Below are 121,896 nucleotides of genomic sequence, written 5' to 3' on the forward strand. Positions count from 1 at the left end.
TGCCCTTCCGTGTCTTGAATCCCTCAACCCTCGGCTGCTGCGCTTCCTTTCCGTCGGAGCCGAGATGGATGCTCATCCAGATCATCAGGAATTTTCCCGTTTCGAGGTCTGCTACCTTAATTGCACCTGCAAAGCCTTTCAACACGAATATATCACGTTACAGGTCCAGGCATTGGGGCCAATCTGCCTACTACAGGGACAAAGAGATAACTTTTAGAGAGACGTGAGAACACCTGCATTGAGTAGATAAGCATTTCAGTATCACCAAGTTCTTCACAGCATCAGGATCTGTAAGCTACCCAGAAATCAGTGGATTTTAACTTACCATCCTTGTATTTCCAATCTGCACTAATGAAAACCAGTTCATCCCCGTAGTGTGGTCAAGACATTTCATTATAAAGTCGCAGCATGGGTTCAGATGACTACAGACTGACCTCCCTATGGACAAGTTTTATTGGAAGTGAATATTTCCAATCTTAGCACTGTGCTAACTTTAATTAAATGCAGGTATAATGCTTCCACATTGTAGAAGATAGGGAAAGGGCACTTTGCTCAAGAAGGTTCTATGCATGCTCGGGGTCCCTGGCCAGCATGCGACCAGGATTTGAACCTTGGACTGATGGACACCAAAGCTCACACTTGTAACCATGAGACAAGGCATGGGCTGCCAACGAGGAGCAAGCAGTACAGTCACCCAGGTGCTACCAAGTGGCTGCGCATAAAGGTTCACTCTCTGTCTGGTGCTTCTATATGCTGAAGCCATCTGCCTAGGAAACTCTTCAGAGCAACCCCAAAGCTTTTACAGTGGAGATACAACACAGGTGGAGGAGGGGGTCGTCCTCCTCCATCATTTGTGGTTGCATCAACACCTCAAACTGCACAAGATCGTACAGCTGGCAAGTACAGAGATGGGAATCCAACCCAAGGAAGGGGTCTGGCTCTCTGGTCCCTGCTCCCTTACCTGGATGCAGGTGGCAGCAGGCAGTAGTGATGAAAGTTGATGCACTTGAGAGCTATTTGGAAAGAAACTCCTGGGCCTTATACTGATGAAGTGAGTGAGGCAGAGAAATGATTAGAGAGGAGATGGGGCTCAAGATGAGAATCTTGACTGTACTTTAACCCTACCAGAATACACAATTTCACTTAATTTTTTAATTTAGAAGATTAGTGGGGGAATTCCATTAGAATTTTTTTTAAAAGACCTGTTGGGAAATAGATAAGAGTGACATGACCTTCACTGAATTCTTATCAAAATAACAGTTCTTTAGGACCCAGCAAAGACTGCCCACTTAAAATACACTGGTGGGGAGTTTGAGGAACTCTCTCGAGGAGACACCTGGCAGGGAAGCAGGAGACCATCCCAAGGAGAATGGCTATGCAGAAGCAGCTGACCCCAAGCTTTCTGATGGCTGTTCCAGTGATTTAAACTGGATCTCAGGAAGCTACAATTTCAAAACAATTTAAAAATGAATATGACTCAAAGAGAAAAGTCACAGAAGCAGTATCTATGTCAGAATGTTAGTTATGTTTTTTAAAAAACTATCTAATTTCTATCCAGGAAAATGTCTGCTATTTCTATCCAGAACTAAATAATGGTTGGCAACTTGGATTTCAGCTGCAACCAGCATTTTATTGGGCTCGTTCGTTTACCACGTGCTCAGTTAGCAGAGCTACTAACTCACGTTCCACCAGAGGAACAGACCATGCGGCCTGTGGACACGCGGTTCTTGCTGAGAGCAGAGCGTTGTTCTGTGAGGGTGAGAGGAACCAAACCTCTCAGCAGGCCAGCAGCAGTGGGCAGAGGAGCTGGAGCCCAAGAAAAACCTGCCTTTCCTGTGGCTGTTTTTAACCTTTGCGTTCTCTTTGTGATATTTTTCTGCTCTGTTTCCAGTCTCTCATTTTACAAAGCAGAGTTTGTGAAAAAGGAAATAAACAGCTGACCCAAAGAAAACTTTCCACAGAACCGCAATTGCCAGTTACCCCACTGTGCTCTCTGGATGTTCTGATGTAGTATTGCCAATTATTTTAATGGACTTATGAGCGTTACACGTATTTACCCCACAAAGAAATAGAACATTCATCAGTTATGTGCCTGGACCCAAAACACTATTAATAACTGCAGCAATGATTATGAGTAAAAATCTCTCAACTCCAGATTTTAATTCACCCAGTTTACATTTCTCCTCACATTTTACATTTGCAGAAGGCGTGAGAATTAACAGAAATGGCAGAGAAGCCTCTCCTTTTAAGTTGTACCTCCAACTTTTCAGAACAGCACGTTGCCCGAATGTCATCACTGGACAAAAGGTCAGGAGAACCATTCCCAATTTCCTGGTCAGGAGCTTTTTTTTTTTTTTAATAGTGCATTCAGCCAGAGGTGAACAGGAAAGGAAAGGAATTTGTGGCACTCCTCAGATTTGAGCCCTGCCCTGACCTGAGGTGTGACAATGCTCCCAGGGGCTCGTTCTGAATCAGGCACTGGGCTAAGCTCAGGCTTCCACGATTACCGCCTTGAATCCTTCAGCAGCGCATCAGCCAGGCACCTCCTGGTTTACAGACGAGGAAGCTGAAGCTCAGAGACTCAAGACATGTTCCTCAGGTTATAGACCTAGTGAGTAGTTGAGCAGAGCTCTGACCCAAGATAGTTGTGGCGAGGATCACCCCTGAAGTTGATCAACATTTGAGGCTGAACCAAAAAGAAAACACAGGGTCCTAATGGCGTTAGAATTCCACAGTCGGAGTGCTGTAGCAGAGGTCAGAAAACTAAGGGCTCAGGATCACCGCCAAGCCCATTTGCTCATTTGTCATCCGTGGCTGCCTTCCTGATACAATGGACCAGGCCAGCCTAAAATGTTTACCCTCTTGCCCTTTACAAAAACTTTGCCAATCTCTAGTTTACATTCTCTGACCTGGGAGGTTTGACTCTGGTGCAGTCTTTCTGAGAGGAAGAGAAAGGGCTGTGTTTCCTACAGAGAGGTGAATGGTCTGGAATGCAGTTTCTCAATCTGTGGTCTACGGACCACAGTTCTCAGGTAGGAATCAGAGACTCTGAAATGGATGCAAAAAGGAAGATGCCTATTCTCTGTCCTTCCAGGTGCATGAAGATTGCGTGTTAATAATGTCCATTACATTATTATGGTATAGTTAACTACACACAAACCTACGTTTCCTGGCCGTTCCTAGACCTGACCGAGCTATGCAGTTAGCCCCAGGCTGGTGCTCAGAACAGCTTCTGACTGTAAGAACTGAAGAACATAGACCTTGAAGCTATGCTGATGAAAATCTCTTTTTACACTGGGCCTAGCAGGAGGAGAAAATGCGGAGTGAAAACCTGGCACAGCACAGCTGGCGTATCCTTTGGCTTTTACATCAGATTTGGGTTCCAATCCTGGCTGCCTCTCCTAGCAGCTAGGTCAGCTGGACAAATTCCTTACCCTCCCCCTGGGTCTCCGGTGAGACACAAATGCAAGGTTCCTGCCAAAAGAAGTACAAAGATGACCGTGCTGGGAGGGGTCAGCAACTGTCTCCTGAAAATACATGAGACAGTGATCTTCACGGTGAGCTGAAAAGGCTTGAACCTGACCAACATTTTCATTTTCTCTAAAGAAGAAGCCTGTCCTAAGATGTCCTGCAAGACTGCTCATTGTACTGTCTAGCAAAATGAGACCACGTACCTGGAGCAGCCTGCGCGAGGCTCTGTGTCCTAGGAACGGTCGATGGGTTTATAGTTTGGGACAGAGGAGAAAGCCGCAGCAGTGTCTCTGCCAACGACAGCATCTTCTCTAAAGTCCTACACTTTTTTCTGATTTTTTTCAAGCAGATCATGCACAGACTGGCAGCTAGTTCTTGACTATGTAACGGAATGAAATTACATGCATTTCAGCACGGCCGGCTCTTGGTTTTGGCCATTCTGGCTCCCTTGGGGTTTTCTCATCCTTCAATACTCAGCTCAGGCAGGCCTGCAAAGAACCATCTCTGAAGTTTTCGGCCACCCTTCCACCCTTATGCGGGACCCTGGGTTGATCTGTCCCACCCTCGCCACGTTATATTGCAGTGTATCCATGTGTTTGAACTCTGCCGTCTTCCAGCTCCCTTACACCAGGGACAATCTCTCGTGTATAGTGCTTAGTTTACAGCAACAATTTCAAATCTTTCTAGAATGTGCTCCACGTGCCAGACCCAGTCATCTTATGCATTTTTACCTATCAGTCTATCCTTATACCACATCAAGGAAGTAAACACTATCATTCTTCCAAACTTAGAAATTAACAATCAGAGGCACAGAGTGGTGAAATAACTGGCCCAAGAGCATACAGCTATTAAATGGTGGAACTTGGAGTGGAGGCCAGGACGTCTGTCACTGGCCCCACCCTCAGCCACCGAGCCCTCTACCGCCTTGCAGAGTCCCGGAAACGAGAGACTGAGCTGAACATTCCTCAGCACAGATGAAGACGGAACCATCAGGCCTCTTGAAGTCTCAGATTCTTGACAGTTTTCTCAGGATATAAAAAATGTAATAGGAAAAGTTTCTAAAAACTGTGACAGCTTTGCTGTGCACATTACACAAGATTCCCCTCCGGCCAGCAAGGGCCTCTCAGGGCCCAAGTCTAAGCACACATGGGGAATGGCTGTGTTTCAGCAACCAACTGCTTGCTCACTCCATGGCCCGTGTAAAAGGACGGAAGCTTCTAGATGCAAGGTCAATGAGCTTTTTGTGTGTTTTTTTAAATTGCTGGCATCAGCCATAGAGGGTTTGATGCCAAGTTGTTATCCTTGAAATAAACCACTGCTTGCCAAAACCCATCGCCAAGTGGCTTTGATTAAGCAGTAAACATCACCAGAAAACACAAACACTATTAGAATCTTCATCAGGCAACAGGTTTAGCAGAGGGCAGAACTGTCAAAGTTCCCCCCCAAAAAATGTAAGCCAGCAGAGACCAGGAGGAGTTCTGTTATGAGCTTCAATGCCCTTGACCTTGCCTGGACAGCAAAAGGAAGAGGTAAATGTGGTCTGTGAGAACTGGGTTCAACATGGAGGGGTGCGGCAAAGACTGAATCTAAAAGGGTAAGTTTGCTGGTCTGAGCGAAAAACAGTAACTCATTAAAAAAGAAAGAAAAGGCTTACACAAGAACACACCCCACTGCCCACTAAACTAGTGCTGACATAATAATAATAAACTAATAAGGCATGTGTGCCAAGCACATAATTTGTTTTCTGGGGACAAAGCTATATTGCCAACCAGTAAAATTAGATACATTATTTTAAGATGGCAGAAGAGTGCAGTGAACATTCGTCTTGTTCGTTTATTCATTTAATTTTGGGGGCCGGTAAGTACCTCTCATCTCACTAGTCCAGTTGCAGTGGCCCCTGCCCACCCACCCACCTCACCGGGGATGTCACAGGAGGCTTCTTTGGCCAGACCAGTCCCCTCATGCCCTGGTGACAAGGGCAGACAGGTGGCCCAAGCTCCAGCCCCACCAGAGGACCTTCTTTAGTGGGGAGGTAGAGAGCACGGTGGAAGCTGACCACTCACCCGTGCTGGTGCTCGAGGCACAGGTCCAGGTGTGTCTGCTAGTAAGCCAGGCCCTCCACACTTCAGGTCTATGAACTCTCCCACTCTCTCCTACAAATTCCCCTTTCCTCAAGGGACTTGCAACTATGTTTCCGCTATTTTCCCCCAAAGAATGACTGCCGTGGACCAGCTGATCAAAGAATTAAAGAAAAACCGTGTTGACAGAATGGGCCAATTTGCTAATACATGAGAGAGGGAGGTGGAAGAGGGTACGGTGGAGATCTCTGGGAGCCTGGGCAAATGGCGTTGGGACGTGAGGCATGACAGTGCCAGGAGACCCAGGTGAGACCACTGAGCTGAAAGCAGTGAGAGACGAAGCCCCAGGCATACAGCATGGTGAGTGGTGAGCCAGGTACGACTCCAAGTCAGTACTGTTACATCCAGAGACTTCTACCCCAGCAAAGCCTACCCGGAGATGAAGCCTTTCATTTCCTTCTTCAAAATTTACGTGCAAAATACAAGCCACTAAGATCAGAGACCTCAACATCCTAGAACATTCTAGAGAAACTGTACTGCATTTCTCTTGCTTCTGTGTAAGCACCTTTCCCATCTAGGCATGTCGGTTTCATTTTGTTTGTAGCTGATTTTACAGCCCAGCTCATCATTAAGAGAGTTCCCACCTGAATTCACAGCCCCCAAACCTCCCCAAGAGCCCTGGGTCATGAATACACTTCAGAACTAGTGCGTGGCAAGTTTTGTACAACGCAGTTTTAAAACTAAAGTTAGAACCCCAAATAAAACCGTACCTTCCACTCAAAGCATTACTTAGAAGAATTTTCTGGATTAACAAATACCACCAGACCCGTCTCACCTCACTTGTTTGGAAACCAATACACGTACAAAGAATAAACGGGAAAGGGTTTATTTCCGCCCGTTGAGCCATACCTGAACAGGGACTCCCTCGACAGCCAGATCTCGTTCTGCTTCACCGTCTTCCACGAGAAGAGCAGCAGCAGCAGCACAGTGGACACGATCAGTGCGGCGGCCCCACGGCGGTTCAGCCACGTGCACAACTTGCTCAGCCCATGCACAATGAGGATGCAGTAGCCCGTGCTGGGAAAGAGGACACAAGTGGCGGTGACTGGGGGGTACAACAGGGTCCCTCGAGCCACTTTATCTCCTGCATGCTCGCTCCACACAGGGGACACATGCCAGCCCGAGATGACATTCACCCGTCAGTTCCCTAAAGAGCTGCACTGGCAAGTCTGCAGGGCCGCTGGCACTCGAGGGACACAACCGGGCTCATCCTGTGAGCTCAGATTGCCATCTCAGCAGCTCGGGCACAACGGGACGTCCCCAGCAGCCCGCCAGCCCCCTTCTGCCTGTGTCCCCTCACGCGCTGGAGCCGGACGGCCCTGTTGGTGCCACGGACTCCAGAACGAGCTCTGTGGAGACGGTCCTGGCGCGATGCTGGTGAACCGGGCAGGGAGCTCTGCACCGGGGACAGGCTGTGGCACGGCCCCACCCCAGGCAAAGTCCACCCGCGGGCACACGACGGCCGCACTGCGCAGGTTCGTCAGGAACAAGCAACAGTCCTCTTGCTTGTCTGGCCAGTTTTCCCCACATACGAGGATTTCCAAATGTTCCCACGTGAAAGCCGGGCGTAGCAGGGCACCCTTCGTGAGTGGAAGGAACGCTGCCCTGCGCATCGTCTCCACGCCCACCCAGAGGGCTCCTGCCTGCCCACGCCTTGACTCACTGAGTTTGCGCCCATTTTCACAAGCACGTTGGGCAAAACCTGTTTCTTTCCACAGATCACAAATTATTACAGAGTATCCTAAGAATGACGCACACTTGGGGAAGGAAATCCAACATTACAGTCAGAAACTAAAGCCACTGGAAGCCAGAAGTGAACACAGCCCATTTACCTGTTCAGCGGTTTATTCATTCAGTACTTCTCTCCTGGCAATACGTTAGACACTAAAAACACAATTCTGAATCAGGTACGGGCCCTGCCCTCGAAGAATAATTCCAGTTCACCGAGAGAGGTGGGTTCTGTACGAGGAAAACAGCTCTCGTTCCACACCCCTTTGAAAAAGCATCTTTCTATTCTTTGCTCACGTCTGTCTATGCTTCGGTATCAAGGGTAGAAAAACAAGAAAAAGTATTGATGTTTCTGATCGAAAAGCCCTCACGTGGCGCCCTTGATTCCACGCATCACATCCCGGAAATCACCGTGCAGCTCCCACACGCCAGGGCTCACTGGCCAGAGGACGCTTTGCGCCGAGGAGGCCCTGGGCCCGCGTGGGTCTGAGTGGAGGAAGAACCTGGCGTGAGGTCACTGCCGCCCACACCCCAGGCGCAGGGGCGCGCACGGCGCAGACGCACCCTGGCCCACACCGCACAAGGGCCGGCGCTGACCGAGCAAGGCCAGGAGCCCAGAACCGTCTGCCGAGACCCCAGCGCACCCACGGGGTGCTGAGGCGGGGGCGCTAACTGAAGCTGGTGAAGAGGAGAGCAGGGAGAGAAGCCTGGGGACGGGGTGCCCCACGCACGTGCTGCCGCGCCCACTCCAGCACTCGTCCGCCGGGTCGCCCAGCGCCACCTGCCTTCTTCCCAGCTAAGTCTCAGCAGCCAGGTGACGTCTCCCTGAGGGAACCAGCTGCCATCTGGCAGAGCCACGGGAGAGAAAGCGTGGGAACCCCCAACTCCCAAGCAGGGGCCACAAAGCGGCAGAAGAATAACGAGAACAAAATTAGGAATAATGAGCTATTTCATGCTTTCATGCGTTTACTGAGTGCTTCCTACATGCCGGGTGCTGTGCTGAGCTCACCAGGCTGGATGGAGAGGTACGGGCCTGTGTGCAGTATCTGCAGTCTGGGGTAAGCACAGGACGTGCTATAAATATATTACATTTAATGACATAATCCTCAACTCATCTCATAAGCGAGGACACTGAGATTTAGGAATAAATGCCTACAGCCACAGCTGGTAGTGAGTCACATCGGGAGACCCACTGGCCTTGTGCTGTGCTATGACAAGGGCTCAATGTGCTTTTTCTGCCAAGGGCAGAGATTAGGTAGGTCAGGCTTGGCCTCAGTCACTACTTAACTCTGTCCTTGGAGCAGGAGCGCTGCCTTGGACTTGATGGAAACTGTGTTCCAACAGGATTTACCAAAACTGTTGTAGGCCAGATTTGGGCCAGGAGCCATAATTCATGATCTTTGCTATGGTTGAAATGAAGGAGAAGGGAAGCGGACTTGGCCCAGTGGTTAGGGCATCCGTCTACCACATGGGAGGTCCACGGTTCAAACCCCGGGCCTCCTTGACCCGTGTGGAGCTGGCTCATGTGCAGTGCTGATGCACTCAAGGGGTGCCGTGCCATGCAGGGGTGTCCCCCACATAGGGGAGCCCCACGCACAAGGAGTGCACCCCATAAGGAGAGCCGCCCAGCGTGAAAGAAAGTGCAGCCTGCCTAAGAACGGCACTGCCCACACAGAGAGCTGACACAACAAGATGATGCAACAAAAAGAAACACAGATTCCCGTTTGCTGACAACAACAGAAGTGGACAAAGAAGAACATGCAGCAAATAGACACAGAGAGCAGATAACGGGGGGGGGGGGGGGGGGAGGGCAGGTGGGAAGGGGAGAGAAATAAATAAAATAAATACATCTTTTAAAAAAATGAAGAATACAATTTCTTTCTGCTGAGCACAGGCTTCCACAGCAAATGGCAGAATTTATTTTCTAAAGTCCTTCGTTGACATACAGTTTAAAGAAATGTTCAGCCCTATAAACATATCTCTACTTGGGTTTGCAAATTTCTTGGAGTATTGCATTCTTAAAAGCCTGACACAAACATCACAGGACGAAGGCACTGCCCGTTAGAAGCTTTCTCGCTCCACATCTGCTTTAACGCAGCTCTCAGCCACGCAGGGCCAGGGGTATGCACTCTCCACCACAGGGGCCGGCGAGTCCTCACCCCAAAGGTGCAAATCAAGCAAATAGCAAACCACACGCTTTCTTGGCCTCCAGGGAGGTGACATCGGAGTCTGCTCTGGTTGTAATGAAAACTCGTGGCTGCAGGGTGAGAAAGGAACCAGAGCAAACCACTGACACCTGACAAAGTAAAAAATGCCACCCCGGATGCCAAAAGTCTAGGTGAGGTCAGTGCTGAGAGGCACCACGAAGGCACACGTGGGAGGCAGCACTGCTGACTGAGACACGGCCCGCACGTGCACACACAGGTGATGGCTCGGGGACACAGGTGATGGCACGTGCACACACAGGTGACGGCACATGCACACACAGGTGACGGCTTGTGCACACACATAGGTGACGGCACATGCACACACACAGATGAAGGCACGTGTATACACACAGGTGACGGCTCGTGCACACACAGGTGATGGCACATGCACACACAGGTGACGGCTTGTGCACACACACAGGTGATGGCACATGCATACACACAGATGAAGGCACGTGTATACACACAGGTGATGGCTTGTGCACACACAGGTGATGGCTCACGCACAGCCAGTGGCTCCAGCTGGGAACGCGGCTGAGGGACAAGCTGCGCTCATCTCTAACTTCCCTTTCACGCTGCACATCCAAAGGGAATTCTGCAGGAGATGCAAACCAACAGCGCCCGTCCTCTGAAGTCAGCATTAAAGACAAGCATTCAGCCTGTTGTTGGGGAACTTCGGGAGCTCTACGCTGACCTGCGGGCCCTGGGGTCGAGATGGCTGCGGGCAGAGGCTGCGCAGCTGGAGGGAGGTCGCGGGGCCCAGGACAGGCAGGAGGCCGAGCCTGCTTCTGCCCTGAAGCCCCAAAGCTGGAACACAACTCGCCCGACACCCTCGGCTGGACTACCTGTGGCGCCCCTGCTTTTACTCAGTGCTGCCCAATGGGGAACTGTTCCCTGGTTAATAAAGCTCCTCTTCCCCCTCGCAGCAGGTAATCACCGTGTAAATAATACGGATGCACCTCCGAGAACCGTGCCCGGATGCTTCGAAGAGACAAAAAAACACTTGCCATTTCCATTTCCATCAGCCTAAAAGACAGCCGCAGCCCACCTTGGCGCCAGCATTTTATGAGGGTTGCTGGGCCTTCACCTTTTGTTTAATTATTTGCAACAAAGTGAATCATTGTGTTCTTAGGAGAAGGGAAATTCTACCTTTTAACTGGTTAACAGGCTCACCCAGCCAGCCGTGTACCTATAAATAATCTCAACGATAAGACACAACCTTACCATTTTACCTCTTTCAAAACCCCAACCTTAGAGAAACTTACATCCTTACACCTTGAGAAATAACTTCCTTCAAAAATGAAGCTACTCACTTTGATCCCGGAACTTCTACTAAATTGTCAAGCAGGACGGCCCTAGGAGGTGAGCTTTCCACTGAGCAGTCTTCAGAGCAACAAATTAGGCAATGAGGAGCACTTACTACACTAAAAAAAGGGACATGTACCAGATAAAGGAGGTATAAAAGGGGGGAGGCAAGGTCAATTCCAAAGAAGTATACATCTTTCTTTCTTTCTAAAGAACATACTGTGGTAACATATATCCGTAACAAAAATACGGCAATTTTAATCCTTTCTAAATATACAATTCAGTGGCATTAATTGCATTTACAACGCTGTGCTATCGCTTTTCTTTTTAGTTTTGATTTATTTCTCTTCCCTCTCCCCGCCCCCCCCCCCCCCAGTTGTCTGCTCTCTCTGTCCATTCGCTGTGTGTTCTTCTGTGATCGCCTCTATCCTTACCAGCGGCACCAGGAACCTGGGTTTCTTTTTGTTGCGTCATCTTGTTGCGTCAGCTCTCCGTGTGTGCGGCGCCATTCTTGGGCAGGCTGCACTTTCTTTCATGCTGGGCGGCTCTCCTTACGGGGTGCACTCCTTGTGCGTGGGGCTCCTCTACGCATGGCACTCCCTGCACACATCAGCACTGCGCATGGGCCAGCTCCACACGGGTCAAGGAGGCCCCGGGTTTGAACTGAGGACCTCCCATGTGGTAGGCAGATGCCCTAACCACTGGGCCAAGTCCACTTCCCATATCACCACCTTTCATTACCAAAACTTTTTCATTATCCCAAAGAGAACCTCTCTACCCATTATGCAGTAACTCCCAACACCCTCGCCTCCTCTCCCCTCCCCCAAGATTAGGCCCCTGGGGACCTCTAAGCAACTTTCTGTCTTAATTGGCTTATCCTAGATATTTCATAAGAGTGGAATCATAGATTTGGCCTTTTGTAAGTCTGGCTTACTTTACACAGCATAAAGTTTTCATAAAGTTCAACCATGTTCTAACACAAATCAGAACTTAGTATTTTTTTATGTCTACTCATCTGTTAATGCGTCATTTCTACCTTTTGGTTATTGTGAATACTGATGCTCTGACTACCTGGTGTACAAGTACTGCAGTTCTGCTTTCCATCCCTTTGGTTATATTCCTAGGAGTGGAATGTTGGGTCATATGGTAATTCAATGTTTGACTTTTTTAAGGAGCCGCCAAACTACATCTTCTTGTGATTTGAAAATTGCCAAACACTACATGCTATAGATGCATTTCTTTAACTTATGGACTTGCAATTCCTGATTCTAAACTGTGCTATTACTGAATAGTTGATCAGCACTCAGTACATACTGTGCAAAGAATATATTTTTCACGTATAAAGAAAACCTTCCCCTAATTTCTTAATGTTTAAACTCAAGCTTTAAGCAGTTTTCTACACCAGTGTGTAGGAGAATATCACATTTTTTCTTGTCTAAACATACAGGCAATGTTTCCATTTACCTGTCAATCTCCAAGCTTCTATTTTGAATAGATCTTTCACCTTAAGACCTAAACTGCATGTTAACATGTTTTAATTTGGTTACACTTGGACAGAAACATATCCTTAATTAATTTCCTTTTGATCTGCCGAGTCCTCACCTGGCAAACCATCTGACAGCAAGATCTTAATCCACAGCAGGTGAGCACGGAAAGGCTGAACAGCCAGGCCTGGCACACTGAGCCAACGACAGGGGATGGATGCTCAGCTCAGATCTGCCATGGAAACTTCAGCTTCTGTGAGCCAAGACAGGTTAGAGAGCCCACATTCCCCATCTGGTTCTCTTTTATCTCAAATATTCCATGGGTGGAGGAATATTCTAGTGAAGGAAAGGTATTTAGAAGTAACGGTTTATTCATATTCCGAGAAAAGGGTCCCCGATAGCGCCCTTGTGCTCCCTAGCTCCTATCCCAGGGCCTGCGCTCTCGGGATAGGCTGAAAAACGGCTTTATATTTACCTCTCCGTGAAACTGTTCTCGTCTTCTGTTCTCTTCTCAGCATATCTATGGAACAGCTGGGAGAAAAAAATCCATTGCCTTTACCTTCTGAGGACCCATCTAATTCCCTCACGCTTCTTCTGAACTTTGTAGCTCACTTACCAGTGTGAAATTTATGAGATCTGTTGAGGGAAATTAGGGAGATCTCTGGAGTAGAAAAAGCTTCAGTCGTCATCGCCATCATGACACCTCCTCTTGTTGGAACTTGGAGAAATTATTTGTTCTCTTGATCTCGATTTCGTAAAAGCAAATACCAGTGGTGCTTCCCTGTATTGTTCTGCTATGTATGATACCTAAAGCACACTAAATAATACAGAACACTAGTATGGTGTACTAATATCACAGGCAGTTATATCCTGGTAAATAGAGTATAGAGCTGAGAATCTGCACAGCACATCTGTGTTCTGGGTAGAAACATGTCTCATACGAGGCTTCTGTGCATATGGTAACTCTCTAAGGTGCCATCAGGTGCGCTGGAGCCCAAGTGTCCTGCAGAACGTGTGTCTGCAAAGTTCACGAGAGAAGGGGAGTCACGGGGGAGCAGTCAGGAGGGCGGGGGTCCTCTCTGCCCTTGGGGGTCTGACGTTGCCCCTTCTTCTCCAGCACCTCCGGAGCAGCTGGGCCTGGACTGCTTCCGCGGGCCACACGGAGGTGGTGTCACTTCGGCGAGAAGGCTACTGCTTATCCGAGCCTGTCTGGAGTTCTGCCGAGGGCACTGGGCGCTGCCGGGTGCGCTGACCCCGCTCGGGCCTTGCTCAGGCCTCTGAACCCCCTGGGGCCCGGAAGACTCGGCGGCTCTTTGCCCCGCGTGCCCCCTGCCCACAGAGGCAGGGCGGGCTGGGTCCGCTAGGTCAAATCTTCTCCTGTCAGTGTCCCTCCTCCCTACCCCATCCTCAGAGAAAACTCTACTTACAAAACGTCCAGCAGGGAAGTCTCTGGACGCTTCCTCCACGGGTCTCATTGCTGACCCAGCGTGGACCTCCCCAGCCGCCCAAACGCGGACGACCGCGGGTCGGTGCCGCGAGGAAGACAGCCCTGCGGTTTAATGACGACGGCCGCGAAGAAGCGGGGGTGCGCCGGCGCCGCGGCGTCCTCCTCAAACACTCCGAGGCCCCCAGCCTCCCCCGCCCGAGTTACACCCTCGGACGGGCTCGGAGCAGTGGCCTGGCTGAGCACCTGCCGCACCTCGGCCCCAGGCCGCTCGCGGGAGCCCCGGCCGGGCAGTGTGGGCAGGATACCGTCCTCAGGGCGCAGGGAAGGAGCGGCCCCAGGCGGGCACGCGGCTCGCGCTGCCCTGGCACGTGGGGGGTGGAGAGGAAAGTGCGGCCCCCCTTCTCTTTAAGGAGGGACCAGGGCTCGAACCTGGGAGCTCGGACCCGGGAAGACGCTCAACCCCTGAGCTCCAGCCAAGTCACCTTTTTAAACGAAGGCTAGTTACTGAGATGGGCTTCAGTGCCCCAAGTTTGCCCAAAGCGGCAAACTCCAAACTGGTTCTGAGAGGCAGGCACTTGTTCTTGGTATTACTGATGCTTTCTACATATTCAGAACTTTCCTTTTTCTCCAGCTCTGCTTATTCTGGGGGGAAAGGAACAGGACACTATTTTGTCTGTGAGAGAAAATGAAATGGAGTCAGGAAAGGTCTGTTTAGGATTTGGCAGCAGGGGAAGAGCCAGGGCCGGGGAGGTCCTGTGGGAGGTTCGCAGACACAGGAACCCCTTCCTTTACATAAGTCACCCCACGACTGGCGAGGGCAGTACTGCAAGCTTCCGCGACGTGCGCCTCAGGAGAAATGCACCTTGAACCTCTTGTTTAAATTCCAGCCCTTTATTCCACCCCGTCCCCTCACAAATTACTCTCCTGTGTCTGGACCAGAAAACAGTTCACGGCGCTTGCAATTCTTTGCCCCCCAGAAGCCAGGATGCTAAATACGGGATGTGAAGCTCAGGATTCTTGGCACGATCAAGTCTTGATCACCAAATGGAGTTGAGGGGAAGGTACTTGACTGGAGTTAGAGCTTCTTCTTTCCTAATTGAGAAGAACATTAAAATTGCTCTTTCCGAGAGGATACGTATTTCAGCTTTCTCGCCACAAGCCGTGAGACCTTGGAAAGGTTGCTGGCCCTCTCAGAGCTCAGTCTCCTTTTGGTGAAACAGGATCCTGCTAACAGCCACCCCAGGGAGCTCACACTGACCAAGAGGCCAAACACTCAGAGTCTGCATGAGGTTATCACGTTCAACACTCACATCACCTCAGTGAGGTGGGTGCTGTTATTATCCACATCTTATACAGATGGAGAAACTGAGGCTTAGAGGCGCTACGGCCAGAATTGAACCCAGGCTCTGACCCGTGCACACCTTAAACCACCACAAACAGTGTGAATTAACCAGTATAATGAAATCATGTGCTTAGCCTAGTGTCTGACACACAATAAGGTTCAATAATGGTTTTGCTACAATTCATGTTAAAAGAGCGCTAGAGAAGATAATCCTGTTTTAAAGCTATCAGGACCTGCTGGGTATTCAGAGGGCAAGATGTCTTTTTTTTAGCCAGCAGTTAATAAACTCATTGAGGGGAAGCCCTGAGTATCTGGAACAGAGACCTGTGGCTCCTTTTGTCCTTCTCCAACGTGGGCACGTCCTTGCTATTGGCCAGGCTTCCTAAGACTTACCCTGACGCAATACGGCATCTGAGGGAGCAGCGCTGCAGCTCCGTCTCACCACGCGGCAGCTGCCGAGGGGTAACACGCATCTCAAATTCTGAGCAAATTAGGCAGTACCTGCCCTTAATCAAGTCGAAACCAAGTACTGCTTGCTCTCAGAAGCTCTTAGGGGCTTCGTTTGAGGAGAATAAAAGATTATAAAATTTGTTATATGGTTTTGTAAGGATTTCTGGCTTAATAGCATAAATAAAAATTAGTGGTTTCCTTTTTAGTATTTTAGTTTATAACACTGCCTTTTAGAAAAAGTTGACTCATGTCATTCATAAAATTAGGAATTTTATGATGTGTTTACTAAAATCCCTCTTTTTAAAATGAGAACACCTGGGCACGAAAAGGTTTCATGTCTTGCTCAAGGTCACACGACAGTAAGTGGCAGGTCCCAGCCTGGCTCCAGACCCGGTCATGTCCAGACATGAGAAAGTGTGACCTCGGAAAGACGACATTTGAACGTGACAAGACCAGGAAGAACCTGAGCACGGTGCAACTACTCAGAACTAAACAGCATTATGGAATCACACAGAGCTGAAGGCTCTCTATCATCCTTAATCCATTTTTTCTCAAGGGCAAATTTCCTTGAGATTGTTCTTCTCACTTTTGAATTAAGGAACGAAGAAAGAGGAAGAAAGAGAGAGGGAGGAAGGAGGAAGAGGGGGGAGGAGGAAAAAGGAGGGTCGCGGGCCTTGCCCCCCGGCACAGCTAACAACAGCGCCCTGACAGGTACTGCCGCCACCCCTGGCCCCGCGGCGCGCAGTCTGGGGAGTGGGGGGCACGGCTGGCGCCGACGCCCAGCTGCTCGCCCAGGACCCTCCCCCGGGGCCGCCTGCGGTGACCAGGGCAGGCCCCGCGGCTTGACCCCGTGCCCGTGGCCGTGGAGGCTGGTCGTGGCCACCTCGGCCCCACGGACGTGACCGCCACACGCCCACGGGACGTCCCGGAACGGTCAGGCTGGAGGGGCAGTCGCGCTGAGGGCCCGCGCGCGGCGTTACCTGGGCATGTAGAGGACCCTCTCGGCCACCACGAAGCCCACCCTGAAGAAGAGGTTGCTGGCCGGGACGAAGGCGACGGCCAGAGCAGCAGCCCGCCAGCACCTCCCTCTGCTCCAGCCTCTGAAACGCAGGAGCGGGCGTCAGTGTGGGCTCAGCCCGCGCACCCCCATCCCAGCTCTCCTGGAGGCCGCGTCGGGCCAGGCCTCCCCCCGCGCTGCCCCACAGCGCCCAGAAGAGAGACCACGCTCGCCCAAGCACCCACGTGGGCCCCTACGGCCGCAGGGCAGCCGGCGACCAGGACCCCGGCCCGGGCACAGCCCCCAGATGCGCTGCCCAGCGCCTGGCACAGGAGCGGAGCAGCGGGACCGTCCCCAGGGCGCAGGGAAGTCGAATTGCTGTCCCCGCCCCTGGGAGCGGGCAGGGAACTGCCCCCAGGGGAGGTGAGCCGAGCCCAAGGACACCGCGTGCCAGGGGCAGGTGCGCGCAGGCGGCGTCGACGGGGCTGGAGAGGCCCCTGGCCCCTTCAGGTGAAGCCAGCAAGCAGCCACCTGTGCCACGAGGTTCTGCAATAAAAAACATTAAATAATTCATTAAATTTGAGAAGCCACCCTTCTCTGATATGGGAGATGTTAACTTGTACATGTTTTTCTGTCATGGATAATGAGCAGAAAAAATTGTTTATTACTAATAATATGTTGTAATGGACACTGTAAAAATTAGTTTGTGTTTCCATGTTTGTATATGGCATAAATGCATTTGAAGAGGGGCCTATTTAAAACAATATACTGGATGGCATTTTTTTTCTGCTTAAAAAAAGTAACAACTAAATAACTTTCCATATTACAATTTCTAATGTTTGCTGTGAACATTCAAAATAGCCTATTACCAACTGCAAAAAATAGAAAAATTTCCAAAATATAAATCAGACTCCCTAATACAAGCTATAAATACTTTTAAGTATACAAGGTAAAAGATTTTAAACAGCTTGGAATATTTGTCCTCTGGATTTTATGAAGATGTTTTACTGGCAATAACAGAGCGTAATACAATTTCTGAGAGCACTTCCTTATGAACTGCTATTTGGACAGTTGTCCTTAAATAATTAATGGTTCTGTAAGTAATGATCTACTTTTTTTACCTAAAGGAACTATGTTTTTTAGATTAAGAAAAATAAAAAATAAAAAATAGCATACTAAAGCTTCAACTAAAATTGATGTGATTAAATGATATATTCCCATGGCTCACTAAAATTGAAAAGAACTGAAAAACGATCAAGTTCATTTTATGTAAAAGCTGCTACCTATCTTTATAATTCAGATTCTACTTTGAGCTTATAAGGTACCCTGCAGTTCAGCCACTAACAGACTTAAATAAATACATAAGTAACCCCCTTCATCAGGATTTTGTGGTGTCTAGGGTGAAATTTCTTGCTGAAACTGAAAATAAATCCCACAGTGAGGGTCGCGTGGCGATAATCGATTACTGAGTCGTGTTGACATCCCACTTAGAGGTGCACTTTTATTTTTTAAAGATAGTTTTGTACTTCTTTCGACTCTTCAAAAAGCCAAAATACTTTTCACGAATGTTCTCACACGTCTTCCCAAAGAGGTTCCCAAAGAGCGCGCCCCACGCCCCCCTCGACTTGAGACCCAGGGAGTGGGGTGAAGGCAGCCAGGCCTGGAGCGCCCCACGCCCCCCTCGACCTGAGACCCAGGGGAGTGGGGTGAAGGCAGCCAGGCCTGGAGTGCCTACACCCCCCTCGACCTGAGACCTGGGGGAGTGGGGTGAAGGCAGCCAGGCCTGGAGCGCCCCACGCCCCCTCTACCTGAGACCCGGGGGAGTGGGGTGAAGGCAGCCAGGACTGGAGCGCCTACGCCCCCCTCGACCTGAGACCTGGGGGAGTGGGGTGAAGGCAGCCAGGCCTGGAGCGCCCACGCCCCCTCTACCTGAGACCCGGGGGAGTGGGGTGAAGGCAGCCAGGACTGGAGCGCCTACGCCCCCCTCGACCTGAGACCCAGGGAGTGGGGTGAAGGCAGCCAGGCCTGGAGCGCCCCACGCCCCCCTCGACCTGAGACCCGGGGAGTGGGGTGAAGGCAGCCAGGCCTGGAGCGCCCCACGCCCCCCTCGACCTGAGACCCGGGGGAGTGGGGTGAAGGCAGCCAGGCCTGGAGCGCCCCACGCCCCCCTCGACCTGAGACCCGGAGAGTGGGGTGAAGGCAGCCAGGCCTGGAGCGCCCACACCCCCCTCGACCTGAGACCTGGGGGAGTGGGGTGAAGGCAGCCAGGCCTGGAGCGCCCCATGCCCCCCTCGACCTGAGACCCGGGGGAGTGGGGTGAAGGCAGCCAGGCCTGGAGCGCCCACGCCCCCCTCGACCTGAGACCCGGGGGAGTGGGGTGAAGGCAGCCAGGCCTGGAGCGCCCCACGCCCCCCTCGACCTGAAACCTGGGGGAGTGGGGTGAAGGCAGCCAGGCCTGGAGCGCCCACGCCCCCCTCGATCTGAGACCTGAGGGAGTGGGGTGAAGGCAGCCAGGCCTGGAGCGCCCCACGCCCCCTAGACCTGAGACCCGGGGGAGTGGGGTGAAGGCAGCCAGGCCTGGAGCGCCCACGCCCCCCTCGATCTGAGACCTGAGGGAGTGGGGTGAAGGCAGCCAGGCCTGGAGCGCCCCACGCCCCCTAGACCTGAGACCCGGGGGAGTGGGGTGAAGGCAGCCAGGCCTGGAGCGCCCCACGCCCCCCTCGACCTGAAACCTGGGGGAGTGGGGTGAAGGCAGCCAGGCCTGGAGCGCCCACGCCCCCCTCGATCTGAGACCTGAGGGAGTGGGGTGAAGGCAGCCAGGCCTGGAGCGCCCCACGCCCCCTAGACCTGAGACCCGGGGGAGTGGGGTGAAGGCAGCCAGGCCTGGAGCGCCCCACGCCCCCCTCGACCTGAGACCTGGGGGAGTGGGGTGAAGGCAGCCAGGCCTGGAGCGCCCCACGCCCCCCTAGACCTGAGACCTGGGGGAGTGGGGTGAAGGCAGCCAGGCCTGGAGCGCCCCACGCCCCCCTCGACCTGAGACCTGGGGGAGTGGGGTGAAGGCAGCCAGGCCTGGAGCGCCCCACGCCCCCCTAGACCTGAGACCTGGGGGAGTGGGGTGAAGGCAGCCAGGCCTGGAGCGCCCCACGCCCCCTAGACCTGAGACCCGGGGGAGTGGGGTGAAGGCAGCCAGGCCTGGAGCGCCCCACGCCCCCCTAGACCTGAGACCTGGGGGAGTGGGGTGAAGGCAGCCAGGCCTGGAGCGCCCCCACGCCCCCTAGACCTGAGACCCGGGGGAGTGGGGTGAAGGCAGCCAGGCCTGGAGCGCCCCACGCCCCCCTAGACCTGAGACCTGGGGGAGTGGGGTGAAGGCAGCCAGGCCTGGAGCGCCCCCACGCCCCCTAGACCTGAGACCCCGGGAGTGGGGTGAAGGCAGCCAGGCCTGGAGCGCCCCACGCCCCCCTAGACCTGAGACCTGGGGGAGTGGGGTGAAGGCAGCCAGGCCTGGAGCGCCCCCACGCCCCCTAGACCTGAGACCCGGGGGAGTGGGGTGAAGGCAGCCAGGCCTGGAGCGCCCCACGCCCCCCTAGACCTGAGACCTGGGGGAGTGGGGTGAAGGCAGCCAGGCCTGGAGCGCCCCACGCCCCCTAGACCTGAGACCCGGGGGAGTGGGGTGAAGGCAGCCAGGCCTGGAGCGCCCACGCCCCCCTAGACCTGAGACCCGGGGGAGTGGGGTGAAGGCAGCCAGGCCTGGAGCGCCCACGCCCCCCTAGACCTGAGACCCGGGGGAGTGGGGTGAAGGCAGCCAGGCCTGGAGCGCCCCACGCCCCCCTCGACCTGAGACCTGGGGGAGTGGGGTGAAGGCAGCCAGGCCTGGAGCGCCCCACACCCCCCTAGACCTGAGACCCGGGGGAGTGGGGTGAAGGCAGCCAGGCCTGGAGCGCCCCACGCCCCCCTCGACCTGAGACCTGGGGGAGTGGGGTGAAGGCAGCCAGGCCTGGAGCGCCCCACGCCCCCCTAGACCTGAGACCCGGGGGAGTGGGGTGAAGGCAGCCAGGCCTGGAGCGCCCCACGCCCCCCTCGACCTGAGACCCGGGGGAGTGGGGTGAAGGCAGCCAGGCCTGGAGCGCCCCACGCCCCCCTAGACCTGAGACCCGGGGGAGTGGGGTGAAGGCAGCCAGGCCTGGAGCGCCCCACGCCCCCTAGACCTGAGACCTGGGGGAGTGGGGTGAAGGCAGCCAGGCCTGGAGCGCCCCACGCCCCCCTAGACCTGAGACCCGGGGGAGTGGGGTGAAGGCAGCCAGGCCTGGAGCGCCCCCACGCCCCGCGCACCATTCAGCCGCCCTGGGTGGCGGGCGCCGGCCCCTGGCTCTGTCTCCATCCAGGCGCGGACCCCGTGCCCCTCCTCCCCCCCAAGCCCTGCGCTGCAGGACCCGCAGGGGGCGAGCAGCTGGGGAGCGCCACCTCAGCCCCCCAGGGACCACGTGCAGACCACAGCGCTCAGGCCTAGCGCTCCCCGGCCCCTCGCCGAGCTCGTCGGGTCCCGGCGCGGTCCTGCTCCTTCACGGGTGACTTGATGGCGCATTGTCCACCGCGCTCACGTGGTCCCCGCTGGACTGTGAGCTGCAGGGGGTGGGCAGCTCATCGTTGCGCCCACTGGTTAACAGTGCACACTTATCTCAGTGTTTGGTCCTCAGTGCCCGCTCAGAAATATTTGTTGAGCAAATCGATAACTGAATAAATGTGCCAGGCAAGAGGCAACGCCATGTGGGAGGGGTGGAGGGCTTCCGGGTGGTGGTGATGGTTTGAAAATGAATACCTGGTACAATGCGGGCAGCGCTGGGGGAGGAGTGGTCACGGCAGGTCACGCAGGCGAGGGCGGGCGGCAGGAACAGGGCGCGGACCTTGCTGCCCGCGTGGGCTGACCCTTACGGGCAGTGGGGAGCTACCCAAGGCCCCCGCGCGGAGACGGCCACGCCCCGGTTGGCGGCTGCGGCTCCGGAGCTCAGGTCCTGGCGCTGCCATCGGCGCCCCTTCCTGAGCTCGTGCGGGCTGGGGTCTGCAGACCCTCCCACGCAAAGGGGACGCGTGGCTGAAGCTGGGGGGGCAGGTGCGGGCGTGTGAGCCGGGGCCACGCCGCTGCCCGCCGGGCTGGGCTCAGGCCGCGGCCCCTTCATTTTCAAAACGCTCCTCAGACGGCTCCGGCTGGTGCCAGCCCGGGTTTCCTTCCCTCATCCTGAGTAAAGCAAAATTCACGCGTCATTCTTTCTCACCGCATTAAAGTGCTCCTCACACCCTTTCCCTCTGTCTCCACTTAGTGCAGAGAGAGGCAAAATACTCAAGGGCGTACTTCTTTAGCCTGCAAGTCGATCTGCCAAGCAGAAAGCTATGAAATTAGGAAAAATTATGTCACGGGCATGGCTGAATGTCCCCCATTGAGAAAGCCTGGGAGGGAACACAATTTTGTACCCCGTGACTCATGGAGGAGATAACACTGGCCAGTTAATTTATAGCCTTTTTCAGCCAAACAGACTCAGATGAAACTCATGCAAAATATGAGGGGAAAAGAGGGGGAAACTGTAGCATTTTCCAAAGTACACAGAGTCCATTCAATTCTGGGGAAAGAGGCCAGTGGAAACTTACTTCTTCCTCATTACACTAAGAGAAGAGGCATGAGATTTACAAGGGGCAGCAATGGATAGCAGGGGTTTGACTGTGCACCTTGAGACAAATTCCATTTTCTCTGCGTTCTAAGAGGACAATGAGTTGGTAAAAAGGAACCTGCCTTAGCTACAGGAATAACGACGTGAGAGGCGGCAGTGATGGGCACAGACCTGCCTCTCCCTTTCTGGCTTGGGGGCCACAGGAAGGCACAGCCCGGCCTTAGAGAGGCGCACATTGTCCCCCCGGCACCCGGCTGGGGTCTCTGAGGCGACCGTGGGAGCCCTGGGTCACTGGGCCCCGGCACCGAGGCCACACAGCTAGGCAAGTGGCCAGGGGAAGGGCAACAGCTTCTCCGGAGCCACGCGTGACCCGCGAGGAAATCGGCTCCAGAGCCCAGCTGCAGCGGGCAGCTTCCGGCTTACGTCCTGCCCTTCCAACCCCAAGTCCCCCTTCCAGGGGACGGTCCCCAGACGGGACGTGCGCCCCAACAGAGAGGCCCCGAGGCCTCACGACAGCGTCCACCGCAGCCTCGCCCCTCTCCAGGGAGGCAGCGAGCGGCCGCCTGACGGTGGCCACCACCCTCCACGACCACCAGCTCTTCCCTCCCCTCCGGGGGGGAGCGCGGCGCCCAGGGCTTGGCGTGTCGGAGCGCGGCAGGACTGCCCACTGCCTTCATCCCGAAGGACGGAGCTGCCCGCAGCCACCACCAGCCTTCGGGGAAGACTGACGGTGCAGCCCCCTGCAGCCCTGCACTCGGCCCCTGCCCAGCTGACGGCTGCACAGCTGCAGGCCTGCCTCTTAGAGCGCTTCCCGGGCTGCCTGCGGGCCTCCTGCCCCCGCCAGCCTAGGAGTCCTCTCCAGCAGACGCCTCTCACGAACTCAAGCCTGTTGTCCAGAACCCTGGCACACACACACCAGGTGCTCAGCGAACAGCAGGACTGATGACCAGCCCCAGGGCTGTGTGTCGAGCGGCTCCTCAAGTGCTTGGGGAACCGTGCTAGAAAATGCCCACTAGGGGATCCTTTACTTTTGGGAGTTCTCTGAAACACAGGATTTGCCACATCCGGTTGTGGTGAAAGGCCGGGGCCTGCGGTGGGTCTCAGAAGGGCCTGGCAGAGTTGACCAACATTATCAAGACACTACTAAAATTCATTATTTTTATTTTTTAATTGTTTTTGAAGATACGTAGGTCACAAAAATAATACATTGAAAAATATAAGAGACGGAGGACTTGGCCCAATGGATAGAGCGCCCACCTACCACATGGGAGGTCCGCGGTTCAAACCCCGGGCCTCCTTGACCCGTGTGGAGCTGGCCCATGCACAGTGCTGATGCGCGCAAGGAGTGCCATGCTACGCTGGGGTGTGCCCCATGTAGGGGAACCCCACGCGCAAGGAGTGCGTCCCATAAGGAGAGCTGCCCAGCACGAAAGAAGATGCAGCCTGCCCAGGAATGGCACTGCACACACAGAGAGCTGACACAACAAGATGATGCAGCAAAAAGAAACACAGATCCCCGTGCCACTGACAACAACAGAAGCGGGCAAAGAAGACACAGCAGATAGACACAGAGAATAGACAACGGGGATGGGGGGGGAAGGGGGAGAAATAAATAAATAAATCTTTAAAATACACATATATATAAATATAAATAAGAGGTTCCCATATACCACTCCCGCACACACACACTCCTCCCACATCTGTGGGAAGCTACCTCTGGCACTGGTATTGTATCAGCCATCTTGTTACGAATGCCATCTTAGGTACTAACCCAGTTAAGTTTCTATTTCTCCGTCCTCGCGCCACTCCCCCGGGCTCCGATTGGGCACTCCCTAAAGCGCGCGAAAGTCTTTCCGTGGACGTTGCCAAACAACCATCTGCGCACGTGCGTGGTGGGAAAGTCGGCAATCTAGTTACCCAATCATTTACCGACACATGCGCTAATGCCGGTACGTACCACTTCCTTCATTCCTGCCTATAAATACCCCTGATTGACCCTCAATAAAGGAGACTTGATCAGAATCCTGTCTTGTCTCCCTTCTTCGCATCTCTTGTCTCCCCCATTCTCACTCCCTTCTTCAGGTTCCAGTTCAGTTGACCCGCGGGTCGGGTCACACATCAGCAACCTCTTTCATTACTGTGGCACAGTGACTGCATTTGGTGAATACATTTTGGAGCTCTGCTGCACCACATGGATTATAGTTTACATTGTGGTTTACACTCTCCCCCAGTCCATTCAGTGGGTTATGGCAGGATATATAATGTCCAGCATCTGTCCCTGCAATATCATTTAGGACAACTCCAAGTCCCAAAAATGCCCCCACATCACACCCCTTCTTCCCTCTCCCTGCCCTCAGCAACTACTGTGGCCACTTTCTCCACGTCAATGATAAAATTTCTTCCATTACTCGTCACAATAGTTCTACAGTATAATATCAGTAAGTCCACTCTAGTCCATATTTTATTCCTCCATCCTGTGGACCCTGGGATGGTGATGTCCACTCCACCTCTGTATCGAGAGGGAGCTTAGATCCCACATGGCTGATGGACGTGATTCTCCTGCTTGCAGTTGTAGGCACTCTTGATCCCCTGGTGTGGTGGTTGACTGCGGTCACCCCTCGGGCTGAAGTGTGGTTTGCTGGCCTGGCGAGGGGAGCGGCCGCGGTAGGCCTAATTCCGCTGCCCCCATAATAGGGTGGTTGATCGGGCCCACCGCCACCCCTGAAGGAAGCTCGGCATGGGCGCAGAGTGCCCTCGGGTCTCCCCTTCTCGGCAGCCATGCTTCCGCGGCCGCCCCTCCTCCCGGATGGCGCCACCCAATGCCTTGTGGGGCGGCACCCTTCTTCTTCCTTCTCCCTGGGCAGGCGCAGGGCGGAAAATTCCAGTCTGCTCTTTTCCCCTCCCCCGACAGCAGCAACAGCCAGGCGTGGGCGGGAAACTCAAGTCTGCCCTCCACCCCAGCAACAGCAGCCACCAATCCCTAAACCCTGCCCCTTCCCCCAGCAAAGGCGACAGCCAATCCCTAACCACCACCCCTCCCCTGTCCAGTACCGCCCACTGACCTTTCGCCGGCAACCAATCAGAGCAGGGCGTGGCTTGGACCAATCAGCCTTCCCCAGCCCCTATAAAACTGTTGCCTCTCCCTCAATAAAGTGGACTTGCGTGTTTACCTTGTCTCCACGGTAGTTCTTCTGCCGTGCGCCCTCCAGTCCTGAGAGCCCCCGACAAGGGCCTGGCCTCCCTTGTCCCCAGTTCGTCGCCTGCTTCTCCGGGCGACCCCTTCGTCGCCGGCTTCGCCGGGCGACCCCGTCAGCCGAACCGCGCAACCCCTGTGAGACTGACCCCTCGTCTGCTGCCGGACCGACCCCTCGTCCCAAGCGGGACCGATCCCTCGCCCCAAGCGGGACTGACCCCTCGTCCAGAGCTGGACCGACCCCTCGTCCGCAGCCAGACCCCACCTCTACCGACCGAGCAAGCCGCCGCAGTTGACCATCCTCACCTCCCTGTTAGCTGACCTGGGTAAGTCCAATGAACCAGAGGGTAGATGTTGCAGCTCTGCTGAGGCTCAGGACCCAGCTGGCACATGGACAGTCCAGAGAGTCAAGCCTCCTGAGTGTACAGCAACCCCAGCCAGGATATACATGTGCTTCAGCGCTCCTCTTCCTCTTTGCTGCCACTCACTGCTACTTGGGCTTGCATGGCCATAGGACCTTGCTCAGGCACAGCAACACTTTCAAACACTTGATGATCATTATTATGGATGATGCCAAGTCACTCTCATCACCTGGAATCCGCTGTCCCTTCATCTGCATGCAGCCTCAGCTTCCCCAAAGCAGTTGTTGTGAATCTGAGGTGGGGCGGTGGGGTGGCTAGCAAGTCACCCTGTGGCTATGTGCTCCAAGCGAGAGCCGGGCGACAGGGTGAGTCAAACGTGTGCAAGTCGAAATACACCCTAACTTAATCTCTGCAACCACTTCTGTGGAGGGCTGCTTTCCCTGCTGTGAACGGCTCCTCATCTCACACGTCGAGGCCCTTCTCAAATAGCTGCAGCTACAAATCAGCAAAAGTGCCAGCGAGGCCTCCTGCCTCGGTTCCTCCTGCTGAACTCGGCGCCCTGGCACTTCTCACACTGCTTCTGCACTGGAAGAACTGGCTGCAGCGCCGCAACCCTGGCGCTGTCCGCAGAAACTGCACGAGGGAACCTGCGCCTGAGCGGACCACAGCATCGCCAGCTCGGCGTCCGCCAGCGCCCTTGTGCTGAGATGCCCCCAAGCCTGGTGACAGCACAGGCTGCCTCAGCCGGGTGGAGAGCCGCTCGTCCTCAACGCAACAACGCAGAGGCCACCAAGGCGGCTTCCGGGCCAGAGCCGGGAGTCCCTCGACCTCGGCTGATGGGGCGCTGGGGTGCCGTCGGCACCGGGGAGCGCCACCGGCCGCCCCTTCCTCAAGTCCCCTGGGTCAGCCTCTTGGCCGTGCCAGGCGCTGCCTGCCAGGACCCACGTGAGAACGCCGGGGACAGGAGGAGCCCAAAGCAGGCCGCCACGCGGGCCCCTGCGAGCTGGCGGCGCGGCCCCCATTTCCACATCCCTGGGATTCCGTCACGTCCCAGCCCTCGGGTGGCCACCTCTGCTGAGGCCACCGAGGCTCCAGAAAACGTGAAACTCGCACAGAAACAGCCAAGACAAACGTGGACTTGGGGGAGCCGTTTCCCTGGCAAGAGAGACCGAGATCCCAGGAGCCAGAGAGCGGAGCGAGTCGTGGGTTTCCACCGTGACCGTCAGAGGCCACGGGCCGCTCCTCACGACCAGGCCTGGCTCTGCGCTCCACAACGGCACGACGGCAGCCCGGGGACAAGGGCACGTGGGGCGCGCTCAGGCGCACACAGAAAAGGCAGGTTAGAAGGCGGGTCTCAGCCTCGGCCACAGCTGCCCCGTTTCTTGGCTATCATTCATCAGCCAGGACTTAGGCCCAAAGGCCACCATGTCACCTTGGGGAAGGCTTGGGGACAACCTTCCCGAGACAGGAGCACGGTGCACACCTCGAGGGCAGCCATGGAGGGCGCCACTTACGATGCTCCCCTGGATCAGAAACCCAGAGAAAACCAGCGGCGGCAGCTGAGGCGCAGGAGGGCGCAGCACTGTGACCCCCGCTTCCCCCAGCTCAGGGGCGACAGTGCTGCTCACTCCCTTGAGCTCCAGACGTTCTCCCCCAGAGGCCCTGCCAGTGCACTAACAGGACAGATGACTCTGCAGGATGTGAGCACGGCCAGAGCCTGTATCTCATTTCCATGAACACAGGAAATGCAAGAACCAAACTCAACTCCCAGGCTGTAGTGGAAACAAAAATTTAATAATAAAACCTTCACATCGAACATCTACTAAGGACAAAGGTAGATCTCGCCCCTCCCCTTCAGATAGAGAGTCTCTGTTGCTGTCGATTCTCAATTCAGTTCTCTGACAATCTCGCGCAGCTCCTCCCTCCCACTAGCCATGTGTCGAGGGGAGGGACAGGCCCAGGGGTGGGAGTGGAGCCTTGGGGGGGGGGCGCAGACTGGCTGCTGGGGAGGGAAGCGCCTGCCTGCCAGGCCCACGCTGGCTGGGGTCAGCAGAACGACTCGGCCAGGCGGACCTGGAAGGGAAGGGGGCCTGAGGCTGGGGGGCAGCTGGGCCAGTTACAGTTTCCCCTTCCGGAACCTGGGCCCCTTCTGCCGACTCCCGCGAAGGGCTGAGAGAGCCCTCTCCTTGCCCTCGGCGTCCAGGGACGTGCTCTTCCTCAGGAGAAGAAACCGATAAGCGCGCGAGGGCGCCATAGCGTAATACACGTTGGCGCCGTCCGGGATCTGCAGCGCTGGGGGCGGCAGAGGGGGGTCATCCGTGCTCCGGGGCACGCACGAACCCCACCCTCTGTGTCCCCACGAGAGCCGGCCGCACCCGGACACCCGACTTCCCCAGTCCAACTCCAGGACCACAGAGGAGCCGCCTGCGCGACACCCTGAGCACCAGGGAAGGCTCTGCAGAGGCACAGCTGGACGCGGGGACCCTTGTTCCAAAAGCGACTCTGCCTCCCACTGCTAGCCTCAGAGTGCAGCTGCCACGAGGTCACCTCGTCCCCCAGCACCCCTGCCACCTCCCTGCTGGGGATGGAGGCGCTGAAACTGGCCTTCTCCAGCCCAGCGCACGCCCCTGAGCCCAGCGCTCCTGGGACCAGCCTGCCGAGCCCGCCCAGGGCAGCTCCGCACCCAGCCTCCTGAGTGGGGCCTCGCACCTTTGGACCGGGGCCGTGCTGCCCCCCACCCCTGCGACCCCCCCTCCACTCGCCCCGACTCACTGCCATCTCCTGAGAGGATCTGCACCAGCTGGTAGTCCGCGGGCTGCTCTCCAGCCAGCTCGAGCTCTTCCAGGGCCTTGCGGGTCACGGCTGGAGCCCTGTCTTGGTCGGTCACCTGCGGTGGGTCAGCCACAGGCCTCAGGGCATGGGTCCTGGAGCCAGCACCCCACGGCGCAGCTGCCAGAGACCCCGAGGAGGCCCCTCTGCTCGGGGCTGGGTCTACAGGGGCCTCCCTGTCCTCTCTTGCTCCCCCGGGGACACTCCAGGCAGTGAGGGCTCTTTTCCAGTCCTTCCTCACCCCATCTCCTACAAGAACCTGCACCTCGGTCTTGAGGGTGTTTCCAAGGGAGGGTCCAAATCCCCTGCCCTGCAAGCTGAGCCCCGTCCTCTGGCTCCTCGGCCTGCACGACTCCTAGGGCCTCCCAGAGCCCTGGGACAAATGGTGGCCTTGCAGCAGAGGGTGGGGACTGTGGAGTGACCTCGGGGCCTCTCTCTGTCCCTCGTCCCTCCCCATCACAGGAGACGGCTCGCCCTCGGGGAGGGCCCCTGCCCTGCCCCTGCCCCTCCAGGAGGCCTCCACGTAGCACTGAACTCCCAGGCAGAACACACACGTCCAGGCCAAGCCCAGATGTCTGAGAGGAGGCTAGAAGACACCCTACGGCCCCGCAGGAGGCCCTGGGCTCCAGGAGGCAGCTGTGCTCAGCAAGGTCTAGACCGCAGCTGCCTTGAGCACGAGGGCCCGGGTACAGGCAGGGCTCAGGCCAAGGCTCACTCAGGGACAGCTTAGAACCAGCACGCCAGCTCCTGGCCACAGGAGAAGTGCAGCCAGTGTGGCTGTGCACCACCGCAGCTCTGCAGCCTCTGGGCCGTGGGGCAGGGGTGGCTCCATCTGCACATCCATCCAGGATCTGGGCCCTGCTCACGCCTTCACGACCACCGACCCGGGGCAGACCCCGTCCTCCCCTCTGGGTCACGACAGCAGCCCCTCGCCGGCCGGTGTCTCCACGCACCACCTCACCGTCCACTCTGAGGCCAAAGCTCTCCTGCTGTCCCTGCTCTGCTCTGACCCTTCAGAGGCTCCTTAGAAAGTCAAACTCCACCCAGCAGCTCCAGGGCCTAATGGGACCCGGCTCCCAACGCCTCTCTGACTGCAGCCCTTCCCCGGCCCCTGCTCCTTCAGCCCTGGCCTCCCGGCTGCTCCTCGGCCCACCAAGCACATGCCCCCGGGGCCTGCCTGTGTCCACCGTCCTGAGCCCTGACCGCCATCTCACATACACTCTTCCTTCCCCTGGACGTGGCCGTCTGTCCTTCCCCAGCCACAGGCAAGTCAGCTCCAGGGCGCCAGGCAGGGACCACGGCACCGCTCAGGTGCCTACTGCCTGAGCCACCGCAGCCAGGGGGTGGCTGCACGCCCAGCTCACCAGGATGCTCTGGACCTTGTGGCCGCTGTCCTCGGCCAGGGCGACACGAACAAAGCAGCGGTCGCCCACGTGCCGTTTGTAGCGCGGCCGTGAGTCACGGCGCTTTCGGCTGGTCCGGGTGGCCCTGGCGTGGATGGAGGAGGAAGAGGACGATCCTCCCGATGCTGACGTGACGCTGGAGCCAATCCGAGACGATGCGCAGGTGGACGGCCCCGGCTGTGGGGGACGGGAGGTCAGCAGAGGCCGGGAGCCTCGGGGCAGCCCGGGCTGCTCGAGAAGCTCCGGGAGGCTCTAGAAGGTCTGGACGAGGCAACGGGGCTCCACCCCTCGTGGACACGAGGAGGGCCCAGCAGGCACAGGAGGGGCGGTGGGAGGGCAAGGGCCCCAGGGAGCAGAGCTGGGCAGTCACCTTCGCTTCCTGACCGTCCTGGGTTTCCGGGACGTGGTCCAGGTAGATTCCCACCGCAGAGCCGGAGGAGCCAGCCACGGGCGTGTCAGCAGAATCCGCTGCATCCCCGCCGCTCAGGTCAGGGCCACCCTGGAGCTGGACGCTGGAGCGGGCGGTGCTGCTGCCGCTGGACTCAGCGTCGGGGCCCTGGCAGCTGGACGGAGGCTTGGCTTACCTCGGGGGCCTCCCCTGGCATGCCTGCCCACCTCTGCCCTGCTAAATCTGCAGACGCCTAAGTCCTAGGTCCATCAAGAGGAGCCAGTGGGCCCCGACTGCCTCCAGCTCCCGCAGCACCACCCCATTGCCCAGAGCAGGAAACGGGCCCAGGGAGGGGGTGACTCTCCCAGGCCCAGGGCTGGTCGGGACTGGAGCTGGGATCCCGGTGCTCAGTGGCAGGCAGGCCCCCCCAGCCCACGCTCAGCCTGGAGCTCCCCTGAGCCCCGGCCAGCCCACCCTCGCCTGCCCCACAAGGGGAACTCACTCTCCGCTCCAAGGCTCACTGCCTTCCGGGGGCTGTTGGGCCTGGAGGCTCTCACTGGCCGACTCAGGTGGCGGCTCCCACTCATGAGACAGGAGGAGGCTACAGGACAGGGGGCGGCCGTCAGGCTCCCAGGAGCCCCAGCTCGGGCTGCCTCCCGGGGTCCGCACAGCAGTTGGCGTCCGTGTGCCCCGGCCTCCTCGGACAGCAGGGCATAGGTGGGCCAGGAGCCACCAGGGCACTCCCATCCCACCGGGGCCTGATGTCCTCACCTGTCCTTCTGGCCGAGCTGCTCCACGGCCTCAAACCAGGCCCCGAAGCGCCCGTCGGGCACAAGGCAGTCGTAGCAGCAGCGCGCCTGCAGCCTCTGCAGCTCGGCCACCAGCTGGTATTCCTGGGGCCAGACGGAGGAGGAGGCACTGCTGAGGCCTGGGAGGGCTGGCCTGGTGGGCCGGGGCCCGGGGGCTGCTTTGGCCCCTGGGTTCCCCAGCCCTCCCCTGCCATCCGGGTTCTACCTGCCCTCAGGGCTGAGTTCACACAGCTCCTCCTCCAGGAAGATGACTTTCCACCAGGGCAACACCCACCCTCGCGTGGGATGAGGGGACGGGGCGGTGCTGTCTTCTCTCCTCCAGCTCCCCAGCAGTCTTCCAGGAAACTGCCTGCAGCCAGGGTACCCTGCCAGGAGGCTCTCTCCTGTCCAGCCCCCACACCCAGCTCCACCCCTGCACTGCTGGCCTCAGCTGCTCACCTTCCTCCTTTTTTCAAAATTCACCATGGTGCCCTGGAAGGCAGAGAGGTCACATCCGTCACAAGGGGGCTCCCAGCCATTGCCGTGCCCATCGCCCCTGCGCCCTTGTCGCGCAGCACGACTGCGGGTTCCATGGGCACAGGACAGCCCAGACCAGGCAAGGACCCAGGCAGGCTTGTGGGCGCAGATGTGGGGCAGCCAGGGGAGCCCGAGGGCCCTCCCGGCCCAGCCTCTGAGCACAGTGGAGAGACGCCCCTGGACCAGCCTGCGCGCACTCTGCCGCCACAAGTCCACGCACCCAGCTCCAGGGCGGCCGGCAGGCTCTCGGGAGATGCAGTGTGCCCACTGCTCAGCGCTCGGGGCTCGGGCCGGCCTCTCCTCCCAAGCCTCAGGGGCCCTTTCCCACACGGCCCTGGCTCCCAGGCTCACTCACATCCAGAAACTCCTGCATGGCAGAGTCCACCAGCGAAAACCGAGTGAGGAATGTCCCCAGCCATGGGACAGTGCCCTGGATGGCACCCTGTGGCGTGGAGTGGGTGGGGATGAGCGCAGGCACTAGGCGGCCCCCGACACCCTGCCCTGACCACCCCGCAGGCTCAGACTCCTAGGACCACCCAGCATCAGCCTGGCCTACGCTCGGGCACTCAGCTGTCACCCCATAGACCCCCGCCCGGCCTCCAAGGACCCCAAACTCCCCTGCAGTGCCCTCCCAGCACCGGCGTTTCTTCCATCCTAAGCCCACACCCCTCCCCACCCAGTCCCCCAGCCTCGGCTCTTCCAGGCTCTTGCTCTGACTTGCTGCCACTAGTCCCCGAGGATTCCCTCGGCTCCCGGCCCTCAAGCTTCCAGGGGAGCAGACATGGAAGGGAGGCTGCCCGGGCTCAGAGGCACAGGAGGGATGGCTGGGAGGAGGGCCCCACCCTGACTTAGAGGCCCCCCGCCCTGGCCCCCTGGCAGGAGCCATCCCCACCCCCTCCTGCTGCTGCTGCTGCTTCTGGGCTCTGTTGGGGTTCGTGTCCAGGGTGGCAAACTCGGGGTTCCCCTCCTGTCAGGATTGAGCAGCTCGGGGTCAGTGAGGGCCGCGGCCCCTCCCCGTTGTCCCTGGGGCCTTGGACCCCTGGGCCAAGTGGGCAGGTGGAAATCTGTTGTCCCCACGTGCCAGAGGTGCCCTGGGGCCTGGTGCAAGCGGCCTGGCCTCCCTGAGCCTGTCTGGACATGTGGGACGTGACCACAAGACCTGGCCCCTTGTGGGAGTCCAGAGGCCTCGGGGGTGCATGCCAGTGGCACAAACGCTCTGGCCATCCTGCTCTCCTGCTTAGAGTCCCAGGAATGCTCGTTCCTTTTCTCCCGTCAACCCCGCCAGCTGGCCGTGAGGGCGGCACCGCTGGGTGCTCCTGCTTCCATTCCACAGGAGGACACACAGGCCCAGGGAAGGATGCGCTCGGGGCGCCCAGGACAGGTGTTTCCCTCCGATCGGAGGCCTCGTCTGCGCGGATGTTGCCCCACAGCCACCACTGCCAGCAGCTGTCCGCTTCTCCCGGCCTCTGCGCGTGGATGTGCGAGGGGCCTCGTGTCGTCCCAGCGGTGGAGCTGGAGGATGGGGTGTCCCGGGAAGCCTAGTTGCGCAGATCCTGCCTGCCCCAGCCACGCGACTGAAAACCCAAAGCCTGCCCAAGGCCCCAACAAAGGTGCCTCCTCCCAGGGGTCCACTCGGGATGTTCTGCCCGCAGGGGCACCCCATCCTCCCGCTGCACGGCGGGACACACGTCCTTGCAGTACTGGACATCGAAAGTCGCTCTGCATCTTCTAGGTGGAAGCTTCTAGTTACAGTCAGAAAGGACCCGCCATGGTTTCCCATCTCCCAAAGACTTCGCCTAGCTCTCTGACACAACCCATTCGTAACGAGGTACAGTTCTGAGACCCCCATGTGGATGGAGACTTCTCATCCTGCCGTTCATCATCTCCTCCTGGAAGATCCCAGCCCCCACTCCCCACCTCATGCGAGCACCAACCCCGGCCTATGGCCGTGCGGCTGCCCCCCACCTGCCCACGAACCAGGCAGAGTTCTCTTCATCTTCCTCCAGAAGAGGCCTGACTGGAGGTTTGCAAAGAAACACGCAGGGAAGCACTCACAAGCCCCCCTCCTGAGCCCCGGCCCCCCGCCTGCTCTTCACCTGGGAGATCAGCTCGCTGCCCAGGGAGGTGTTGATCTCAGTGGAGACCTTCCCAGACAGTGTCTGAAAGAGGCGGAAGCTGGCCCTGGGGGAGGGCAAGAAGGAAGGAGAAAGGTGGGAGTGGGTGGGAGCGTCCAGGGGACAGCCCACTACGCTGGAGCTGGGTCCTGGGACTCGGACGGCCTGGGTGGGTGGTGCTGAAACTGGGCAGCTCCGAGCACAGCAGGACAGCGTGGGCTTGGGAGCTGAGCTCTCAGGCGGGCACCGCGGGGACCCCCACTCCTAGTTGACGAGCGGCTGCTGTTGACACGGGGAGCTGTCCCCTGGACAGAGCGGGCTGCTGACCAGCACACCCTGCACGTGCTCTCCTCTGGCTCGACTCTGCCTGACCGCGGATGGCACCAGTGGTGACGCACAACAGCTGACCTCAGGTCCTGGCGAGACCTGGCGCCCCAGCCCACCCGGCCCCTGCCCGGGTCCCACTGCCTCCTGGCTCCCTGCAGGGCGATGCCCAGCCTCTCGCGGGGTCCCTGGTCCCCCCGGCGTCCCCTGGAGAGAAGCCCGCCCACCTGGAAACTTCTGCCCATGTCTTCTCCTGACGGCCCATCACGTGGCTTTCGAGAGCAGAGAGGATGGCGAGGGCTGAGGAGAAGTTGTGGAGGGTTCGGCACTCCTGGGGAGGGAGAAAGAACGGGCCGTGAGGGGTGGTCTGAGCGTGCCCTGCTCCCACTCCAGCCCCCTCGGCTGACCTCCCCCTCTGGATGAGAGACCCCCATGGAGCCCCTGAGGCCGAGCCGGGGCCCCAGAGCGGGACCCCCACGCTCCACCTGAGGGAAGAGCCTGGGGGAGACGTGAGGAGGGAGGAGGGCTGTGCTCCAGGCAGGGCAGGGCCCGGAGGCCGAGAGCCCCCCAGAGTGCAGAGGGGCCCCAGGAGCCCAGAGAGGGCCCAGCACGCACCCTGGCCACCTCGATCCAGTGCTCCACCACCCTGGCCCTGTCTGCGGCCTTCATGCTGCGGTCCCCGAGGCAGGTGGCCATGACGCAGTCGGCCACGCGGTTGACCTGGCTGATGACGGCGCGCACGGTGGGCGCCACGTGCTCCTTGCCCTTCTGGAGGCACTGGGACCAGATGGAGCCCGGGCAGTGGTGGGGCACCACCTTCTTGAACAGCTCCTGGGGAGGAGGGCAAGTCAGCCGGCCATGCCCGCCCCCAGCTCAGATCCCGCGGGCCCTCGGGACGCTGGCCGGGTTCATCGTCACAGCAGTGTGTGTGGCAGGGACGGCCAGTGTCCTAGGTCTCCCCTCCAGAGGCGCAAGTGCGGGCTTGGGCTCAAGAAACTCGCCCAGGGAACAAGGCTGGCAGGGGACCAGGGCTTGGGCACAGATGGCAGGATTCGGGATTAGGGTGGGCAAGGCTGGGGCGGCAGGTCCTGGGAGGAAGGCTCCCCCACCCCGCCTTGCCGAGCCAGCTGCTCACCGCATCCATGAGCGACAGCTGCTCTGCCACCAGCTCGGGAGGGAAAGCCAGGAGCTCAGGCTTCTGCTCACGCAGACCGTCCCCGCAGGGCCTGCGCCAGGGGCAGGAAGGCTGTGGGGGGGCAGCCCGCCCTGCTGCTGAGCTGAGCTCTGGCCATGGCTCAGGGGCTGCTGCCAGACTGGCCTCCCCCTCGAGAGCCGTTGCTCCTGAGGGTGCCTGAACCGGCTGCACCTCCAGAGTGGGCACTGCAGCGACCTGTGCAGGCGGCACCGGAGGTGGCGGTGGGACCGCCTCCCCCTCGCCAACTGGGAGTGCAGATGGTGCAGCAGGGGCTGCCCCTGCAGAAGGGGCCGGCTCTGCCTGCGCAGGGGGCACTGGCGCTCCCTCCACAGGTGGCAGTGCAGGTGGCCCCGAGGCACCTTCCAGCTCGCAGGCCGGCACTTCTGCAGCTGCAGGAGCAGGCTCCCCCTCGAGAGCGGGCAGTGCCGATGCGTGGAGCGGTGGCGAGGCAGGTGCGGCTGGACGTGCCCCCGGCTCTGCAGCTCGTGCTCCTGACGGCGCTGCGGCTGCCTGCGGCTCCTGAGCAGCTGCTCCGGCTGCCCAGGTCGCATGCTTGAGCTCCAGGGGGGGCACGGGCCCCATCCCTGTGGGGGGCAGCGGTGGTGGTGCTGGAGCCACCTGCAGCTCAGGAGCTGGCGCCAGGGCGCGGCATGCGGCAGGCTCTATCTGCACGGCGGGCGCTGCTGCCACCTCGCTAACTGGCAGTCCGGGTGGTGATGGAGCCGCCTCTGGCTCTGGACCTGTGTCGGCCGCAGGGGGTGGAACTGGTGCTGGTGGTCCCACTGGAGGCATCGGCGGCTCCGGCGCTGATGCAGGAGCTGGACGAGAGGCAGTTTCCCACCATGAATGGCTCCGAGGTCGTTCCAATACAGAGAAGATCCCACTCCCTCGAGGGGAAGGTCCTGCCCAGGAAAGTGCTCCCCTCCGCAGGCTCCCAGGGGACATGCCTGGGGCTCCCCTTGCTCGCAGCCCGAGGGCAGCCTCTGCTGGCTCCTGCCTCTGTGGTGCAATCCCGGCCCCGGCCCACAGGCTCACGTGCCCCACCCCGAGGCCCCTCACCCTCCGGCTCTGCCTCCGTGGGCTCCGGGTGTGGCATCTTCGGCTCCAGCAGCCCCGAAGGCCGAAAGGCTGCTCTGAGCCGCCCTCCTGCGATCCTGGGCAGCCGAGGCAGCCCCAGCTCCTATCCGGGAGGGCCAAGGGGGCGCTTATGAAGACGGCAAGAACCCCCCTCTGCAGGAGAGCTGGACGGCTCAGAGCAGATGGGCAAGGACAGCCACGGAGATGCTGCCGGGGACGTGGGGCCGAGGAGGGGACTCGCAACACAGCAGCACGACGCGCATGTGTCTGCGGCGCGCCCACCCTCCAGCCGGCCCTGACGGGCATCCTGCGCTAAAGACCCTCTCCCGCCCCCTCCACGTGTGCGGTGACCTTCCCCCGTCTGTGGAGTGGCAGTGTGCTAGGGGACTGGGGGGGTCCCAGGTTCCTCGGGGCGCAGGCTATGGGGCCACTCGGGTGGGAAAGCCCTGAAGAGCGCGCGGGCGGCGGTCAGGGTGGACCACGGCCTCGGGTGCTCCCCAGCTGCCTTGGGCCCCCTCTCAGCACCTGCTCTCACCTGGAACCAGCGCCGGCCCTGGCCGGGACCCCGATGGACCGGCACCTTCCTCAGAGAGATGCTGTAGACCAGCCCCTCCTCCAGCTCCTCGCCCACCACCTGCGTGGAGCTCTGCGAACACAGTGCCCGGCGGCCGGGCCGAGGGGCGTCAGCGAGGGGCCTGTCCTCCCCCGCAGGGGACGCTGCCCTCCATCGGGCCGCGACCCAGCACAGGCCCAGGTGGGCTCTGCCTTCCCCCGAGCCCGTGGAGCGAACAGGGGAGCTCGAGGCTCAGGAAAGACACGGCCCACATGGATGTCCCCAAGCTGCCTCTTCCCACCCCCACCCGTCACCTGGCAGGGGACAGGGAAGGCCCTCCGGGTCCCCAACCCTGACAGCCGCTCCTGCCCACGGTGGTCCCCCTGTCCACGCCCCCACACCCTGGGAAGAGGATGGACGTGGTGCTGCCCAGGAGGAGCACAGCGGTGGCCTGTGCTGACCGGCTCCCCTTGGCCACCCCGTGTCACCTCTGGGTGCCTCCTGGGTGCCGATGGCCAGCGGCTCCGTGGCTGAGGCCTGAGCCAATGTCGGAAGCGCTGACAAGGGGATTCGTTCCCGCTTTGGTGGAGGCTGGAGCCTCGGGGTCGCGCCACGCAGCAGGGGAACATGTTGCTCTCTTGAGCGTCAACTGTCAAGTGAGCTGGGAAGGGGCTGCCTGTGGAATCTGGGTGCCTGGTTACCAGGGTTCCAAGTTCTGTCACCGAGGAAGTGAGGTCACCTCCTGAGGTCATTTCCCCTGGGCCCTTCAACTGTCAGAAGCCCGCCAAAGTCCCTCTGCACAGCTGTCTGTCCATCCCCTCTCCTGGATCGCCTTGTTCCCTGGACACCGTTCTGCCAACAAGTCCCCCCACAGCTCCCTGGGAAGGCTGCGGGCGGCTCGGGCCCCAGCTCGGGGGAGACCCAGCAGGGTTCAGAGCCCGCTGCTCCGTCCTTTCTGTTTTGGGGAGCCCAGGCTAGTCACTGGGGCCCACCCGTCTCCTCACCACACAGCGGGATCCATCCTAGCAACGGCTTCCCGGGACAGCGGCACGTCCATGGGGGGTGGACACCGTGAGCCCTGGAGTCTGGTTTCACATGGAGCGAATGCACACACTCAGACATGGGAGAAGCAGGAAGGGACGGACGGAACCCCGAGTCCATTCCACACAGGGCTGGGGAGGGCCGTGTGGTCTGCGCAGACCCACTTGCGCTCCTGGGGTGCTGTCTCCGTCTGGCCCGTGACGAGGTGGAAAGGAGACCAAAGTCAGACACGGAGGCTGTGCCACCAATCCTGCCAGAGGCTTCCCATTGCCTTGATTATTTCTAACTCTCTCTTGTCCACTTAAGCATTGGAGAGAAAAGCCATCATTTAAAAAGAAAAAGCAAGCACAATTGAATAAAACTGTACAACTCTCAATTAAATGGACTGGCTACGTAGAAATTGTTGTTTATCGTACAGTATGTCACACAGTCTATTGGTTCATCATAACACAATCCAGGGGTATTGGCCCTTTTGTGTCTGGCTGGCTTCACTTCAAAGAATCTCCTCCAGGGTCATTCTCACTGTCTTCTTCTTGACAATTCATTTCTTCTTACTGTTGCCTAACTTTTCCTTGGGTGAATTCACCAGCTTGTTTATCCACTCATCCATCAATGACTCCTGGGTTGTTTCCAACTTCTGGCAATCGTGAAGAATGCCTCTGCCAAAATCGACGTGCAGATGTCTGTTCGTGTCACTGCTCTTGGTTCTTCTGGCTAGAGACCCAGTGGTGGTACTGCAGGGTCACATGGCAAGTCTCTTTTCAACTTCTCGAGGGACTGCCAAACAGTCCTCCACAGTGGCTGGACCGTCCTGCGTTGCCACCAGTCAACTGGGAAGAAGTGTGCCTATCTCTCCACAGCCTGTCCAGCACTTGGAGTTCTCTGTCTTTTGGAATAGTGGTCATTCTGATAGGTGTGAAATGATAAGTCCTTGTGCCTTTTGATTTGCATTGCCCTAATCAGAAGAGATCTTGAGCATTTTTTCCACAAGTTTTGTTTTTTTGTTTTTTTTGCCATTTGTATTTCTTCTTTGGACAAATGTCTACTCAAGACTGTTGCTTATTTTTAAGTTGGAATGTTTGTGCAAACATTATAGAACTCACTGCCTTGGGCTGGAGAAGTAACACTTGGACTATCTCCAACCAGTGAACTCACAGCTCCCACTGCCTTCTCGGAAATGGGAGGAGACCATCTGACCCTGTGAAGGGAGAACGAATGCATTTCCCATTCCATCAGGACCTGTGAGTATTTTTTGATCATTTCATTGACATTTTGGTTATGAAAAAACTGAGTCCAAGAAAACTAGCTCCTGTTGGAAAATGATTCTAAATTACCCTATTTAAAGAATTATAGCACACTGAAAAAAAAAAAAACGACATGGACATAATAGAACACAAATCTTCCTGTCTACCCAGGACATGTTCAAATCAGATCTTATGGTTTTTGAGTCACTGCAAAGATTAGCAAGAAAAGATCAGTTAGCAGGATCTCTTCAGACATGGTGACAGCATGAGTTTCTGACTGTTAAAATATGAAACATTTCAGATGGGACTATATAATGATTTTAAATTCTTTACATTTTATTGAATCTTTTGACAGTTCATACATGTTGCAAACAGGCACGTCTCTATTAGTAGACTGTACTTAATTTCCTGTAAGGTGCTATGTGATAAACAAAGGGTCTTACTTTTTATAGAGCCAAACCAGCTTGCAGCTCCTCTAACCATCACAAAATATACGAGGCAACTCTTTTCAGGTAGTGGACAACACGCGACATGAGCTAGATCACTGGGGAAGGGAACTGGGAAGTAAGTCCCACAACGGTCCTGCTTCTCTGCCTGGGGACAGTTTCCCGAGAGCAGTTCATGAAGCTCAAGTCCAAGCTGAGCAAGGCAGTCGCCCTGAGCTGGAGGCAGAGATCAGAGTTCAGGGCGGCGCACGCAGCAGGAATCTTCAAGGCTATTGCCCCAGGAGGGAACTGTGCGGAAAGAGCATCCCAAAGTGTGCGTGAGGGTTGTCTTCAAGTCCATTGCTGATATCTGGGTGGACATAAATTGAGAGGTGGGTATATTTAGCAGTGGGAAGCAATTCATTTATTATACTATTTTGATATGTCAGAGGTTTTCAAAAGAAAACCAGTAGACTTTAAATTCTCTTTATTTAGTTCCTGTTATTAAAAGTGTCAGTGTAGTCATGATGTACAGCTACTTAATATTTATTAAGCATTATGAGCTAGGCATTAATTATATATTTTTTATTCTTCACAGCAATCCAACATGATAAACCCTATTGTCTCCATTCTACACAGTCAGAAACTGAGACTAAGAGAGTCTAAGAACTTGCCCAAGAAGTCACAGAACTATGCAGTGATGGACCCAGGACTCACACCCAAACAGCCGCACAAGGTCCCGCTCCAGGCATGAACTTGCCAAGATGTTACTTCCTGTGGGGGAGGCACACTCAGTCACAACTTCCAGAACAGTCATGCAGTTCAGCTCATTAAACAAGGTATGCGCTAGAAATTCCACCAGGTGCTGGCGATATGGAGATGATTAAGCCTGGGTAACACACTAGTGAGGGAGACAGATGTGCAAAGATAATTAAACAATATGGCCATTAATTTAAAAAAAAAAAGGTTGTATGAGGACTAGGGAGGACACGGGGGGGGGGGCTACCAAGCGTGGGAGGGCAAGGGCAGGTTTGGGTGTAGATGATGGCCTCTGGGTTACAATCCCTCTCTCTGCTCCTTAACCCAGTGCTCTGCATGTACACTGACTGCACTGGAGGCATCACAGATAGTAGCTGAGAAAGTGTCTCGGAACCACACTGATTGGGTGAGGGTCCTAAGTGCCACCATTACCACACGTGACCTTGGACAAGTTACTTAATCTTTGGAGGACTCCACTTTCCTTCTCTCTAAAATAGGGTTAATTCCTAGGATTGTAGTGGTGATATGATGAAATGAAAAGCCCATGGTACTTGATAAATTTTAGCAATTATTACTATTCACGAAACAGGCTTTAATTTCAATGGGCCTAAAAAAAATTTCATAGGTGTTGAGTCTTACTGCTCCTATCGCACAATTAGATATGAACATTTAGGATATAAAAATTCTAAGAAACTAAGCTTTGTGTGGAAGCAAAACACACATCTACTCATTTTTCTTTTACTCTCACCTCCATCCTCATAGAGATAATGAGAATTCATGAATCGTATTTTACAGCTTTTGCCAAAATAGCTGGGGATAGCAGCACTGCTAGTCTTGGCCTATGCTTTGAGATTTTTGTCCACATCACCTGGGAATTTCATTCCTATCCTGATCTTAGACAATTTTATATAGCCTAATACCCACTCCCATAAGCAAGCTAGCCTGATTCGTATGGTTATTTTTTTTTCTCTCTGCCCCCCCACCCCAGTTGTCTGTTCCCTGTGCCCATTTGCTGTGTGTTCTTCTGTGAACGCTTCTATCCTTATCTGTGGCATCAGAAATCTGTTTCTTTTTGTTGCGTCATCTTGTCGTTGTGTCAGCTTTCCATGTGGGCGGCGCCATTTCTGGGCAGGCTGCACTTTCTTTTGCGCTGGGCAGCTCTCCTTACGGGGCGCACTACTTGCGTGTGGGGCTCCCTACGCTGGGGACACCCCTGCATGGGATGGCACTCTTCGAGCGCATCAGCACTGTGCATGGGCCAGCTCCACACGGGTCAAGGAGGCCGGGGATTTGAACCGCGGACCTCCCATGTGGTAGGTGGGCGCCCTATCCCCTGGGCAAGTCCGTTTCCCCATGTGGTAATTTTAACTTAGTTTATTTTGGTTCTAGGGAACATACTTGGTTTCAGATGAACATTATAAGCTTGGATACTTTGTTAAGTCTCTTTCTTACTAAGTATAAAATTACATGAAATGTAAATTACTGACAAAGCCTAACTTGTCACCCATTTTTCTTGCAGATGGCTTAAAATTAGAAGCAATGTAAGCCAATGGGGAAAAATGTGTAGTCTGTCAGCTAAATATTGGGCTTGAAAGTTAGTGAGCCTTCATGGAACTTAATTACTAGTTATCTGAACAGTAAATGTCTAAGAGGCAAGACATTCTGAGGGAGCACGTAGCAGTTACCCAAGCATGTTGTAAACCTTAGTTCATGTTCAGGGAAACCTGCTCTTGGCTTCTCAGCCAACCTTTCCCACTGGTTTACGTGTGACGCTGGGACCCACCCTACTTCACTGGCAGTTTCCTCCACTGTCCAGCTACCTAGTTGCGGCTGGGGCGGCTTGCACCCCGATGCTGATGGTGGGTCTGGAGGGGTCAGGCTAGACCGCAGTGGCGTCTGATGCTACGGCAGACAGCATCAGAGGGGCTCTCAGGAGTGGAGGACGCACGGCAAGGGGAGGAAGAAAGCCGCGGAGACCAGGTCTGTGAGCAAGTCCGGTTTATTGCGGAAGGGGACACAGCTTTATAGGGTTAGGGACTGCGTGGAGGGATTTGATAGGTGCGGGCGGGTACTGCTTCCTGATAGGTGATTGTAAGCGGTTGCTAGGCAATGGGCTGGCTGAGAGGTTTGGAATAGGGGAGTGGAAAGGGGGAGTGAGAGCTGGCCGGATGTTGGGCTAGGCGGGAGATAGAAAGGGGGAGGGCAGCGCCGGCCAGCCGTTAGCAGCAAAGGCCTAGTCAGGCGTGGCCACCTTATCTAGGCCCAGTGGGCAGAGGCGGTATCACTTCTTGCCGCACCGTTTGCTACTGTGGCAAGCCGGGCGCCCTTCCTCCCACATTTCCCCCTTTGTTTTTATTAAGCTCCTCCGAAAAGCTTGATTTGAGGAGGGAGGGGGACTGTGCCTGTCTTAGGTCGGGATTGCGCCCAGCCGGGCAATGCCCGTGCCACACAGGTGGCCAGTCTTACCCGTCATGGGGAAGCGCGGCAGCAAAAGGCCGTGTCCCTGCCTTAGGTTGACTGGCGGGCCGATCCCGTTGCCCGTCATTGGCTAACCAGTCCAGCGCCTCGATGGAATGTTGGCGGCCTTAGATAAACAGGGCGGGGGAGGGGAAAGGGTAAGGGTAAGGGGTTAGGATGGGCGGTGAGAAGGGGTAGGGGCAGGGGAGCTGGGGCTCGGGTGCGTTGAGAGGCGGCTGGCCATTTGGGGAGGACGGCAATTAATGGAGACTCCTGGTGCGTCTTCGTCGGTGGTGCGGATTCGCTGGTACCGGACCTGGATGGGCTTACTAAGGACAGAGTTAACTTGATTTTTGACAAGCCGGACAATTCGCCTGATGATCCAGGGTCCTAGGGCTAATAGGAGAACAAGGGTGAGGAGCAGGCCTAGAAAGGGGAGAAAGTAAGAAAGGATTTCATTGGGCAGCCCCCAAGAGAAAGACCATCCGGCTTCACATTCCTGCTTTCTCTTGCGGAGGCCCTCCCTAACTTGTGCGAGGTTATCTCGAATGAGGCCAGAGTGGTTAGCATAGAAGCAGCATTTTTCTCCTAACGCTACGCAGAGCCCCCCTCTTTTAGGAGGAGGAGGTCTAGGCCCCCGTGGTTTTGGAGAATGACCTCGGACAGGGAGTTGAGAGATGTTTCAAGGTGGGCCATGGAAGTCTCAAGGCGGGCGATGTCTGCATCGACAGCTTGCCTAAGGGTTGAAAAGGAATTATCTTGGAGGCTGAGAGCTGCAGCTCCAGTGGCTGCGCCGGCAAGACCTAGAAGGGTGGCAATTGTGATGGCGGTGAAGACTTCCTGTTTCTGCTCGTGCTGCGGGGTGCTGAAGTGCTGCCAGGAGTCAAAGAATTGGTTATCAGTATAAAAGAGAACACGGGGAGCAATGAGTATGAGCACACAGGTGTCGCTGGTGGAGTTAAGGGTTTGAACATTGAGACATGGAGTGAGGCCGGAGGAAGAACATAGCCATTTGGTATTATTAAGGGGAATTAGGAACTTAGCGGCTGCATTAGGGGTGTGAGTTAGGCTGCAGAGGGACTGCATGGAGGGGAGAACTTTGCCGCCGATTTTTATTATACAGAGTCCAGTCTGGGAAACTGATGGGAGGGTGAGTCCTCTTTTTGTTTGGTTCCAATTGCAAGAGGTACCGGTGGAGTCTGGGGAGGCGCGATAGGCGCTGTTGGTAGCTAAGGCTTCATAGAAGGGAGCCGCGGCGGAGAAGCAGAGCCAGCAACGTTGTGTAAGGTTGGGCTGGGATAAGTTTAAGGAGATAAATGATGCGTTGAGGAGGGCTACAAGAGGGTTGGGGGGTGGCAGGGTTTGGCGGTGGGGAGGATACCTAGTGATGGAAGGATTTAAGGTGGTAGCGGGAGGAGAAGGAGAAACAGAGGGAGGAGGGGGAGGCCATGTGTGGGGAGGATTGAGAACTTGATTTGGGCCCACGGCGGCGGATTGTGTGCGGATTGAATTTTTCTTTATAATGAAAAAGGCACCGTAATCATAGTTGCTCATGTAAAGTCGGGCTCCCCAGGTGCGGCCCTGTAGCCAGCCTGCACCTAGTGCTGCATCCTCCTTTCCAAGAGAAAAAGGAGAGGGTCCATGTATGTGCCAAAGCATGTCTTAGATTGCCATACCATGGAAATAAAAAAAATCCAGAGCCCTTCAAAATTAGGCCAGTGCCAGATGAAAGTAGCTAGCCCCCTCTACCCCTTCTCACCCAAGTTAGTCCTCTACAGTAAAAGGTGACTCTCTATCAGAAAGTCACTTGGTTCCAAACTGCCATGTCTTAACACTAAAAGAGAAAGAGGAGTCCTTTTCTAAACCCTCTTCTTTCCAAAATTTCTCGAGAACTCATCACGAATACATTTCTTCACAATTTTAAATCTAACATGGATCAATTAGAGACTAAAAGAATATAGATTCATTTCACAGTACCAGAAGTATATTTTATTACACAATAGTCAGGGAAAAATATCTACAAGAACAAAAACTGCTGTGGAGCTATATTCTCTGATGAAACAAACAAACAATTATTTACTAGAAGAGCTATTTTCCTTAATAAAACAGTACAAAATACATATATATATTTACAAAAAATCAAAGGCAGTAGAGACTGTTTCTCTATCTGTAACTGATAATAAAAGAAAATATTAAAAAATAAGTAGCTTTTGTGTAGCCATATGAACCACCATTCTGAAATGCCAAGTAAATGAATATATTGAATAACTACCTCCTGAGCTACTACTAGGTTGAAGGCACTATTATCAAAAAATAACTAAAACTCACTATCAGAGCCCTGGATTTACAATATTATATTTTTTCACTGATTTCTTCATCTGCTTAATTTTCTTCTTTATGCCTTGATGACCTTGTTTTGACACATACCGAAATTATCTACAACCTAAAAAACAAAGCAAAACAGAGTTTTAATACTTATCAAATTCTTCAAATATATTTCTACTTTTTAAATTATTTTACGAAAATACTTGCTTTGTCTTATCTTTACAAATACATCCCAAGCATATTCTAAGAGCTGTCACCAATGAAACGTATTGCTTCCTACATACAAAGATGTTCCTGATCCATCATAATTAAAGCATAAACTTTAGCTTCTTTTCTGCCCTGCTCACCAAGCCCCAGTTAGGGTGATATGCATAATACGTGATATATATCATGACCTTTCTCAAAGAGCAAATTACCTTAGCTTCCCTCTTAATATTAGCTTGTAAATCAGTTAAAAAGGCATATACAAAAGATGAAAGTTTGCCATAGAAAATACTGGTGACATAATTAGAATCAAAGCTTGGAAGAGATCAAATATTATCTGTTCAAACGAGTTGTCTAGAAAGGAGCTCTGAAAATAGTTAATGTGCTACCTTTGCTGCCTAGTCTTACAATATTAAGAGGACAATTTATCAACTATTTCAAAGAAATGAAAAAGTTTCAGTAAAAAAAATATAAACTGGATTTTAAGAGTTTATTTTTAATTTAGAAATTTAAGAAGGAGACTCACATATGAAAATTAATTTCATTATAGTCTCACCATATATATATATATCCACCCTGTCTGGAAAGCTCCAGGCTGTACACTGTACTTAGAGTAACCATTTTATTATCCCGGAATATTGGGAACCAGAATTGCCAATATTTTATCAACTGGGAGAAAAGGGCTTCTGTGGTTTTACTTCAATAACTTGTGCGGCAAAACTCACAGATCAGAGATTTCTACTTCCACCTAGAACGGAGAAAGCTAGAAAAAAGTTCACTCCCACTCTAACAATGAGAAAGTGTCAAATGAATTACAAACTCTTCTCTCTTCTTCAACCTAGCAGAGAGCTGGAGTCCCAGATCAACCAAGCAGCCTAAGGTCAAGGAAGGAAAGGCCTTCCAGAGAAAAGGGAGACCAGTACGCGAGGGAGGACAGGGCCGCCACTATACAAGCAGCGCATCTGGAAGCTCGGAGCAACAGCACACCTCAGCTAGAAGAACCTGAATTCTGTGGCGTAGTGGCAAGAATCAAAAGAAGGACACAGCTCAGCACAAGAGACTGGCTTAACACCCACACTAACACCCCGACAAAAGAGAAGTGTGCCCACTCTCAGCATAACGATGCCGGATACTCATACGGTACTTTACAACTTATAAAGCACTTTGATATGACGTCCACTTGATGTTTACAACAATCCTGTAAGTAAATCCACACAGGCGTTACAATGGACATTTCGCAGAGAAGGTTCACAAAGATTAATTGCTTAGATCTAAAGTTATATGGAAAGTAAGTGACAGAAATGGAAAATGAGCCCGGGTCTACAAATTTGGCTCAAACATACTGCATTAAGTAGTAGAAAAATCCCATTCCTACTTGCATTTGTTCCTTTTCATCAGTGTATTTAGAAATAAAATTATTATACTCTTCTTTATTCATCTCTTTTCTAACCAAAAAACCAACATTTTATTAATCTTTGTCACCATGTGAAACATGCATTGAAAATAATAATTCCAAAATTATACAAATCATATCTAAACTGAAATGAAGAAGAATCTTTTTCACACACCTTAGGTCTCCTAGCAACCAACTGCTTACTAGTGGTCGTTCTGAGGTTTACTTTCTTCATTTTGGATGTATTTTCTGATAGTTTCATTTCAGTACTGGCTAACTTTTCATAGTTCAGTGGTACAAAGCAGGTAAGAGTTTGATCAGCCAAAATATTTTTCAAAGAAAACATCAGCTCCCCTCTTCCTTTAAGAGGAGTTTCAATAAGTTAATAGGATATAATCTTTTTAGGGGGAAAAATATTGTTTCCTTATAGGAACAGGTAAGTAAATAGACAACTAGGATAGAATAGTAAGTCCAATACTAACTCCAATAGAATATTTTTTCTATTTCCAATAAAGTAAACAATCTCAGTAAACTTTCTATATATGAACACCAAACAGTTATTTGTTTGGAAACAGTCTGTCTCCTATACCTTTATGCCCCCTTAAAAACACTCAAGTTAGAGCATGAAAACCAACCACAATCAACAATAGGAAATCACCGCTTCTGATCACTGGGGATTCCTACAGGCTCACCACCTGGTCCTAACTCAAAACTGGGTCTTTCATTCAACTGTTATTTCTCAAGCACTTCGTATCTCTGGGTAAGATTTAATATGAATGAATAGGCACACCTGTAATTTCAAACTCATCTGAAAGTTATGTATAGATTAAAAGGAAACAAAAACATGTACCTTTTCCTAATAGTAGTCCAGCTACCAAAGCTTTCTCACAAGCCAAAGCTTCATATTCTTTCCAATCGCTTTTTGCCCAAAAAGAGCTGAAGTGAAAGCTTGGCCACCAGTTTTTCCTGGAGTTCCACTCTGCTTGAACCCAGGCTAGATGATTTCTGGAAAAGAAAACGATCAAAAGGGAAGATCCATGACAGGGACAGATCTATATTTAACAATCTGAACTTAAGTAGAGTCTGTGGAAAGGCAAGGAAAAGGTTTCCAAACACTTTAGTCTGAGTATTGGTCATGACATGACACAGCATGAAAGCAAATCCTTTTCTGTAGGAAGCTGATGTGGCTCAAGCAATTGGGCTCCCGTCTACCATACAGGAGGCCCAGGGTTCCATAAGCAGGGCCTCCTGGTGAAGGCAAGCTGGCCCATGTGGAGAGCTGGCGCATATGGAGTGCTGCCCCGCACAGGAGTGCTGGCCGACACGGAGACCTGGCACAGCAAGATGATGCAACAGAAAGAGACACAGAGGAGAGACAATAAGAGATGCAGCACCAGGGAGCTGAGGTGGCACAAGAGAATGATTGCCTCTCTCCCACTCCAGAAGGTCCAGGATCAGTTCCCAGAGCTGCCTAATGAGAATACAACAGACACAGAAGAACACACGGTGAATAGACAGAGAGCAATGGAGGGAGGGGGGAGAAATAAAGAAATCTTTCAATAGATATATATCTACTACTACTTTTACTTATTTTTTAAAAAAATGCTTTTCTGTTGTTCTCTTTTATGTCCATGTCCCATTTTCCATTTAATTAAATAACCAGTGTAGTACAAAACAAGGATTAAGAATATAGACTCTGAAGTCAGACTCCTGGATTCTCAGAACTTCTACTTACCATCTGTGTGACCTGGGCAAGTTGCTTTACGTTTCAGACACTACTGGTGCCTGTCCCACAGCAATGCTACTAGGGTGAAACTGCTCCCATAATACAGGTCTCATGTGAAGGTCTTCGCTTAGGGTCTAGTACAGAGAAAATGTTCAATAAATGTTAGCTATTATTATTATTATTACTTACCCCATTAAGGTCTGTCTCAGATATTTTCCCAAATATTTCCAAGCAGTTATATTCTTATTGCATCCAACAAAATCTAAAACTGCAAATAATACTTCCAACCCCAAATTTATGGTGTTCTTCTCTTTCTGCGTTGATCATAATAGTTCAGGTTTATAAGAGACACTAAGGTACACAGAGCAAGAAATATATACATACATACAGGTGATAAAGCATTACCGATTCCTAAGCCTTCTGGTCTAGTGAACAGTGTAAAGCAATGCATTTGCTCACACTCTCCCCTATGAGGAATTCAATAATTTAGGCCACGCAAAGAGGCCAGGATGGGGAGGTTAGGCCCAGCATGGGTTATGCTGCTCTACTTACATACGACTGAGAACATTATTTAAAATATCTGCCCATTTGTGCTCTGTCTATAAGACTCTCTTCTATCAGGAGAGGGACCGAGGCAGCCCAGTACCAATCAGGCTTATTAAGCTGATTTTCTTCTATGAAGAATTACGTCCTTCTCTGTACTGAGCTAAAGCCCAGTGGGAAGGAACATGAGGTGAATTCTACCAGGTGACGCCACGTCTCCTTTGCTGTCTAACATTTTACAACACGGCCTGGCAAACCTTCCCTGCAAAGGGCCAGCTAGTAAATATTTCAGGCTTTGTGTGCCACACAGTGTGCCACACTACTCAGTGCTCACATCAGAGTGCAAGAACAGCCTTAGATGAAATGAAAACAACTTTATTTATAAAAGTAGGAGACAGCAGATTTGGCCCAAGGGTCATAATTTATACGCCCAGCTCTTTAGCTTGTCAGCACAAAGAGATAGAAAACAAACTTATTTACTGATTTTCTAAGTAATTATGAAATTCCAACATCAGTTTATGAGATGGTACGATGTGATACAAAATCTAGAAGAAAAAATGTCATTTTTACACACTCTAATAAAGGCATTTCTCAAATTTCAGCTTACTTTCAAAGAAAGCTCTTATTGCCTAATGTGCCTCAATGAATAAACCAAGATTTTAAAAGATATTTTGCTTTCATACAATATCAATTTGGATATAGTGAAAGGAATTATAACCTCTGCTAATAACAAGATAATCAAGAGAATTAGAAGTATATGATGACCTTTTTTTTTTTTTTGAGGTACTGGGGACCAGGGATTGAACCTGGGACCTCATATGTGGGAAGCAGCGCTCAACCACTGAGCCACATTGGCTCCTCTGAGTTGGTTTTTTTGTTTTGCAAGTTGCTTCTTCTTGTTTTTTTAGAAGACACCAGAAACCGAACCTGGGACCTCCCATGTGGAAGGCAGGTGCTCAACTGCTTGAGCCACATCCACTCCAATGATGACTTTTATTTTCATCTCCAGGTGTTTATCTACTGAGTACCACACTTAAAACCTCAAATAATTTGTTTTCAGAATTCAGGATCAAGGAGAAAAATAAAGAAAAAACATCACAGAAAATATTTAATATTTACAGATCAGAAGAGGCTAGAAATATTTATGGAAAACAAGAAAACCAAGAGAAGACAAGGATAACTATTTTGGAAGACTGTTCAGGAACACAGGACATTATGGCTATGCGAGTAAATATTTTTACACAATAGAAAGAAGAAAGGCAAAAGTTCTTTTTTTGAAAAATAAGAACTATTTTTTAAGGAAATGCAAATTTAAGGAAATTTTTAAGGAAATGCAAATACAGGATTTAAAGTAAATTTATATTTCTCATTTCAACACATTTACTATTAGAAATGAATCGTCTGCTTGCTGGAGTACTTTGATCTTACTAGAACATAATTTCCCACAAACTAAAATGTAAACTTTGTTAATTTCTCCACTTAATGTTTCTAAAAGCTCAATCAATATCAATACGCCAATAGAAAACAGTAGTATTAACACTCATTTCCTATGAAAGTCACCTTTGTCCCATGGTTTATGGAATTCTGTATAAGGCTCAATTCACTTCAATTTTTAAAAACTTTTTACTGAAATAAAACATCCTCTCTCTGTCCTCTCCCTTTGGCACTACAATTACAAATATGTCAGACTTTATTACAATTCATTAGTCCTCTCTTCTGCTATATCTAGTCTGCTATTTATCCCATCTACTGAGTTCTAAATTTCAAAAGTACAGTTTTCAAAAGGAAAAACAAAATTCTCTAAATCCATGTTCTCTGAAACATAAGTATATCCATATAGTTATCTTCTATAACCTTTGTGGCAGTTTGATAGTATTTATGAATTCCAAGAAGAGATATTAGGTTTGTAAACTGGTCTTTCTCTGGGCGTGATACCTAGTGACTGTGCTAAATTCAAAGGCCTTATGTTTACTTGATTCAATCAAGATTAGGGCTTTGATTGCACCATGTTATTAGAGTATGGAGGGGTGGAGGGTGGGGTCCCCGCCCCCTTGGGGGGCTAATATAAACAGACGCTTAATCAAGAACACAGGAGATACACAGAACAGAGAGGAAGAGAGACAGCTCCACAGACACAGCAGAGGACACGAGGGAAGTCAGATGGAACCATTCCCCGGACAGCTTACAACTGACCCTGTGAAGAGAACAGAGCCCCTGAGCCCGGAAAGGAATGAGCCCTCCAGCCTACAGCTAAGATCCGAAGAAGCTGGACCCATGGGGCTTTACGAGGAAGAGGAAGGCTCAACCCTCGCAGACGTCACCTGCCACCTTGCTTCAACACATGGCAGCAGACTTTGGATGAGAAAGGACCTCTTATGGTACCATGAATTGGACTCTTTATGGCCTGGTAACTGTAAGCTTTTACCCCAAATAAATACCCTTTACAAAAGCCAACAGAATTCTGGTACTTTGCATCAGCACCCCTTGGCTCACTAATACAACCTGTTTTAAAAGTTTTTTCAAATACATTACTGTTCACGGTAAACCCAATTGTAACCCTATTGTAAACAGTAGACTACAGATATACAGATACAATTTTATCTATATATAAATATAGATACAAATATACTAGCAAACTAAATTCAACAGCACATTGAAAGAACACCATAATCAAGTTGAATTTATCACACGTATGCAAGGGTGGGTCAATGGAAGAAAATCAATTAATATATCACATTAACAGAATAAAGGGGGAAAAAAACATGATCATTTCTATTGATGCAGAATAGGCATTTGACAAAATCCAGCACTCTTTCTTGATAAAACACTTGGAACACTAGAAAGAGAAGGAAACTTCCTCATTAAGATAAAGAGCATATGGGAAACGGACTTTGGACCAGTGGTTAGGGCGTCCGTCTACCATATGGGAGGTCCGCAGTTCAAACCCCGGGCCTCCTTGACCCGTGTGGAGCTGGCCATGCGCAGTGCTAATGCGCGCAAGGAGTGCCGTGTCACGCAAGGGTGTCCCCCGCGTGGGGGAGCCCCACGCGCAAGGAGTGTGCCCGTGAGGAAAGCCGCCCAGCGTGAAAAGAAAGTGCAGCCTGCCCAGGAATGGCGCCGCCCACACTTCCTGTGCCGCTGACGACAACAGAAGCGGACAAAGAAACAAAAGCAGACAAAGAAACAAGACGCAACAAATAGACACCAAGAACAGACAACCAGGGGAGGGGGGGAAATTAAATAAATAAATCTTTAAAAAAAAAAAAAAGATAAAGAGCATATATGAAAAACCACAGCTAACATCATACTCAATGGTAAGAATGAAAGCTTCCCCTCTAACATCAAAAGAAGGTAAGAATGCCACAGTCACCACTGTTATTCAACATTGTCCTGGAAGTTCTAGTCAGAACAACTAGGCAAGAGAAAGAAATAAAATGTAATCAAACTGGAATGGAAGAAATAGAACATATTTCTGTATGCAGAATACATGATCCTACATGCATAAAGTCTTGAAAATTTCACAACCAAGCTACCAGACCTAATAAATGAATTTAGCAAAGTAGCAAAGTACAAGATCAACACCCAAAATTCAGTAGTATTTCTATACACTAGTAATGAACAATCTGAAAAAGAAATGGAAAAAAACTGCATTTACAATAGCAATTAAAAGACTCAAGTACCTAGGAATAAATCTATGGTACAATGATTTAAAGGATTTGTACATAAAAAACTACAAAGCATGCTGAAAGAAATCAAAGACCTAAATAAATGGAAAGATATGCTGCATTCAAGGATTCAAAAACTAAATATTGTTAAGATAACAACTCTACCCAAAGCGATTTACAGATTTAACACACTCCCAATCAAAATTCTAACACCCTTCTTTCCTAAATGGAAAAGTCAATCATCAAATTTATGTGGAAGTGAAAGAGACTCTAAATAGTCAAATCCATCCTGAAAAAGAAGAACAAAGTTGGAGGACTCTCACATCCTAATCTTGAAACGTATTACAAAGCCACAGTAATCAAAACAGCATGGTACTGGCACAAGGATAGACATACAGATGAATGAAATCAAACTGAGAATTCAGAAAGTAACTCTCATATTTAGGGCCAATTGATTTTTGACAAGAGGGCAAAGTCACTCAGCTGGGAAAAATAGTCTCTTCATCAAATGGTGCTGGAGAAACAGGATATCCATATGTAAAAGAGTGAAGATGAACCCTTCCTCATACCATAAGCAAAATTAATTCAAAATGGATCAACGATCTAAACACAAGAATCAGAATTATAAAACTTCTAGAAGAACACATAGGGAAGCATCTTCAGGACCTTGCATTAGGCAATGGTTTCTTAGATTTTACACCCAAACCACAAGCAACAAAAAATAAAATAGATAAATGGGATCTCATCAAAATTAAAAACTTTATCATGAAAGTAAAACAACTTACTAAATGGGAGAAAATATTTGAAAACCACTTTTCTGATAAGGATTGAATATCCAGATATATAAAGAAATCCTGCAACTCAACAACAAAAAGACAAACAGCCCAATTACCAAATGGGCAAGGGAAGCAGATGTGGCTCAAGCAGTTGGGCATCCACCTACCACATGGGAGGTCCTGGGTTCTGATCCCAGTGCCTCCTAAAGAAGACGGGGAAGACAACAAGCTGGCACGAGCTGGCACAGCAAGCTGGAGCAACAAGATGATTCAACAAGGAAACACAATGAGAGACAGAACAAGCAAGGAACAGAGGTGGCTCAAGTAACTGGATGCCTCCCTCCCACGTGGGAGGTCCCAGGTTTGGTTCCTGGTGCCTCCTAAAAAAATAGAAGCCGAGCACACAACAAACAGACACAGACAGTAGTAGACAGCTAGCACAAACAATGAGGGGAGGGGAGAAATAAATAAAATAAATCTTTTATAAAAAATGGGCAAAAGGCTTGAATAGAAATTTCTCCAAAGAAGATACACAAATTGTTATGAACTATCACTTGCAGAAAACCAGCTTCACAAAAGAAGCCTATAAGAAGTACATCAAAGATTAATGACATCCATTAAAGGCAAACTTGAAGAACAGAGACCAAAAAGAGTAGTTTTTGACAGGGACTGTAGAACAAATCAAGCACATCCTTGCTAATTTTAACAACTACTAGCTCTTTATTGGTTAAAACATGAATCCAGATGATATGGTTGCTCTCCTAGACTACCATGAGGATGTTGTGATCCCATATATGATTTCGAGGATGGTTTAAAAATAGAGAAATGTTAACAAATTTGGAAATTGCTTTGGATCTATTACCTGTCATCATAACTGGCCACTGCTTTTCACCCACACCACACCAAGTAATTTAGACAGATGAACTGATGCCATCTTGAACTCATCATTTATTTTTATCTTGTTGTATCTGGAGTGAAGGCATTATTTTTTAAGAAAAAACATTTCGTGTAGGTTGTCTAAAAATAAAAAAGCATTTAAACTCAAAAAAAGACTTTCAACACCAGGGACGACTGTGCTTTTGGGACTTTCATCCTCTGGGTCTTTAGCAGAGGCATTTCGACCAATGAGCACAGCATCAATGAGATCCTCTGTCCCACTGACCATCTTCCCCTCCACCTGCAGGCACAGCCCTCTGTGGCCTCCCAGATACTGTAAATGTTGGAGAACATGTCCTTTGCTGATGAGGTCCCAGGAGATGATCATGATGGCAGCTGGAGGGAGGCAGCAGCATGGCAGTCCATTGAAGATGATCAACAGAGCAGCCATTAGGGAAATGCAACTCAAAACCACAAGTAATTACCATTTCATACCCACCAATGGTGTATTAGTCAGGGTTCTCTAGGGAAACAGAATCTACAGAGGATATCTGTCAATAGTAAGAGTCTCACACAGTCATGGGGATGCACAAGTCCAGGTTCCACAGGCAGGCTGCAACCAGGAGCCCTGGTGAAAGTCCAAAGAAGATTCTTGGCAAGTTCTGGGAGATGCTGGCTGTCCAAAGACAAGCTAGGAAATTCTCTCAATAATGGAATCACTTCCCCTTTGAATTGATTGGGTTAGGGGCACTCATTGGTGATGGCAATCTCCCTGGAATCACTTCCCCTTTTAACTGATTGGGTTAAGGGCCACTCGTTGCTGATGGCAATCCCCCTGATTGATGTAATTATAACCACTATGATTTCCCACTGTGGTAAAGTCAATGGTGACTAAAGTTTATAAATGCCCTTGTATTACAGTTAGCCCAATACTTGCTTGATCAAACAACTGGGCACAATTACCTGGCCGAGTTGATACAATAGCCTAACCATCACAAATGGCTATTAATAAAAAATGAAAATTTACAAGTGTTGGAGAGGATGTAGAGAAACAGGGATAATAACTCACTGCTGTTGAGAATACAGTATCGTGCAGTCACTGCAGAGGACAGTTTGGCCATTCCTCATGAAATTAAAAATAGAATTACCACAGGGCCCAGCAATTTCACTTCTAGGTATAAACCCAAAAGGATTTAAAGTAGGACTCAACTTATTTGCACACCATTCTTCATAGCAGCATTATTCACAACTGCCAAAAGATGGATGCAACCCTTGTGTCCATCATCAAGGAATAGATAAACAAAATGTGGTAGATACATACAATGTAATATTATACAGCTATAAAAACAAATGTAGTTCTGATAGACATTACAACATGAACCTTGAAGACAACATATTGAAATAAGTCAGACACAAACGGACAACAATTGTGTGATGTCACTGATATGAAATGATTAGAATAAGCAAATTCACAGAGTCAGAAACTAGAATTAGGTTACCAGGGGGTATGGGGTATGGAAAGGGAAGTTGGTGCTTAAATTGTACAGAGTTTCTACTTAGGATGATAAAAAAGTTTTGGTAATGGATGGTGGTGACGACAGCACAACATTATGAACAGAATTAACAGCACTGAAAAAACAGACTTTAAAGTGTTTAAAAGGGGAGATTTTAGGTTGTATGTTACTAAAATAAAAATGAAAAATAAAAAATCCATAGGACTATATAACACAATGAACAATAATCATGTAGTACAGTTAACAACACAATTATAAAAATGTTCTTCCACCTACTGCAAAAAAGGCACCACACTAACACAAGGTGTCAATACTAGGATGGTGTATGGGAACTCTGTAGGTTCTGCATGATTTTTCTGTAAACCTACAACTTCTCTAATAAAGTCAACATTTAGTATTAAAAAGGAAATACTGAAAACATTCAATTAACCCCAAAAGAAAGTAGGAAAGAAAAAACAATAAATAGGACAAGTAGAAAACTAACAGCCCCAGTGTAACTACATTAAATATAAACAGGGATTCCAGTATCTGGTAATTCCTGAGTAGGTCGGCTGCACTAAACCTTCCACAGATAAAAGTATAAAAATGTAACAAGCAAAAAACAATAAAAACTTTTTGAAGGCCCAAAAGAGTAAAAGAGAAGCTGGAGAAAAGTTGACCATGAAAAGAAGAAATGATATCTGATTAGGTTTGCTTCTTTTGGCTCTTTGCCTAAAATAGTAGAGGACAGAGTTTGGAACTGGCAGAGCAGCAGTAAAGTAAGGGCATACATACCTGAAAGAAAGAGTAACTGAGGGTACGTGAACTCTAAAAATCTGTATCTAAAACACTACCCATTCTAGGCAACCCAGTGAAAACTCAGTTGAAAGAAACAAGTGGGTATTTCAGCATCTGCACACATCCATGGGAGTCAGAGTTTAGTTTCACTAGAGTCAAATTAACTGCCAATCAGAATTAAAAGCAATAATCTAGAGAAGCACAACTGGACCCAGAGTCCCTGCAACAAAATAGTGACAATGTCCAGAATGGAATAAAAAATTAGTAGACATATTAAGAAATGATAAAATGTGAGTTTATAAAAAGCAGTACCAATAGATTCCAAACCTGAGATGACCCAGATGTTGAAATTAGCAAATTAGAACTTTATAGTGGGAAACGGACTTGGCCCAATAGATGTCTCAAGTCACTCACCCTCAATTTTATTCCTTTTTCTCAGATTGGATAATTTTTGTTGATTTATCTTCAAATTTACTTCTGCTCTTTCCAATCTGTTGTTATACCTAGCCGTTCACTTTTCGTTTTAGTTTTTTAATTTCTCTTTGCTTATTGTGATCATTTCCGTTTTTCTGCAGAGAGGAAACACAGATTCCTGGTGCCGCTGATAAGGACAGAAGTGGTCACAGAAGAACACACAGCGAGTGGACACAGAGAGAAGACGACTGGGGTGGGGGGGGTGGGGAAGGGGAGAGAAATAAATACAAAATAAATCTTTAAAAAAAAAAGAGAAAATAATGCAAAGAGGTATAGCTAAAAAGTCAAGAGAGATTAAAATGTAATCCCAAAATACATTCAATTAACTCAAAAGTGTAGAAAATGAGGACAAGAAGAACAAAAAATAGAAGGGATAAATAGCAAACAAGTAGCAAGAGGGCAGGCCTAAACCAACCGTATTTAGCAGACTGTATTTAATGAAAATGGACTAAAAACACCCAATTAAAAGGCAGAGATTGTCAGACTAGATTAAAAAGCTAGACCCAACAATATGCTTTGTATAAGAACCCCCTTTAAATATAATATTCAAACAGGCTGAATGTAAAAAAATGCAAAAATACATACTAGGCAAAAAGTAAGCATAAAATGCTGGAATGGCCATACTAATATCAGAAAAAAAGAGATTTTCAAGAAAAGGTGTATTACCAGAGATAAAGGGAAATATTTCACAATGACCAAAAAAAAGTCTGTCATCACAAAGATAAAATAAGTATAAATATATATATACTTAATAACAGAACTTCGAAACACATGATTTAAAAACTGACTAAACTGAAAGGAAAAACCCACAATTATCCTTTAAGATTTTAATATCCCTTCCTCAATAATTGATATAGAAAATCTACATCATAACATTGAACAACTGAAAATCCATCAATATAATCAGAAAAAGCATCTGACAAAATTCATGGATCATTTTATGGATGATAAAAGTATCTCAGTAAACAAGGAATAAAATAGAATTTCTTTAATCAAAGAAAAGGCATTTCTGAAGACCCTACAGCTCACATCTTTCTTAATAATGAAAGAATGAAGGCTTCTACCTAAGACTAGGAACAAAGGCAAGGACGCCCACTCTTACCGTTTTTGTTCAACATTGTCTTGCAGGTCCTAATCAATGTAGTAGGTCAAGAAAAATAAAAGGCAGACTGACTGGAAAAGAAGCAAAACTGTCTGTTCACCTATTACACAACTGTAAAAATCCATAGGAATCAACAAAAAAGTCATTATAAGTAATAGTAAATTCACAGAATGCAAGGTCGATTTTTCTCATAACATAAGAAAAATTAATTGTACAATTGAAAAATGAATTTTAGAAAAATATATACAATAACAACCAATGACATGAAACACTGGGGGATAAATTTAACAAAATACACTAAAAACTACAAAATATTTTTTAAAAAATAGAACTAAATAAATGGAGATAAACCATATTCCGTTTTGAAATCTCATTATTAAGAAGTCAAGTCTCTTAAGATTAAACCATATATTTTAAAAATCCCAGCAGTCTTCTTTTTGTTGCAATAAACATGCTGATTTTAAAATATATATGGAGGGAAGCTGCTGTGGCTCAAACAATTGTGCTCCCATTTACCATATGGAGGACCCAGGTTCGATCCCCAGGACCTCCTGGTAAAAACAGGAAAAAAGGCGTCCCAGACCCACACGGTGCAACACACCAAGAAGACAATGATGCAACCAGGTAGAAAATATATAGAGAGAGAGAAATTCAAAGGGCCTAGGAATTTCAAAGGACTAGAAAGTTCAAAAACAATTTTGAAAAAGGATAAATGTCCATGGCTTCCATGGTATGATTATTCCAAGGCTTACTACAGTAATCAAGCTATAGCAATCAAGACATGCAGTACTGGTCACTAACCACAAGAGAGTCCATATATATCGTCAACTGACTTTCAACAGAGTTACCAATGTAATTGAATGAGGAAAGGAAAGTCTTTTCAATAAATGATGCTAGAACAACCATATGGAAATCAATGAGCTTTGACTCTTACCTCACACCACACAAAAAAATTAATTAGAAATCTATTAAAAACCTATCATAAAAATTATGATACTTCTAAGAAAAAATATGGGAGAGAATCTTCATTATCTTGAAATAGGCAAAGATTTCTTAGGGAAAAAAAGCAGTAACCACAAAAGGAAAAAACAGACAAACTGGATTTCATCAAAACTAGAAATTTCTACCCCTTGAAAGGCCACTGTTAACAAAAAGGCAAGTCGCAGACAGGGATAAAATAGTCACACTTTATATACTTGACAAAGGCCTTGTATCTGAGTTTTATATATATATATAAGAAGCTTTTATATACATATATATAAGAAGTTTTATATACATATATATATAAGAAGTTTTATATACATATATATATAAAAAGCTTTCAAATCAATAAGACAAATAGCCTCCCCCCAAAAAACAGACAAAATATTTGAGTAACAAACACGCCATGTAAGAAAATACAGGAAGGTCCAACAGGCAGGTTCCTCAGCATCATTACTCATCAGAGAAATGTAAATTAAAACCACAATGACTTACCACTACACCTGCAACAGAAGGCAGCTAAGGAGGCTAAGGCTGACAAAAGCAAGTGTTGTGGAAGATGTGGAGAAAGTGACCCTTCGTACTTTGCTGGTAGGAATGGTAGTCACTTAGAAAAACTGAGCAGTTTCTTAAAAAGTTAAACATATATACTTACCTTACCTAACCATTCCACTCCTAGGCAACTAACCAAGAGAAATGAAAACATACGTGTACACAAACACTGTTCATAGCAGCACTATTCCTAATAGCCAAATGTCCATCAACAAGTGAATGTATACAATGGAATGCCACTCAACAATAAGGAACAATGTACTCATATAGGGAATAACACAGACAAATCTAAAAAAACATTACGCTGATCAAAAGAAGCAGAGACACAAAAAAGTACATACTGTTCTCTTTTATATGAAATTGAAGAAGAGGCAAAATTGAAGGGTCAGAAAGCAGATCAGTGACCGTCTGGGCCAGGTGTAGCTGTGTAGGTGGCTGTAAAGGGCAATGAGGGAAATCTGGGGGGTGAAGGATATCTTGCATATCATGGCAGTGATTACATGGCTGTATATATTTGGCATATTTGGCACAATGCATCAACCTGAACACGGAAAATAAGTGTAGTTTATTGTATCTAATTTTTTTTTCCCCAAGGGAATGGATATCTTTATTTTTTCCTCAGAGATTCAAGCAATTACCAAACATGAGCTGTATCTCCTATTCCTGTGGAGTCGGGAGTAAAGGAAGGAAAAAAATGTAACTGAGAGATGGGGTGTCATTTAGTGAGGGATGAGGCCAGCCAATGCCCTTTCAAAAATACATTTTCTTCTTGACTGTAAATTCTGCAATGCAAAACCAGGCACTGGGATGTGGGCTATTAATTAGTTCTTAATAGAACCAAATGAGCTTTTTCCTCTAATATATGAGACAAGGACAAAAGGCAATGTGAGTTCTCTCACCACCTATGCCTACCACCTTCTCTCTTGTGAGGCCAACACCTTGGCAACATGCAAATACCACTGCTGCTGCCCCTCACCCTTCTCCTCTGGCCCAGCAGAGCTATAGGACTCCTAGGAAGGGCACTTGTTACGTATGGCATGCCAACTCCTTTGCTCTTAGATTCTGAAGTTATTGTTCTGTTTCTTCAGAGGCTACTTAAGAATCTTTTTCAGTTCAACAGGAAGTATCCACTGAGGTGACTTAAAACTGAAAAAAATATATAGAGTATAGAGATACCACCAATTCTCTTAAAATTCACAGACTGAATGTTTCTCCCTCCTTGTACATTTATTTTCACACATTGTTTCCTTCTCACATATACAAACATAATTCACTCTCTTCTCAGAATGAGATAAGTGGCTTTGGGAATTGAAATTATTCATGAATTCCAAAAAGAGAGATTATGTTTGCAAACTAAGTTTGTTTGCAAAGATGTCTTTATTAAATTAAGATTAGGGCTTTGATTCTACACCAGTAGGGTGTAACTCAGGTTAAGTCCCTGCACCCTTGGTGGGCTATATAAACAGACACTTGCTCAAGAAGACACACGGAAGAAGATACAGAAGAAGAGAGAACTTGGTCATTTCGGTCCTACCATGTGACAGAAAGAAAGTTCAAACCCTAAAGCCCTGTGAAGAGAGACAAGCTCCATGCCAGCCTATAGCTGAGACCAGAAGAAGCTGGGCCCATGAAGCCTTAGGAGGAAGAAGGAAGGAGAGACCAGGCAGAGGTTGCCCACCATCTTGCTTCAATACATGGTGACAGACTTTGGTGAGGAAGTAACCTTGAGTTGGACTCTTCAGGGCCTTGTCACTGTAAGCTTCTACCCCAAATAAATACCCTTTATAAAAGCCAACAGATTTCTGGTACTTTCCACCAGCACCCCTTTGGCTGACTAATACAGGAATGGTGCCCATGGCAAGATGATCGATCATGCTAATAATACAATTCCACAAAATCAATTCAGTGGAACGTGTACACAAGGACATCCAAACACTACTCATTTTTTCAGCCAGATTTGCCAACTTGAAATTGGTACAAAGCCCCGAGTTTTCCCTGGAATTCCTGAACTCAGTGGCATCATGCAGGCATTAGCACATACTGACTTTCAGGTCTTCCAAAGATGAATGCAAAGTGGATAGGTGGGAAAGGTGAGATATTCAAGGACCAAATTCCATAGTTAAGGAAAGGTAGGCCAGAGTAAATTTGGGCTCATCTTTTATCACTGGAGAAAAGAGCTGACAGGCTTTAAATTATTTATGCCACAATCTAAAAATGATTCATTTCTACAAGGAATAGTTCTTGCTTTATAAAAATAGTCCCATGATTTTTTTAAAATGCACCTCCACTGAAGAAACCATGTTCCAACACTACAAAAAAAAACACTCCTCTCATCCCTCACTTCTTTCCTTGTTCCCCTCCCAAAGTGAGTCACAGCACTCCCAGCACACTGTCCTAGGTGGAGGAGATGCTAGGTCCACCAAAGGCAAGGAGGTTGCCTACAAGTTAAACACACCAGGAAAGAAAAGCAAAGGGTCAGCTGTCTTCACCAAGGATCTCTAGATGGTCCTTCCAGAAAGCATCCCCGATGATATCACAGTATGAGGGCATGGCTTGGTCCTGGTCTGGGCCACTGTCATCTTTTTTCCTTCCATTTCTGCTGGCAGTTTAACCGCTTTGGCTGTGACTTCATCCACCTTCTGCCATATCAGCACAGTCCCTTTCCTATACACAGGGGGCTCATTATTGTAGTTGATGTTGAATTCAGAAAACAAAATCTCATTCTTGTCTGCTGCAAGAGTTCCCTGTAATCTCTCTTGGGCTTGTACTGGTGTTAGTCCAGACTGCTGTACAAGTGCCCAGAAAACTGTATTATAAAGATTATTAATATGACAATCTGCTTGCTGCCAGCTGAGGTAGTCCTTTAAGGTCTGGTTGCTAGGATACACCACTACTCTTCCATCAAAGCCAGGTGGATACAGAAGGGGCTGGTCCTTAAAGAATTCCCGCCAGTAAAACACATAGCTGGAGGCGAACTGGGAGGTCACGTGAGTCATGAATTTACTAGCTCTTCTTTTAAACCAGTTGCTTTTTCGCCTGAACACAAAGCTGTACTCATCACTCTGTCCATATGCAATCACAATATCCTCCAGTTCTTCCATTACAGTCTGGGCACATTTGTTCATCAGGTGGAGGGCACGACTGTCATTAGGTTTTGTAACATTGTGCTTCTCAGCAAACCGATGGAAATTCCTCCCATCCAGCCGCACTACCACCCAGCAGTGGGGCAGGCAAGTGTCGTCAGCCTCAAAGTCAGTTGATTGTATCTAAATCATACTTCAATAAAATTGATTTTTCTTAAAAAATCAACAGAACTTTCCAACCAGGAACAAAGGGATGCTGGAATACTCATCAACTCCCCTCAGGCGTACTTGTGAGGATGGGGTTGGGAGTCTGCCAGGAGCCATCAGCTAGGAGCAGTTTCCACCATTTATTCCAGTGTGCCATACACATATTGTATAAATCTGCGGCTGCTATCACATAAAAGTTGGAAAGCACTGACCTAAGAATGTATTCAAGCAGACCCTCAACCCTATTCAAATCATCACTTCTATACCTTAAGCACACTGATCAGTTCCTCTTCTGGCGCCTTCTCTCTCTTTAGAAAGTTGTATAAGTAGATATGGGCATTCGGATTTGATGGGAATTTTTCATCATATGCATAATTGGTGAGTATCTCTCTGGCTCCATCATGATCCCCATAAAATTCCAGCATCTATATAAAATAAGTCATAACAACTTAGCTAAATTCAGTAAGATGGTAGGTAATTCAAAAGGTAATATTAATATAAACCTTAACTTTACTGATGGGTTTGAAACTTGACCAAATTGACAAACAGTCCTGTATAGGGAACAACAGTGATACAAGCTTTTGCTTTCACCAGCATATGTGCTAAAACCTCTACAGAAAACAGAAAATCTTTACAACAAAGGCCTCCATGGTTCCTTTTTTTATGATATTTTATTACTGAAAAATGCAGCAACTTCAACATTAAAAACTGTTCCTATAAGAAATAAAGTCCTCAAGGCAGGGTGTGCTAATGACGGAGACAGGCCACACAGTGCAACTACCGTCAGTGCCCAGCCTCACTTCAGCCACAGAAGGGGTACTTGGGAATTATATTTCCTGTCATTTCACTCCCATTCTTGTAAAGGAACTCCCAGATTCACCGGCATTTGATTTCAGAAACTATCTTCTCACAGCTCACTTACCACTTCAGCACTCAGAAAATATTCACCCAGCAAATTGTTTTCCATTTTTATTTCTAGTACCCAGTGCTAAGGTCCTCTCTCCTTACAAGGACTTTGGGATGAAAAGACATTCTTAAGAACTTTCTAAAAGCCACTACTCTTCATTCCATCATTGTGTATACTAATTTCCAACTTCTATCCTCTTCCTCCTATAAACCCACTAAATGATTAAAAATCTTTCTGCTATTCTTTCAAGCCTACAAGAGTAGTAAGGAATTAATAGTCACAACTATTTGGAAATTTATCTTTTAGGCAGTATCAGGGAATGAACCCAGAACCTCATATATGGGAAGCAGGTGCTCAGCCACTGAACTACACCTGATCCCCAATGAGAGTTGGTTTTTTCATTTCTGTTTTTAGGAGGTACTGGGGATCAAATCTGGGACCTTGTGCGTGGGAAGCAGGCACTCAAACTATTGAGCTACACCTGCTCTCCATATATTTGAAATTATTTTATAAAATTTGGCTACAGCAGGTTATCCAGTGGTGAAAATAAATGCAGTATCCTGGGAATTTTAAACAGAAATTATGCAAGCCGAAAAAGAGGTGCCAAATTCTTTTTTATTATACTTTCTCCATTTGCTTCCTTCTATCCCAAAAAGATTAGCAATCAGAGTAAGACAAAATGAAACCAGTAAAATTTAGGAAACATCTACTCACCTCTACAGAACTCTTCACAAAGGGGTCCCAAACACCAGGAATTTGAATCAATGAATTAAAATGTATAGATGTCTTCCAACTGTGCTCGAGCATATTCTTGGTGGCTGTGCTATAAGCATAATCATCCACATCTGCCCAAAGACAAAAGATTTTTAGAACTCATTCAATCTTGAGGACTTCTGCTTCAGATAACAGCAGTCTAAGAAATTTGAACCATGTAAATCCACCCAGGGCCCACTGGATAGAATGGGGGTGAGTATGGGCCATGATATGGACCATTGACCATGAGGTGCAGAGATGCCCAGAGATGTACTTACCAAATGCAATGGATGTGTCATGATGATGGGAGTTAATGTGGCGGGGGGGGGGGGAGTGGTGGGGTGGGGGTGGTGGGGTTGAATGGGACCTCATATATATTTTTTTAATGTAATATTTTTACAAAATCAATTAAAAAAAAAAAAGAGAGAAATTTGAACCAAACCCCCATTCAGGAAAATAGTGCCAAAAAATCTTAAAGCATCAAAGAGCTAAGAAAATAATGAAAATTCACTAGGCCAAAACCTAGGAAAAAACAGGCACCCAGAAAGGTAAATCCTAAGAACTCATAGCATCTGAGTGATCCAGAGAACCTTGAGTGTCAAAAGAGAATTACTGTGGTCCTAGACTAGTAGCACCCCCAGTGCTGGGGGTAAGCAAACGCAAATCCTCTCCTGAGAAAGATACTGTCTTTCTAGGCCTCCAATTATTTTTACAAATAATTCTTAAGATATATGATTACTACACATACAGAATATGTTTATAAGAAAATAGGGAAACGGACTTTGGCCCAGTGGTTAGGGCGTCCGTCTACCATATGGGAGGTCCGCGGTTCAAACCCCGGGCCTCCTTGACCCGTGTGGAGCTGGCCATGCGCAGTGCTGATGCTCGCAAAGGAGTGCTGTGCCACGCAAGGGTGTCCCCCGCGTGTGGGAGCCCCACGCGCAAGGAGTGCGCCCGTGAGGAAAGCCACCCAGCGTGAAAAGAAAGAGCAGCCTGCCCAGGAATGGCGCCGCCCACACTTCCCGTGCCGCTGACGACAACAGAAGCGGACAAAGAAACAAGACGCAGCAAATAGACACCAAGAACAGACAACCAGGGAGGGGGGGGGGGGAATTAAATAAATAAATAAATCTTTAAAAAAAAAAAAAGAAAATAAGACACCACGTATGGGAGACCTAGCCAAGATGAAATAGAAACAGAACCACAAAATTTCAGAAGTTGTAACTATTTATAAACGATTAGAAGAGACAAATAGAAAAATGTCAGCAGAAATAGAAACTATAAAACTCGACTTAAAATGGAAAAAAAAATTTTAACTCTATGGAATGCAAGAAGGAGGTGCAAAATGATGAAAAATGTTTTTTTAAAAAGATTTATTTATTTATTTCTCTCCCCTTCCCCCCCCACCCCAGTTATCTGTTCTCTGTGCCTATTTACTGTGTCTTCTTTGTCCGCTTCTGTTTGGCGTCAGCGGCACGGGAATCTGTATTTCTTTTGCTTGCGTCATCTTGTGTCAGCTCTCCCTGTGTGCGGCACCATTCCTGGGCAGGCTCACTTTCGCACTGGGCAGCTCTCCTTACGGGGCGCACTCCTTTCGCGTGCGCTTCCCTATGCGGGGACACCCCTACAAGGCACGGCACTCCTTACACTCATCAGCACTGTGCATGGGTCAGCTGCTCACGGGTCAAGGAGGCCCGGGATTTGAACCGCGGACCTCCCATGTGGTAGACGGCCGGCCTAACCACTGGGCCAAGTCCGCCACCGAAAAATACTAAAAGCAGGTCAAAAGACACTGAGGCTTCAAGAGGGTCTGATATACATGTAATTAGAGAGCAAGAAAAGCCAGCAGAAAGAATATTTGAAAACATAAGAGCTAAGAATATTTTTGAATGGATACAAGATACCAACTTATAGATTTTTTAAAAATCCAATAAATCTCAAGAAGGCTTAAAGAAAATTTTAAAAAGCCATCCTTAGATATGCGAAAATAAAACTGCAGAAAACTAAATACAGAGACAATATCAAAAACAGCCAAACAAAAAAATTAACTTGAAAGGAGCAACAGCAGGAAAGACAAATAGCTTCCCAACAGCAGCAATGAGAGCCAAGGTCATTAGGCTTCCCTCCGTGTGCTGGGGTGGGGAGGGGGTGGAGGGCAGAGAGTCAAGAAAAGAATCAAGAAAGACAGGAGAAAAGGTAGGTAAGACAGAAGGAGAATAGGAAAGTAAGAAGGCGGAAAACTAGGCAGGGAGATAAATAGGTAGCAAAAACATTGAGTTCTGTACCTAGGGAAAGTATTCTTCAAAAATGAAGATAAAATAAAGACATTTTCGAACAAACAAGAGTTTGTAACCAGTGTATCTACCATTAAGGAAACTTTCAATTTTTTTTTTTTTTAAATAGATTCAGATCTTCAGAAAAACAGCAAAAATTGCACAGGGTTCCCATATATCCTTCATCAATATTCCCAAATGTTAACTTACAGAAACACAGTATAACTGTTAAAACCAGCAAATTAAACTGATAAGCTATTAATCAATCTACAGATCTTAGTCAGATTTCATTACTTCTCTCAATAAAGTCCTTTTTCTGATCCAGGATTCCATACTGCACTTAGTTGACATGTCTCCTTAAGTCTCCTCCAATCAGGAAGAGCTTCAAGGTCATTTTTCTCTTTTATGACCTTGACACTTCTGAAGACAACTAATTAGTTATTATGTAGAATGTCTCTCAATTTGGGTTTGTCTGATGTTGCCTCATGATTAAATTCAGGTTATGCATTTTTTTTCTGTTTTCTTTATTCTTTATTTTTAATATATTGAAGTATATCACTGACATAAACATAAATAAACAAAAAGTGTATAGTAATAGTTGTGAACTTACAAAACATACATAGCATCATACAGGACTCTCATAACGCATCCTACTGCCAATACCTTGCATTGTTGTTAAACGTTTTAAACTAATGATTAAAGAGCATTTTCAAAATATTACTCCTAACCAAAGTATTTCCCCCAACCTACCCTATTATTATCTATATATCATTTATATATGAACATATATACACAATAAATGTATAGCAAAAGTTGTGGACTTACAAAGAAACATACAGAACATCATACAGGGGTCACATACATCAACCCTCCATCAACACCTTGCATTTTAGTGAGATGTTTGTTACATTTTATGAAAGAATACAGTCAAAAATTTACTACTATAGTCCTTATCTTACATTTGGTGTAATTTCCTTCAACCCACCCTATTATTTTTAAATATCTTTTTTATGACAGAAGTTGTAAACTTATAAAACAATCATGCACATGTGCAGAATTCCCAAACAACATCCATCTATCAACACACCACACTCTGGTGGAACATTTGTTACACACAAAAGAATATCATCTGATTGTTACCACATCCATAGTGTACATTTAGCAAACATTCTCCAAACTGCCCCATTATCAACACAGTACATCTTTGGCACAGATGCAAGCATATTACATTATTACTGCTAACCACAGTCCACAGGTCACTCCAGTTGTATTTTTCCCATGCTTCTCCACATTCCCACCAAGTGATGTACACTTGCTCTAGCTCAGAAAGAACACTCTTGCATTTGTACTATCAACCACAATTCTCATCCACCTCCTGCTTTACACTATTCAGTTCCTCGATTATTCTCTAGCATTCTGTCAGTTGGCATTTATATCCCTAGACGACCATTTTCAGCCACATCCCCATTTATAAAGTAGCTGTTACTCACTATATTTTACCATCCACTCATACATTTCCACATTTTTATATTAAGCCTAATTAAAACATCTTCATACATTAAACATCAGTAGTCCATCTCAGTCCTCCTCTTATGTCCTTTAAAAATCCACCACCTATCACCAGGGTTTGAAGATATTTTCCTATAATTTCTTCCAGAAGCTTTATGGTTCTTGCTTCTATCTTTAGGATTTTGATGCATTTTGAGTTAATTTTTGGATAAGGTATGAGATAGGGGTCCTCTTTCCTTCTTTTGGCTAAGAAAGGCAGTTCTTTCAGTACCATTTGTTGAATGAACCAGACTGCTGAGTTGTGGGTTTGAGAGGCTAGTTAAAAGTCACTTGACAATACATGTGAGGGTCTGTTTCTGAACCATCAGTTTGGTTCCATTGGTGTGTCTAGATTTATGCCAGTACCATGCTGATTCTACCACCATAGCTAGGTAATATGATTTAAAATCTGGAGATTAGAGTTTGCTTTTCCTTTTTAAGATGTTTCTGGCTATTCAGGACCCCTTATCCTATCAAATAAATTTGATAATCATGTTTTGAATATTTTAAAAATGTTGATGGAATTTTTATCAGGATTGCATTGAATCTGCATATCAATTTGAGTAGCACTGACAGCTTTATGATATTTACTCTTCTAATCCATGAGCATGGAATGCTCTTCTAGTTATTTAGGACTTTTTTTTAATCTCTTTTGAGTCGCAGTTTTCTAAATACAAGTGCTTTACATTGTTGGTTAAGTTTATTCTTATTTGAGTTTTATCTGTTTTATTTTATTTTCCCCATGCTTTTGATACTTGTGGCTACTTATATTAATGTAATCTTCATTTCCAGACTCTCTTCCAGGACTTTCTCTCCCGTCTTTTCTTTTCAGGCTCTAGCACACCCTTTAGCATTTCCTGAAAATCTGGTCTCTTGATTAGAAATTCTCTTGGTTTCTGTTTATCTGTGAATACTCTAATCTTCCCTTCATTTTTGAAAGACAATCTTGCCAGACATAAGATTCTTGGCTGGAAGTTTTTCTCTTGTAGTATCTTAAATATATCATACTACTGTCTTCTTGCCTCCATGATTTCTGGTGAGAAATCAGCACTTAATCTTATTGGGTATCCCTTATATGTTATGCATTGCTTTTCTCTTGCTGCTTTTGGAATTCCCTGTCTTTGGCATTTGACATTCTGATGAGTATGTGTCTCGGAGTTAGTCTGTTTGGATTTTTTTGGATGGGAGTACATTGTGCTTCTTGGACATGGATATCTATGTCCCTCAATAGCGCTGGGAAATTTTCTACCATTATTTCTTCAAATATTCCTTCCCGTCTCCTTTTCCTTCTTTTCCCGTCTCTTCTCCTTCTGGGACACCCATAACACATATGTTTGCACATTTTTTGCTGTCTTTAAGTTCCCCGAGACCTCGTTGAATTTTTTCCATTCCTTCCTTCATCTGTTCTTTTGTATGTTCACTTTCAGAGGTCATTTCTTCAAGCTCACCAATCCTTTCTTCTGCCTCCTCAAATCTGCTATTATGATTCTAATGTTTTTCATTTCATTCATTGAGTGCCTTTCATTCCCATAAGATTTGCTATTTTTCTATGTATGCTTTCAAATTCTTCTTTGTGCAAGACGACGTTGGGTCTTCTTAATACCCTTAATCTCTTTAGCCATCTCATTGAATTTATTAGGGAGATTTGTTTGGACATCTATGATTAGTTGTCTCAACTCCTGTATGTCCTCTGGAGATTTATCTTGTTCCTTTAACTGGGCCATATCTTCCTGCTTCTTGGTGTGGACTGTAATGTATGGCGGTGTCTTGGCATCTGGCTTACTATTTATTCTGAGTGCAGTTTTTCTCTTTAGTTTAGGGCTTCCTGCCTTTTCTCCCTTGCTGGTTGTGCAAGGATGCCAAGGTTGTAGTTGGTGCTATAAGCTGTGGAGGCTCAAGCTGCCCTCATTGCCACAGCGACTGATGAAGCTTCTCCCAGCTTTCTCCTTTGCCAGGGGTAGGGACAGAGTCACAGCTGTGTGAAATAATCCAAGTCGTGCAGCCCTAGAATGTACTACAGTAGCCCAGAAAGACTGATGAAGCTTCACGCACCTTTCTCCCTTATGTGGGGCAGGAATGGAGCTGCAGGTGTGGGCAGCAATCTATGCAGTCTGGGTCCAAGATGACCACAGTTGCCCTGGTAGACTTCTGATTTTCAGTCTATGCCAGGCCAAGGTACCTGCAGTTACCTGGATAGGCTGGTACAGGGCCTGTCAGCCTCCTCCCTGCCAGAGGTGGGGCTGAAGCCTAGGCTACAGCTGCAGGCTGATCTGGGTGAAAGAAACCAGTCCCGACAGTTATTGTGATTTTCAGTCAACCCAGCTTTCCCTCATGCTGGGGGCGGAGTCAAAACAGCAGTTACCAGCCTCTTTCTGACTTGGACAGATTCACACCCTAGCTCTTCCCAGGACTGTAACACAGTCACCTGGGTCTGCTAATCAGTAGCCGAAATCAGTGGCCAACTGTCTCCTCCCGTTTTTGGGAAATGGAGCTTCCAGCCACAGAATAGCTCCTGAGGCAGCTTGTGCGGCCAAAGTAGGACAATCATCGGCCTCCTCTACTTGACCGGTAATTTCCCAGAGAGGCTGGCACAGGTTCCCCAGCTTCCTCCCTCCCAGAAGCGGGGCAGGGGCTTAGGTTAGACCTGCAATCTGATCTGGATTGAAAGAAGCCAGTCCTTATCAGCACTGGGATTCTCAGTCCACCCCGCTTCCCCTCGTGCCAGGCACAGAGTTCAGATGGCATTCCTGGCCAAACTTTAGCTGCTCTCAGGATTATACTCTAGCCCAGTTAGCTTACTCATCAGTAGCTGAAGTTGGTGCCCAACTGTCTCTTCCTCCCCCATTTTGGGGAAGTGGAGCTTCCAACTCCAGCTGCGGAACAGCTCCCGAGGCGGCTTGTGCCTCCAGTGGCAGATGGGCACCGGACTTCATGGCGTGGAGCACTCCTTCCAGGTTATGCATTTTTGACAAGTATACCACAGAAGTGAATACCTTTCTGGTGAATAACGTCAAGAGGTGCGTGATGTTGGTAAGTCTTATTCGTGGGGGTGTGTTTTTGATCACTTGGTTAAAATAATGTCTGCCAGATTACTCCATTGTAAAGTTACTAATATTTCCACTAAAATTTTAAGTATCTTGTGAGGCCACACTTTGAGACTATGCAAATATCCTGTTTCTCATAATACTTTTGCCCACCAGTTTTAGCATCTGATGATTCTCACACACAACAATTACTACCGTGGCATTTGTCAGGTGTCAATTTTCTACATTCGTCATTCCTTCTACATTTATCAATTGGTCTGCTTCTTTAAGGAAGTTTTCCTCCATTATTTATTCAATTATTAATTTGTATCAGTATGAAATCATAGATATTTTACTCTAAATAATCATAACTTTGATTTTTAGTTTATGTGGCTCAAATTGTACCATGTTTGTCCATTGAGGACTCCCTTCATGTTGGGTCTTGTGTCCTTTTGATAGGCCTCTATGATGGTTAAATTTTGTGTGTCAACTGGGTTAGGCTATGGTACTCGATCATTCAACCAACTGCTTAATCTAGGTGTTGCTATGAAGGTATTTTGTAGATGTGCTCAATATCTCCGTCAACTTTCAGTAAAGGGAATTATTTCAGATAACATGGGTGGCTGTCATTCAATCATTTGGGAGGCCTTAAAGTCAAAACTGAGGATTCCCTGATAAAGAAATTCTGCCTCAAGATTGCACCATTAACTCTTGCCTCAGAGTTTCAAGCCTGCCTGCCTGCTCTACAAAGTTCAGACTTACCAGTCCTCATATTGCGTGACCCAATTTCTCAAAATAAATCTCCCCCTATATATATATATTCTGTAAGCCCCTTTAGACAGATAGGTGCAGCAATGATAAAGTGACACTGGAGATGTATGGAAAAAAAGTTTATTAGTACATACAGGTCCTACAAGAGAGAGGAGTGGCAGGCCTCACCAGGGTCACATGGGGAAACACGACAGGAGCACAGGCTCAACCAAACAGGTAGGTGGGCACAAAAAGTTACAGCGGATCTGGGAACTGGATTGGGTGGAGCTGTGGCAGTTGGTCAAGCAAAAGCAAGGAGTGTGTGATTTTGCAGAGCGATGAACCCAGAAAGGACGTGGAAGGAAAGTAGTAGGAGATGTTTCCCTTGTATAAGCAGGTGTCTGGAGGAGTCACTGAGAGATCTACTGATGGGGTGTATTATACTGAGGCATTATGACAAAGCAACAGTCCTTTATGTTACTACTGACCTTAGAGATGTGGAGGTAGCATGAAAGTATAAAACATCCCCACTTTATTTTAATGCGCACTTTCTCTCTCTCTCTCTCTCTCTCTCTCTCTCTATATATATATATATATATATATATATATTTGTTGTTGTTGTTGTTGTTATTGGTTCTTTCTCTCCAGAGTCTCACAATTTTTTAAGCACTTCCACTTAAGGAAATTCTTAGCAATATACTTCAAACAAAGAAATGACTCTCTAGATGAAACGTCAAAGTTATAGAGAAAAATAAACTGGTAAATCTCCATGAGCACTGAGCATAAAACCACAACAGTAATTTCTGAGATCTGAAATTTCCTATTATAATTTTAACAGTAGAAAGTTGGGGTAAAATAAATTTAGAATAGAATACAAAATTAAAATACACAACAATGTTAGCAGGGAAGAAGTTAGAGAGTGAGGGTATTTATAAACAGTTCAAGAGGAGGAGGAAAGGGTAATGTAACATCTTTGAGAAGTAGGGAGCAGATGTAGCTCAAGTGGTTGAGCACCTGAGTAACCACGAAAACACAGCAAGAGGGAAGAAGATGTGGCTCAAGCAATTGAGTTCCCGTCTACCATACAGGCGGTCCGGGGTTCAATGACCAGGGCCTCTCCTGCTGAAGGCAAGCTGGCCCGTGTGGCGAGCTGACCCACGCAGAGTGCTGGCCTGCGTGGAGTACTGACCCACACAGGAGTGCTGCCCTGCACAGGAGTGATGCCCCACGCAGGAGGGATGCCCTGTGCAGGAGTGCTGGCCCACGCGGACAGCTGGAGCAGCAAGATGATGCAAAAAAAAAGACAAAAAGAGACACAGAGGAGAGAGAATAAGAGACATAGCAGAGCAGGGAGCTCAGGTGGAGGAAGAGAATGATCAGCTCTCTCCCACTCTGGAAGGTCCCAGGATCGGTTTCCAGAGTTGCCTAATGAGAATACAAGCAGACACAGAAGAACACACAGCAAATGGACACAGAAAAATCAGACAATGCAAGTGGGGGTGGTGGTGGGGAGAGAAATAAAAATACAAAGATGGGTGATATCTTCTAAATTAGAAGGAAAGAAATGATACATACATACATATATATATAGACATATATATATAACTCTAAAAGGCAGCAAGAAAGGAAAGAGAAAGAAATCCAGAAGAGGCACAAGTATAAAAAGCACAAACTAAAATGCAGAAATTAAGTTCACATGTATCAAATGTAAATGAAATAAATACTTAGACAAAATTTTCAGATTGGATTTTTTTCAAACTTCCAACTTTATGCTATTTACAGAGGATGCATCAAAAACACAAAGATTTAGAAAGACTGAAACTAAAAAAGGATGAGAATGATGTATCATGTATGAAATAACCAAAATAGATAAAAAGTAGCTGTCAAGGCAAGATGCATTAATAAAGGAAACAAAGATTTACTTTATCAGGAAGATTAACAATTTTAAATTTATACATACTGAATGATACATCTTTATGAAGCCACATGAAGAAAAAAAATTAACAGAATGACCGAGGTGAAAAGAACAGTGGCAACCAGAGAAGGAAAGTTTAGCACTACCTAATCCTGAACAGAGAGAAGAAGCAATCAAACAAATCAGTAATGAAAGAGAATATCAGATTTCTACATAACTAAATTGTTCTAAAAACATATAAAGAACACTTAATCCCACAAATGCAGAATATATTCTTTCTAAGAAATATAGAAGATTTTTTAAATTTTTAAAACCAGGTCTCTATATCACATTATTAAAAATCCCAGGGGAATTAAGGATCTAAATGGGAAAGTCTTCAAATGGTAAGGAGATAACATCTTTGTGATCTTCGTGTAGGAAATGGACCATAAAATAAGATATACTGGACTATATTAAAGTTAGGAAATTCCATTCGTCAAAAGGTATCATAAAGATGTCCAACAGTATTATACATAAATTGTCCAATACTATAATCATTTGTGATGCATAACTATTAAGCACTTGAAATGTAGCTACTACAAGAGTAATTACATTTCTTATTTTAGTTTAGTTCATTTTAATTTTAAATAGCCATATGTAGATAGATAGTGGCTACCATAACAGGTAACACAGATACATAGACTAAGGACAAGGCATAGATCAGAAAAGATATGTTTAATATATATACAACAGCTAAAACGACTCCTATCCTGAATTTACAAATAACTCTTACAAATCAACAATGGACAGGCAACTAATAAATAGGCAAAAGAAAAGAATGGGTACTTCAATGAAAAGGAAATTCAAATGCCCAAAAACATAAGGAAAGTGCTCAATTTCTTTAGTCACCTGAAAAATTTTAATTAAAACCACAATGAGAAGTCCCACTTCTACTAAAGTGGCATAAGGAGCTCTTAAGTAGCCACTCCACAATGAAACAGCTAAAATTGGTGGAGATTATTAAAAAAACAGAACAATTTAAAGTCACTGGAAAATGTCCTAAAAGCATACAGCAAATGAAATACCTATTCAAGAAAATCTACTCATTAAGGGAAAGCGGATGTGGCTCTAATGATAAGGCCTCCACCTACTATATGGAAGGACCCAGGTTCAATCTCTGGGGCCTCCTGGTGAAAAAGAAGAGAAAGGGAGCCTGAGCAGCGTGCCAGCACCCACATGGAGAGCCGAGGGCCCATGTGTGTGCCCACACAGCAAGCCAAGTGCCCACGTGGTGAGCCAAGTGGCCAGCTGAGTGCCCGCGCGACTGCCAGTGTGGCGAGCCGAGTGCCCGCATGAGTGCCCACATGGCGAGCCGTGTGCCCACGTGGTGAGTCAGTGCCCGTGTAGTGAGCCAAGTGCCCACACAGCAAGCCAAGTGCCCGCGCAGCAAGCCAAGTGCCGGCACAAGTGAGTCACGCAGCGAGATGATGACGCAACAACAGAGAAGGGGAGAGTCGAGGGGAAGCACAGCAGAGACCAGGAACTGAGGTGGCGCAGCCGACAGGGAACCTCTCTCCTCATCAGAGTCCCCAGGACTGAGTCCCGTGAATCCTGGAGAAGAAAGACAAGAAGAGAAGACAAAAGACAGACAGATACAGAAGATCACACAGCGAATGGGCACAGAGAGCAGAAACAGTAGGGAGGGGAAGGGGGAGGGGAAGGGGGGGGAAGAAAAAATAAATAATAAAAATGAAATTAAATAAATAAATAAATCTCATTAAAGAACAATGAGTCTAAACACCTGAGCAATGACCCACTGCCAACCCCCAAGCTCGCACTCCCCCCCCCAGTTCACACCACATAAAATAATTAAACGGAACAGGGGTGAATATTCATGACCCTGGATTTGGCAATGATTTCTTAGCTAAAACATCAATAGCACAAGCAACCAAAGAAAAAAACAAACTGGACTTCATCAAAACTTAAAATAACAGCATCAGGAAAAGTGAAAAAACAAGCCACATAATGGAAGAAAATATCTGCAAACTGTATATATAAGGGAATTGTACCTAAAATATAAGAAGAACTCTTACAACTCAAAAGAAAAAGACAACCCAACTAAAACACAGGCAGATATTAGAGACATTTCTCCAAAGAAGAGTCACAAAGCCAATCCAAAGAAAATATGCAATGGCCAACAAGCACACAAAAAGATGCTCAACATCGTTAGACATTAGGAAAATGCAAATCAAAAAGTACAAGGAGATACTACTTCACACCCACTAGCATGGCTATTATCAAAAAGACAGATAATTACTGTTGGCAAGGATGTGGACAAACTAGAACTCTTATACACCCCTGCTAGGAATGTAAAATAGTTTCAAATGCAGCTGCTTTGGAAAACTATGTGGAATATTTCAAAAGGTTAGACACAAAGTTACCATACGACCCAGCAATTTTACTCGAGAGTGGTACACACCCAAGAGAAATATAAACGTATGTCCACAAAAGCTTGCTCACAAATGTTCAAAGCTGCATCATTCATTACAGCTAAAAAGTGGATACAACCCAAATGTTCACCAACTGATGAATGGATAAGTAAAAAGTGGTACATCTATACAATGGAATATTATTCATCTTCTTGGGGGAAAGGATTATTATGTCTCTTTCTGTCACTGGTGAGGTAGGCAGGGGCTGGACCCCATGGCTGTCTGCTGTGAGAGGGGGGATAGCCGCCACTCAAAGAGCAATATACTGTTCTTTATCGTACTTTTTCAGCTTCTTTCTTTCACTCTTCCCTGGGTGCTGTACAGAGTTCTTCTGGCCTCTGGAGTTTCAAAATAGTAGTTCCAGAGTATTCCTGCCTGTTTCATAGTTGTTTTTGTGAGAAAACTGAGTCCTGGAGCTCCCTACTCCACCATCTTCCCAGAATTGAATTTTACAACTTTTTGAGGAATTGCCATATTGTCTTCCTCAGAGGCTATACCATTTTACATCCCCACCAACAATGTAACAGAGTTCCAATTTCTCCACACCCTCTCCGATACTTATTTTCTTTTTTTTTAATAATAGCTACCCAAGCAGGTATGAAGTGGTATCCCTTTGTAGGGTTTTGCTGGTTGTTGTTGTTTTCATTTGCATTTCCCTAATGGTTTCTAAGGGTGAACATCTTGCTTATGGGCCATTTGTATATCCTCTTTAGAAAAAAGTCTGTGCAAGTCCTCTGCCCATTTTTAAATTGGACTGTTTACGATTTTTGTTGCATTATAAAGCCCTTATATCAGATATTAAGCCCTTATCTGATACATGATTTTCAAATATATTCTCCCATTCTGTAGGTTGTCTTTTCACTTCCTTGATAGTGTGCTTCTATACACAAGTTTTTAATTTTGATGAAGTGAATTTATCATTTTTTCTGTTTTAACCATCATATATTTGAGTTCTACCCACGATTTATAAAATAAAAGTAACCATTGACCTTACAACTCACCCTAATCATCAGTACTCTTTTTTGTTTTGGATTTATTTATTTATTTCCCCACTTCCCCTCCTCCTGCCCTGCTGTTTTTGCTGTCTGTGTTGTCTTCTCTTCTCATTTTCTCTCCTCTAGGATTCACCAGGATTTGATCCTGGAGACCTCTGGTGGGGAGAGGTTCCCTGTCAATTGCACCACCTCAGTTCCTGGTTTCTGCTGCACTTCACCTTGACTCTCCCTTTGTCTCTTTTTGATGCATCATCTTGCTGTGTGACTCACTTGCGGGCACTCGTGCGAGCACTGGCTCACCATGAGGGCAACTCATGCAGGCACTAGCTTGCCACACGGACACTCTTTCTCCTCTTTTTCACCAGGAGGCCCCAGGGATCCAACCCAGGTCCTCCCATACAGCAGGGGGAAGCTCTATCACTTGAGCCACATCAGCTTCCCAGTAATCCTTTTTTATAGAAATACCATACCAGGCATTACAGCAGGATTTAAATCAAGAGACTGACTAAAATACACATGAAACAACTTATAATAATTAAAAGGCAAGAAAAGAAGAAAAAAGTGATACAAGCAGAGCATACAGCTAATACATTAGGTTAAAAGTATAACAGTGTGGGAAGCAGATTTGCCACAATGGATAGGGCGTCCGCTTACCCGAAGGCAGGTCCAAGGTTCAAACCCAGGGCCTCCTGACCCATGTGATGAGCTGGCCCACACATGATGTTGATACACGCAAGGAGTGCCGTGCCACACAGGGGTGTCCCCGCATAGGGAAGCCCCATGCGCAAGTAGTGCACCCCAGGAGAGCCACCCAGAGCAAAAAAAAGTGCAGCCTGCCCAGGAGTGGCGCTTCACACACGGAGAGCTGAAGCAGCAGGATGATGCAACAAAAACAGACACAGATTCCGGGTGCTGCTGACAAGAATACAAGCTGACACAGAAGAAACACAGCAAATGGACACAGAGAGCACACAGCTGGGGGTGGAGAGGAGTGGGGAAGGGGAAGGGGAAATAAATAAAAAATAAGTCTTTGAAAAAAAACAGAAATAAAGTGACTTTAACTTGCCCTATTCTTGTTTTAGGACACAAGAAAATATATATATCATATGCAATAATGTCTAATGAAGAAAATTTGAACCTTTTGGGAATTCAAGCTAAAAAAAAAAGCAATGAGGGGAGCAGATGTGGTTCCAATGATTGAGCTCACGCCTACCACATGGGAAGTCCAGGGTTCAGTTTCTGGTGCCTCCTAAAGAAGATAAAAAAAGACAGCGAGCTGACATGACAGGCTGGCACAGTGAACTGACACACCAGCAAAAGACACAAGGAGGAAAACATGAGACACAACGAAGCAGGGAGCAGAAGTGGCTCAAGCGATTAGATGCCTCCCTCCCACATGAGAGGTCCCAGTTCATTTCTCAGTGCCTCCTAAAAGAAAATAAAAGAAGACAGCACACAACAAACAAACAAACAGACACAGCAAGTGCAAACAAAGAGGGGATGGGGAGAAATAAATGAATAAAATAAAATCTTTTTTTAAAAAAACCAATGAATACAAAATGATTATGAACATATTATCTAATTTATAACTGAAAGATTTGATATATCAGAAATACTATAAAGAAATGTCAAGAATTTTAGAATCATACATGAATAGAAATGTCTGTACTCTGTAATACCTGAATAAAATTAGGTTTGGAAGTAGGAAGATTGCTAAATTACTTTATAAAATTCCTTCTGCGTCTATGATTTAGTTTCATCACCATAAGAAAAAGTTTACTCACCAAGCTTAGACAATTCCATCTTCTTTTTAGACCAAGTATAATATTGCAAAAGGCCTTTATATGCCTGGATAAGGTTGATTAGTATTTCCTGGGAAGAGGACTTTTCACCATATCTCCAGGTCTCTGCCTGGCTTAGATTTCTGTTTGCATCCTCAAGCATTCCATGATGCAGAAGATATAATGCATGTTGTAGGGAGACCTGCACAATAATATTAAGAAAAAGTCCTCTGAAATAAAGCTCATTAGACAACCATTACTCAAAATGCTCTAAATATTTACTGATTGCTGAATAGATAATACATGCTGAGCTAAGACCTTAATAGCTAAGACCTGATAGCAACATGGGCCCTGTCATCCAAGTTTTCATCTAGCCAGGAAGGAAAGACACACAAAACAATTCAAACTATTTAAATGAGAGTTAAATTCTATAAATTTACAAACAAAAGACAGTGTGACATAATGAAAAGAGCAGGGGCTGTGGAGACAGAGTCCGGGCTCATATGCCATTTAAAATCTAGGGAATCTGGGCAAGCTGCTACTCTTTTTTGAGTCTCACCTGTTCCATGAACACTTATTACTAATCCTTCAGAAGGGTACTATGAGAATTAAATGAGATAATAGCTAGTTTGGTAATAGCAGAAAATCGATTATCCTAACTATTTTATACGTTACATAATTTCAGAGAAATTGCCTTAAGAAGGGGTGTTCAAGAACACCACCAGTTCCTATGGAAAGGAAAGGATATCCCAGACACAGGAGATGCAGTAAGAACAATTATACAAGTGGGGAGAACACTGAGGAGGAGAATAATCAGATGTACAGTGCAGCACGTGGTTAGAGCTAGATCACACAGCTCAAGGCCACCGTCTCGACCTCTTGCAGTAATTTCTCAACTGGTGTCTCCAATCCTCCCCCTCTACAATCCATCTTCTACATGGCTGCCAAAGAAATCACCATGTTACTTAACCGTGTACAATCCTGCAGTGGGTCCCACTGCCTACAGAATAAATCAAAGCTCCTCAGTGAGGCACACAGGCCCAGCCTACCTTCTCCTGGCTTCTACCCAAGTGATTCTGGGGATAACTAACACGCTGCATACAGAGCTATCAGTCTCTATTACCTCTTGTCATGCCAGACTACCCTTCCTCCTAGTCTGTCTAGGGAACACAATTTCTTTTTCACTCACTTCAGGTCTTCCTTTCTTTTCCTGATTCCCCTACCCATTCAATCCCAGCCCTCTCCAATTCCAGAGGGCTGACCATTTTCTCCTTTGTCTTCTCACTATACTTTACATTTCTACTACGGTATCCATAGCACTTTATTGCATTTACTGGTCTATCTCCCTGTATAACAAGAACCATGTTTAGTATTTCGGTATAATGAAATCTAATCATGAAAAACATGGCCAGTCTTTGTCCTCAATTCTTAGGAGAGCAAACTGGGTTTTTTTTTGTTTTTTTTGTTTTGTTTTTTTTTAAGATTTATTTATTTAATTAATTCCCCCACCCTACCCCGGTTGTCTGTTCTCTGTGTCTATTTGCTGCGTCTTGTTTCTTTGTCCGCTTCTGTTGCTGTCAGCGGCACGGGAAGTGTGGGCAGCGCCATTCCTGGGCAGGCTGCCCTGTCTTTCGTGCTGGGCGGCTCTCCTTATGGGTGCACTCCTTGCACGTGGGGCTCCTCTACGCGGGGGACACCCCTGCGTGGCGCGGCACTCCTTGCGCGCATCAGCACTGCACATGGGCCAGCTACACACGGGTCTAGGAGGCCCGGGTTTTGAACCACGGACCTCCCATGTGGTAGACAGACGCCCTAACCTCTGGGCCAAGTCCGTTTCCCGCAAACTGTTAATCTTTGGAATTTCCCCGGCAGTATCTTCGGTTACTCACGGTGGGCCCAGGACCACAGCTGATAGTCCATATGCTAAGGAGATGACCTGAAGGGGCAGCGGCGCTGGTAGTCTTAGGGTTGGGGACGGTCAGCCGGGTGATGAGGGGTGGGGCTTCAACCTCTGAGGGGGAAGGCGGGCTGCAAGTCATGCCTACATAATGAGATCCCATAGAAATGTGGACACTTGAAGCCATCAGGGCCTTCCAAGATTGAGAAAATACATCTGTGCCAGGAGGGTAACACATTCTGACTCCATGGAAGCCTGAGTTTGAGACCCTCCTGGACCTCACTCTATGCATCTTTTATTTTGACTTCTCATTTAATCCTTTTTTACTATAACAATACTATACTTGAAAACACAGTGCTTTCAGCGAAGTCTTGAGTCCTTCTAATGAATTACCGAACCCAAGGGAGTGGCAGGAATACTCAAATTTGTAGTAGTTGGTCACAAGTGTGAGGAGCCTGGGCCCCTAAACTTGCAGCTGGTCCCTAGAGGGCAATCTTGTTGATAGAAGTTGCAGCTGCCGACTGAACTTTTGATACTCTATAGAAGTATATTGTATGGAAAAATAGGAATAAGTGTTTTTAAAATGATTAAAATATTTTATTGCCTATCTTAATTATTGCCCTCAGACTCTACAGCAAGAAAAAAATGAATTGCCCTCTGATTTCTTTCTTTACTTCAAGGGACTAGATTTTATGAACCTGCAGAGACCTAACCAATAATTTACTTAAAACTCCACTCCCTCTTCCCAAACAAATGGCTATTCTGGTTCTTCCTGAATGAAGGGATAGAGAACATAAACATCAAGAAAGCCCATTCCTTTTTCCAATTTTTCAGTTAGAAAGTTCCTCCGTAAATTGAACCATACGCTGCCTCCATTTTATTTCTGCTCACAGTACCAGAAAAAGAGATCAGCACCTGGCACACTGCAAACACTCAAAACGATTTTCCTGAATTAATTAATAAGATCTAAAAAGAATCCTAAGCAGGGTAAATTTTTTCAAAATTAAAAACAAAGCATTTACCCAATTTTATTGAAAAAAAAAAAGTTCTCCTTTTAGTCAAAAATATACCACAGAGAGAGAGAGAGATATAATTATACTTCGGAAACTTCTCAGTTCCTTTAGATAAGACCTTTATTAAATAAAGAATACATGAATTTGAAGAGAAGATTCCACCGAAACATTAGAAACATTAAAGCGTTTTCATGTATCCATATTCCCAACATATTTAGCTCTTTTTTTCCAAAAAAGCACCAATTACCAGAAAACTCAAATGATTGAAGCAAACTTGATAGAATTTGGCCCATCATCATAAAGAAGCACAGCTACACTCTTTGGAAGACTGGTTTTGGCAGCCAGTCTACAAAGAGAAGGTATGTTCAGTCAGATCAATATGGTAGGTAACTGCAAACCGAGAAGTAAATGAATCTCACAAACACTACTTTCTTTCAGTTTTTTAAATTTATCCAGGTGCCTTACCCTTTCTTACTGTATTTTTTGTAAATTATTACTACCTTATCACTGAGAAAAGCATTAAAAAACATTAACATTGCAAAGGTAAATTCAGAAAGCCTACATTCTCACCTTTAAATAATTCATGACACCAATATTTATCATCCGGTCAGCGAACGTACTGAAAGTCTCAACATTGCTTTTGGGATGATAATACAGAATTTCACTTCCTAGCTTCCAAATAATCTGTCAAAGCAGAAATTACCACCAACATGTAAAATCCTTGCTTTAACTGGTTTCTGCCCAAAAAAGCCACTTTTAAATTTTCATTCTGAATTACAACACTAAGAAAAAACATTCCCTTTCCTAGAAATCAGTACTATAAACACTTTACTGTACTTTCACCCAGCGAAACTAATATTAAACCTCATGCAATAAAATCTTTTCATTCCGTTCTGTTAACATTAGAATAGCAGATAACCATAACAGTACCATTTCTAAGTTAGTAGTGGTAAAGAAGATAGGCATTTAAGAAACACATTGAGACAAAAAAAAAAAATTAAAAATTAAAACATTTAAAAAAAGAAACATTGAAAATAGTAACTTAATCAGTATAAGATAAAGTGAGAAAACCTGGAATCTGATAATACTGGCTCTTTATAGCTCTCAGCCTCATCTTTATTATTTGTAAAATGAGGACAAAATATTAGATTTTTCCTCAGATCCCTTTAAGATCTGCAATTCTTGTCAATAAATTATATCTATACTTGAAACTCCAATCTAAGAATTTTCATCAGCTATGGAGAGATTTTAATAAAAATTGTTTTCTCATAAAATCACCAAAACTTGGGTGACAAAATATGTGGAGTTCTTCTTTCTCATAGGAGCAAATCTCTATTTTCCTTTCACCCTTACTTAAATTATTTCAATAATGTTAACTTTTAAAGTAAATGTAAATAAAATATAAGCCAATTATTTCCATAAACATACATATTGGTTATTGGGTATAATCAAAATGACCATCTTCCAAACTCAGAAAGAGATCAAGATTTCACTTGTAGTATACCAAATTGTAGTATTGTGGAGCTTCATGAAAACTTGGAGATTACCTATCACAGTTGTTCTCAAACCCAGCTGTACATAATTACGGAAACACTTTTGAAAAATACTCTTAAAGATTCAGACTCTGATTCAACAGGACTGGGGTAGAGGAGAGGAAGCTGCATTTTCAGCAAAAATCCTCCATGATTGTAGCAGAGTCAAGTGTCTGAACACCACTGATCCAATTCCTTCATTTTACAAAACAATTTCTGGACCAAAAGAGCCTCTAACCTATCCAGTGTTTCACAGATGTAAGTAACTTTAGTCCATAAACTAAATTTTCAATCAGTGGTTAAATATTTTCTTTCAGGTTTTGTGTGTGTGTGTGGCTCTATTAGAAATCTAATCAATGTGAAGATTACTGTATTAACAGAAGTTGTTAAAGATATTCATGTGAAGTTTGAAGATGAACTATATTTTACTGAACTTTTTAAAATCAAATCAATTTTACTGCTACATATTAATAAAGCACACAATCCATCTTACTGAACACATTTAACAATATATGCCAGACACTGTTCAAATCCCTTCCCTTGTGGAATTTTTATTCTATTATGAAGAGACAGAGAATAATCAAGAAACATAATATGCAAATTATGTGTAAGAAAGTCACATGTGTGAAAGAAAGAAAAGAAAGAAAGAAGCAGAACCCCCAGTTATTTGGGATAAGGCAATCAGGAATGCCAGTTGGAAAGCAGAGGGGGAATGTGTGCAGTTGCAATTTTAAATAGAGTAGTATGGTAGGCCTCACTGAAAAGGTAACTGGAAGGAGGGGAGCCACAGCAACATCTGAAGAAAGATCTTTCCAAGCAAAGAAGATAGCTAGGACAAAAACAATCAGATAGGAGCAGCCCTGGCCTATCCAAGTCACAACAAGGAGGCTGAAACAGAATAAACCAAAGGAAGTAATATGACATGAGAGAGAGCAAATGAGGAAAGGAAGTGAGCAGATCATGTAGGACCCTGTAGGCAATCAAAAAGTCTTTGGCCTTTACTCTGAGTGAAATGGGAAGGCAGTACAGTATGTTTTCAGAAAAGGAGTGAAATGAACTGACATTTTATGTATCACATTAGTCATTACAACAATGCAAATCAAAACCACACATACCACGATAGTTATAATAAAAAAGACAATAACAAGTGCTGGCAAGAGAATGTGGAGAGATTGTATGAGGAGAAACTGGAATCCTCAAACATTGCTGGTGGGAATGGAAAAAGATGTAGTCACTCTAGAAAACAGTCCAGCAATTCCTTAAATGTCAAACATAGAATTACTATGTGATCCAGCACTTCTGCTCCTAGTTGTATACCTAAGAAAACTGAAAACATCCATCCACACAAAATCTTGTACGTGAATGTTCATAGCAACACTATTCCTAAAAGGCAAAAGGTGGAAACAATCCAAAAGTCTATCAACTGATAGATAGCCAAAATGTGGTATATCCATAAAATAGGATATTACTCAGCAATGAAAGGAATGCAGCACTGATATATGCCATAAGATGCAAAAGCCTTGAAAACATGATGCTAAGTTGAAGAAGCTAGTCGCAAAAGAACACATATTGATGATCCCATTTATGTGGAATTGGGGGGATGAAAATGCTCTAAAATTGTGGTGATCAGCCACTGTTGGAGAACAACGGCGTTCACGCTACTCTATCAATATACTAAAAAAAAAAAACAAAAAAAATTTTTTAAAAACAAATCTTGAGTATACATTTTAAATGCATTAAATTTATAGTTTAATTATATCTCAATGTTTTTAAAAAATGCTTACCCTAGCTGCTATACTATAAATAGACTGAGGGATAAGGAGGGCAACAGCCATTTAGGTGAGATGACAGCGACCTGGACCAGGTGCAACAGTGGAAAAGGAGAGAAGGAGTCAGACCATAGGTGTATTTTAATGGTGCAGCCAATAAAATTTCCTGATGATTTGGATATCGAGTATCAGAGAAAGACGGGTGACTCGAAAGTTTTTGGCTCTAGACCCTAAATAAAGTAAAAATCATCTCAGATGAGGAAGGTTAGGTTTGACGGCACGCTTTGAAGTTCCGTTTTAGACACGTTAGCATAATATGGCTATTATATATCCAAATGGCCATGTTGTGTACAGACAGGAATCTGAAACTGAAGAAATGAGTCAGGGCTGGAGATAAACATTTGAGAGTCATCAGCACACAGACTACATTTCAGGCTATGAAATGGAAAGAGATCCTCCCGTAAAGATTAAGAAGACCACTAAGTATTGTCCCTCAGGCACTCCTAAATCAAGAGACAAAGGAGAAGTAATCAGAAAAGGACTGAGGAATTAGGGAGGAGAGAAAACTAGGAGAGAATGCAGTGTTCTGGAAACTGAAACACTGTTTACTTCACAGGAGGGTAGGATCTACTCTGTTAAATAGTGACCACAGACCAAGCGAGAGGAGCACTGAGGACTGGCTACTGCCTTCAGAATATGAGGGCACTGTTGACTTGACAAAGCAATGGGCAGGAAAGCGCTGATATGAGAGGGCTTGGAGAGAACAAGGATACAGAACTCATTCAAAGGAGCTTTGCTGAAACGGAGAACAGAAAAATGTGGCCTACTTGGTAGGACAAGTGGGGTGAAAGGATAATTTTAAGAAGAAATAACACGTGGTGAGGAAAAACATTCTACAGAGAGAAAAATAATGCCATGGGGGAAAGCAGGAAGAACTACAATGAATGAATGCTGGAGAATTCAGAGTTCAAACTATTTTAAATCTCCTTATAAATGGTAATGAGTAAAAAGAAGTGTTCAAAAGAAAAATCCTGATACAAACTTTCCTACACACAGCTACTTCAATAGCTTTTAGAAAAATCAACTTGACAGCCTGTAGAAACCAGCTACTCTGGGTGGAGCTCAAGAGGCAGAACCCCAGGAATCTGTAGTCTCCTCCAGCACAGACGCTCCGCTTACCTCAGGCGCCGCCTGCCTTTTGCTGGTATCTGAATCTTCCAAGGTCTGCAAATAACTGTGCATGTATTCTGCAGCGTGCTCCCACTGGTGTTTCAGCAGAGCTTCTTGGATGAATCCTAAACAAGCATTTGTTGTCTAAGCAAAATCCTTCTCCTTTTTGCCTCCAGTCACTATAAAGAAGAAAGAAAAGAGATTCTTTCCACACAGTGGTCCCCCAATGACTATTCAAATACTTACTTGTGGGAAAAAGAGTTTCACCTGTTCTATTGTAGATGGTGCCTTATTGTAAATGTTGCACCTGTTCTAGGGTTGTGGCTGCTGCAGTTGTACATGATGTTGCAGTTCAGAAAGCAAACAGCTGCTTGGTAGTTTCCAATAAATATGAGGTGGAAACTAGGGTTGAGGCTCTCAGTTCCAGAAGCTGCGAGCCCCTGGTCCCAGCTTTCTCTCTTCTCTTGTGTTTTTCTCTCTCTGTCCCTTCATTTCATAAAGTTCTGCATTGCCTTCCCTTTGAGCCAACCTATTGTGAGCTGAATGCAGCACTTACTACTTACCAGGAATAAGTTTTAACAAGCTGGACCCAACCCAGCCCCAGGATCAATGCCAGGGTTATCTGAAACAAACCTGACTATACTATTATTAGTTATTTCTAGCAAATGGCAAAAGTTTCCACTTTGGAGAGGTCTAATTTGATGCTCTTGGATTACCAGTCACCAGATCCTTCAAATCTGATTCAATCACCCTTTTTTCCTTGCACTAAACAATATGGAGAGAATCTCACCAAGAGGCCTCCAAAAGCTTAGTTCCAGATACTCAGAATGGACATTAGGATCATGCCAGACAAGCATGGTCTTTAGCACTTACCAATGTTTTAAAAACCCCAAGGGTTACAGCGCCATCAAATGAGTGGCCAGTTGCATCCTGCTACCTTCTCTCCTAATCACGAGACCCCTCTAGGTCAGCAGTTTCCAACTGGAGAACTCCTACACTTGAGAGTCAACTGAGGCCCATGAGTACCTTGCAAAGACAGTTTTTTTTTTTTTTTTTTTTTAAAGATTTATTTATTTATTTAATTTCCCCCCTCCCCTGGTTGTCTTGTTCTTGGTGTCTATTTGCTGCGTCTTGTTTCTTTGTCCGCTTCTGTTGTCAGCGGCACAGGAAGTGTGGGCGGCGCCATTCCTGGGCAGGCTGCACTTTCTTTTCACGCTGGGCGGCTTTCCTCACGGGCGCACTCCTTGCGCGTGGGGCTCCCCCACGCGGGGGACACCCTTGCGTGGCACGGCACTCCTTGCGCGCATCAGCACTGCGCATGGCCAGCTCCACACGGGTCAAGGAGGCCCGGGGTTTGAACCGCGGACCTCCCATATGGTAGACGGACGCCCTAATCACTGGGCCAAAGTCTGTTTCCCGCAAAGACAGTTTTAAAGTAATCCATCTGCAGAGCTTCAACTTCCTTACAAACTCTTTGCTAAAACAGATCTCCTAGAAAATGTGTCAGTCTTCATAATCAAAATTACTATGCATTACCTTAGGGTGAAAATGCAAGTGTACATGTTGAGAAAGGGAATGACACTAATGCATCCTTTTCCAAGAAAGGTGATTTCCAATTCTTTGCCTATCAAAATTGTAAAAGGACATAATAATTTTTTATAATAGACGACGATGTAATTTTTCATGACTAATTTAGGAGTTCAAAGAACTGCTATACTGTTATTACTAAACTCCATCCATTTCCATCTTATTTACGTAACTAAGGTTTCTTAGAATTTACACCAATTTAAACAAAACATAATAGAATTGATGCTAAATCCTTTCTCATTCTAGAAATAAATAATACCCACAAAGAGTCACAAAATAATTGGAAAAAAAGGGATAATGCTGTTTACCTTATTGAGATTGGAAAAAACAATAAAATTTAATTTTCAAGCGTAAAATGGAGCAAAAATTATAATACATGTTATTTTGGTCAGCAGTGTACAACTTTTAATTACAATGGTGTCTCAATCCAGAAGAAATTTTTAAGATTTAAAGCCTTATAAGCATAGAATATTAATATAAATAATGGTTATTACCTAACCATATATTAGTAAATTACATAATTATATGTTATAACATTAAATAAGCACAGATACAAATTTTTGGTATAAGATATATAATGGGATGATAAATAATAATTGAAATAAATGGAAGGACAAGTTTAAGGAGAAGGAACTATATAAAATTTCTATCAGGGACGCGGACTTGGCCCAGTGGTTAGGGTGTCCGTCTACCAAATGGGAGGTCCGCAGTTCAAACCCCGGGCCTCCTTGACCCGTGTGGAGCTGGCCCATGCGTGGTGCTAGTGCGCGCAGGTAGTGCCATGCCACGCAGGGGTGTCCCCCGCATGGGGGAGCCCCACGTGCAAGGGTGCATCCCGTGGGGCCAGCCGCCCAGCACGAAAGAAAGTGCAGCCTGCCTAGGAATGGTGCCGCCCATGCGGAGAGCTGACGCAGCAAGATGACGCAACAAAAAGAAACACAGATTCCCGTGCAGCTGACAACAACAGAAGTGGACAAAGAAGATGATGCAGCAAATAGACACAGAGAACAGACAACCAGGGCGGGGAGGGGAAGAGTGGGGGAGGGGAAATAAATAAATAAATAAATCTTTTTTAAAAAATTTCTATGAAGGGTTTTTTCATAAATTTTTTTAAATAGATGATGAAAGGAATCACCTTCTATGCTATTTAGATTCCACTGAATACATTTAAAATAGAAATAATTTTATTTTAAAAGACAAGATTTTTAGATGATACCGTCAACCTCTGTAAGAGAGTACCTAACTTTTTAAAAAATCATATATCTATATGCAAAGAGTCTGAAAACTACTGCAGATGAGTGCTTATATATATGCAAAACAAGTCTGACAACTACTGCAAATGAGTGCTTCTCAAACTGTAATGTGCATACAAATCACCTGGGGATCTTGCGCCTTACTCTTACTGTGGTACTAGAAACCAAAGGCGTTAGTATCACACCCAGGAGCTTATTAGAACTATAAAACACTGGGCCCCACACCACACCTACTGACTCAATCTGCATTTAACAAGAACTACACCTGAGCCACCTAAGAACAGCAGCAGCGCCAGGCAGCTAACCCTGGAAACCAACAAAACAGCTCTTCCCTAAAACATCCTTTACTCAGGTAAAGAACTGTTCTCAGGAAGAGCTCCCATCTTCCCATTAAGCTTTCACAGCTCAGAACGAAAATCTACTTTAGACAAGTATATCCAAATACTTGGAAAAGTTCCTCCCTGTCCTCCCAGCTTAGCCTAGTTACCTCAGGAAAATCTCCCCTCTCATTTCTTTTGTAAGCCAAATGATAATTTGTTGCTGATAACTTTAAGAAGAATATTTATCAAGGAAAATAAATTTTGACATGGAATGACTTATAGTAAAGAACCAATCATTCAAGAACTGAAAAAACTATCTTGAGTACACAGGCAGTGCAAAATAAAAGACTAACATGCCAAGCCCTCAGTATTAATGCTTGTACTTATGAACACTTTTTTCTTTTTTTTTTTAATTTTTTTAACCCTTTTCTTGTAAAACAGAAACTTGGCCTAATGATAACTACTGCCTAAGAGTTACCTCCTGTAAACCACCTTATTACTCAAATGTGGGCTCTATGGCAGGGGTTCTTAACAAGGGGTCCATGAGCTTGAACTGAAATTTTAAAAAAACATTCTTGTGGGAGTAGGATACATTTACTTAATAATACACAGTAGAGTGTGGACTTAGGAAGGGGTCCATGTGTGGACTGAGTAAGGGTTTCACCTGACTGGCAAAGGGGTCTATGGGAACAAAAAAGGTTAAGAGCCCCTGGTCTAAGGGATTAATACCAAGCACCAACCAGTGATGCATTTGGAAAAAACCCTGACCACACGGGGGAATCATCAAACACAAAACAGTTTTTAAGGCTAAGAGATTTCAAAATGAGTCGGGAGGTCATTCCAGAGGTTACACTTCTGCCTGTTTGTCTCACTAACAGCCACAGCAAACAAAGCCTCAAACAGAGGTGCTCTCGGGGTACACCTGAAGACTCTAGAGACATCCAGACCCTAAAGGCAAGGCACACAACCCCTTGGAATCAGCACCCGATTGGTAACCCTTACTTGCAATGAGTCAACCTATTTCCCCAATGTAAGAGAGTTAGGCTCATTTATCATTTCCCTACACAGTTCTTCCTCCCTTTATCTGAGCCTGTAATTAGCACAATGCCCATTAAATACACGTCCCAGACGTAAAACATCAGACTGTTCATATGGGGGTTGAGGCCTGAACCTCAGCAGAGTAACAGCCAGCGCCTTCCTTGCAGGTCACTGGACTCACCCAAGACCAAATGATGATGGACAACCCCATCTCAAAACCCCCATCTGAAAAGAGTATCTACAACTGCAAGCAGGACAGGTCCTTCCATCTACCCAGAAGATATAAGCCCCTTGTCAATCTGAAGCAGAGTGGGCATCGCCATCATAAAATCCTCAAGGCTGAGGAATGAACACATAAGGTGGGAATGCAACCATGGACAAAGTAAAATTGTTATTATTGTAATAGTGGAAGAACATGTAGCAGTGATATGAAGATAGTGATTACCAGAGACTCTGAGGGGAAGGGGAGGGAATAATAGGCAGAACATAGGGCATTTTTAGTGCACTGGAATTAAGTGTAAACCACAATGTAAACTACAGACCTTGATTAGGAGCAATGCTTCAATATTTATTCATTAACTGTAACAAATGTACCATACTATTTTAAAATGTTATTAATAGGGGAAGATGTTGGAGGGGGAGGGGATGGGGTATATGGGAATCCCTTATACTTTTGATGTAACTTTTCTGTAATCTAAAACCTCTTTAAAAATAGTTTATTATATGAAAGGGAAAAAAAAAAACAAGTCCTGAAAAAATCAAGAAAGTTGCTAGTCTGTCAACAAATACTTTTTTGTGTACCTTTATTCCAGACTCACCCCTCCCTTAAAAAGTTTTCATTCTAGGGGGCACATCCTTCAGAATGCCAAAAACTATCAACTAGCATAAAAAATAAGTAATTCTTAGGCAATTTTGTTTTCCTATTATGGTTAATTACCAGGACAGTGTCAATATTATTTACTATTTTCTCACTGCAGATATTCTGGGTTATACAGTCTATCCATAACATATAACACCAGTTTCTAAGCATGGAAATTCTTGCTTACAGACTAATTCAAGCTCTCTATAGAACCCTGGTGACAGAAACACACCCAGGCATGCCTTAACTAGCAGGAATCGAGTTGCATCACCTAACCCCAAACTTTAGATTCCTACTTCCCCATAAGGGATAAGGGAGCACTCCCTCTGAAGTACCATGCATTCAAATTTGGCTTAAGTCATATGCATTAACCTAGAAAAAATAAAATGAGAAGAGAAGAAAGAATCTAGTATTTTTTCAACACTATGCATAGGCTCTGTGCTAGGCACTTCACATATATGTTTTTATCTGTTTTTATATAGCTCAGCGGTTAAAAGCACAAGCTTTGATACTGACCTGTGTTTGACTACTGTTACCACAAGTAATCGTTTAACTTCCCTGAAATTCAGTTTCCTCATCTCAAAAAGGCCTGGCATGTAGATCTACTGTGAGGATTAATTTACTGAGATAATTCAATGAGATGGTATTTAGATTAAGAGAAAAAAATGGGAGCTAAGGAATCTCAATCAAGGGAAAAGACGGCTAGGCTATAAACGACATACTGAGGGCAATAAGAAAAGTGCTGCTTCATACGTGTTCCCGGGGCTACATCATCCAGCATGCCAACAGGCAGAGATAACTAGTTCATTCTTTTGTTCTGTCAATAGGGAATTTATCCCACAGAAAAACTTGCTCATACTTACATGAGATGAAAATGGGGAAAATACTCTTTTTTGAAACCCGTTATAAAACCAATTTATTCAAAATCATTCCAATGCAATTCAAGGGGAGCTTCTTGAATAACACTTGGGTATGCGCGCCTCAATACCGGAGTCCCTATCTTCTTAATCTGCATATCACCAATATTTAGCCAGCATCAACAAATAATGAATTCTAAAAGAAAAAAATAAAGAATTCTAAAAGAAAAAAAAATCTATTTTTTTTTGTCTTTTCCTAACCGTCTAAAACATAAATCACATATTTCCTATATTGAAAATTGAAGTTCTTCTCAACCAGGTTACTCGTTTTGTACCCATATTGAATCTTACCACCTTGCATTAAAATTAATATGGTTATATGTTCTTTTACTTACCCACAGTTTCTACTTCTTTTTGGAGCCAAGGAAAATACATTCCTGTACCAGAGAGCACAGACATCTCCACCCCATCATCCTCTGTCATGGGCCTTGTTAATTCTTCTATGAAATCACTCATACCTACTCCAAACTGAGAATATCAGTTACTTTCTGTACATCTTAAATGTCAATCCATAAGCTTTGAGTTGTAGAGAAAACAGTCATCTTCTGATCTAATAAGTGTAATTTGGTCAGGGAAATTTGTTGTACTTCATAGTTCCTTTAAAGTAAAATTTAGATATGTCACCAACAGCCAAATGCATTTAAAAAAAGAAAAAAGACTCAACAACTATTAGCCAAACAATACAAAGATAACCAAGAAACTGTCCTCTTAATTAAAAACAAACTCCCATCTATAAGAAGAAACAGAAAACGAGAAATAACATAATATGACAAACACAATAAGTAGTAGCGGTAGTAGCTAATATTTATTGGGATCTTAATATATGCCGGGCACATAAATTGTCTAATTTAATCCTCACAGCAATCCTGAGGTAAATACTATTATTTTCCTTCATTCTGATGTTGGAAAAACCGAGGGGCATAGTGAAGTTACGCAACCTGCCCAAAGTCACAAGAAAGGTGAGAACAATATTCCAGGACAAAGAGAGAACATCACACTACTGGGCACGATGAGTTTGGGCTGTACGGTGTGTGAAAGAGGGGTCGTCAGGCAGAACTGACGTAGGAAACGAACAGAACCACAGGCCAATCTGAATTTGGACTCGATCCTAAAGATGCTTTGGGCTCCACTCCTTTATTGCTCATATCCACTCAATCAGTCGTCTGATGCTACCTCCAAATATTTCTGCAGTCTTCCTTCTCTCCAATCCTACATCAACACCCTGGCCCAGGCTACCTTCAAACTTTGTCTAAATTACTGCAACTTTTTAACTAGTCATCCTACCTCCAAAGTTGCTACTCCATATTACAGCCAGAATAAACTCTTAATCATCAAATTCTGAGGTTAAATACAGGTTTGAAATAACACCTGAAGATGAATCCGGCCCACTGTGTATTTTAAAGAACTCGTTACAAAATACTCTGCCTTGGCAAATTCGCAGACCCAAGTATGTCAGTTACCATGGAAACAAGGCTTCTCCAGCGCCCGCTCAGTCTCAGAACTCAAGGTTTCAGGGCACCAGGAGGAAACAGCAGAAGGAGAATACGCATGAATGCTCCCACAGCCATTACCGTTCTATCTGGAAAGCAGGCAGGGAACGATGGACCGTGTCCCCGGCCCTTAACCGCATGAAGCTTACGCACCTTGACCCTGCTTAGTTGCGTCTCCCACGGTGTGGACCATCCCGAGCAGGAACTCGCCGGAAGTGGCGTTTGCCGTCCCTACATGTGCGCATGCTCAGAATCTGCTTCGGCCCCTCGGGCGGAAGTCAGTCGCAGCCCCGCCCCTACTACGGCCGTGGTGTCGTCGCTACCGCTCCTCAAGGCGGAGGTGGTGTTTGTTGTGAGCTGCTACGCTCCCTCGGAGTTGACTCAGGTTTACGTTTTAGTCTTTCCCAGCTGGAAAGTGGGAGATTTTAATTGCCAGTGGAGAGTGGGACAGCGGGAGAATGGCCGGACGTGAAGAGCCGTGGGGAACTTAGACTGTCGCGTACGTTAGTGACTTATACGACGACACTTCAGTTTCTACTCGGCGAACGGAGGCGAGGCTAGGAGCCCTGACAAGATAAATTCTTGTAGCGTTTTGCTTCTCTGAGAGCTCATTTCCGCTTTTTTTTAAAGTTTTAGCTTTCATCTTCCTGTGAATTTAAGCGACTCTGCCCACAATTTGGACTAGAATCTCTTTTCCTCAGCGAGGGCTGTTCTGAGTACTTGTCTGGTGCCCCTTTTCGTTGAGTAAAATTGAGAAACCTATATGAAATAGGGGTCGGAAGTAATATGGCTAAACCACGTGAAGTGAGGGGCAGTTGACGGTATGTAGTGATGATGGCCTTGGAAAAGCAGAGATTCATGTGAACATACGTGGCTACAATATTTGGAGAGCTGATCCATCGAAAAAAGGTTACTTTTCTATGACATTGGAGAGTGGAAATAAGATTCAGGAGTAAATGCTTAAGGGAGGCCGTTTAGTCATTCCAAGAAAGAATTTTGTTAATAACTAAGGATGCACCAATAATGGTGCAGGTGCCCCCAGGAATCTTTGAGTCTGTTGTCCCCAGAGAGCGAGCCATTTGAGTTGAATTAGGGTATTGTGGAAGCAATTAAAGGGTGCAGTAAGCACGTGTAGATGGATTCCATAAAATGCTAGGAATACTTGATTCTACGTTATGTTCATAAATACGTTATAGTAGATACAGGCTGTCAAGAAAAGTTCCTCCTGCTGTGACTTGCCGTAAGTGCTTGGCCTCACTGAAGTCTGTGCTCAAGTGCCACAGGCAAGGCTGACCTAAATTACGATGTGATAGAGAAGAGCACACACACAAGAACAGTCATTAGCCTCTAGCCTAGAACCTTAGTCTATTTCTTCCTTTACCATGAAATATAATTTCACCAAAACCAACCCAGAATTGGTTTTATGTGGTTAGCTATTGATGTCACATAAATGGGGAAGAAATTTCTGATTTTCCTTAAAGTTCTCCAACTCCTCTAGGCAACAGCGGGAAAAAGAATGAAAGTTAAGGACCAGTGTCTTTATATGTCCTACTCCCTTTTCCCATGGTACAACTCTGGGAGAAAATGTGTTGGGACAAAGAAAGGAAAAACTTTGACTATTCTATGTCGCAGTCTGTCTCGTTGGCCAGGTTCCAGTAATTCCAGTCTCATGGTAACTTGGTGGCCCATGGTTAAGTGTTGAGTCTCTACTGAGGTCCAGGAGCAGGCCAAAAGCTGCTTCTCAAAAGGTGAGTAGGTTATCTGCAGAGGATGGGAGTGTTTTGCACCCAAATTCTTAAGTTCTGCATTGTGGTTCTCCTATAGGGGCCTGCCAGAGGCTCCAGACAGCATCTCTATTTGCCACTGAAACTTCAACACCACTTGATTTGCAGGATCGTAAGGCCAAGTGGCTGAGCGGCTTGCACAGCAGGCTGTACCTGTTGCAGACCCTCTTATTCTGGTCCCCACTCAAAACTAGCATCTTTTGGGGTCACTTGGTAAGTGAGCTGGAGTAGCACACACAAATGAGAAGTATGTTGTCTCCAAAATCCAAAGAGGCCAACAAGGCATTGTACCTCCTTATTGGTTGTAGGAGGGGCCAGATCTCTTCATGTTAGAAGGGATATCTTGACATGACCCATACCACTAGACTCCTGCAAATTTCACTGATGGAAGACCCCTAAATTATGTGGGATTGATCTAGCATCCTCTGACATGCAAGTGCCTTGCCAGTAAGTCTAGAGTAATTGCTACTTTTTGCTTATTAGGTCTAGTCAGTATGACATCATCAGAAAAATGGACCAGCGTGATGACTTGTACAAGGGAGGGACAATCAGCCACCCTGTGGATATAGGGCTGGAGAGTTGATAAGCCCAGAGGTAGGACAGTGAAGGTGTATTGCTGACCTTGCCAGCTGGAAGCAAACTGTTTCTGGAGACCTTTTTTTTTTTTTTTTTTTTAAAGATTTATTTATTTATTTAATTTCCCCCCCTCCCCTGGTTGTTTGTTCTTGGTGTCTATTTGCTGCGTCTTGTTTCTTTGTCCGCTTCTGTTGTCGTCAGCGGCACGGGAAGTGTGGGTGGCGCCATTCCTGGGCAGGCTACACTTTCTTTTCACGCTGGGCGGGTTTCCTCACAGGCGCACTCCTTGCACGTGGGGCTCCCCCACGCGGGGGACACCCTTGCGTGGCACGGCACTCCTTGCGCGCATCAGCACTGCGCATGGCCAGTGGAGATCTTTTCTAACTAGCGATTGAGAAAAAAAAACATTTGCCAGATAAGTATGCTGCATACCAGGTACCAGGGGATGTGTAGATTTTCTCAAGCAAAGATACAACATGTGGGACACCAGCTGCAATTGCAGTTACCACCTGGTTAAATTTATGATAATACACTATTATCCTCCAAGATCCATCTGTTTTCTGCAGAAAGCAAATAGGAGAGTTGAATGTGGATGTGGTGGAAATCACCACCTGTGCATCCTTCAAGTCCCTGATCTCTGTCATCCTCCAGGAATGTGGCACTGCTTTTGAGATACCATTTTGCTAGATAGAGGCAATTCTGGTGGCTTCCACTTAGCCATTCCTACAGTAATAGCCCTCACTCCACAAGTCAGGGGTCCATTGTGGGTACTCTGCAAGTAGCTGAGTGAGTATATCTATTCCAATTATGCATTCCAGAACTGGGGAAATAAGTACAAAATGGGTCCAGGGACCTACTAGACCTACTGGACCTACTGTGAAGTGGATCTGAGCTGAAACTTCAATGATCAATTGGAGGAAGCAGACTTGGCCAAATGGATAGGGCATCTGCCTACCACGTGGGAGGTCCGCGGTTCAAACCCCGGGCCTCCTTGACCCATGTGGATCTGACCCATGCGCAGTGCTGATGCACGCAAGGAGTGCCCTGCCACGCAGGGCTGTCCCCTGCGCAGGGGAGCCCCACGCTCAAAAGAGTGTGCCCCGTAAGGAGAGTGACCCAGTGCAAAAGAAAATGCAGCCTGCCCAAGAATGGCACCGCACACACGGAGAGCTGACACAACAAGATGACGCAACAAAAAAAGAAGAAACAGATTCCTGGTGCCACTGATAAGGATAAAAGCGGTCACAGAAGAACACACACCAAATGTACACAGAGAGCGGACAAGTGGGGGTGAGGGAAAGGGAGAGAAATAAATTTTTTTTTTTTAATGATCAATTGGCCTCCATAAGCCCCTACTCTAGTGGGCCACAATGATGCTTTGTGTCTCCTGGAATTAATGTCACTTCTGAGCCAGTTTCTAATAACCCCTGAAATATCTGATCATTTCCTTTTCCCCAATGTACAGTTACACTGGTAAAAGGCCATGGGTCTCTGTGGAAGCCTGGGAGGAATGTTTTTGACAGTGTAACGAGGTCCTTCCTCAAGGGAACCCAGCCTTCCTTCTTTCAAGGGGCTCTGAGTCTGTAAACAGTCTGAAGTTTAGGATTGATGAAGGGGCCATGACTCTCTGTTATTGTAACTCAGGTTAGACTTTTGTTCACTTGACCTAGAACTCTTCTACCTATACAGATCTAGTAAGAATTTAGTAGACTTCCTTTCTGTTTTACTTCGAGGTACCCCATCAGCTACTTTCCAATACCAAAGGTCCCTTTGAGTCAGTAATTTTGATTACTCCTTGGAGTCTGCTGTCCATTATGATCACCATCAAGGAATAGGTGTTCTGTTTTCTCTGAGTCCTCTCCAATATTTGTAATGTTTTCTTTTGTTTCTTTTTTCTACTAGTAGCCATTCTAGTTGGTGTGAAATTGTCTGTCATTGTGGTTTTGATTTACATTCCCCTAATGGCTGATGATGTTGAGTATCTTTTCATGTGCTTTCTGGTCATTTGCTTATCTTTGGGAAAATATCTGTTCAAGTCTTTTTTTTTTAAAGATTTATTTATTTATTTCTCTCCCCTTCCTCCCTCCCCCACCCCAGTTGTCTGTTCTCTGTGTCTGTTTGCTGCATCTTCTTTGTCGGCTTCTGTTGTTGTCAACAGCATGGGAATCTGTGTTTCTTTTTGTTACGTCATCTTGTGTCAGCTCTCTGTGTGGGCAGGCTGCACTTTCTTTTGTGCTGGGTGGCTCTCCTTACGGGATGCACTCCTTGTGCATGGGGCTCCCTATGCGGGGGACACCTCTCAGTGGCACGACACTCCTTACGCGCATCAGCACTGAGCATGGGCCAGTTCCACACGGGGCAAGAAGGCCCGGGGTTTGAACCACAGACCTCCCATGTGGTAGACGGATGCCCTAACCACTGGGCCAAGTCCACCACCCTCTGTTCAAGTCTTTTGCCCATTTTTAAATTGGGTTGTTTGTCTTTTTTGTTGCTGAGTTGAAGGTCTTTATATATTCTGGATATTAAACCATTATTGGATTTTTGGTTTCCAAATATTTCCTCCCATTGTGTAGGTAATATTTTTTTTGTATTTTTTTAACAAATCAATTTTATTGATACATAATAATAAAGCATAAATCTGTCCAAAGTGTATAGTGAGTGGTATTTGATATAATCACATAGTTGTGCAGTCATCACTTCAATCATTATTAGAGCACTTTCATTATCCAAGTAATATAATAAAAAACAGAAACTCACCACATCTCAACCTCTCTATGCTCCCCCTGCCATACATAACTGCTCTTCTATTTCTGTCTCTCTTGTTAATTTTTAATATATTTTGTAAAAACAGTATTATATATGCAATATTACCCATTTTCACATTTCACACGAGGTTTCAGTATGTTATATTTTTTAGCTTTCCTTCTAGTATTATACATGACCGTAGACTTTCCCTTTCAACCACTCTCATACCCATATAATAGCTGTGCTAGTTAGAAACAGTGATGTGCTTTCACCATTTCTATTCATTGCCAACGTTTTTAACAATTCTGTACAGATTAACCCTCAACTTTCCATTCTCTATCCTCGTTCTATTTTCTGGTGACCTATATTCTAGTTATTAACTCCAAGGGTTTCCATAATATATTCAGTTCATATTAGTGCAATCATACCATATTTGTCCTTTTGTGGCTGACTTGCTTCACTCAACATAATGTCCTCCAGGTTCATCCATGTTTTCATATGCTTCACGACTTCATTTCTTCTGACAGCTGAACACTATTCCATTGTGTGTATACACCACAATTTGTTTATCGATTCCTCAGTTGATGGACACTTGGGTTCTTTCCATCTTGTGGCAATTTTGAGTAACACAGCTATGAACAGTGGTGTACAGGGGTCACTGCTGTCAGTTCTTCTGGGTATATATATACCTAGCAATGTTATTGCTGGGTCACATGGCAAGTCCATATTCAACTTCCTTAGGAACTGCCAAACAGTCTTCCACATGCTGTATCATTCTACATTCCCACCAACAGTGAGTAAGCGTTCCTATCTCTCCACATCCTCTCCAACACTTAGAGTTTTCTTACTTTTTAATAGTGGTCATTCTAATAGTGTGAAATGATATCTTATTAGAGTTCTGATTTGCATTTCCCTAATCACTAATAATATTGAACATTTTTTCATGTGTTTTGTCACCACTTGTATTTCTTCTTTGGACAAATGTCCAAGTCTTTTGCCCATTTTTTAATTGGGTAGTTTGTCTTATTGTTCAGTTGTAAGTATCTATGTGTCACAGGTATTGAACCCTTATCAGATATATGATTCCCAAATATTTTCTAGCATTAAGTGACTGCCTTTGTGTGCTTTCGACAAGGTCTTTCAGGTGTAAAAGTTTTTAATTTTGGGGATGTCCCACTTATCTATTTTTTTTCTTTCATTGCTCTTGCTTTGGGTATAAGGTTTAAGAAACCACCATCTACCACAAGATCTTAAAGATGTTTTCCCACTTTCTCTTCTAGGAGTTTTATGGTTGTCGCTTTTTAATTTAGGTCCTTGATCCATTTTGAGTTAATTTTTGTATAAGATGTGAGATAGGAGTCCTCTTTATTTCTTTTGGATATGGATATCCAGTGTTCCCATCACCATTTGTTGAATAGACTGTTCTGGCCCAGCTGTGAGGGCTTAACAGCCTTGTCAAAAATCACTTGATGGTAGATGTGAGGGTCTATTTCAGCGTTTGCAATTCAATTCCTTTGATCATTCTGTCTGTCTTTATGCCAATACCATGCTGTATTTTCCAGTGTAGCTCAGTAATATGCTTTAAAATCTGGAAGTGATAGTCCTCTAACTTCATTCTTTAAGACTTTTTTTCTTTTTACTATTCAGGACCCTTTACCCTTCCAAATAAATTTGATAATTGGCTTTTCCATTTCTGCAAAAAAGGCTGTTGCAATTTTTATTGGGATTGCATTGTAAATCAGTTTGGGTAGAATTGACATCTTAATTACATTTAGTCTTCTAGTCATGAACGCTGAGTATCTGTCCATTTATTTAAGTCTTCTTCAGTTTCTTTTAGCAATATTTTGTAACTTTCTGAAAACAGGTCCTTTATGTCTTTAGTTAATTTTATTCCTAACTATTTGATTCTTTTAGTCACTATTATAATGGCTTTTTTATTTCTGGTTTCCTCCTCAGATAGCTCTTCAGTAGTATATAGAAACATATTAATTTTTTTTCTAGGAGGTACTGGGGATTGAACCCAGGACCTCGTACATGGGAAGCAGGCACTCAACCAATGAGCTATATATCCACTCCTCCATGAGAATTCGTTTTCTCGTTTGTTTTGTTGTAAGGAGTTATGGGGATCGAACCCGGGACCTCAAACATGGGTAGCAGGTGCTCAATCTCTTGAGCTAATTCAGTACCAACACTATTGATTTTTGCATATTAATTTCATATCCCACCACTTCGCTGAGTTTGTCTATCAGTTTTAATAGCTTTGTTGTGATTTTTCAGGATTTTGTAGATATGGGATCATATCAGTGAACAGTGAAAGTTTTACTTCTCTTTTGCCTATTTGGCTGCCTTTTATTTCTTTATCTAGCCTAATTGCACTTGCTAAAACTTCTAGCACAATATTGAATAAAATTTTTGATAGTGGGCATCCTTGTCTTGTTCCTGATCTCAGTGGGAAAGCTTTCAGTCTTTCACTGTTGAGTGCAATACTAGCTGTAGGTTTTTCATATCTACACTGTACCATATTGAGAAGGCTTCCTTCTAGTCCTATATTTTGGAGTGTTTTTATAAAGAAAGGATGCTGTATTTTGTCAAATGCCTTTTCTGTATCAATTGAGAGGATCATGTGATTTTTCTTCAATTTATTAATGTGGTTTATGACACTAACTGAATTCACTAGATATGTTGAACCACCCTTGCATACTGGAATATAACCCGCTTGATTATGGTATATAATTCTTTTAATGTGCTTTTGGATTCAGTTTGCAAGTGTTTTGTTGAGGATTTTTGCATTGTATTCATTAGAGAAATGTCTGTAATTTTCTTTTTTCATATTATCTTTATCTGGTTTGGTATTAGGATGATGTTGGCTTCATAAAATGAGTTTTGTAGCATTCTTTCCTGTTCAACTTTTTGGAAGAGCTTGAGCAAGATTGATAGTAGATCCTCTTTGAATTATTAGTAGAATTCACCCGTGAAGCCATCTGGTCCTGGACTTTTCATCTTTGGGAGGTTTTTGATGACTGTTTCAATCTCTTCACTTGTGACTGGTCTGTAGAGATCTTCTATTTCTTCTAGAGTCAGTATACGTCATTGCTATGTTTCTAGGAATTTGTCCATCTCATCTATATTGTCTAGTTTTTTGATATACAGTTGTTCATAGTATTCTCTCATGATCTCTCTTATTTCTGGGGTCAGTGGTAATGTCCCCCCTGTCATTTCTGAATTTATTTAAATCTGCTCACTTATTTTCATTGTTAGTGTAGCTAAGGGTTTTTTGATTTTGTTAATCTTCTCAAAGAACCAACTTTTGGTTTTGTTGATTCTATTTTTTGTTGTTGTTGTTCTCTTTCATTTATTTATGCTCTGATCTTTACAATTGCTTTCCTTTGGCTTGTTCTTTTTCTAGCTCTTTCAAGTGTGCAATTAGAGCTTTAATTTTAACTCTTTCTTCCTTTTTAATGTAAGCATTGAGAGCTATAAATTTTCCTGTCAGCACTGCCTTTGTGGTGTCCCATTGGTTTTGATAAGTTGTGTTCTCATTTCCATTCACATCAGGATATTTACTGAATTCTCTTGCAGTTTCTTTCTTTGACCGACTGATTATTTGAGTGTGTTGTTTAATCTCCATATATTTATGAATTTTCCCTCCTTACATCCATTGTTGATTTCCACCATCATTCCATTATGGTCAGTGAAAGTGTTTTGTATAATTTCAATCTTTTTAAATATTTTGATACCTGTCTGTGACCCAATATATCCCATCCTGGAGAAGGATTCATGAGTGCTTGAAAAGAATGTATGTCCTGCTGTTTTGGGGTGTAATGCTTTATACATGTATGTTAGGTCTAGTTCATTTATCATATTATTCAAGCTCTGTTTCTTTATCCTCTGTGCAGATGTTCTATCCAATACTAAGAATGGTGTATTGAGGTCTCCAACTATTATTGTGGAGACATATTTTTCTGTTCATGATGCCAGTGTGTGCCTCATGTATCCTGGGGCACTTAGGTGAGGTTCATAAAAATTTAGTGTAAGTATTTCTTCTTGGTGATTAAAGACATTCTTCATCCTTAATAACAGTTTTGCATTTAAAATCTATTTTGTCCGACATTAGTGTTGCTACTCCAGTGCTTTTATGGTTGGTATTTGTGTGGAATATCTTTCCATTCTTTCACTTGCAATATGGTTATGTCTCTGCATCTGAGATGAGTCTCTTGTAGACAGCATATAGATGGTTCATATTTTTTTATCCATTCTTTCAATCTCTGTCTTTTGATTGGGGAGTTCAAGCCATGAACTTTCAATGTACTTACTGTAAAGACATTACTTATTTAGTCCATTTTGTCCTCTGGCTTTCCATTGTCATATCTTACTATTGTCTGTCTTTTCACCCTTTAATTTACCTTTGCAATTAATCTTCATTTCTATACTCTTCTCCAAGTCTCTTGGCCTTTATTTTCCTTTCAGGCTGCAACACTCCCTTTAGTACCTCTTGTAATTCTGGTGTTTTAGTAACATACTCTGTTTTTGTTTGTCTGTGAAGACTTAAAACTCACCCTCATTTGTTGTTGTTTTGTTTTGTTTTAGCTTTTTTTTCTTTTTTATTTACACGATCATTTTGCAGTACAGTTTTGCCAGATACAGAATTCCTGGCTGTAGTTTTCCTCTTTCAGTACTTAAATATGTCATACCACTTTCATCTTGCCTCCCTGGTTTCTGATGACAGGTTGGCACTTAATCTTATTGAGGTTCCATTCTATGAAATGCTTTTCTTTTGCTGCTTTCAGAATCCTCTCTTTATCACTGGTATTTGTCATTTTGAATAGCAGGTATCTTGGAGTAGATCTGTTTGAATTTATTATGTTTGGGTTGTGTTGTCATTCTTGGATATTGACATTTATGTCTTTTGTAAGAGTTGGGAAGTTTATGGTCATTATTCCTCAAATATTCTTTTGGCCCCTTTTCCATTCTCTTATCCTTCTGGAATACTGATAATGTGTATGTTTGTACATTTATCATTGCCATTCAATTCCCTGTGAACCCGTTCTATATTTTCCATTCTCTTCTCTTTCTATTCCAATCCAGATGTTCTGTCCTCGACATCACTAATTCTGTCTTCAAGCAATTAAATATGCTGTTATGTACCTCTAATGTATTTTTTCTTTATTTTCTTTTAAATGTTATATTAAAAAAATATGAGGTCCTTATATACCCCCCATCCCACCCAACCCAACCCTCCCACATTAACAACCTCTTCCATCATTGTGGCACATCCACTGCACCTGGTGAATACATTTTGGAGCACCACTGTGCTACATGGACAGTGGTTCACATTGTAGTCCACACTCTCCCTTAGTGCACCCAGTGGGCCACGGCAGGACACACAACGTCCAGCTTCCATCCCTGCAGCACCACCTAGGACAACTCCAAATCCTGAAAATGCCCCCACACCATATCTCTTCTTCCATCTCCCTATCAACAGCAGCCACTATGGCCACTCTCTCCACATCACTATTACAATTTCTTCCCTTACTAATCACAATAGCTCCCCAGCAGAATACCAGTAAGTCCACTCTAATCCATACTCTATTTCTCCATCCTGTGGACCCTGGGATGGTTATGTCCAGTCCCCTTCTACATCAGGAGGGGCCTTAGCCATGTGCAGTGCTGATGCACACAAGGAGTGCTGTGCCACACAGAGGTGTCCCCTGCATAGGGGAGCCCCATGCGCAAGGAGTGTGCCCCCATAAGGAGAGCTGCCCAGCACAAAAGAAAGTGCAGCCTGCCTAAGAATGGGACTGTCCACACAGAGAGCTGACACAACAAGATGATGCAACAAAAAGAAACACAGATTCCTGTGCCACTGACAACAACAGAAAAGGACAAAAGAAGAAGACCCAGCAAATAGACACAGAGAACAGACAACCAGGGTGGGGGGGGGGAGGGGAGATAAATAAATAAATAAATCTTAAAAATAAAAAAGAGGGACCTTAGATTCCACATGATGATGGATATAATTCTCCTGCTTGTAGCTGTAGGCACTCTTGGCTCCCTGGTGTGGTGCTTGACCCTCTTCACCTCCCTGTCAGCTGGCCAGGATAAGTCCAACAAACCAGAGGGTAGAAACTGCAAGTCTGCTGAGGCCCAGGGCCTGGCTGTCACATGGACAGTCTGGAGATTCAAGTCTCCTGAGTGTACACCAACCCAAATGCCAACCACAGGTCTGGTAAAAGTAACAGAAGAGGCATGTGTAGAAAGGTCATATCTGAGTTCAACTCCATCACACTCAGGAACACAAACTCCAAATTTGGGCCAACTGACATGGCCCTGAACTCCAGAGCCATCTGCTATGACCATAGAACCTGTGGGTCTCTGCAGCCCTCAGGAGAACCAGCACCTGGGTTTCCATCTACCTTGGCTGTCTCTGGTACCCTGCTGAGGCATGCACAAGCATCACCCCTCTAATGACCCCCAACTCTTTTTTGGAGACTCATAGCCATATAAACACACTTGTCCTTTCCATTTCCCCCTTTTATCCAAAGTCAAAAAACAGTTTTTAACACTTGATATTACATGTAGGCTGAGATATTCTGCCAGTCTGAGTTGACCCCTTTATTCAAAGTCTTTTTCTAGTTGTATCAACAGCTGGTGCTTGGTAGTAATCCCTCGGCAGCAGGGAGGCTCATCCCCAGGATTCATGTCCCACACTGGGGGGAAGGCATGCTGAGTTTGGCTTAGAGAGTGGCACATTTGAGCAACTTGGAGGCTCTCAGGAGGTAACTCTTAGGCACCCCACAGCTCTGGGTCTAGTTCATATTTCAGGCACACAGGCTCATAATCAGAGCCATCGGTATCAAGGGCTCATTTTTTAATGGTGTTTCCATCAATAACTGGGGTAGTGTTGTTAAAAATTCAAATTATGTGGATTTGTCTCTCTTTAATTTTGTCAGCTTTTCCTTCACATATTTTGAAGCTCTGTTATTGGATACATGGAATTTTATGGTTCTTATGTCTTCCTGATGAATTGACAATTTCATCATTATGATAAATATCTCTGATAATACTCCTTATTTTATTTTATTTTTATTTATTTCTCTCCCCTTCCCCCTTGTTGTCTGCTCTCTGTGTCCATTCACTGTGTTTCTTCTGCGTCTACTTGCATTATCTGGCAGCGCTAGGAAACTGTGTCTCTTTTTGTTGTGTCGTCTTGCTGTGTCAGCTCTCCGTGTATGCGGCACCACTCCTGGGTGGGCTGTGCTCTTTTTTTTTTTTCACAGAGGGCAGTTCTCCTTGTGGGGCACACTCCTTGCACTTGGGGCACCCCTACGTTTTGCACGGCACTTCTTGCACGCCGCAGCACCACATGTGGGCCAGCTTACCGCACGAGTCAGGAGGCCCTGGAGATCGAACCCTGGACCCTCCATATGGTAGATGGATGCTCTATCAGTTAAGCCATGTCTGCTTCCCAATAGTCTTTATTTTAAAGTCTTATTTCTATGAGCTCAATATACTAAAGCCTTCTTGGCTTACTATTTGCATAGTGTATCTTTTTCCACCTTTCTACTTTCAACCTACCTGTGTCTTTTTTATTTAAATACTTCCCTTGAGACTACAGATAGCTGGTTCTTGTTATTTTTAATCAAGTCTGATAATCTCTACCTTTTAGTTGATATATTCATTTATATCAATTGTAATGATCAATATGACTGAATGTAGGTCTGTCATTTTGCTATTTGTTTTCAATTTGCTCCTTTAGCTTTGTATTCTTCTGTTCCTCATTTCCTGCCTTTTTTTGTGCTAATGAATTTTTTTTTAGTATTCTAATTCTTTCATTGACTTTTATTTTTTAGCTATACATCTTTGCATCATTTTTTTCAGCTTTGTTTCTGAGAATTAGGGTATGGATTCTTATAATGGTCTAATTAGAGTTAAAATTTTGATATTTCATGTATAGTGAAAGAACCTTGCAACAATATAGTTCCATTTACAACTCTCTGTGTCTTTGTGTTATTCACGTTATATATTACATCTACAAACACTATTTTTCAGCTTTAAACAGTAGTTTAAAGAGAAGAAAAAATATATGACCTTTTATCTTGACTAGTGTTTTCCATTTCATTTTTTCATGTATGTGATGGATTGTCTGCAAAAATAGCCACCAAAAAATTCTCTGATGCCTGTGTACACATCCTGCTTATTCCAATAAGAGGAAGAGTCTATTTCTCCATCCCTTGAATCTGGGCTGGTATTTTCACTTGCTTTGGTGAACAAAATACTATCAAAGTGATGCCATGCCAGTTCTAGGTCTAGGTTTTAAGAATCCTTACCACTCCCACTTTTATTCTCTAGGGATTCAGCCAATATGTAAATAAGTTCAGGCTAGATTAGTGAATAATGAGAAACATTTGGAAAGGGAAAGGATCACCCTAGCCATTTCATTCAGCACAGCTAACATACCAGATTTGTGAAGGAAGGTACTTTGGAAGTCCCAGCCCTGGCCAAGGTCCCAGCTAAATGCAACTACATTAATGACCCAGATCAACACACCCAGAGAAGAAGAAACACCTACCTATTTCCAGCCAAGCCACAGAATATGGAGAAATAACAAATGATTATTATGTTAAACCATGAAAATGTAGGGTACCTCATTATATAGCAAAGGATAACTGAAAGCACTATAGATCTCAGTTTCCATCTGGTGTGTTATTTTCCTTCATCCCTGAAGGAAAGCATTGCTAATTGAGCAGGTCAGCTAGAGTTGAAATTTCTGTTTTTATTTATGCGAAATTGCCTATTTTGCCTTCAATTTTGAAGGTTATTTTTGCTGGGTATAGAATTCTGAATTGACAGTTTTTGTCTTTGAGCATTTTAACCCCTTCTATTGTCCTTTAGTTTCTTGTTGCTCTGATGAGAAGTGAACTGTTGTTGGTATCATATTTGCCTTTGTGTAATGTGTCATTTTTCTGTGGCTTCCTTCAAGACTCTTTCTTCCCTATTTAATTATTAGCAGTTTTATTATGATGTTTTCTTCATAATTATCCTTCTTAGATTCACTGAGTTTCTTGGATCTGTAAGTTTATTTTCAATAAACTAGAAGTATTTTCAGCCATTATTGTCTCAAGTGTTTTGCATTTGTTTTTGGTTTTTTTTTCTGTGCATTTCTCCTGCTCTTCTTCTGGGACTCCAATTAGATATTCAGACATTCCAACTTGATATTGAAGGTCACTAAGTCTCAGTTCACTTTTTGTTTTAGTATCCTAGCTGCTCCAACAAATACCATACAACTAATTGGCTTAACAACAGGAATTTATTGACGTACCGATTCAGAGGCTAAAAGGCTTGCTTCCTCTCAAGGCCAGCTTGTCATTCTACAGCAATCTTTGGATTTCCTTGGCTTTTCTGTCACATGGTGATGTCTTCTCCATTCTCTTCCAGGTTCTGTTGACTTCCTACTTCTGGCAGCTCCATGTGGCTTCTCTTCTGTGTCCAATTTCTTTTACTTATAAGAGCTTCAGCCATGTTGGAGTAAAGCCCATCTTCATGAATGGGCACAACTAATAACCTGCCTTATGTGAGAGATATGATTCAGTCCCCAATGCTGATATTTAGGTTCAATAATTTCTACTTACCAATCTTCAGGTTAACTTGGTTGATTTTGCAATTTCCAATCTTCTGATAAGCCCAATTAGTGGAATTTCCTTTCTCAGGTATTGGAATTTCTCTTTAAAAAAGGGTTACCATTATCAGCTAACATATCCGTTTATTCATCATGACCATGTTTTCTTTTAAGTCCTTGAAATTATTTGAGATAGCTGCTTAAAATTTGGGGGGAGGGGATTAAATACAACAAATAGTCATATCAAAGTAATTTTTTTTTAAGGAGGTACCAGGGATTGAACCCAGGACCTTGTATATGTGAAGCAGACACTCAAACCACTGAGCTACACCTGCTCCCTCACAGTAATTTTTTATACACTGCTTTTTCTCTTATGCTTTCCATTTTCTTATCTTTTTGCCCAGTGGGTAATTTTTAATTGTATGTTGGACTTTTGTTGATGATACTTTATAGAGAGTCTGGTACGCATCATCTTTCTTTAAAGAACTTTAACCCTCAGCATGAGGCATGAATTCTAGGAATGAGCAAGGAATTATTACCAAGCACCAACTAGTGGTGCATTTGGGAAAAGACCTTGACCAAAAGTGGGAAATATTAAATACAAATGAGTTTTTATGGCTAAGAGATTTCAGAGTAAGTCACAAGGACATTCTAGAGATATGCTTGTGCACATCTCAGGAGAATCTCACTGGCTGCTACAGTAAACAGTGCCTCAAGTCGGGGTGCTCCTGAGGACTCTAAAGACATCTGGACACTATAGGCAGGAAGACATCCCCAGGAAATTGGCACCCCATCAGTGGGCCTTACCTTGGAATATATGCTCCCAAATGTAACAGAGTTAGACTCAGTTATCATTTTCCTAAACATGGTTCTTCTGGCCCTTTTATTTGAACCTATAATTAGTACTATACTCATTAAATATATGTTCCAGAGACCTAAATCTTCAGGCCGTTTATATGCCAATCAAGCCCTGAATCTCAGCAGAGTTGCAGCCAACACCTACTCTCCAATTCATCAGACTTACCCAGGACAATAAAAGAATGATGGACAGTGCCCATCCCAAAAATACAGAGTGTTTACAACTGCAACCAAGACAGTTTTATCCATCTTCCTCTAAGCCCCCTCTTAATTGGAAGCAGAGTGTGTATCATCACCCCAAAATCTTCAGGATTCCTTAATCTGCAAGATTGAGGTATGAACAAATATAAGAGGAAATGCAACTATGGACCAAAGTAGACTTGCTAGTATAGTAATGGAAGAACTTGTAGCATTGATATAAAGACAGTGGTCACCAGAGTTTCTGAGGGGAGGGATAGGAAAGAATAGGTATAACATGGGGCATTTTAGGGACTTTTGGAATTGTTCTGTGTGACATTAAAATGATGGATACAAGCCATTATATATTTTGTCAAAACCTATAAAAATGAGCAGTGCAAAGTGTAAACCATAATGTAAACTATAGACCATGGTTAGTAGCAGTGCGCCAATATGTGTTCATCAATTGTAACAAATTTACCACACTATTGAAAGATGTTGTTAATAGGGGAGTGTGGGAAGGGGAGATAATAGGGTATATGGGAATCCCCTATATTTTCAATGTAACATTTATGTAATCTAAAACTTCTTTAAAATTAAAGAAAAAAAGAACTATAACTCTAGAAAAATGTCAGGAGTTTATTTTTTAAAAAGAACTTTAGGTTTTGCTTGACATGCAGGTCAGTTGCTGGCTGTATACTGTACATATAAAATATACAAAGGATTTAGAAGATTTTATATGTAAAAGAATATAAAATATCTCATTGGTAATTTTTATATTTACAAGTTGAAATGATAATATATTGGATATATGGGGGAAAGTAAAACATGTTATTAGAGTTAATTTCAACTGTTTTGCCTTTTCATCTGGCATCTAGAAAATTTTAAATTATATATGTAGCTTGCATTATATTTGTATTGGAAAGCATTCTTTTAGGAAATCAGTGAAAAAGCCAAGGAAATATCAGGTCCTGTTTAGATGCTCTATTTAACCATTCTGGTGTGATGCATTCATTGATCCTCTTGTGTGTGCCATCCAGGTTCGGGCTCCATGTTGATTTAGGTGAGGAGTGAGCTTTCACAGTAATTGCAGAGAACTCTTGCTCTTTCTGTATGCAACTGTTTTACATGTAAGTACAGTCTTCATCAGTGGTATTTATGTTCCTGTTTCTAATTTTATACCGCATATATCAATTAAAATACTGAAGATTCAGGAGGTTTGGTTTCTTTGAGAGCATGTTCTGAAAAAGATCTGTGGTTCTGTTGCCCCAAGAAAATTTCTTTCTCAGCTCTCAGTGTCTCCTCCAGGGGGCGATCTCGATTTGCCATACACAGCATGGCCCTTGGAAGGGTATCTTTCAATGGGAAGGGAACTATTTCCAGGTAGATACTATCTAAACATATTTCCTTTGTTACCAAGTCATTAATTTGCTGAGACTCCTGTTGCATCATCAACTATCCCTGTTGACTGTAACAGCCTGGGATTTTGATGTTTAATTATTTAACACACTTTTGTGTATCTCATTTAATATAGAAAGACTATATAAAGTTCTAATATTTGCCCCGATTTTATAGTTCAGGAATTTAAGACTCAGAAAAGTCAATGATGTTCTTTTAACTACATTTTTTGCCTCCTCTGTTTTCCTGGTGAGAAAGTGATTCATATCCAAAAACTGTTTGTGGACACACCAAACAGTCTACATGGTAGAAATTGAGTTGTACAGGCCCTGCCCTGGAATATGTTCTGCATTTGTTTCAAAGTACCAAATATTTGACTTCCGTGAAAATACTGCCAAGATAAACTAAGCAGAACCGGAAGCAGGAACTTAAATATAAACCTACATTTTAGTGGCATTTTCAGATATTTGCATTTCTTTCCTGGTACAATAGAAGTTGGCATAATATTTGTCAAGACTAGACAAACAACACATGCTGATAGAAGACCGTTCCTTGTATATGACTCATTCCCAGAAGAACATACCCGTGGACACACTTTTTTTCAGTTGGGGGTAGGAATTAACCTTACCAGCCATGCCCAACACAAAACTCCATTCTCTGTGGCTTTCAGAATAGGATACTTGCTTATGTAACCAAGGGTTAAGAATTAAGAAATAATTATGATTACTAAATCATTATATAGATGCCTTTATATTATAAGATATATACCTAAAAGTACCTAAAATTACTGACGCTGGCTAGAGTGGCCCTATCCCTGTTTATGGTTTCTCTAGACTTAACCTCACCCTTGTGTATGCTTATTTTTGGGATGGTAATCCCTCCACCCTCCTGTGTTTAGTATCCATGTGGAAAACCTTGTGACTTACCTGTAAGGCCCTGATGTTATAAAATATTAGAATGTCTGCAGATCAGGGAGGCAGTTTTTGGGCTGTCCAAGGTGACTGACCTCCTTTGCTTGCACAACCAAATAAATTTTTCTCTCTTTGAAACCCCTGTGTCTCAGGAATTGGCTTTAAAGATGAATCAGGAGGAAAAACACCCCCTTTTGCTCAGTAGCACTTAAATTCCACTTCTTATGTTATTCCTTTACCTAAAGTCTGACAGATTTCTGTTTTTTTACTCTATCTAGTCTCAAAACTTTGCTCTCTTTCCAGGGGAGTTCATAATGACCTACCGTAGCTACCCAGACTTATTATTCTTAAATAAGATCCTTTCATTGTAGATTGTTTTCTTACTGTCCTTAAACATGTTACTTTTTTTTTAGATTTATTTATTTATTTTTCTCCCCTTCTCCCCCCCTCCCCGGTTGTCTGTTCTCTGTGTCTATTTTGCTGCATCTTCTTCTTTGTACGTTTCTGTTTTTGTCAGCAGCATGGGAATTTGTGTTTCTTTTTGTTGCGTCATCTTGTTGTGTCAGCTCTCCGTGTGTGAGGCGCCATTCCTGGGCAGGCTGCACTTTCTTTCGCACTGGGCGGCTCTCCTTACGGGGTGCACTCCTTGCGTGTGGGGCTCCCCTACGCGGGGGGACACCCCTGTGTAGCACGGCACTCCTTGCGCGCATCAGCACTGCGCATGGGCCAGCTCCACACGGGTCAAGGAGGCCCGGGGTTTGAACCGCGGACCTCCCATGTGGTAGACGGACGCCCCAACCACTGGGCCAAGCCCACCACCCAAACATATTACTTTTTGCTCTGTTATGTTGCTCTCTTCATTTGTCCTCTCCTCTCTTTCTGCAATCTAAATCCTGCTGATTCTTCAAAGCCTACCTCAGATTCTATCACCATTATTTACTTTCCTCCTCCTTTTAACTCTTTAGTACTTAGAATTTCTATAATACCACACATTTTAGCACTTTATTTTGTGGCAGGACGGGGTTTGTTGTCCCTTTTCCTTCCTTCACACCAGTACTCACCCTCACAAAGAAAGGTGATCTGCATTAGCAGAAGGCTTGTTTATCTTTGAGGTGTTACCATTCTACAAAGTATATAATGAGGATAAGAGTCCTCCTACATCCTTGGGGGTGGAGCCAGGCTTATGGTTTCTTGGTCACAAAAGATGACACTGGACACAGAAGAAGCCAGAACTCTGGGGGAGGGAAAAAAGGAAGGAGACCTTGGGTTGGTTGGCAGAAATGATACTATACAGGCTGACCCAACAGTCGGAGTAAAGAAATGTGTTTGTTGTGTTTTTTTCCCTGACTCCCTGTTATAACCAGTCATAATAGTTTTATTTTTAGCCATTACCTTTACTAGGTTTTCTCTGGTTTGTTAACTTTAAACATAGCAAAATTTTAACTCTTTTTATCTAATATTTTAAATATTTTTCCCAGTACATTGTAAGGTTTTTTTTTACAGTTCTCCTGAGGTATAAGGGATGTATAATACACTGCACATATTAAATCATACAGTGAGTTCTGATATGCAAATACATTACCATAATCAAGAGAAGGAGCATAACCATCACCTCAAACTTCCTTTGTACTCATTCCTTCCTCATCGTGCCTCCTGCCCACATCATGAGACAGCCACTGCTCAGTGTTCTGTATTGCTTTCCATCTGGTTTAATTTACTTTGCTGTATTCTGTGTTGTCCCTAGTATCAACAGTCCCTTATTATTGCTGAGCAGTATTCCATAGTATAGTTATCTATTCGCCTGTTGAAAGACATCTGTTTTTTGTTTTTTGGGTTTTTTTTTCAGTTTCTATTACAAATGAAGCTACTATGCACATTCTTATATAAGTCTTAAATGTGTTACCAGATTTTATCTGCATTCTTGGTTATGCTGCAGAAATGAATTTCAAGAGCAGGCTGGGTGAGTTAGGTCAGTAATTTATTCAGGTAGGGAGGGAAGAGAAATGGGAGAGAATAACAGAGCAGGGGTCCCAGGTAGAGATGAAGGGGGTAAAAAGGGATAAAGAGGGCTGATTTACAAGCTACAATTCTCCATTATAGATTATAAATCCCCAGGTTTACTTGTGTGGCCACGTGGCAGAGGAAAAATGGTGAGAGCAGCACATAGAGGGCAGGGACAGAGGCAAGAGAGCAGGGCGAGAGCACTCAGGCCTCACGGTGTCCTTATAAACTATTAATTATTCCACCCCTTTGCTAATGGCAGGGGAGGGCTTCCAGCTGTTTGCTGTTTTGATTAATTATCCCACCCATCAATCCCTTAGTGAGGACCCAATGATAAAGTCCCTAGGGAACACCTGGGGCTTTTCTTTGCATCCAGCAGAATTTCCTGGGGGTGGGGGTCTCCCAGCAGCCATCTTGGGGGTTACTGATGTCCACGTGGACTCTCTGCCAGGTTCCAGATCTATCTATTAATTCCCTGTTTTACTAACCTGCTTTATTAGCATGGATGTATACTTTTATTTCTCTTGGCTAAACACCTAGGAGTGAAAAGACTGGGTCATATGTTTGATATAGGTTACATTAAAAATTGCCAAGTCATTTTCTGAAATGGTTGTACCATTTTAAATTAGAACCAGCAGAGTTGTAAGAGATTGAATTATCCACATCCTTATCAACACTTTATTATCAGTCTTCTTAATTTTGGCCGTTTTAGTGGATGTGTAGTAATATCTCACTGTGGCTTTTATTTGCTTTTCCGCAATGACTAATGATGTTAAGAATCTTTTCATGTACTTATTTGCCATCCATATATCATTTTTAGTGAAATATCTTGTCAAATCTTTTACCCATTCTAAAAACTGGGTTGTTTTTCTTATTAATAATACACTGTAGGAGTTCTTTATATATTCTAGATACAAGTCCTTTTCAGATATGTGTTTTGCAAGTATTTTCTCCCCACCTTGTGCTTGCCTTTTCATATTCATAACAACAAAAGTAGAAGAGTAAAAGGTTTTATTTTGATAAAGTTCAGTTTATTGATTTATTTCTTTTAGAGTTTGTGTTGTAGTTAAAAAACACCTGCCAAACCCAAGGTCACAAACATATCCTGTTTTCTTTTAGAACTTTTATAGCTTTAGTTTTATATTTGGGCTTATTATTTGTTTTAAGTTAGTTTTTCTATATGGTATATGGCAAAGATTGAGGTTAACTTTTTTTTTTTACAGGGAAGCGGACTTGGCCCAGTGGGTAGGGCTCTCGTCTACCACATGGGAGGTCCACAGTTCAAACCCCAGGCCTCCTTGACCCGTGTGCAGCTGGTTCACGTGCAGTGCTGATGCACGCAAGGAGTGCCCTGCCACACAGGGGTGTCCCCGCGTAGGGGAGCCCCACGTGCAAGGAGTGCGCCCCGTAAGGAGAGCTGCCCAGCGCAAAAGAAAGTGCAGCCTGCCCAGGAATGGTGCCGCACACACGGAGAGCTGACAGAAGATAAGGAACAAAAAGAAACACAGATTCCCGTGCCGCTGACAAAAGGAATGGACAAAGAAGACTCAGCAAATGGACACAGAGAACAGATAACCGGGGTGGAGGGAGGGAAGGGAGAGAAATAAATAAATAAATAAATCTTAAAAAAAAAAACTTTTTTTTACATATGGCAATTCAGTTGTTTCAGCACCATTTCTTGAAAAGATTATCTTTTCCCATTGAACTACTTTGGCATATTTGTCTAAAATCAATTGATTTTTATTTGTGAGTCTTTTTCTGAACTCTCCACTCTTCTCCATTGAGCTGTAGTCTCTCTTTACACTGATACCATACTGTTGTGATTAGTGTAACTTCATGTCTTTAAAGGTAGACTAAGCCCTCCAACCTTGTTCCTATTTTTCAAAAATGTTTGGCTCTTCTACATCTGATGCATTTCCACGTAAATTTTTAATCAGCTTGTTAATTTCTACAAAGAAATCTGCTGGGATTTTTTATTGATTTTTAATTTATAGATAATTTTGGGAAACTGGCCACTGAAACACTATTGTCTTCCAGAATATGAAGATGTATCTCTCCACTTACTTAGTTCTTCTTTAAATTATAGTAGCAATGATTTTTACTCTACACTGTAAAGTTCCTTTACATCTTTTATCATATTTATCCCTAAGTATTTCATATTTATGCTGTTATAAATGATGTTATTTTAATTTCAAATTATAATTTTTCATTGCTAGTGTATAGCAATACAATTAATAGTTTCATATTGCTATTGTATATTACAACCTTGCTAGACTCACTTATTATTCTAGTAGCTTTTTTGTTTATTTCTTAGGATATTTTACATAGATAATCATGTCATCTGCAAATTTTACTTCTTTCTTTTCAATCTGTAGGCCTTTCATGCATTTTTTTGCTTTATTTTAATGACTACAACCTCCATCACAATGCTGAACAGAAGTGATAAGAGCAGACCTCCTTAACTTTTTTTTGATCTTGGAGGGAGAGCATTCAATCTTGCATCAAGAACATTGATATTTGCAGTAGATTTTTCATAAAAGACTTGCTAAGGTTGAGAAAGTTTCCTCTATTCCTAGTGTGCTAAGAGTTTTCTTAACAGAGATAGTTATTGGATTTTGTTAAATGTTTTATAGCATCCATTGAGATGATCATATGGTTTTTTTCAAAACAACTGGTGATATATGAATTATAGTAATTGACTTTTTTATTGAGATGAAATTCACATAAAATTAACCATTTTAAAGTGTAAAATTCTATGATATTTAGTACAGTCACAATGTTGTGTAATCCCCACCTTTGAGAGTTCCAAAACATTTTCATCACCCAACAGGAAATTTCCTACCTATTAAACAGTCATTTCCCAAGTCTTTCTCCCCTCAGCCTCTAGCAATCTCCAATTTTTCTGTACTATGAATTTATCTATTCTGGGTATCCTTATTAAATAGAGTTATAAAATGTGTGATTTTTAGTGTCCTTTTACTTAGCATAGTAATTTCAAGATTCATCAACATTGCAGCATGCATCAATACTTCATTATTTTTTTATGGCTGAATTATATTCCATTGTATGTGTGTACTAATGTTTACCCATTCATTCATAATGGACATTTGGGTAGTTTCCATTTTTGATTATTGCAGTTAGTGTTGTTATGAACATTTATGTACAAATATTTGTGTAAGTACCTATTTTCAGTTCTTTGGGATGCGTACCTAAGATGAGAATTGCTGGGTCTTATGGTTACCCTGTTCAGCTTTTTAGGAACTGCCAAACTGTTTTCTACTGCACGTTTTCCATTCCCACCAACAATTTGAGAATTCCAATTTCTCCACATCCTTGGCAACACTTTTTATTGTCTGCCTTTTTTTATTGTAGTCATCCTGATGCTTGTGAAGTAGTATCTCATTGTCATTTTGATTTGCTTTTCTCTAATGACTGAGATATTGAGCATTTTTTTCATCTGCTTGTTACTCATTTGTATATTTTCTCTGGAGAAATGTATTTTCAAGTCTTTTACCCATTTCTTTCTTTTTATTCTTGACCAAAGACTTGTTAAAATAACCTTACATTCCTATAATAAAACCCACTGCTTGATGATGAACTACCATTCCTATATGCTGTGGATTCAATTTGCATAATTTGTTTACAATGCTTGCATCTAGTCTCACGCAGGCTTTGTTTACTGTTTTCTTTTCTTGTTTTTTTCTTTTTTTTTTCTAAGATTTATTTATTTACTTATTTCTCTCCCTTCCCCCCCCCACCCTGGTTGTCTGTTCTCTGTGTCTATTTGCTGCGTGTTCTTTGTCTGCTTCTGTTGTCAGCAGCATGGGAATCTGTGTTTCTTTTTTTGTTGTTGCATCATCTTGTTGTGTCAGCTCTCCGTGTGTGTGGCGCCATTCTTGGGCAGGCTGAACTTTCTTTTGTGCTAGGCGGCTCTACTTACAAGGCGCACTCCTTGTGCGAGGGACCCCCCTGTGCGGGGACACCCCTGCGTGGCAGGGCATTCCTTGCGCGCATCAGCACTGTGCATGGGCCAGCTGTACGTGGGTCAAGGAGGCCCGGGGTTTGAACCACGGACCTCCCATGTGGTAGACGGACACCCTAACCACTGGGCCAAGTCCGCTTCCCTTATCAATGCTATTATCTGGGTATGACAGTGGTTGAAAGGGAAAGTCTAAGGATATGTATTACTAGAAGGAAAGCTAAAAAATGTAACATGGGATTGTATAGCATAGTGAAACCTTGTGAAATATGAATATGGGTAATATTGCATATATGTCTGCTTTCACAAGATATAAATTCAAATAAACTAGATGAAAAAAACCACTTGATGTGGGGGTGTATTTCTAAGATCTTATTTGGTTTCATTGATCATTGTGTCTGTCTTTATGCTAGTACCATGTTTTTACCACTGTAGCTAAGTAATATGCTCTAAAGACTGGATGTTAGAATCCTCCAACTTTGTTCTTTTTTAAGATCTTCTTGAATATTTGGGGCCCCTTACCCTTCCATAGAAATTTTATAATAGGTTTTTCCATTTCTGACAAAAAGGCTGTTGGGATTTTTATTGGGATTCTGTTGAATTTGTAAATTTGTTTGAGTAGAATTGACATCGTAACAATATTTAGTCTTCTAGTTCATGAACATGGAATGTACACCCATTTATTTATTCCTTCAGTTTCTTTTAGCAATGTTTTGTAGTTTTCTGAAAATGGGTCCTTTATATCCTTGGTTAAGTTTATTCCTAAATATTTGAGTGTTTTAGTCACTATTATAAATGGCATTTTTTCCAGATTTCCTTCTCAGATTGCACATCAGTAGTGCATAGAAACACTACTGATTTCTGCATGTTAACCTTGTATCCTGCCACTTTGCTGAACTTGTCTATTAGTTCTAGTAGCTTTGTTGTGGATTTTTTTAGAGATTCTAGATATAAGATCATATCAGCAAAGAGTGAAAGTTTTACTTCTTCCTTTCCTATTTGGGGGCCTTTTATTTCTTTATCTACCCAATTGCCCTAGCTAAAATTTCTAGCACAATATTGAATAACAATTGTGACAGTGAGCATCCTTGTCTTATTCCTGATCTTAGCAGGAAAGCTTTCAGTCTTTCACCATTGAGTACAATGCTAGCTGTAGGTTTTTCATATACACACTTTGCCATATTCAGAAAGCTTCCTTCTATTCCTATCTTTTGGCATGTTTTATCAAGGGTGCTATATTTTGTCAAATGCCTTTTCTGCATCACTTGAGAGGATCATGTGATTATTCTTCAATTTATCAGTGTGGTTTATTACATTAATGGATTTTCTGGTGTTGAGCCACCCTTGCATGCCTGGAATAAAACCCTCCTGCGCAGGCATGCCCAGGTGCGCCTGTGACGCAGTTCCATCTGGCGTGTCCCGGAGCCTTGCCGCTCCTGCCGGGCCTCAGAGTTGTGCTTCTGGAACGAAGGTCAGGGACAAGATGACGCCCCCGGGGTGCATCTCTCGGCTCATCAAGCTCAGCCGTTACTCTGCCCTGTTCCTCAGCGTGGCCAATGGAGTCAAGCACTACAGTTATCTAAAACCTCCAGCAGAAGAAAGAAGGAAAGCAGCAGAGGAGAAAAAGAAGCAGGATGAGCTGAAACGGATTGCAGGAAGCCCAAGATGACAGCACATTAAAATGAGAGATTCACATAACCTTCATTTTTTCCTGGAGCGGTGATGGGTGAATAAAGCTTTCTGTGCTGTAAAAAAAAAAAAACAAAAACCCACTTGATCACGGTGTATATTATTCTTTGTGCTTTTGGTTTCTGTTTGCAAATATGTTATTGAGGATTTTTGCATCTATATTCATTAGAGATTATTGGTCAGTAATTTTCTATTTTGTAGTATCTTTATCTGGTTTTGGTATTAGGAAGATATTGGCTTCACAGAAGGAATTTGGTAGCATTCTTTCCTGTTCAAGTTTTTGGAAGAGCTTGAGCAAGATTGGTATTAGAGCATCTTTGAATGACTGGTGAAATTCACGTGTGAAGCCTTCTGGTCCTGGGTTTTTAATCTTTAGGAGGTTTGTGATAACTCTTTCTATCTTTTTCACTTGTGACTAGTTTGCAGCGGTCTTCCATTTCTTCTAGGGTCCGTGTAGGTGGTTCCTATGTTTCTAGGAATTTATCCATCTCATCTACATTGTCTAGTTTTTTGCCATACAGTTGTTCATAGTATTTTTTTATGATCTCCCTTATTTCGGCAAGGTCAGTGGTAGTCCCCCTTGCCATTTTTTATTTTAATTATTTGCATCTTCTCTCTTTTTTCTTTGTCAGTCTAGCTAAGGGTTTGCCTATTTTGTTGATTTTCTCAAAGAACCAACTTTTGGTTTTGTCCATTCTCTCTATTGTGTTTTTTTCTTCTCAATTTCATTTATTTCTGTTCTGATCTTTTACTATTTATTTCCTTCAGCTTGGTTGTGATTAATTTGTTGTTCCTTTTCTAGTTCTTCAAGGTATGCAGGTAGATCTTTGATTTTAGCTCTTCCTTTTTTTTTTTTTTAAGGTAGGCATATTAGACAACTGCACACAGTTTTTTTTTTTTTTTACATTCTTTTTTTTTTTTTTAGATTTATTTTATTTATTTATCTCCCCTTCCCCCCCATTGTCTGCTCTCTGTGTCTGTTCACTGTGTGTTCTTCCCACAGTTTTTAACTGTTTTTAAAAAATATTTATTTATTTCCTCCCTTCCCCACCCCTACCTCTACCCCACTGTTTTTGCTGTCTGTGTCCATTCGCTGTGTGATCTTCTGTATCTATTTCTCTTTTTGTCTCCTTTCCTCATTTTTTTCTCCTCTAGGATTCACCAGGATTTGATCATGGGGATCTCTGCACCACCTCAGTTCCTGGTTTCTCCTGCGCTTCACCTTGGCTCTCCCCTTCATCTCTCTTTTGTTGTGTCATCATCTGCTGCGTGACTCACTTGCATAGGCACTCAGCTTACCACACTGGCATTCGCATGGGCACTTGGCTTGCCACATGGGCACTCATGCAGGCACTGGTTCGCCGTGCAGGCACGCTTTCTCCTCTTCTTTTTCACCAGCAGGCCCCAGGGATCAAACCCAGCTCCTCCCATATGGTAGGCAGAAGCACTGTCACTTGAGGCACATCCACTTCCCTTCGTTTTTTCTTAATGTAAGCATTGAGGGCTATAAATTTCCTTCTCAGCACTGCCTTTGTAGTGTTCTGTAGGTTTTGGTATGTTATGTTCTCATTTTCATTAATCTCAAGATACTTGCTAAATTCTCTTGCCATTTCAACTTTGACCCATTGATTATTTAAGAGCGTGTTGTTTAATCTCAATACATTTATGAATTTTCCTTTTTTCTGTCCATAATTTACTACCAGCTTCATTCTGTTATGATCAGAGAAAGTGTTTTGATAATTTTAATCTGTTTAAATTTACTGTGACATGTCTTGTGAGCCAACATAT

The 121,896-nt window shown here is 45.5% G+C and overlaps 2 protein-coding genes, 1 long non-coding RNA gene and 1 pseudogene across 3 annotated transcripts; 1 reads left to right on the forward strand and 3 right to left on the reverse strand.

Moving 5' to 3' along the window:
- Positions 1–27,557: 27,557 nt before the first annotated feature.
- Positions 27,558–41,215, reverse strand: LOC101411689 (ral guanine nucleotide dissociation stimulator-like). The gene is made up of 16 exons (XM_071207310.1): positions 41,210–41,215; positions 36,975–37,085; positions 36,422–36,542; positions 35,303–36,180; positions 34,783–34,998; positions 34,395–34,498; positions 33,826–33,910; positions 32,622–32,696; positions 32,085–32,171; positions 31,652–31,684; positions 31,176–31,414; positions 30,907–31,005; positions 30,387–30,579; positions 29,978–30,193; positions 28,557–28,671; positions 27,558–28,076 (listed from the first exon to the last, which is right to left on the reverse strand). Exons 1-16 carry the CDS (start codon positions 41,213–41,215, stop codon positions 27,901–27,903), a joined length of 2,754 nt encoding a protein of 917 aa, XP_071063411.1. The 3' UTR covers positions 27,558–27,900.
- A 1,229-nt stretch (positions 41,216–42,444) lies between these two features.
- Positions 42,445–94,552, reverse strand: LOC111762186 (TATA box-binding protein-associated factor RNA polymerase I subunit A-like). The gene is given in 9 exon segments (XM_071207752.1): positions 42,445–47,845; positions 48,576–48,700; positions 63,383–63,541; positions 64,738–64,868; positions 79,533–79,731; positions 83,010–83,123; positions 86,920–87,089; positions 93,220–93,481; positions 94,456–94,552. Coding segments are annotated over 7 exon segments (993 nt in total). The 5' UTR covers positions 93,341–93,481; positions 94,456–94,552; the 3' UTR covers positions 42,445–47,845; positions 48,576–48,601.
- Positions 62,285–63,233, reverse strand: LOC111762187 (probable tRNA(His) guanylyltransferase pseudogene; annotated as a pseudogene).
- A 105-nt stretch (positions 94,553–94,657) lies between the features above and the next one.
- LOC101446158 (uncharacterized) lies at positions 94,658–118,039 on the forward strand. The gene is made up of 3 exons (XR_189233.4): positions 94,658–96,122; positions 111,171–111,260; positions 115,664–118,039. It is a non-coding gene; the product is annotated as an uncharacterized lncRNA (long non-coding RNA).
- Positions 118,040–121,896: the final 3,857 nt, after the last annotated feature.

This window comes from Dasypus novemcinctus, chromosome 13 (genome assembly GCF_030445035.2).
Source record: "Dasypus novemcinctus isolate mDasNov1 chromosome 13, mDasNov1.1.hap2, whole genome shotgun sequence".
Lineage (NCBI taxonomy): Eukaryota > Metazoa > Chordata > Mammalia > Cingulata > Dasypodidae > Dasypus > Dasypus novemcinctus.

Coding starts and splice junctions, on each gene's coding strand:
- LOC101411689 (XM_071207310.1), bottom strand. Junction 33,911..34,394: donor ACATGGGCAGAAGTTTCCAG/GTGGGCGGGCTT, acceptor GCCCTCCCCCAG/GGCCAGCTTCCGCCTCTTTC. Junction 30,580..30,906: donor AGTGAGCCTTGGAGCGGAGA/GTGAGTTCCCCT, acceptor GCCTCCGTCCAG/CTGCCAGGGCCCCGACGCTG.